At 38.6% G+C, this 123,878-nt stretch overlaps 2 protein-coding genes and 1 non-coding gene across 6 annotated transcripts; 2 read left to right on the top strand and 1 right to left on the bottom strand.

The window, feature by feature from the left end:
* Nucleotides 1-3,302: 3,302 nt before the first annotated feature.
* On the top strand, nt 3,303-21,597 carry NDUFA5 (NADH:ubiquinone oxidoreductase subunit A5). Of its 3 annotated transcripts, XM_061414570.1 has the most exons (5): nt 3,303-3,403; nt 3,707-3,751; nt 5,926-6,042; nt 13,313-13,378; nt 19,058-21,597. In XM_061414570.1, the coding sequence occupies exons 1-5, from the start codon at nt 3,383-3,385 to the stop codon at nt 19,157-19,159; spliced, it is 351 nt and encodes a 116-aa protein (XP_061270554.1). In that variant the 5' UTR covers nt 3,303-3,382; the 3' UTR covers nt 19,160-21,597. The 3 variants fall into 3 exon arrangements, with proteins under 3 accessions (XP_061270554.1, XP_061270556.1, XP_061270555.1); XM_061414572.1 differs by lacking the exon at nt 5,926-6,042 and having other exon boundaries at nt 3,305-3,403; XM_061414571.1 differs by lacking the exon at nt 3,707-3,751 and having other exon boundaries at nt 3,351-3,403.
* A 5,725-nt stretch (nt 21,598-27,322) lies between these two features.
* On the top strand, nt 27,323-106,242 carry IQUB (IQ motif and ubiquitin domain containing). 2 transcript variants are annotated; one of them, XM_061414565.1, is made up of 14 exons: nt 27,323-27,456; nt 29,391-29,494; nt 33,961-34,373; nt 37,854-37,988; nt 42,332-42,493; nt 42,580-42,752; nt 42,955-43,110; nt 54,466-54,676; nt 72,450-72,625; nt 83,698-83,868; nt 88,593-88,769; nt 98,434-98,682; nt 99,957-100,142; nt 105,864-106,242. In XM_061414565.1, the coding sequence occupies exons 3-14, from the start codon at nt 33,965-33,967 to the stop codon at nt 106,044-106,046; spliced, it is 2,388 nt and encodes a 795-aa protein (XP_061270549.1). In that variant the 5' UTR covers nt 27,323-27,456; nt 29,391-29,494; nt 33,961-33,964; the 3' UTR covers nt 106,047-106,242. The 2 variants fall into 2 exon arrangements, with proteins under 2 accessions (XP_061270549.1, XP_061270548.1); XM_061414564.1 differs by lacking the exon at nt 29,391-29,494.
* LOC133246957 (U7 small nuclear RNA) lies at nt 52,998-53,060 on the bottom strand. Its single transcript, XR_009736203.1, has one exon. It is a non-coding gene; the product is annotated as a U7 small nuclear RNA (small nuclear RNA).
* Nucleotides 106,243-123,878: the final 17,636 nt, after the last annotated feature.

Below are 123,878 nucleotides of genomic sequence, written 5' to 3'. Positions count from 1 at the left end.
CGGTGAATCTGAATTGTGTCCCCTCAAAATTCTGTTGGAAGTCCTAACCCCCACAACATCATAATGGGACCTTATATGGAAATAGGATCACTGAAGATGTAATTAGTTAAGCTGAGGTCATGGGAGTGGGCCTCCCCAAAGTTGGAAATTATGATGGAAGTTATGGTAAAGCCTAATTCTTGGGTGCTTCCCTGGTGGCTCAGTGGTAAAGAAACCACCCACAATGCAGGAGATGTGAGTTTGATCCCTGGGTCCGGAAGATCCCCTGGAGAAGGAAATAGCAACCCACTCCAGTATTCTTGCCTGGGAAATCTCAGGGACAGAGGAGCCTGGTGAGCTACAGTCCATGGGGATGCAAAAGAGTTGGATACAATTTAGCAATTAAACAACAAAATAACAAATTATTGGGTAATCTGAACTAGAAAGATTATATCCCCATAGCTCATATGTCTAGGAGCAGCTATCCTTTAAGAGAAGAGAGGAACATATGATTAAACTAATCTATTACTCAGTTTGTAGGGTTGCTGTAACAAAATACCACAAACTGAATGGCTTAAACAGAATAAAAATTATTTGCTCAGCCATCTGGAGGCTCCTTGGAAGGAAAGTTATGACCAACCTAGACAACATATTAAAAAGCAGAGACATTACTTTGCCAACAAAGGTCCACCTAGTCAAAGCTATGGTTTTTCCAGTAGTCATGTATGGATGTGAGAGTTGGACTATAAAGAAAGCTGAGCATTGAAGAATTGATGCTTTTGAACTATGGTGTTGGAGAAGATTCTTGAGAGTCCCTTGCACTGCAAGGAGATCCAACCAGTCTATCCTAAAGGAAATTAGTCCTGAGTGTTCATTGGAAGGACTGATGTTGAAGCTGAAACTCCAATACTTTGGCCACCTGATGCAAAGAACTGACTCCTTGGAAAAGACCCTGATGCTGGGAAAGATTGAAGGTGGGAGGAGAAGGGGAGACAGAGGATTAGATGGTTGGATGGCATCACTGACTCATTGGACATAAGTTTGAATAAACTGCGGGAGTTGGTAATGGACAGGGAGGCCTGGTGTGCTGCAGTCCGTGAGGTCGCAGAGTCGGACATGACTGAGTGACTGAACTGAACTAAACTGGAGGCTGAAGTCCAAGATCAAGGAGTCAGCAGGGTTAGTTTCCTCCAAGGGCTAAGAGAGAGAATTCATTCCTGGCCTCTCCCCTAACTTCTAGTGGTTTTCTGGAAATCTTTGGTGTTCCTTGGCTTGTAGAAACATCATCTCAGTCTTTGCTTTCATCTTTGCATGATGTTCTCCCTGTGTGTATCATTTGTGTCCAAATTTCCCCTTTAAATAAAGACACCAGTCATATGGGACCAGGGCCCACTCCCACGACCTCAGCTTAACTAATTTACATCTTCATTGACCCTATTTCCACCTAAGGTCACATTCTGATGTTGTGGGGGTTAGGACTTCCAACAGAATTTTGAGGGGACACAATTCAGATTCACCAATAGCTCTCAATCATAGGTTTTGCATATCTTCAACTAACTCCTGCAAAATTATTCCCCAAAGTGATTATACTAATTCACTCCCATCGGCAGTGTATGAGTATTCCTGTTGCTCCACATCCTAGTTAACAATTGGTATTGTCAATCCTTAACTTTTGCCCATAAGACAGCAGTAAAATTATTACTTTGCATTTCTTTTCTTAATAGGGAGGTTGATTCCTTTTCATGTTTATTGACTGTTCCTGTTTCCATTTCTGCCAATGGCTTATTTATTTCTCTTGCCTGTATTTCTATTGTATTCACTAAACCTGTATTAACTGGGTGTCCATTAGGTACTATTTCAGGCCCTTGAGATATGGTAGGAAAAAAAAATTTCCACCCATACATGGCTTATATTTTAGAAAATGATGATACATAAACACAATATAAGATAACTAGACAGCATATTAAAGGGTGACAAGGGCTACGAAGAAGACTGCAACAGAGAAGAGGGTAAAGAGTGTCTTTGTGATGATTTGCAATTTTAAATCTCAAAGCCACGGCAGGACACATTGGGAAGGTAACTGTGCAAATATTTGAAAGAGGTGAGAGAATGAACCAGGCACCCATCTAGTGGAAGAGTTTCCCAAGAAAAGGGTTAGAAGAGCAGCTATCTGGGAAGCGAGAGGGGAATAGGAGGTTAGGTCTGAGGGGAGAGAGGCAGAGGAGGCAACAGTACCGGACAATGCAGGCAGATGTAAGGACTTTGGTTTCTACACTTTGAGTGAAAAATCACAGAAGAGCAAAAGGATTAGTCTAGCTACTGGGTTGAGAATAATAACAGCAAAACAAAAAATAACACAGTCACCTGTGTATTGCTATGTTCCATGCATTGAGCCAGGCCCTTTACATATTTACAAACTCATTTGATATATCTCAGAGAGAGAGGCAAGAACTGAAGCAGGAAGACTTGTTCTGGTTATTTAGTTCTTTTCTTACTGATTGAAGAAAATTCCTTATATATTCTAGGCACCACTTATCTTTTGGTGATTATGCTGCTGCTGCTGCTAAGTCGCTCCAGTCGTGTCCAACTCTGTGCGACCCCATAGACGGCAGCCCACCAGGCTCCCCCGTCCCTGGGATTCTCCAGGCAAGAACATTGGAGTGGGTTGCCATTTCCTTCTCCAATGCATTAAAGTGAAAAGTGAAAGTGAAGTCAAAAGCTCAGTCGTGTCCGACTCCTAGCAACCCCATGGACTGCTCCATCCATGGGATTTTCCTGGCAAGAGTACTGGAGTGGGGTGCCATTGCCTTCTCCGTTTGGTGATTATATGTGGTTGCAAATATCTTCTCCCATTCTGTGGGCTGTTTTATTACTGATGCTTAAGCTACATGTAGTCTCAATTTTTTGTGCTCTTCTCTCATTGACTTTTTAAGCAAATGCCCCTTTTTAACAACAGTAGCCCCACGATTTTTAGTCTACCTGCTACCACTGCACTTGGCACAAACCTCTTTTGGAACTCTTACCCCATTACTTATTAACGCGAGTTTCGGTCATTGTTCTGTGAATTCCGGGATGTGAGATCCTGTCGTACAAATTCTGTCCCAGAAACTAACACACAATGGATGGTCAATAGATCTTTGTAAAGGTACAGGAACTGAGACGAGAGACATCTAAGAGAACTCTTTCCCTGATTGTGCTTGATTGAGAGACTTGTGCACTCCTTGCTCAGACATCAATTTTTCGCATAGGAGTGGGCGGTGCAACGCCTTTTGCTCCCCGGCAGAGCCTCAGCGGGCGGGGCCAAGCTGTTTCCAAGGTGACGGAGAGGCGGCCTCGGCGGTGGATTGAGCGGGTCTGAGAGAGGCTCCCAGAGGGCTGCGCGTCCCGGCTTCTCGGCGCTGTCATGGCGGGCTTGCTGAAGAAGGTGAGACGTGTGGAGGTCACTGCTGTAGTTTAGACTGCGGGAATGGAGTCAGTCCGCGGGTGGTGGCCTGAACTGGTGCGGGTAACGGTAATTCTTGGAGACTCATTTTGCTGTGCCCCTAGGGGTGACCAGTTTAGCGGCCTCGATTGGAGAGGCAGGAAAAACTCCGAACCAGAGGTTCTGAGACACCGGTAGCTGGTTTTAGGCCAGTTTTAGCCAAGACAGTGATGGTTTTGCTTTTCTTAACGTGGGAACCGTCGGAATTGTAGTTAACAGCCTGAATCTTGCTTGGTTTTTGAACAGACCACTGGCCTGGTGGGATTGGCTGTTTGTGAAACTCCACATGAGGTATGTACCTCTTTCCTTCCTGAGTTTCCAAGGAAGCCTAGAGCCCCGCGACCTTGTTTTTTGAGTGGTTAACGGAATACGGATGTTTCCGGCTCCGGATTTCAAGTCGGCGTGAGCTCTTAAGACAATAGCGCTATTTAGTACTAAGTTGATTTGGTGCCACTTTTTATGTTTTTGTTGCCATGATCTCTTTCTCAAATCACTTTTCTTGTTGATTTTTTCCCGAGGCATTCTCGTGTTGTCACTTGTACTTTTGTGAGTGTTCTCCCCATTTTTCCACCTTTCTCCCCTGCCTCACTTTTCTTAAGTGCCTTGGATTCTATACACTTTGGATTACTAAGATAGTTCTCCAAGAGTTGCCCCCTTTTGTCATCAGTTTTCCCTTCTAGTGGGACTTTACCGCTAATATTGTCATGCTTCCATAAAAAAACAAAAACCCTCCCTTGATCTTTTCCCTCCCTGCATAATCACGCCATCTCTCTTTTTTTCCTTTTCCTACTGTCATTACCACAGTTTAGTCCCTTGTTCTTGTTTAGAGAATTGCAACAACTTTGTTACTGGTCTTGCTCCTTTATCATTTTTTTAACTGGCTACTGCCAGATTAATTTTTCTGAGGCACACATCTAATCAGAATTTCCATAAATCTTTTAATTGCCCACAGAATAAAGCCCAAATGCTTTCTTTGACATGCAGAACGCACATACAACCTGATTCGCTTTTCCTCTAAACTTATCTCCTAAGCATTTCCTATGTGTACTAAACTCTAGCCTCATGCTGTCCAATGAAAATATAATGCAAGTCATAAATGTAAACTATGTTTGTATTAATAGTTCAAAATTTTCTAGGAATTACTTTTTTAATAAAGAAAGGATAATATATATATTTTAACCAACACATCAAAATATTACCGTTTCAATATGTGTGTGTGTGTGTGTGTGTGTGTGTTATTTGCTCAGTCATGTCCAACTCTTTGCGCCGCCCGGGACCTGTCAGGCTCCTCTGTCCATGGAATTCTCCAGGCCAGAAGGGAGCTCCTCTGTCCATGGAATTCTCCAGGCCAGAAGGGAGTGAGTAGCCACTTCCTTCTCCAGGGGATCTTCCCAACCCAGGGATCGAACCCAGGTCTCCCACATTGTAGACAGAGGCTTTACTGTCTGAGCCACGAGGGAAGTTGGTGTGTAAAATTGCCTTTTCTAACATCTTCAAGTGTCTCAGTCCTGCCATCCCTCCAGTCTGTCTCAGATGCTGCCTTTTCTAGGAAACCTTCTCTGATATCTGCTGATGGACTCTCTTTCCCCAATAGAATAATAATGCTATTATTTATTGAAACTTACGTGTGCCAGGTACTGTTCTAAGTTATACAGGATCCTTTGAAATTGATGTTATTAACACCCCCATTTTAGAACCTAAGTCTCTTACAAGACCTTGTATTTTCATACCCTTAAATTAAAAAATGAGGTTAAACCACCCCCCTCACACACAATTCAGATTATATGTTATCTGACAAGCTCTACATTAGTATAGTAAAATACTCTCTATTATGGAACATCATCGTCAAGTATAAAGTCTAAATATGCAGAGTACTTTTTAATAAAAATGGTTCTTAGAGGCCCTCAAGATTGGTTTTGTTTATTCATATATATGGTGAATATATATGAATGAAATTAGATATTGCACCTATGGTGTTATACACTTTAAAACAAATTTCAAATACAAAGAAATAATAAGGAAAAATTCTTCATTAGTTGGTATGTTTATGATTATACTTACTATTAATGTACTGTTGTGAATTCAGATCTGCTAAATTAACTTTCCTGTGGCTCAGTGATAAAGAATCCATCTGCCAATGCAGGAGACCAGGGTTTGATCCCTGGATGGGGAAGATCCCCTGGAGGAGTAAATGGCAACCCACCCTAGTATTCTTACCTGAGAAATCCCATGGATACAGCAGACTGTGGGCTACAGTCCAAAGGGTCGCAAGGAGTTGGACACACCTGAGTGACTAAGTGGCAGCAGCGAAAGGGGGTAGATAAGCATAAATAAGAAATTGCAGCAAGGAATAATGCTTTCTTTAAAAACAGGTGTGAATTTTTTTTTTTTTTTAAATATCATCTGTGAAACTTTTAAATCTTTGGTGATATTTTAAACTGGAAATATGTATGTTGTCTTTTCAGAGGCTAAAAATATTGTATACAAAAATTCTTGATGTTCTTGGACACATCCCTAAAAATGCAGCATATAGAAAGTATACAGAACAGATTACAAATGAGAAGCTGAGTATGGTTAAAGCGGTAAGTAGCTAACTTGGTTTGTTTTTCTAGGATTTTTGGTATGCAGTGCAGCATTTAACAAAGCAAATTCACTTGATTACTTTTTGCATTTTCTGCACACTTTCCTCTCTCATTTCTAATCTCCTTCCTTTCATGTGTTTCTTCCATTGTTTCTCCCTTTCATTCATCAGACTCCTGTCTACCTGAATACTTTTTATATCACAAGCACTACTAAACACAGGATTGAAAGAATAAGATCAAGTCCCTTCCTTACATTAACATTATAACTTTCTTTTATCTCTGTTACCTGTCAAGTCCTTTATTGATCTTTACCTCTTATATATCGATACATCAATCTTTATTTCATTTTTCTAGTTTTAAGAGTAGAGAAGAGTGAAAGCAAAATGGAAAAAAAATGTGTATGTTGTGTTTAACACCTGTCAGGACTAGCTATTTTAAAAAGTGCTTTGTTACCAAAAAAAAAGAGGACCAAGTTAGTTTCTTAACTGCCAGAAATTATATTGAGCATTGTTATGGACTGAATGTGTCCTCCCAGATTCATATTTTGAAGCCCCAACCTCCAGTGCGGAGTAATTAAGATTAATGAGAGCATAAGAGTGGTACCTGATCCAATAGGATTAGTGTCCTTATAAGAAGAGACACCAGAGAGTTCTTGTTTGAAGAAGAGACACCAGAGAGTTGGCATTCTTTGCCATGTAAGGACACAGCAAGAAGGTCAATGTGTATAAGCCATGAAGAGAGCTCCCACCAGAAACTGACTCTGTTGTACCTTGGCCTTGGACTCCAGTCTCCAGAATTGTGAGAAAATAAATTTTTCTCATTTGAGCCATCCAGTCTGTGTATGGTATGTATGGTATTTTGTTATGGCAGCCCAGGTAGACTAATAGAAGCATTTTACAGCTTCTGGATCGTAGACCCTAGACAGGCACACAATAGACTGCTGCCACTTCTTTTAGAACAAACTATATTGCACTCTTGGTAAATTTCCACACTAGCAGTTATTTCATGGACTTTTGTTATTATCCAAAGTAGTGTCCATAAATCCCCAAAGTAATTTACATGTATGTAGTAAGTGGCCCTAATAAAGTTTTCTTATTATTAGATCACCAACCTCTGTAGTCCAGAGGAAATTCTTATATTTTCTGCAGGTATATGGCAAAACAGTGCAATTTGATTTGGAACTTCTGTTCTTATCTTGACAGATCTGGAAGTAATTTGCAGATTTTATGTATCTAAGGGAGATATTAACATTTCTTTTCAGTTCCTCTTTAAGGAAAACGGGCTGATGCATTTTCTCCCGTCTCTAAATAAGAAATTTCACTTTTTTTTTTTTTCATGAGGTGAACCTCTTCATCTGTGTATTCTACTCTTTCTCTGCTTTTCCTTCTCCATAACCTTCAGTTCAGTTCAGTTGCTCAATTGTGTCTGACTCTTTGCGACCCCATGGCCTGCAGCACGTTAGGCCTCCCTGTCAATCACCAACTCCCGGAATTTACTCAGACTCATGTTCATTGAGTTGGTGATGCCATCCAACCATCTCATCCTCTGTCACCCCTTCTCTTCCCACTTTCAATCTTTCCCATCATCAGGGCCTTTTCCAATGAGTCAGTTCTTTGCATCAGGTGGCTAAAGTATTGGAGTTTCAGCTTCAACATCAGTCCTTCCAATGAGTATTCAGGACTGATTTCCTTTAGAATGGACTGATTGGATCTCCTCCTCGCAGTCCAAGGAATTCTCAAGAGTCTTCTTCAACACCACAGTTCACAAGCATAAATTCTTGGCCCTCAGCTTTCTTTATGGTCCAACTCTCACATCTGTACATGACTACTGGAAAAACCATAGTTTTGACTAGACAGAGCTTTGTTGGCAAAGTAATGTCTCTGCTTTTTAATATGCTGTCTAGATTGGTCATAACTTTTCTTCCAAGGAGCAAACATCTTTTAATTTCATGGCTGCAGTCATCATCTGCAGTGATTTGGAGCCAAAAAAAATAAAGTCAGTCACTTTTTCCATTTTTTCCCCATATGTTTGCCATGAAGTGATGGGGCCTGATGCCATGATCTTAGTTTTCTGAATGTTGAGTTTTAAGACAACTTTGTCATTCTCCACTTTCACTTTCATCAAGAGGCTCTTTAGTTCTTCTTCGCTTTCTGCTATAAGGGTGGTGTCATATCTGAGGTTATTGTTATTTCTCCCAGCAGTCTTGATTCTAGCTTGTGCTTCATCCAGCCCAGCGTTTCTCATGATATACTCTGCATGTAAGTTAAATAAGCAATGTGACAATATACAGCCTTGACGTACTCCTTTTCCTATTTGGAACCAGTCTATTGTTCCATGTCCAGTTCTAACTATTGCTTCTTGACCTGCATACAGATTTCTCAGGAGGCAGGTCAGGTGATCTGGTATTCCCTTCTCTTTAAGAATTTTCCACAGTTTGTTGTCATCTACACAGTCAAAGGCTTTGGCGTAGTCCATAAAGCAGAAGTAGATGTTTTTCTGAAACTCTCTTGCTTTTTCGATGATCCAATGGATGTTGGCAATTTGATCTCTGGTTCCTCTGTCTTTTCTAAATATAGCTTGAGCATCTGGAAGTTCACGGTTCACGTACTGTTGAAGCCTGGCTTGGAGAATTTTAAGCATTACTTTGGTAGCATGTGAGATGAGTGCAATTGTGCAGTAGTTTGAGCATTCTTTGGCATTGCCTTTGTTTGGGACTGGAATGAAAACTGACCTTTTCCAGTCCTGTGGCCACTGCTGAGTTGTCCAAATTTTCTGGCATATTGAGTGTAGCACTTTCACAGCATCATCTTTCAGGATCTGAAATAGCTCACCTGGAATTTCATCACGTCTACTAGCTTTGTTTGTAGTGATACTTCCTAAGGCCCACTTGACTTGGCATTCCAGGATGTCTGGCTCTAGGTGAGTATCACCCCATCGTGATTATCTGGGTCGTGAAGATTTTTTTGTATAGTTCTTCTGTGTATTCTTGCCACCTCTTTTTAATACCTTTTGCTTCTATTAGGTCCATACCATTTCTGTCCTTTATTGAGCCCATCTTTCCATGAAATATTCCCTTGTATCTTTAATTTTCTTGAAGAGATCTCTGGTCTTTCCCATTCTATTGTTTTCCTCTATTTCTTTTCATTGATTGCTGAGGAAGGCTTTCTTATCTCTCCTTGCTATTCTCTGAAACTCTGCATTCAAATGGGTATATCTTTCCTTTTCTCCTTTGCCTTTCACTTCTCTTCTTTTCTCAGCTATTTGTAAGGCCTTCTCAAACAACCATTTTGCCTTTTTGCATTTCTTTTTCTTGGGGATGGTTTTGATCACTGCCTCCTGTGCAGTGTCAAAACCTCCATCTATAGTTCTTCAGGCACTCTGTCTATCAGATCTGATCCCTTGAATCTACTTGTCATTTCCACTGTATAATCATAAGGGGTTTGATTTAGGTCATACCTGAATGGTCTAGTGGTTTTCCTGACTTTCTTCAATTTAAGTCTGAATTTGGCAATAAGGAGTTCATGATCTGATGAGCCACAGTCAGCTCACAGTCTTGTTTTTGTTGACTGTATAGAGCTTCTTCATCTTTGGCCGCAAAGAATATAATTGATCTGATTTTGGTATTGACCGTCTGGTGATGTCCATGTGTAGAGTCTTATCTTTTGTTTTTCCCTGTAACCTTTCCCCCTTTAATTTCTTTGTTTTTCTTTTAGTCTCCATTTTATCATCATCTTTCAATTAACCTCAAAATGTATTTAGCTTTTTCTTACCTTAAAAGAAAACTTATCCTTTTGTTCCCTTTACTTTTGCCAGTGTCAGGCAAAGAATAGTTCACTGTTACTGCTTTCATTTAGTTCTAAAATTCTTTTCTCTGACTGTTGTCTTATTTCAGTTGTCTTTAAATTGGCTGTGTGTAGTTCCATCATATTTTATTTTGGTTTCCTGTTTGGTGTTTTCTCAAAGGCTGAGTTTAAGAATTTATGCTTGGCCTGTTTAACCATCTAGCTACCTTTATCTGCATGATGTTGCTGTACAGCCAGGTTTGGGAACCAGTGGCATAGGGAATAAAGCTCTTATCATCGTTTGGAAGCCCCCTAAGATCTGGCTGTCAGTTATCTTCTCAATCTTACCTTATCGTTTCCTGTTTTGTACACTGTGCTTCACTAACGCAAGCCTGTTGACAGTTATATGAATTCCATGTGATTTTATTTTTGGTTTCTTTGTATTTTCTGTTCCTCCTTCCTGTAATAACCTTACTTTCTCTGCCAGGCAGTTCTTGCTCAGCTCTCAAGATCTGTTGCTTCCTCTGTGAAGCCTTTTATAACGTCTGTAGCAATGGCAACCCACTCCGGTCCTCTTGCCTGGAAAATCCCATGGACGGAGGAGCCTGGTAGGCTGCCGTCCATGGGGTCGCTAAGAGTTGGACACGACTGAGTGACTTCCCTTTCATTTTTCACTTTTCATGCATTGGAGAAGGAAATGACAACCCACTCCAGTGTTCTTGCCTGGAGAATCCCAGGGATGGGGGAGCCTGGTGGGCTGCTGTCTATGGGATCACACAGAGTCGGACACGACTGAAGTGACTTAGCAGCAGCAGCAGTAGTCTATAAGCTACTTGTAGATTGCATTTTTCTTTTTATCTCAAAAATCTAGCTTAATGCCTGACATTTAATAAGTTTCTTAGAAATGTTTGTTTATCCAAAGTGCCTATTACAAATATTTTTTAAGAACATCAGGCACTGTGTATTAATAATATCTGTATTGCTGAAACCTGTTTGATAAAATCAGCACAGATTTTACACCCCCCAATAGAGCCATAGAATCTTCACTGACTGTTATAATGATTATAAAGTTTATATTTACTAAATTTAAAATAAAAATAAATTTTTTCCCCCAGATTATACTAGGGAGATAGTAATAGCATAGTGGTGAAAAGCATTGGTTTGTGGCCTTTGCAAAATTTTCATCTCAGGTCTAATACTTACTTGGTGAGTTGGCATATGGCCCATTTTCTGTCTCAATTTCATCTATAACAGGTATAATAATACCTTCATTCATCACTTGTTAGCACTGAATGGGTGATATATGTACAGTTTCTTAACACAGTTGCAAGCATATAGGGAGCATTCAGTCCATGGTACCTTATTAAGCTTGGTGGCATTACACTGTTAGTAAATAAAAATCACATTATTGACTCAAGTAAGACAAATTTTCAATTGTTTTTACCAAAACAAGTTTTTCCTGAGTTGAAAATAATGTTGAATATTCCTTTTCTTCTTTATATTCTTCCTCTTAGGTCTTTACAGTAATGACCAGCTTCCCTTTTTAGGCTTCATAGCTCAGTCATTTTGAGTTAAAACAGTCTTAATCAAACCATTCATCTGCTTTCTTTTTCCTTTTCTATTTTGTATGTATTCAGGAGACACTTACTGCATGTCTGTCACATACCACATATGGTTCTGGGCATGGAAGCTAGTGCCTACATGGCAATGAACAAAACATAAAAATTCCTGCCTTGGAGATTATACACTAATGATGGGAGGCAAGTAAATAAATAAGTGAATAAAGAAGTACATTGCATACATAGTATGTTAGAATGTAGTATAAAGTGAAGGAAATTAAGGAAGGAAGAATGATGTATAGGAGGTACTAGGGTGATGAGGGGTGTTACAGTATGTATTAGTTTCCTATGACTGCTATAACAAATTACAACAACCTTGGTGAGTTAAAACAACAGAAATGTATTGTCTTGCATTTCTGGAAGCCAGAAGTCTAAAATGAGTAGTATTAGGGCCCAAGTCAAGGTGTCAGCAGGCCTGCACTCCCTTTGGAGGTTCTAGGACAGAATTCATTCCTTGCCTCTTTAAGGAGTGGTGGACTTTTGGTATTCCTTGGCTTATGACTAAGTCATTCCAGTCTTTGCCTTTGTGGCCACATTACTTTCTTCTCTGCCTCTATCTTACAAGGATACATATGATTGTATTCATATTTAGGGCCCATTCAGATAATCTAGGATAATCTCCCCATTCCAAGATCTGTACTCATATCTGCAAAGTATTTGCCATATAAGGTAACATTCACTGATTCCAGGGACTAGTTCACGTGCATTTTGTGTGGCATTGTTCCAGCCTACCACTGTATACATTATCAGAGTACTCCCCATTAAGATGTATGAGTGAAGACTTTGATGAAAGTGGAGGAACATGGCATACAGATGCCTTGGGTCAGCCAGCAGACGCCCTGAGACAGATGCCAGTTCCTATAGAAAATAACTTTTTTTTCCCCTCCCTCTTTTCATTCTATTTATTAAGCCAAGAAAATACCCTGTTTACATTTGCACATGTATATATAGGACATGGTTTCTGACTCTCAAAAAGTGTAGTCTACTAGAAAATAAATATATGTTATTGAATGTTCTAGTTACTATATTAACATCTCTCTTTACAAAACCTTTTATTGAATAATATACAGAAATCGATGTGCAGAAGTCATAAGTATAGAACTTGATGTATTTTCACAAAGCAATCCACGTGTCAACACCAAATCAAAAAAGAGAACAATTCCAGAATGCCCAAACCCTCTCTTTACCCTCAAGGTTATTACCCTCCTAAAGATAGCTACTCTTCTTACCTCTAATACCACAAATTCATTTTGCCTGGTTTTGAACTTTTTATGAGTGGAATCATCATTATGTATTTGGTTTCTTTTGCTTAATATTATGTTCGAGAGAATTGTCTGTGTTGTGAACAGTTTTAGTTTGTTCATCCTCTTGCTCTATGGTATTATATTCAAATATAATAATTTATTCTATTATTTATGGTCATTTGGATTGTTTTTAGTTTGGAGCTGTAATTTGTGCTACTTTGAACATTCTTGAACCTGTCATTTGATTAATGTACTATGCATTTCTGTTTGATATCTATCTAGGAGTAGAGTTCTGGGTCATAGGGTAGCATTTATTTTTAATGCTAATGTTTAAGGGATAGGAAATACTCAGAGAATAAAGCATTATTTAAAATCTCTATTTCAGAAAAACTGAATTAAACATCATATTCTTACCCTTGATAAGCATATCATTAAATGTTTAACCCTTTTAATATTAAGACAGAAAAGCAATAAAATAGTAGAGAGACAAAATGGCTTTTCACCAGATATTTGGTAAAAAGTAGCAACGGTACAGTGAAAGAAAAGTTAATTATGTCTGTCACATTAATTGCTTTTTGTGCTGCTTTGTTTAAATATGTTTTTCTCTTTTCTCCTTAAATTATAGGAACCTGATGTTAAAAAACTAGAAGAGCGACTGCAGGGTGGCCAAATAGAAGAGGTTATTCTTCAGGTAAAGAAAAAATTGAGCATTCAGATATTTGGCTTTAAGTGTTCAAAGGCACAACGTATAGAGGTATAAAACTGACTTTCCAGAAAGAAAGGAAAACTAAAATTTTTAATTTATATCAACTCATCAAATATAAGACTAGTCACATAAGCAAATACATACTTCTGACATGCTTGTCAGTTAAATATTTGTTATCATTTTGACTATTGAAGGTTAAATTTTTATACTGCATGTCTTTGTTTTGTATTTCATATTTTGTAAATTATATCTTTAATGTTTTTACTGTGTTTCTCTTTATATTTTCTTTTTGAGTTTTTTTTTTTTTTGACTGTGTTGCATGGCATGAAGGTATCTTAATTCCCCAACCAGGGATCAAACCTGCACCCCGTCCAGTAGAATCATGAAATCCCAATCACTGGAAGGCCAGGGAAGTCCCAAGCTTTTTTTTTTGTAATAAAATATTAGCCTTTAATTTTTGCTATATTATCTGGTTTTTTTTGTTTTTTTTTTTAAGTCTATCTTTGCCTTTTGACTTTAGTTGAATATTTTCTCCCATATTTAGAGATTTAAAAATTTTTTATTTGGTAAAATCACCTTCCCCTTTCTCACTTCCCCTACAATCTGCTCTCTTTGCCAATATTATAGGTTTAGAATGTCTTCCCCTTATAAGAATCTAATAAACATTCAACTGTGTTTCATTTAATATTTTTAAAAACTGTAACCATTTCTTATTTTTTCTTCCTTTTTATCAAAGTATATTACCAATGACATATATACAATTGTACAGTGATATACGTGATATACAGTGATATACCAATGATACACAAATTCAAAAGAATTGTTGGAGGTCTCTCCTAAAAGAGGAATGGAGCATTCAGATAGCTTTCTATGAATGGAGACTGTTTCAGTCACTCAAAGGTCTGTCTTCTTGGCCTTTCTATTCCTTTGCTGGGTGGAATATGGCACTAGATATAGTATTGTGGGAACTTGCTGCACACTTACTGTTTTCCTTCTGTTCCTCTTTTATATCTGATTTCACTTGGATCTTGACTTTAGTTTAGTTGATACATTAATTTATCATGCAATTAAAGTCTTAGGGTACACTAAGTATTTTTAAGTTAGCTGTATAAGTCTTACATCTTCATGGGCAATATTAGGGTCAAATTCATTTTAATAATGTTTTATTTAACCTAAGAGATCTAAAATATCATTGAAACATATCATCAATATAGAAAGTAAGACACTGAAAAAGTTTTTTGAATACTGAGTGTTTAAAATCTGGGATGTATTTTATACTCTCAGCACATCTGAATTTGAACTAGCTATATTTTTAGTACTCTCTCAATAGTCATAGGTAGGAAGTGGCTACGTTATTGGACAGCCCATTTCTAGAGGGCCAGTATGAGAAAAATAAGAAGGCCGGAGAAGAGGGAGGGAGTGGAGCTACATGTAGCTGAGTTGAGCTCCATGAGATAGGGCTGACCTCAGTTATATTTAAGGACATGGACCTTCCCCAGCCTGGGCTTCCCAAGTGGCTCGGTGGCAAAGAAACCACCTGCCAATGTAGGAAACACAGGTTCACTCCCTGGCTTGGGAAGATCCTCTGAAGAAGGAAATGGCAACCCACTCCATATTCTTGCCTGGAAAATCCCATGGACGGAGGAGCGTGGTGGGCCACAGCTCATGGGTTTGCAACAGAATTGGAGACAACTTCTCTACTAATCAACAACAACAACCCTCCCCAGCCTGCTGTCACTTGGGGAAATAGAGAAAGATGAGTGTTCAAGAGAAACAGGCTACAGGGCAGTCAGAAAAAGAGCACTTTTTTATTTTTAATAAAGGATGTTTTTAATAAGGGACATTTTTAATCAGTATTTTCCCAATTTCAGCAATAAATACCTCTGATCCCTGATAACTCTGGAGTTCTGTGAAGACCTATAAGACGTTCTAGAACTAACACCCAAGAAAGATGTTCTTTTCATCATAGGGGACTGGATTGCAGAAGGAGGAACTCAAAAGATGCCTGGAATAACAAGACAAATTTGGCCTTGGAGTACAAAATGAAGCAGGGCAAAGGCTAACAGATTTTGCCAAGAGAACGCACTGCTCATAGCAAACACCCTCTTCCAACAACACAAGAGAAAACTACACATGAACATCACCAGATGGTTAATACTGAAATCAGATTGATTATATTCTTTGTGGCCAAAGATGGAGAAGCTCTGTACAGTCAGCAAAAACAACACTGCGAGTTGACTGTGGCTCAGATCATGAACTTCTTATTGCCAAATTCAGACTTAAATTGAAGAAAGTCAGGAAAACCACTAGACCATTCAAGTATGACCTAAATCAAACCCCTTATGATTATACAGTGGAAATGACAAATAGATTCAAGAGATCAGATCTGATAGACAGAGTACCTGAAGAACTATGGATGGAGGTTTCTGACATTGTATTGGAAGCAGTGATCAAAGTCATCCCCAAGAAAAAGAAATGCAAAAGGGCAAAATGGTTGTTTGAGAAGGCCTTACAAATAGCTGAGAAAAGAAGAGAAGTGAAATGCAAAGGAGAAAAGGAAAGATATACCCATTTGAATGCAGAGTTCCAGAGAATAGCAAGGAGAGATAAGAAAGCCTTCCTCAGCAATCAGTGCAAAGAAATACAGGAAAACAATAGACTGGGAAAGACTAGAGATCTCTTCAAGAAAATTAGAGATACAAGGGAATATTTCATGCAAAGATGGGCTCAATAAAGGACAGAAATGGTATGGACCTAATAGAAGCAGAAGGTATTAAGAGGAGGTGGCAAGAATACACAGAAGAACTATACAGAAAAGATCTTCATGATGATGTGATCACTCACCTAGAGCCAGACATCCTGGAATGTCAAGTCAAATAGGCCTTAGGGAACATCACTACGAACAAAGTTAGTGGAGATGATAGAATTCCAGTTGAGCTATTTCAGATCCTGAAAGATGATGCTGTGAAAGTGCTGCACTCAGTATGCCAGCAAATTTGGAAAACTCAGCAGTGGCCATAGGACTGGAAAAGGTCAGTTTTCATTCCAGTCCCAAAGAAGGGCAATACCAGAGAATGTTCAACCACTGCACAGTTGCAATCATTTCACTCACTAGTTAAGTAATGTTTAAAATTCTCCAAGCCAGGCTTCAACCATCAACTTCCAGATGTTCAAGCTGGATTTAGAAAAAGCAGAGGAACCAGATATCAAATTGCCAACATCCGTTGGATGATCGAAAAAACAGAATTCCAGAAAAACATCTACTTCTGCTTTATGGACTACGCCAAAGCCTTTGTGTGAATCACAACAAACTGTGGAAAATTCTTAAAGAGAAGGGAATACCAGACCACCTGACCTGCCTCCTGAGAAATCTGTATGCAGGTCAGGAAGCAACAGTTAGAGCCGAACATGGAACAACAGACTGGTTCCAAATCGGGAAAGGAGTACGCCAAGGCTGTATGTTGTCACCCTGTTTGTTTAACTCTTATGCAGAGTACATCATGCATAATACCGGGCTGGATGAAGTGCAAACTGGAATCAAGATTGCCAGGAGAAATATCAATAACCTCAGATATGCAGATGATACCATTCTTATGGCAGAAAGTGAAGAGGAACTAAAGAGCCTCTTGAAAGTGAAAGAGGGGAGTGAAAAAGCTGGCTTAAAACTCAACATTCAAAAAAAGATAATTGCATCCAGTCTCATTACTTCATGGAAAATAGAGGGGAAACAATGGAAACAATGAGAAAATTTATTTTTTTGTGTGGTGGGGTGCTCCAAAATCAGAGAAGGCAATGGCAACCCACTCCAGTACTCTTGCCTGGAAAATCCCATGGACGGAGGAGCCTAATAGGCTGCAGTCCATGGGGTCACGAAGAGTCAGACACTTACTGAGCGACTTCACTTTCACTTTTCACTTTCATGCATTGGAAAAGGAAATGGCAACCCACTCCAGTGTTCTTTCCTGGAGAATCCCAGGGATGGCAGAGCCTGGTGAGCTGCCGTCTGTGGGGTCGCACAGTCGGAGACGACTGAAGTGACTTAGCAGCAGCAGTAGCAGCAGCAGCTCCAAAATCACACAGATGGTGACTGCAGTCATGAAATTAAAAGACACTTGCTTCTTGGAAGAAAAGCTATGACAAACCTAGACAGTATATTAGAAAGCAGAGACATGACCTTGCCGACTAAGGTCCGTCTAGTCAAAGCTATGATTTTTCCACCAGTCCTGTATGGATGTGAGAGTTGGAATATAAAGAAAGCTGAGCACTGAAGAATTGATGCTTTTGAACTTTGGTGTTGGGGAAGACTCCTTGGACTCCAAGGAGATTGAACCATCCATCCTAAAGGAAATCAATACCTGAATATTCATTGGAAGGACTGATACTGAAGCTGAAACTCCAACACTTTGGCCACCTGATGCGAAGAACTGACTCACTGGAAAAGATGAAGGGAAAGATTGAGGGCAGGAGGAGAAGGGGACGACAGAGGATGAGATGATTGGATGGCATCACCGACTTGATGGACATGAGTTTGAGTGAACTCCGGGAGTTGGTGAAGGACAGGGAGGCCCGGTGTGCTGCACTCCATGGGGTTGCAAAGATTTGGACACAACTGAGTGACTGAGCTGAACTGATTCTTTAACTCATTGTTTGTATACATTTTAGACTGTTACCACTAAATGTATTTGCCTGTTCTACATCACTGGCATAGAAACTAAGCACTCGTTCTGTGTTTGAATTCCTTCTCTCATATTCTGACAAGTGTTCAGCAGTGTTCTGCTGCTGCTGCTAAGTCACTTCAGATGTGTCCAACTCTGTGTGACCCCATAGACGGCCGCCCACCAGGCTCCCCGTCCCTGGGATTCTCCAGCCAAGAACACTGGAGTGGGTTGCCATTTCCTTCTCCAATGTGTGAAAAGTGAAAGTGAAGTCGCTCAGTCGTGTCCGACCCTCAGCAACCCCATGGACTGCAGCCTTCCAGGCTCCTCCATCCATGGGATTTTCCTGGCAAGAGTACTGGAGTGGGGTGCCATTGCCTTCTCTAGTGTTCTTCTAGTGGCCAGAGTTGTCATAGATCTTTTGCTATAGAAAATAATGTGAAGCAAAAAGATAACTAAAATATATTTGTTAAATATGTTATAATTGTGTTTAAAAGGAAAATAAATGTAGCATAATCTGATTAAGGAAACTGATTCAATTGATGAATAAAAATATAACTGTTCTATTATTATATTCTGTAGATCTCTGCTTTACATATTGTTGGTCTAACGTTATTATGGATCATGAAATCAGTTAGGTAGACTGTGACTAGTTTTTTTTTTTTTTTTTTTACATTCATCAGAAAATTGAGTATGACAGCTAGTAAAGGTAATGATATTTTTAGTTTTGTTTTAGTTATATGTGTATGTCATGGATCCTTTACTCACCAACTAAATTTTGAACACTCTAAAAGCAAATTTTAATTAAACAGAAAAATCAAATGCCATCCTTTCTCACTCATGATGAAGGTAATTTATTTAAGTATGTTCCACATTTGATGATGAAACAGCTTATTAGGTATTAACATGTACGAAGTAGTTCTAAATGGTTATATTTCAGTTATTAGCTATGGTAAATACCTACTAAACAATATAATCAAATGATCTTTTAAAAATCTTTTATTAACAGGCTGAAAACGAACTAAGTCTGGCAAGAAAAATGATCCAGTGGAAACCATGGGAGCCTTTAGTGGAAGAGCCTCCAGCCAGCCAATGGAAATGGCCAATATAAACAGCATTAACTAACTTATCTGTTGATAGGAGACTGATGTAATTAAATATTCTGTTATACGTTAAAAAATGTTTCCTTATTATCTTATCATCAAGATAACTGATACAAAACACATTTAAGCGACTTGTTAAAGTTGATGATGGTAATTTGTGAATTCAGTTTTTGATTTGTAGAGCATTCAAGTTATTTCAAAGGTAATTAAAAAAAAAACAGGTTGTGGGAAGATTGAAACTTAATTGGAAAAATTCCTATAGATCATAGTGTAGGGGCTGTATTCGAAAGGTGAAGTATTTTTAGTAGTATCTTCAACAGATGATTTAATTTTTATTCTGGAAAAACAGATAATTATTATTGTTGTTTAAACAAATTAATAGGTCACTGTTTAAAGTGAAGTAGTAAGGAAGAAACCATCAAATTAGAATTCATTGTACACTTGGGAAAATTGATTTTGTATTTGAAAGAAAGATTTTTATTTATAGTAGTAGTTGGAAAAACTTTTGTCTCATTTAAGGAAATTAGTTTTCTGGCCCTTAGTCTTTAGTTTTCTTGATAACCAAAATATATCAGGATAGAGGGAGAATTTCTGTAAAAGAAGAGACACTAAGAGTTCCTAAAGTTTATCTGACATACTGCTACTGCTACTGCTAAGTTGCTTCAGTCATGTCCGACTCTGTGTGACCCATAGACGGCAGCCCACCAGGCTCCCCGTCCCTGGGATTCTTCAGGCAAAAACACTGGAGTGGGTTGCCATTTCCTTCTCCAAGGAAATGACATACAGATAGGCTTATATTCAAAACATCTTAGTTGTATGCTTATAACTTCAAAGTGGAATCGTTAAGTAGTTTTCACTACTTTTCAGTGTAAGTGCAGTTGGATATCAAACAGAAGATAACTGCTGTTCAAAGAAAGAAGCAGTATGGTAAGTTTAAGGTTAAACAAAAATAAAATTACTTTTCATTTGTCCTCACCTTTTGTTTTTGTTAATAGCTGCCTCTCATGTCTAAATACTTAAATTTGGTAGTTCTTACCTTCAAAAGTAGTATTTTTATTTTTATTTTTTTTCACCATCGAAGGCAGCTAACATTATTCAGTGCTGCTGGTGGGGCCAGGAGTGAGCAGCCTGTTGGCCTCCATGTCTGAGCTGGCTTCCCTGAGGGCTGCCTGGTCCACATTTGCAAAGTGGGGCACAAGTGGGTCAACAAGAAGTTGACCGTCTTCTCTGTGGTCAACCCAGCTGTGGGCCTGCCTCTCACTTGCTACGGGCTGCTCCTTCAGGTCCACCTTGGTCTTGTCACCAGATTCTTCCCGTAGCAGATTTGGGGACCTATACTACAAGGGCAAGACTTGTTGGGTTGCCTTCAGATGTTAAGGTCCTTTACCTGGTGCTTCAGCAGGCTTTTCAAATGAGCCTTCCCACAGGACCAGCTCTTCTAATGCCTTCTGACAAGCAAGATGGTATTCCGGAGAGTCTGTGTCCTGTTTCACAAGGTACTCTTCCATAAATTGAAGATCATTTTCATTATTCTCAAGAGGCCAAAATCTTTAGGTCTTGCAGGACTTAATGTTCTTTAACTGCAGAAAGAGGACATTAGATCTTGAACCCTTGCCAATTCCCCAGTTATCTATTAATATATCAGACCTCAATCACTGGAAGGTAGTTGCTAATCTCACTTTTTTTTTTTTTTTATTCTTCTAAGGGAGAAAATCAACAGTGCTCCATAGAAGAAAATTCCCACATGTAGGCTAATATCAGCCTTTTCTTTTTCTTCCAGCTTCTATGGTTATATCAACAAATAGAAGTTAAAGAAACCACCGGTGCAAGCATGTTCTGGGGTCTAGGGTAGAACAGCAAATCATTGAACATACCATGAGTATTTTGCATTTGAGGGCAGAATTTCCTTTGAAGCTCAGTACTCAGTGGGATTACAGCCTAAAATACAATTACAGTAATTTTATGAGAAAAGTAAATGAGAAGGTAAGAGTTGGTTTAGAGGAGGATGAAGAGGTTTATTTAAAATAGAAGTCACAAACTGTAGAGGAGTAAAACATGCTACCCCACTAAGTCTCTTTGGTATGCTGATTATTTTGAGCTGAAAACAAGGCCTAAAGACTCGGGAAGAAATTCTGAAGGAAGCTATCACCATACATAACTATAATACAAACTAGGTGTGCAGACAGGGAGGAACCTAGCAAAGTCTGTTAAAATTCCAGTGTCCTACTCTCTATGGCCTAACAAACATTTACCAAACATTTGTTTTTCTATATACTTGTGAAATGCTGTCTTCCCCATGAATTCCCAACCCACACCTGCAGTATTCTCTTTTGTCTTTAGGTGAAGATGGTATGCAATGTCAGGTTTTTAGCCATTTTGGTTGAGTTAATTGGGTGTTTCTGGGTCATTTCCATGAATACATATTATTAAAATGTGTCTGATTTTTCTCTTGTGTCTTCAGTCAGTTTAGTAGCTCAGTTGTGTCTGACTCTTTGCAAGCCCATGGACTGCAGCAGGCCAGGCTTCTCTGTCCATCACCAGCTCCTGGAGCCTGCTCAGACTCATGTCCATCGAGTCAGTGATGCCATCCAACCATCTCATCCTCTGTTGTCCCTTTCTCCTCCTGCCTTCAATCTTTCCCAGCATCAAGGTCTTTTCCAGTGAGTCAGTTCTTTACATCAGGTGGCCAAAGTATTGGAGCTTCAGTTTCAGCATCAGTCCTTCCAATGAATATTCAGGACTGATTTCTTTTAGGATTGACTGGTTTAATCTTGCTGTCCAAGGGACTCTCAAGAGTATTCTCCAATGCCACAGTTCAAAAACATCAATTCTTTGGCACTCAGCTTTCTTCATAGTCCAACTCTCACATCCGTACATGACTACTGGAAAAACCATAGCTTTGACTAGACAGACCTTTGTTGGCAAAGTAATGTCTCTGCTTTTTAATATGCTGTCTAGGTTTGTCATAGCTTTTCTTCCAAGTAGCAAGCATCTTTTAATTTCATGGCTGCAGTCACCATCTGCAGTTATTTTGGAGCCCAAGAAAATAAAGTCTGACACTGCTTCCATTGCTTCCCCATCTATTTGCCGTGAAGTGATAGGACTGGATTCCATGATCTTTGTTTTTTGAATGTTTTAAGCCAGCCATGTTCCCGTTCCCCTGCCTCTGTTTATAAAAGCATATGTTCATATGTTGAAATGTCATTATTTTCAGCTTGAATCCCTTGTGTGTCTCTTGAGCACTGCCACCCCATAAGAAAACAAACTTACTGTATTAAGACAATTAGGATTTAAGGAAAACCTATTCCAATTCACTATTTTTCTCATGATTTCCTTCACTAAGAAGTGGCTGCTGCTGCTAAGTCGCTTCAGTCGTGTCCGACTCTGTGTGACCCCATAGACGGCCGCCCACCAGGCTCCCCTGTCCCTGGGATTCTCCAGGTAAGAACACTGGAGTGGGTTGCCATTTTCTTCTCCAATAAGAAGTGGCTAATAACTTCTAAATAAAAACATACAAATAAATTTCTCCAGTCCCCATCAATAATTGAATTCCTGTATTACATTCCCACTTGGACTTTGTCAAGGAGGAAGACATTTTCCTCTGGTCTTCTAGGTTCTTCTGACTGGTCTAAGACTTAAAATGACATGACATGGAATGGCAGTGCTCGAGAGTCACACAAGGGACCAGGCTGAAAATAAGGACATTTCAACACATGTTTTTTATAAACACAGAGACAGAGGAACGGGAACATGCAAAGCACATATAGAAACATGAGATAGAAAAAATTAAAAAAATTTGGAACATACTATAAAGCTCAAGTTTAGCTTGCTATGCATACTAATGAATTTTCCAAATGGTCTTTCAGCTTACATTAGCTGCTCAATTTTTGTTGTGTGCTTACATGAAATGTATAGTGGATTAGCTTCCTTCTATACACAACTAGCTGAAAAGTATCTTAGGGATTTCTCATAATCTTCAAATATGTTGGTTTCTTTTTCAAGTGAACATTTTAGCCATTTTTAAAGATAAACATTACTATTATGATAGAACATTTCATTTAACTTCTTCAATAAGAAAAGGAGGCTTAATTCATTTTCTTAGGGTAAATTCCCTGTCTAAATTATAAACTACAAAAATTTTTAAAAATGGAAAGTTTTTTCATAACTCATTTGCAAGTAAAACCTGATTGCATTGATAGGAGGCTGTTTATGGTCTTTATGCCACTTTAATGTGATTATGAATATATTTTGCCACAGAAGTATTAATATATTTGATTTGGGAGTATTTTCCCAGACCCGTTGAACGTTTTACAGAATATACAGTATATATCTGTGTGTGTTTTAGTCACTCAGTTGTGTCTGATTCTTTGCTACCCTGTGGACTGTAGCCCGCCACCAGGCTCCTCTGTCCATGGAATATTTCAGTCAGGAATACTGGAGTGTGTTGCCATTCCCTTCTCCAGAGGATCTTCCCGACCCAGGGATCGAATCTGGGTATCCTGCATGGCAGGCAGATTCTTTTCCATCTGAGCCACCAGGGAAGCCCAGTATATATTCATATTACCATTCAAAATAGAGTAGGAAATGGAACCCCACTCCAGTATTCTTGCCTGGAAAACTCCATTGGCAGAGGAGCCTGGCGGGCTGCAGTCCATAGGGCCCCAAGAATCAGACACAACTGAGCACACCAAAAATCTGAAAGAACCAGATTTCAAACACATCTGTCCCTTAAGGTTTCAGAAAAGGGACTATGTATTTCTAGCCTCTTAAGCTCATGAAGGTATTATGATCCAAATTCAGTTCATAATGGTAATTTCCAAAGAATAATTTTCAGGTCCTTGGCCTAAATTCTTGTAATGCTTTTTTTCTCTAATTCAATCATTTACATCAAACTGTATTTTAGCCTGACATAACAATGGGAATATTTGGAAATGCTTGATTTCATAAAGCCACTAGATGGCATCTTTGTAAAACTAAAAGAAATGTTTATTGAATAAATAAAGGCTGAGATAAAAGCGGATTCCTATTTCACAAGAAACAGTGGTAAGTTATTTTGGGCAATAAATCCTGAGAAAACTGCATAGATTTATTGTGAAAAGTAAAATGGAAAATGGTATTTTGAATTACCTTTCCATCTCCAGAACTGAGGGTCTTTTTTCTGATTGGTTATTTTCAGCTTGCATTTACATTTATTTTGTATAACCAAACAATCATATACTTGTGTATCTATGTGTGTGTATATATACATGAAAGTGAAAGTGAAGTCGCTTAGTCCTGTCCAACTCTGCGATCCCATGGACTGTAGCTTACCAGGCTCCTCAGTCCATGGAATTTTCTAGGCAAGAGTACTGGAGTGGGTTGCTATTTCCTTCTCCAGGGGATCATCCCAACCCAAGGATCGAACCTGGGTCTCCTGCACTGCAGGCAGACGCTTTACCATCTGAGCCACCAGGGAAGCTCATATATATATATATATATATATATATATATATATATATATATACACACATATACACACACACACACACACACAAATATATGTATGTGTATGTGTGTGATTTTGATGTGCTTTGCAACCTATGTAGACTACCTGGGAAGCCTACCAATTAAGTTAGGCTTATATTGTAAAACTGAGTTGTATAAGATTGCCTCCATCAGTTCAGTTGCTCAGTTGTGTCCGACTCTTTGCGACCCCATGAACCGAAGCTCGCCAGGCCCCCCTGTCCATCACTAACTCTCGGAGTCCATCCAAAGCCATGTCCATTGAGTCGGTGATGCCATCCAATCATCTCATCCTCTGTCATCCCCTTCTCCTCCTGCCCCCAATCTTTCCCAGCATTAGGGTCTTTTCAAATGAGTCAGGTCTTCACATCAGGTGGCCAAAGTATTGGAGTTTCAACTTCAACATCAGTCCTACCAATGAACACCCAGGACTGATCTCCTTTAGGATGGACTAGTTGGATCTGCTTGTAGTCCAAGGGACTCCCAAGAGTCTTCTCCAACACCACAGTTCAAAAGCATCAATTCTTCGGCGCTCAGCTTTAGAGTCCAGCTCTCACATCCATACATGATCACTGGAAAAACCATAGCCTTGATTAGACGGACCTTTGTTGACAAAGTAATGTCTCTGCTTTTTAATATGCTGTCTAGATTGGTCATAACTTTCCTTCCAAGGAGTAAGCATCTTTTAATTTCATGGCTGCGATCACCATCTGCAGTGATTTTGGAGCCCTCAAAAATAAAGTCAGCTAGTGTTTCCCCATCTATTTGCCATGAAGTGATGGGACCGGATGCCATGATCTTAGTTTTATGAATGTTGAATTTTAAGCCAACTTTTTCACTCTCCTCTTTCACTTTCATCAAGAGGCTCTTTAGTTCTTCACTTTCTGCCATAAGGGTGGTGTCATCTGTATATCTGAGCTTATTGATATTTCTCCCGGCAATCTTGATTCCAGCTTGTGTTTCATCCAGCCCAGCGTTTCTCATGATGTACTCTGCATAGAAGTTAAATAAGCAGGGTGACAATATTCAGCCTTGACGTACTCCTTTTCCTATTTGGAACCAGTCTGTTGTTCCATGTCCAGTTATACAGGTTTCTCAAGAGGCAGGTCAGGTGGTCTGGTATTCCCATCTCTTGAAGAATTTTCCACAATTTATTGTGATCCACACAGTCAAAAGCTTTAGCATAGTCAATAAAGCAGAAATAGATGTTTTTCTGGAACTCTGTTGCTTTTCCAGTGGATGTTGGCAATTTGATCTCTGGTTCCTCTGCCTTTTCTAAAACCAGCTTGAATGTCTGAAAGTTCACGGTTCACCTATTGCTGAAGCCTGGCTTGGAGAATTTTAAGCATTACTTTACTAGCGTGTGAGATGAGCGTAATTGTGCAGTAGTTTGAGCATTCTTTGGCATTGCCTTTCTTTGGGATTGGAATGAAAACTGACCTTTTCCAGTCCTGTGGCCACTGCTGAGTTTTCCAAATTTGCTGGCATATTGAGTGCAGCACTTTCACAGCATCATCATTTAGGATTTGAAATAGCTCAACTGGAATTCCATCACCTCCACTAGCTTTGTTCATAGTGATGCTTCCTAAGGCCCACTTGACTTCACATTCCAGGATGTCTGGCTCTAGGTGAGTGATCACACCATTATGATTATCTGGGTCATATGTAATCTTACATCCTTTTTAAATATAAACAGTGTTATGTCAAAGGCAGCATAGAATAGTGGTTTAAAATGGAGGTTGTGATGTCAGACTGCTTGGGTTTATTTCTGGCTCCTCCAGCAAACATCTCTGGGCCTTAGTTTCCTTCTTAGAAAAAGGAAGCTGATTGCAGTTCTTCCTTAATAAAATCTTTGTAAAAATTAAATTAGAAGTATAGGTAAAGTATTTAGCAACAAATAACACAATAAATGCTAGCTATTATGAAGCACATGAGGTATTTTTTGCTAAATTTACATTAGAAATAAAATTGATCCTTTCCCTCGATGATATGTGCTTCTTTAAAAACCTATAAGTTCAATTGAAGGAATTTATAGTGATAGAAAATAATTCTTTTATAATCCAGTGATTAACAATAGCTTTGCTTCTTCAGACTTAAAAGAGGAATTATTTAATAGCGCCTATCTCCCTTTTGTCTTTGGCTGCCAGGGAAGCAAGAGCCAAGTTCCAAGTTTAACAAAAGCAAGTCGGCACCTGCTATTGTACCTGCCTAGGTCTTCACTTCATTTCATAGTTATATTTCCTCTAACCTTGATTTTTCATAAAGGGCAGATTGATGTCAGTATTTGTTTTGGAGAATCGTGCCATATCACAAATATGAAAAGACATCTAAGAGAGTGGTTACTGTCAGAACCAGTTTAGTATCTAGGTAATGCTGCTGCTGTTGTCACTTCAGTCGTGTCCGACTCTGTGCGACCCCATAGATGGCAGCCCATCAGGCTCCTCCGTCCCTGGGATTCTCCAGGCAAGAACACTGGAGTGGGTTGCCATTTCCTTCTCCAACACATTAAAGAATGAGTAGGTAACAAACCCCTTCGCTCCCTCACCCCGCCCCTCCCTCGGCCTCAGTCCCTCTCTCCGCCCCTTCTCTCCCTGGCTCCGCCCCTCCTCCCTGTCTTCCCCCAAACCCCCACCCTTCCAGCGCGGGCACCGCCTCTTCTCGCGGGAACTGTGTTCTAGTGGGAGGGGGTGGTACCAGGACCGTTGCTAGGAAACGGCCGGTAACAGAATTCGGCAGATGTGGACTCTGCTTTCTAGGAGCCGGGGGAACCGCTTCCACTCGAGTAACTGCGTTTGTTGGTCAGGTAGGAGGATAGGTTCTGGCTGCCCTCTACTGGCCCGATCCCTAGACCAACTCTGAGCGGGTGGCTAAGGCGCCGGACTCTGAGGGCTCTGTGAGGGGTGAAGCAGACTGGGCCATGGGGACTGGCCAGTCCGGAATGTTCCATCTTTGCCTAAAAAACTGTGCAAAGCATCCCATCACTTGGTTCCTTTTCTGGCTCCGGATCTATAATTTGGGAATGGAAGTAGCAGCATCAGTCTAGGAGGTTACCTCACCTCCAACCCCAAGTGCTTATCATGGTTAATAATAGAGAAGCAAGACGTGTGTGCAACCCAGGTTTCGTATTAGAAACCGTTTAGCCATCTTTGTGGCCATTTACAGTTTTTAGTAAGTAGAGTGCTTCCAGACGGAGAAGGCAATGGCACCCCACTCCAGTACTCTTGCCTGGAAAATCCCATGGACGGAGGAGCCTGGTCGGCTGCAGTCCGTGGGGTAGCTAAGAGTCGGATACGACTGAGGGACTTCACTTTCACTTTTCACTTTCATGCATTGGAGAAGGAAATGGCAACCCACTCCAGTGCTCTTGCCTGGAGAATCCCAGGGACGGGGGAGCCTGGTGGGCTGCCGTCTATGGGGTCGCACAGAGTCGGACACGACTGAAGCGACTTAGCAGCAGCAGCAGCAGCAGCAGCAGCAGCGCTTCCAGACTCTCCTCTTTCACTTCTCTCCATCTAAGGTCTTTGCTGCACCTCTTAAAAAATTTAAAAACGCAACAAGGCTATGTGGTAGAAGGTTATGACCAACCTAGATAGCATATTCAAAAGCAGAGACATTACTTTGCCAACAAAGGTCCATCTAGTCAAGGCTATGGTTTTTCCAGTAGTCACGTATGGATGTGAGAGTTGGACTGTGAAGAAAGCTGAGCGCCGAAGAATTGATGCTTTTGAACTGTGGTGTTGGAGAAAAGTCTTGAGAGTCCCTTGGATTGCAAGGAGATCCAACCTGTCCATTCTAAAGGAGATCAGTCCTGGGTGTTCTTTGGAAGGAGTGATGTTATGGCTGAAACTCCAGTACTTTGGCCACCTCATGCGAAGAGTTGACTCTTTGGAAAAGTCTCTGATGCTGTGAGGGATTGGGGGCAGGAGGAAAAGGGGACGACAGAGGATGAGATGGCTGGATGGCATCACCAACTAGATGGACGTGGATTTGGGTGAACTCTGGGAGTTGGTGATGAACAGGGAGGCCTGGCATGCTGCAATTCATGGAGTCGCAAAGAGTCTGACATGACTGAGCGACTGAATTGAACTGAACTGAAAGCTGGATCCTTGTCTTACTACTTAAGCTTAGATATAGCAACGAAATATACATTGTAGGTTAAAGGGGAACGTTTTTGTATGCAGTCAGAGTATTTTTTCTTTTTAAACAGTTTTTAAAAGATGATAACATTTACGCTTGAATACATAATAATACAGTAAAGAAAAAGTTCAAACAGTAAAGAGAATGATTAAAAGTTTAAACAGTAAAGAGAATGAACAGTGAAAATCTGCCTTCCACCCATGTTCCCAACTCCCTGCCCTCCAGTTCACCTTCCAGAGTGTTCTGAGCATATACAAATATGTAGTTGTGTCTGTAACATTGTTTATAGTGGCATGTGCTTTTGTTGGAAGTCATTGAAAGGACATGACCGGGGGTTTACTCACTACCCAAGTGGGCAGTTGGAGACTCTTTCCCCCTCCAGTCCTTGGAATGTACCTTCCCCCATTGCTCCTCAATAAGGGATGTGTTATTGAGACCAACGAAAGTGTATACTATGGCTGAACCCAGTTAAGGTCTCATAAACTCTTAGAATTTTGGCGGTGGATGTTGAGATTTACTCTCTTTAGGCTGTCCAAGTCAATCCTCTTTGTAAGTTTCCTTGCTACTTAACAGTCTGAAGTGGTCTTCCTCTTTCTTCAGTTATCCTTACCTGCTGTGTACCGGGCTCACTTTCTACTTTACCCAGAGAATTCTAGAGCTTTCGAACCAAGAGCTTTGTTTTTTCCACCTAAGGGAACCATACAGTAAGTAGCCGTTAGAACTGGCTTCTTAATTTAGCATAATTCACTGGCGAGTCACCCATGTTGTTGTATCAGTGGTTTATTCCTTTTTATTGATGGGGTATATTCCATTTTATGAATGCATCATAGTACGTTTATTCATTCCTCAGCTAAGGAATGTTTGTATTGTTTCCTGTCTTTGGTGATTAAAAATAAAACCTTTAATAACTTTTGTGTTGGGGCTTCCTTGGTGCCTCAGGGGTAAAGAATCGGCCTCAATGCAGGAGCTGCTGGAGATCAGAGTTCAGCTGATCCTGGGGTGGAGAAGATCCTCTGGAGGAGGGCATGGCAACCCACTCCAGTATTTTTGCCTGGAGAATCCCATGGACAGAGGAGCCTGGCAGGCTACAGTCCATGGGGTTGCAAAGAATCGGACACGACTGAGCACGCACGCATATGGACATTTTGAGTGATTGTAGTTTTTCATTCCACGTGAGTAAAGGATACAGAATTGCTGGGTCATATGATTAATATGTGTTTAATTTTACAAGAAAGCTGACGGTTACCTCAAATGCTATATCCATTTTCATTTTCACTATCAAGATACAAGAGTTTTCCACTCATATTTATACTCACTGGTTATTGTTGGGCTGAAATTATTTTTGGAATAATTTGGAATCTCATTGTGTTTTGAAGTTTCATTTCTCCACTGACTAATGATATGGAGCATCTTTTCATGTGGTTGTCCTTGGGGTCAGGATTAGAGTGAGGAAACTGAGGCAATTAGATTGAAAATTTTAGGTGGCATTTATTCTCAGGCACAAAAATACATATAGGGCAGAGCAGATGCCTCATTTGTCTCAGTCTTGTCCTGGCCCTGCTTCTTTGTGTTTTTGTGTATATTCTTTGGTGACTGATCTGTTTAAATCTTTTATTCATTTTTTTCCACTGGTTTTTTTTTTTTTTTTCCTTACTATTGAGTTTTGAGAATTCTGTATTTATTCTGGATCATGCTCGTGGTTAGTCGCTTAGTCATGTCCAACTCTTTGTGACTCCATGGACTGTGTCTCCTCTGTCCATGGAATTTCCCAGGCAAGAATGCTAGAGTGGGTAGCCATTCCCTTCTCCAGGGGATCTTCCTGACCTAGTGCGTGTCTCCTGCACTGCAGGTGGATTCTTTACCATCTGAGCCACGAGGGATGCCCCCATATATTCTGGATATGAGTATTTTATGAAATATGAGTTTTGCAAAAAATTACATCTGAGTATATGGTTTGACATGATTCTTCTAGTTGTCTTTTTTGAATAGCAGAAGTTATTGATTTGTTACTATTGCCATTTAGAAGATGCCATATTGGCCATTTTTTGTAGGGAGAATGACCCACCAGATAGAAAGCATTACCTCAGATTCTCCAAAAAGGGCAAATAATTATGTTGCTAGGAGTTAAGCCTTCTTTATGCTGCTTTCTTTCTAATCAGGGAACTAAACTTTGTTATAGGAGGAAAAAAAAAAAAAATCCAAAGGAAGATTTTGTGTGTGTATGGGTGACAGCCTAAAGAGTTTTCTTAAACTTCTTAAAAACTTGTTCAACTTTGTTTCATTTCATTTTTTTCCTCCTTAATTTTCTGGAATTTTAAAACTTTATTTCAGTTCGTTTATTGGTTCTTGAAATTTAACTATGCATATTTAATTTAACAGTATCTAGGATTAAGACTATCATATCTCAATTTTGTAAACAGTATAAGGAATTGATAATAGTTTATTCTCATCTTTCCCTTCCCAGTTACCTGTTATTATTGTCTCATATTTTAATTTTCGGCTATTTTTATTTTGTGTTGACAGTATTTACTTGGGCTTTCCTGGTGGCTCAGACGGTAAAGCGTCTGCCTGCAATGCGGGAGACATGGGTTCGATGCCTGGGTCTAGAAGATCCCCTGGAGAAGGAAATGGCAATCCACTCCAGCACTCTTGCCTGGAAAATCCCATGGACGGAGGAGCCTGGTAGGCTACAGTCCACTGGTCGCAAAGAGTCGGACACGACTGAGCGACTTCTCTTTCACCCATAGTAGTGGTGAAGTCAACCAGTCGTGTCTGACTCTTTGTGACCCGTGCACTGTAGCCTACCAGGCTCCTCCGTCCATGGGAATTTTCAGGCAAGAATGCTGGAGTGGATTACCATTTCCTTCATCCAGAGAATCTTCCCGACCCAGGGATCGAACCGGGATCTCCCTTATTGGGGGCAGACGCTTTAACTTCCGAGCCACCGGGGAAGCCCGGGTTTACCCATGGGTTTATGATTTATTTGTTTGCATTTCCTTCTTGCACTTCAGACTTACACTTGGCCCGTTTTACTCCTCCTCAAGCATATCCTGTAAAAGTTCCTTTGCAGCAGATATCTTGGTGATAACTTGCTTGTAATGTTTCTGTTTTTCTCCTTTAAAGGTAGTTTTGCTGGGTGTACAGTTCTGGGTTGGTATTTTCCTTCTTTTAATTAGTCCATTATTGCCTTGACTTCTATTTTTCTGATGAGAAATTTGTAATGATTTCATTTTTCTATCCTTTTCATTAATGCTGCCAGATTAATATGACTCAAGAAGAAGATGATATGTCCTCTATCACTGTTTTTCAGATCTTGTCTTTGTTATTCTGTAATTTAGTTATAACACATAACTATATACATAATTATGGCAATGTTATATAACATTGCTATGAATTATTTCTATTTATCTTGTTAGGTATATTTTTATATTGTGCTTCCTGGACCTGTAGATTCATATTTTTAATTAGTTTAAAAATTTTTTCGGCCATTAGCTTTTAAAATATTTTCTTTCTTTGTTTTCTTCTAGGACTCCAATTTGCCATATGCCAGATCAGGGGCTGGCAGACTTTTTCTGAAAAGGGCTTCACAGGCCACAGGCAGTCTCTGTTTTACACTCTTTTTTGTTTTTTATTTTAATAGTACAAAGCTATTCTTAGCTCAAAGCAAGATATTAATAAATGCTTAGAAATATATGCTAGACTTTGTTTCTTTCTTTTTTTCATGGCCCTTAATCTCTCATATTTTTCATATCATATCTCTTTGCAATATTCTACATAAAATCTTTTCATTTATCTTTCAGTTTACTGATTCTCTCTTCAGCTTTAATGCCGTATTCATTAAATTCAACAAGTATACATTTTTATTCTAGGTATTCTTTTGTTTTTTTAATTTTTCTTTAAAAAAAAATTTTCTCTGCATAAGGATCTATGTTTAAAGTAGGAGTTCCAAACACAGCTTTCCCATCTCACTACTGTTTCAAGTTGTAATCTTCCCTGTGCTGCTGCCACAGCAATCAGCCTCAAGTCCACCTTCCCATCCCCTCTTCCTGGCAGCGTCTGTAGGCAGGCTCCTGGCCACCCTGGGGCCTCAGTGCTCAGCTCCTGCCTCTGAAGCCTGGCTCTGGGAGGCTCTGGCCCACCCTGGCCCAACCTTCTGTATACTGTCACACTGACTCTCAAGCCAAAGCCCTTGGTGGCTGTGGCTAAGGCCTTAGTGAGCTCCAAGATCAACCCACATTTGTTTGTTGATGTGTGTTTTGTGGGCAGAGGTCACTGGACACCTCTGCTAGAGTTTGTGAGAGCAAAGCTGTATAGAGTGTGTGTGTGTGTGTTAGTCGCTCAGTTGTGTCCAATTCTTTGCGACCCCATGGTCTGTCCATGGAATTCTCTAGGCAGGAATACTGGAGTGGGTTACCATTCCCTTCTCCAAGGGTCTTCCCAACCCAGGGATCGAACCCAGGTCTCCCGCATTGCAGGCAGATTCCTTACCATATGAGCTACCAGGGAAGCCCAGTGTATACTTTCCAGCATATAGTTGATATGGAGATAACAGGTTTCTTGATGCTTCTATTCAATTGTAAGGCAGAAGCATAAATCCTATGTTAGTTTTGTGTTAACAACAACAACAAAAAAATGTTATAGAGACCTCACTGGTGATCCAGTGGCAGAGACTCTATGCCCCCAGTGCACAGGGCCTGGGTCTGATGCCTGGTCGGGGACCTAGATCCTGCATGCTACAACTAAGAGTTCGAATGCCACAGCTAAAAGATCCCACATGCCACAACTAAGACCCAGTGCTGCCAAATAAATAAATGAATATTTTAGAAAAAGTTACTGAAAAAAATTTTCACAAGAATTGATTGGTCATTGAATAAGAGATGACAGTATATTTTAGAATGTTTTAAAATTATTTTCTTCACAGAAGATTTCTCTCACATTTATTGTGTTTTGAGGTTCTCTTTTTGGTATACATTTTTACTTTCTGTGGTGTTTTAATTAAAAATTCACCAATGTTTTTTACCTAATGCCATTACTAAGAGAATATTTAAATATATAATGAGCCACATTGTAGTATATTATAAGCATTACTGTATACCAGCAATTAATTTTATATTTGGTGTAGAAGTTTTGTGTGTAGTGAATATATTTATTTATTTTTTTTTCAATTCAGGACAATGTCTGACCAGGAGGAAGAAGCTGATTCTCAGAATGCTGTTGACTCATCAGAAGAAAGAGAGGATGCTCTGGGGTCTATCAATATTCCAGTTCCCTTGGAAGAGGTTCTGGAGTCAGATCGAACTGAAGACTATGGATCTGAACTAGATCCATCTAGTGGAGGCCGTGGAAAACGTGTTGACCTGAGTGACCAGAGCGTTTCAAGCCTGGAACTGAATGATGTCGGGCAACTCATGGACGACGTTATGACAGCTAAACAAGCTGAAGATGGTGGAGGCTCTCTAGCGAAATCTGGGAGTGCAGTGCAGTCAGCCAGACCATATTCAGAAGCGTCTCTGACATTTATGGAAAAAGTAAAGGCTGTGAAGGAATCTCTGAGAATATCAACGAAAGATTCTTTAGCAACAGGTATTACCTAGGGAAGACAGACTATTTTTTTTTTTTTGCCTTGATTTTTGTTTTTGTTTTTTGCTTGTTGACTTATTTTATACTTGATATTACTTTCCCACTCCCATATCCTATTCTGTGGCTGAGCCACACGAATCTTTTGTGTGAAGCTTCTCCTCTATGCTGCAGTATTTACTTTCCTTAAATAAAGGAAAATCAATAAATTCTAAAGTAATCGTTAATCTGTTTTTCCCAAATAAAATAGATTCTTTAAATGTTTAGGGAGAAATTTTTGAGTATAATTGTAATTCTTTCATGTGCCATTTTGGAATTCATTCTACATAGCTAGCAACAGGTGGGATGGGAACTTGACACCGTATTTTTCTAGTTTCTTCTATAGTGCTCATTCCATATATCTTGTTGCTCTTATGTATTTCCATATTTCTTAGTGTTAACTTTATATTCAGCTTCAGAAAAGTCATTGTTGTATTTCATTATGGATTAATATTAAAGACATAATGTTGATGGCATGGCATTTAGAAGTTATTACTACATTGCTGGTAGCAAAGCAGAAGGGGAGCAGCAAGAAGGTGGGTTACACAGAGAATTCTACTTGGGTGGTAAAACTGACATCTCCTTCTCCTCATTGTTCATAAGTTTTGAGAAAGTTTCCATCCATAGAGTGGAGAATATGGGTCATCACTTAACAATAACAGCAGCTTAGTCTGGCTGGTAAAATGTGGCTTCCAGGGAAGTATTAGCTCTTGGGTGGTGTATCCCTCAAGTAAAGAATATAAAGGAGGAGGAGGAGAAAATAATCAAGCTCATTTATACCTAATTGATGCTGTTATCCCCCAATTTCATTATTTGGTATAAATTTGGGCATCATTTTTTGATATTTCTTCAATTATGATTATAGTTTATAACAAACACATGGTGCTTTAAAGAAGTGGTCTTGGTCCTGTACTTTCTGAGGCTCATAGATTCCTGAACACAGTTTCCCTTCCCAAAGCTTAGGAAATCACTGCCATGAAAAGTTTCGGTTCGGTTCAGTTCAGTTCAGTCCCCCAGTCGTGTCTGACTCTTTGCGACCCCATGAGTCACAGGACGCCAGGCTTCCCTGTCCATCACCATCTCCCGGAGTTCACTCAAACACTTCCATCGAGTTGGTGATGCCATCCAGCCATCTCATCGTCTGTCGTCCCCTCTTCCTCCTGCCCCCAATCCCTCCCAGCATCAGAGTCTTTTCCAGTGGGTCAACTCTTTGCTTCAGGTGGCCAAAGTACTGGAGTTTCAGCTTTAGCATCATTCCTTCCAAAGAACACCCAGGGCTGATCTCCTTTAGAATGGACTGGTTGGATCTCCTCGCAGTCCAAGGAACTCTCAAGAGTCTTCTCCAACACCACAGTTCAAAAGCATCAATTCTTTGGCGCTCAGCTTTCTTCACAGTCCAACTCTCACATCCATACATGACCACTGGAAAAACCATAGCCTTGACTAGACGTACCTTAATTGGCAAAGTAATGTCTCTGCTTTTAAATATGCTATCTAGGTTGGTCATAACTTTTCTTCCAACGAGTAAACATCTTTTAATTTTATGGCTGCAGTCACCATCTGCAGTGATTTTGGAGCCCCCCAAAATAAAGTCTGACACTGTTTCCACTGTATCCCCATCTATTTCCCATGAAGTGATGGGACCAGATGCCATGATCTTTGTTTTCTGAATGTTGAGCTTTAAGCCAACTTTTTCACTCTCCTCTTTCACTTTTATCAAGAGGCTCTTTAGTTCCTCTTGACTTTCTGCCATAAGGGTGGTGTCATCTGCATATCTGAGGTTATTGTTATTTCTCCTGGCAATCTTGATTCCAGCTTGTGCTTCTTCCAGCCCAGCGTTTCTCATGATGTACTCTGCATATCAGTTAAATAAGCAGGGTGACAATGTACAGCCTTGACATACTCCTTTTCCTATTTGGAACCAGTCTGTTGTTCCATGTCCAGTTCTAACTGTTGCTTCCTGACCTGCCTATAGGTTTCTCAAGAGGCAGGTCAGGTGATGTGGTATTCCTATCTCTTTCAGAATTTTCCACAGTTTCTTGTGATCCACACAGTCAAAGGCTTTGGCATAGTCAATAAAGCGGAAATAGATGTTTTTCTGGAACTCTCTTGCTTTTTCGATGATCTGGCAGATGTTGGCAATTTGATCTCTGGTTCCTTTGCCTTTTCTAAAACCAGCTTGAACATCTGGAAATAAAAGTTTAACATATATTAATTGTAGAACTTTGAACCCAGGAAACAATTAAAATAGCCTTCTGATAATTTAACATCTGTAAGAGTGTTCTTGAGAAAGAGCTGTGAAAATAAGCTTAAAGAACCTTAGCATCAACAATACCTTGATACATTTCATGCTAGTATTACAGATAAATGTCTCACAGACCTTTATGAGAACTGTCATGTCAGGCATCTAGAAATATACAAAACTGTTTTGGTTTGAAATGTGTACTCTTCATTCCATCTTACTTATTACATCTTCCCTATTAACATATAAAGTTTGTAGATGTAAAAATAAACAATTTACATCATAATAATTTCTGTACTTTATTTCCTTCCTACATTTTGTGAACAGATAATCATTTTATAGTAACAATTTTTCTCAATTTTTGACACGTAAGTAGCTTGATTTTTATTTTAGAGTCAGAAGTAAACCACATAATGTCTATTTTTTTGTGACAAGTAGATTTGTGCATAGTTATTCCATATATTTATAATAAACAGTGATTTTCTGTTTTGCATTCTGCCAGCTACAGACATAGATCAATTATGGAAAGAAGAATGGACTTAGATGATCTTTTGTCATTGCAAGGTCAAAGAACATTTTCTCTGAAAATTTCCCTATTGGTTTTTCTTAACTTCATGAATACGCATTGATTTCCTGATGCCTGTTATCAATATGTAATCAAAGCATGTACATTTCTAAGTTCAGGTCTCAGGTTCTCCCTTTGTAATACCACACAAAAACGCTTGATTTTTCTGAGATATTCTCTATGTTGATATCTGAATAATATGTACCAGATATTGGGAATCTTTAAAAATCTTAAATGATTTTAAAAGAATCTTTAAAAGCATTTTAGTCTCATTTCCTATTTCTCATGGTATTCTGGGTGAGGAGGTAATCTCAAACATGCACAGATCCTCATAGTAGGCAGTGGAAGAGAGAGCTGAACTTTGAGCTGGAGCTGCGGGAGCAGGCATTGACCAGTGATGCTATTTCTTGAGATAATGGATTGATTTTCAAAGCAAAAACGTTGCAAATGAATGTTTGTCACTTCTCCTCCTAGAAAATGAAAACTAACTCTTATCGTGGAGGCATGATGGGAGACATGCGGAAGCAACTTGCATTCCTTTGATAACAAATTGTCCCATAATTCTCTATCTGCGTGTATACTATATGATGCTGACCCTTGCATTTAACTACTACTCTTTCTTTTCTCTTTTTATCTACAGTAAAAGTCATACTTCTTCCTGTGGGCCAGGAAATTGTAATTCCCTTTAAAGTTGACACTGTTCTAAGATGCCTGAAGGATCATTTTTCACCCCTGCTAGGTGTCCCAGCTTTTGTCCTGCAGATAAGATGTGCAGGTAAGCTTGGAGGCTAATAAAACTTACAAAGACTTCTTTAGTCTTAACATGTAAATAAGCAAGATCTTTGATTTGTAAAACTAAATATCTCGATGTTTACTGTTTGAACATTATACTGCTGTTATATATTCTTTCAGTCAATGAATTATTACTGAGGACAAAGTTCTAAATACTTTGCTAAGAACCAAAGATAGAAAGAAACATGAAATAAAATCCCTATTTTCAAGTTGGCTCGTAGACTAGGAAGGAAGAAGACGTATGCAGTGGTTACTACACAAATGTAGTTTTGCATTTGTTTTAATGTGCAAATGTTTTAATGGAGATGTGCTCAAAAAAATCTGTGAGAACAAGGAAGAAAAAAACTGGGAGATTCTAGAAAGCTTCATCTAATTACAGTGATAATACTTGTGTTAAGTCCAAAAGAGGTGAGAAAACCTGGGTCTTTGAGGAAATGGTAAGAAGTTTAGAGGTACTAGAAGTAAATTATTTTTGGAGAGTAGGAGGAAATGAGGTTAGAAAAATAAATGATGAATGAGCATGTATAGAAAGAGAAAAGGACTGAAAATGGTTTATCTATCAGTCTTCTGTACATTAAGGTCAATTTAGGTTCTGATGATGTTCAAATTTATTTATATTTTGTGGGCAATATGGAGTACCATGCCTTATATTAGCCTTGTATCATGACAGGCTGTAGTCTTAATAACTGTGATAGAATTAAACAGACTGGCAAAGCTCAGTAAATGTTTCTGTAGATTATGCCTATACAGATCATGACATTTTGTTTTTTTAAAAGTTTTCATATTAACTTAAAAGATGCCACAAAGTTTCTAGGGCAAAAATAAGAACATTTTTTGGGGGAAATTCTAAGTGCTAAATAGTAATAAGCCATACCTATTAAGTTCTTCCTCCTTGCCAAATCAGAGAAATTTCAAGATTATTTTTAGAAAACTATTATAATGAATGTGCTCCAATAGTAAGATGTCAGTGTATTCAAACAACTGGTTATCAAAGTTTGACAGAGGAAACAAAGCTAAAATTTAAATGGTTACTGTAACGATGAAACTGATGAAGATGATATTGATGATGATAGCTAATTTAATGAGCTTTGCATCACAATAAACTGTGGAAAATTCTGAAAGAGATGGGAATACCAGACCACCTGACCTGCCTCTTGAGAAACCTGTATGCAGGTCAGGAAGCAGCTGTTAAAACTGGACATGGAACACAGACTGGTTCCAAATAGGAAAAGGAGTATGTCAAGGCTGTATATTGTCACCCTGCTTATTTAACTTATATGCAGAGTACATCATGAGAAACTCTGGGCTGGAGGAAGCACAAGCTGGAATCAAGATTTCTGGGAGAAATATCAATAACCTCAGATATGCAGATGACACCACCCTTATGGCAGAAAGTGAAGAAGAACTAAAGAGCCTCTTGATGAAAGTGAAAGAGGAGAGTGAAAAAGTTGGCTTAAAACTCAACATTCTGAAAACTAAGATCATGGCATCCAGTCCCATCACTTCGTGGCAAATAGACGGGGAAACAGTGGACACAGTGGCTGACTTTATTTTTCTGGGCTCCAAAATCACTGCAGATGGTGATTGCAGTCATGAAATTAAAAGATGCTTACTCCTTGGAAAGAAAGTTATGACCAACCTACACAGCATATTAAAAAGCAGAGACATTACTTTGTCAACAAAGGTCCGTCTAGTCAAGGCTATGGTTTTTCCAGTGGTCATGTATGGATGTGAGAGTTGGACTATAAAGAAAGCTGAGCGCCGAAGAATTGATGCTTTTGAACTATGGTGTAGGAGAAGACTCTTGAGAGTCCCTTGGACTGCGAGGAGATCCAACCAGTCCATCCTAAAGAAAATCAGTCCTGAATATTCATTGGAAGGACTGATGCTGAAGCTGAAACTCCAATACTTTGGCCACCTGATGCAAAGAGCTGCCTCATTTGAAAAGACCGTGATGCTGGAAAAGATTGGGGGCAGGAGGAGAAGGGGATGACAGAGGATGAGATGGTTGGATGGCATCATCAACTCAATGGACATGGGTTTGGATGGACTCTGGAAGTTGGTGATGGACAGGAAAGCCTGGCCTGTTGTGGTTCATGGGGTTGGGAAGAGTCGGACACGACTTAGCGACTTCACTTTCACTTTTCACTTTCATGCATTGGAGAAGGAAATGGCAACCTACTCCAGTGTTCTTGCCTAGAGAATCCCAGGGACGGGGGAGCCTGGTGGGCTGCCATCTATGGGGTCACACAGAGTCGGACACGACTAAAGTGACTTAGCAGCAGCAGCAGCATGTGCTAGTCCTTTTACAAAATGTTCTATCTACATTATCACACTATCATTCAATCTACACAACAATCCCTTGAGGTAGATGTTACTGTTAACTTTTTGAAGGGAAATGGAAGCTAAAGCTTAAGGAACTTGTACAAATTCCCACAGCTTATGAATGTCAGAGTCTGAACTTAATTTGTAGGCATGATTCCAAAAAGGGAATTTGGAACTGCTTGGCATTAACTATAAGGTGAAATTCAAAACTGGAGAAGAGTGTTTTGAGACTGGAGTAGCTGGCCAGTGGTACCTAAGGATCTCTTTCTTTGCATTTCATGACCTTTCGTCTTTATGTGTAAGTACCATGCATCACTGGGCTTTCCTGGTGGCTTAGATGGTAAAGAATCTGCCTACAATGCGGGACACCAGGCTTCGATCCCCGGGTTAGGAAAATCCTTGGAGGAGGTCATGACAACCCACTCCAGTATTCTTGCCTGAAGAGTCCTCATAGACAGAGCAGTCTGGTGGGCGTCTATTGGGTCGCAAAGAGTAAGACATGACTGAGCAATTAAGCTCAGCATAGCACTGCACATCGCCACTGGATAACAGACTTATGCCAGCAGCAATAAAAAAAGAGCTTGATTCTGTGCCAACCATACTCTAAGATAGGTACTTTCTTCTAGTACTAGAACTGAAGTTCAGGTTTGGTGGGGCTAAGCCTATTCTAGAAACAATGAGAAGCATGAAGAGAGCTCTGTATTAGTTTGAAGAGGATTCTCTATTAATTTTCTATGGCTGTTGTAACAATTGACAAAATTATTGGCTTAAAGCAACACATTAATTTTGGTTACAGTTCTGGGGTCCAAATATCCTAAATCAATTTCGCTTGGATAAAGTCAAGGTGTCAGCAGTGATTTTCTCTCTCTGGAGGTTCTGGGGAGAATCTGTTTCCTTGCCTTTTCCATCTTCTAGAGTTGTACTTCTTGCATTCTTGAGTTTCCTCATTTTCAAACCCGGCAGCATAGCATATTTAAATCTCTCTCTACTGGTCATATCATCATCTCAGGATAATCTACCCTTCATAGATTCTGGGAATTAGTACATGGATATATTTTAGGGCCATTATTCAACCTATCACAAAATCCCTATAATGTTAATTTTATTAAATTAAGAATTTAAGGTGAAATTGAAACTCAAAAATTTTTGAATGTGCTTTCTTGAACATAGCTAAAATAGACTAGTGGTATCTGACATATTTCTAAGAATGAGTAAAACAGCCCTTTGCTATGTTAAATTCCTAATTGTAATTTAGGATGAACATACATTGGAAAGATATAGATTCTGTCATTATACAAAGCAGCAGCCAGTAACATTGTATGTATTTCTGTATACCTTAAAATATAGAAATAAATTTACAGTGAATTTATGAACTAAACCAGTGGATTGAAGGTATAAGTTCAAGCAATAAACATAAAAATAAAGTGATCACGTACCCCCTTTTTTCAGCAAGAAACAGGCTTAGCTCCACCTTGGCATGAATTAATTTATATGAATTTCTGATAATAGAAACAGAAAAGAAGGGATTCTTTAGACTCTGAGTGTATACTTTTCTGCATTCAAGAGAAGGGTGTATATTAAACTAATCAGGCTTTCCCTGATATGGATATGATCCATGCTTAATGTATAACACATTGTGATTCTTTTTAGAGAATCATTGCTTAGAATATGATTTTTCTCATATTATAGAATGCGTTTTTAATTTTTAAATGTTTATAGTTGCATGGTTATTGTATATTTGTATTTCTGATGATTTGAGAGTTGTAATTTTACTTTCCTTTTAATGCTGAATTCTTGGTCAGGAATACCACCTTAATTTTTTCCATTGCGGAGTTTTCCATGCTAACAATACAGCAAGAGATGGAGATCATCAATATTTTTATTTGGTAATTAAACAATATACATTCATATAGGCACCTTTGATGTTTAACATTCCTTAAAATGAGTACATATAATTGTTTCTTTATCATAATATTTCTTATAATTTTATCTCATTTTTAGGAACAGTTCTTAAAAATCATGAGACGCTACTACAACATGGAATTAAGCCCCAGGATGTTGTGCAAGTGGAAATGTTTTCTTTACATCCAGATCTATACCCAGTCAGAAGAATAGCTAGACCAGCTGAAGCCTCTCAGATCATAACAGTCAGAGTACAAACTGGTTTGTCATTTGATATCTTTTAGATAAATAATTTTAGAGTCTGTTTGTAGTTGAACTTCCATTTAAACTTGGTTTTATCTCCTCAGGCATTGATCAGTACCAGGAAGTAGCTGTTGAGATGATAAAATCTGATTTTCACAAACCATTTCTTGGTGGATTCAGACATAAAATAACAGGAATAGAATATCACAATGCTGGAACACAAACTGTACCTAAAAAGATTCCTGAAAAACCGAATGCATTTTGTAGGGATACGCAGGTAATTGTTTTATTTTTCCATATAGATTTTTGAAGCTGCAGAATCAGCACAGGTTATATTGTGTAGCTCTCTAAAATTAAAATCTTCTAAGGAATTATATGGTGATTAAAATAATGAAAAATAGTACATTAAATATGTACAAAATATGCTCTTTACTCAATTTATGTGTAGTGTATACTTAATTTTTTTGTTTTTATTTTAGACAGTTTTTCAGAAAGGAAGGCTCCAGCAAACTACAAATACAACGTCCACACAGATGACTAAAATTGGTGTGTATGTTTCAAATATTACTGATAAGCTGGTAAAACCAGGAAAATATGTCTCAGCAGCAGAATACCATGCTAAGAGATTACAGGCGGTAAGGTAACTTGTTAAAAGGGAAATACTAAAAAGTAAATTTATAAGCCAATTGTTCTTTGTGTGTCTCTGTGTGTATTTCCCTAAGCACACTTGCTTACGGAACTCACATGAGTGTTGTTGTTGTTCAAGAAAAAATTATTCTAAACACTTTGTGAACGATGGTAAGCAGACGATTCAAAAGGGAATACTACAATGGAGTTTTGAAATAGGGAAGAGAGATTAAGCTCAACTTTGAATGCAATAAGGAAAAGGGGGAAAATATAATCAAGGAACAGGGTAGGAGGGGGTCAGTGAATGGAAAATTACAAAGAGAAAACATCTGGGGTATGGGGGAATCCTGGCTAAACCAGTCTAACAGCGTTTGTGGTAAAGGCAGGCCAGAGTGATTAGTCAATTAAGGGTAATCAGATGTCAAAGGTGGGATTTCTGGTTAAACTGATTTAGTTGGTACCTGTGTGCATACTAAGTTGCTTCATTGTGTCTGACTCTTCTGAGACCCTGTGGACTGTAGCTTGCCAGGCTCTTCTGTCCAAGGGATTCTTCAGGCAAGAATACTGGAGTGGGTTGTCATGCCCTCCTCCAGGGGAATCTTCCTGACCTAGGGATCCAACTCACATATCTTATGTTTCCTGCATTGGCAGGCGGGTTCTTTACCACTAGCGCCACCTGGGAAGCCCAATTTAGCTGGGCTCTTTCTAAAACTGGACAATTCATTGATGAATAGAGAAGCCCAAAAGTCAAGGCCTAGCTGGAAAAAAAGCTCAAAGGAACTTAATTAGAATTAGATCAAGAAGAGAAAGTTTGTCAGTGTGTGTGTGTGTGTGTGTGTGTGTGTGTGTGTACGTGCACGCTAACTTGCTTCAGTCTTGTCCTACTCTTTATGACCCTATGGACTATAGCCTGCCAGGCTTCTCTGTCCATAGGATTCTCCAGGCAAGAATACTGGAGTGGGTTGATCCACAATACTGGCTCCTCCTGTCTTCCCAACCTAGGGATTGAACTCCCGTCTTAAAACCACCTGTGTTGGAGAGTGTTTTTTTTTTTTTCTTACCACTAGCGCCACCTGGAAAGTCCAGTGTAAGTTAAGTTTTATTGCTACTAAAAAGCAGTCACTGTCTCCAGTCACAACCCGAGATAAGGAACCAGAATCCTAAATGTTCCTAATCCTTCCCTTTCCTTTGGTAAATCCCTTTTCTTTTTATTAGCTTTGTCCTCTCTGTCCCTTGGCTTCAATCTTCTGTCCTTTGGCCTGAACCCTCTGACATTTGAATCACCTATATGGAACTTTCCAAACTAATAGATCAATTGGATATTAAAATCAATTTTATCTGATATTAATAAAGTCACTCCATCACTTTTATATTATTGTTTATATGATCTGTTTTTCTTTTTTTATCCTTTTGCATTCAATCTATTTGAGGCTTTGAATATAGAGTATATTTCTTTTAGAGAGCATATAATTGGATCATGTTTCTTTATCCAATCTGATAATCTCTGCCTTTTGATTGGACTGTTTAATAAATTTATATTTATAATGTGACTATTGATAAGACTAGAGTATATCAGCTATTTGTTTTCTATATGCTGTGTGGCTGTCTGGTTCCCCTGTTCATTTAGTGCCTTCTTTTATGTTAAATAAGTGTTTTATAGTACCATCTTAATCCTTTTTTTTTAAATTAAAATTTTCATTTTCCATACAATGTGTACTTTTTAAAAAAGTGTACAATTCAGTGATTAAAAATTTTTTTTTTACTATGGAAATAGAGTTATGCAACCATTACCACATCAATTTTAGAATATTCTCATCATCCTGGAGAACTTCCCTGGTGACTCAGTGGTTAAGAATCCACCTGCCAATGCAGGAGACGCGACTTTGATCCATGGGTTGGGAACATCCCCAGGAGAAGGAAATGGCAACCCACTCCAGTATTCTTGCCTGGAGAATCCCATGAACAGAGGAGACTGGTGGGCTATAGTCCATGGGGTTGCAAAAGAGTCAGACACAACTTAGTGACTAAACAACTCATCATCCCAGAAAGAAAGACCGCGTCTAACAGTAGCCAGACCCTGTTTCCCTAGTCCTTTCTGCTTTAGACAACCACTCATATACTCTCTGCCTCTGTTGATTTGCCCATTCTGGATATTTCATATGCATGTAATCATACAGTGTATAGTCTCCGTGTTGCAACACGTATAGCTCAGATGGTAAAGAATCTGCCTGCAATACAGGAGACTCGGGTTCGATCCTGGGTCAGGAAAATCCCCTGGAGAAGGAAATGGCAATCCACTCCCGTATTCTTGCCATGGATAGAGGAGCCTGGTGGGCTACAGTCCATGGGGTCGCAAAGATTCAGACATGACTAGCGACTAACACACGCACATGATATATACCCAATTGTATATACCTACTGTAGGTAGGTCAATATATATACACCACATTTTGTTTATCCATTTTTCAGTTGATGGACATTTGATTTTTTTCCACCTGTTGGCTATTAGGAATAAAACTGCTATAATCATTCACATAAAAATTTTTATACGGATATGTATTTTCATTTCTCTTGGGTATATGGCTAGGAATGTAACTGCTAGATCAAATGGTAATTCCCTGTAACTTTTTGAGGAACTTCCAGGCTGTTTTCCAAAGCAGTTTCACCGTATTTATGTCCCACCATCAGTGTGTAAGGATTCCAATTTCTCCATATCCTTATCAACACTTTTGGATTATTGCCATCCTAGTGAGTTTGAAGTGGTATCTCATTGTGGTTTTGATTTGCATATGCTGTGGCTAATGATACAGAATATATTTCATGTACTTATAAACAACTTGCATATATACTTTTAGGAGAAATGTATATTCAGATACTTTGCCCAATTTTAATGAAGTTTTTTTCATTACTGCTTTATTGTTTAAGAATTTAAAAAAATCATTTGCTAAGTGGTTGCTCCAAGTGTAATTTAGGCATTAGAATATATATCTCGTTTTATAGCAACATACTTCATATTAATACTAACTGAAATTCAATACAAATTGAAACTTTGCTTCAATAGAACTCTGTTTATCCCTTCTTTTGGCTATCTGTGCTATCATCATACAAACATGTATGTTCTTTGTATGTTCTAAGTCTTATAATTCCTTTTATAATTATTGTTTTTATGCAGTTGACTTTTATTTTTTAAGTTTTAAATGTATATATTTGTTTAAACATGCTTATTAAAAATAAGAAAAGCAAATAGCAATCACCTACATCTCACTTGAGTTAAAATTAATATTTCATATAATTTTCTTTCAGTTTGAAGACTTTCCTCTATATTTAAGTACCCTGGTTTAGTTGATGGTATCCTAAAGGTCTCTGAGTCTCTTTTACTTTATCTTTTCCCCCTTTTCTTCAGAGTGGATAATTTCTAATGATTTATTATTAAATTCATTCTTTCTCTTGCCAGTTAAACTCTGCTGTTGAGCATGTTTTTTTGTGTTTTCATTTCAGTTGTTTTACTGTCAAACCCCAAATTTCTACTTGTTTTTTTTTCCCTGTGTCTTTATTGATATTCCCTGACAATATATTTTAAACAAAAATTTATTCATATCTGACTCTAACCCTGAACGTAGTCAATACGGTATTTTCCTTCTGTTTTTCCAAATGGCATTGCATGATAAGTTGTGTCCGACTCTTTGCAGCCCTATGAACTGTAGCCTGCCAGGCTCCTTTATCCATGGAATTCTCCAGGCAAGAATATTCCTGACCCAGGGGTCAAACCTGCATCTCATGTCTCCTGCGATGGTAGGCATGTTCTTTACCACTTGTGCCACCTGGGAAGCCCTGCAAATGGCATTAATTATTTAAAAAAAAAGCAGAAAATTTCTCACTCAGATTTTTCTTTTTCTTACTTTCCATTGGGAGATAATTATGCATAGAATTTTAAAGAAGTTTCTTGTACACATAGCATTATATCATAAACATTTCTCTACCTTTTCTTTTTTATTATAAATGATTTAATGGCATTATATTATGCCACAATATAAACAGTGTAATTACTTTGTTTTGTAGGACATGTAGACATGTTTTAATGCTCTATAAATTGTAGTGTGCATTTAAAAATACTTAGAGATGTTAGAAGTTGAATTAGTAGGAGAAAAATGATGACTTTTTAAAAGTCTTAAGATATTTCCAGTGTTTTTCAGGAATATTGTACCAAATTATATGACCAGAAACCATTCCGTGCTGACTTCATAGTGAAGTGAAGTGAAGTTGCTCAGTTGTGTCCAACTCTTTGCGACCCCATGGAGGAGTCTATAACACTCCTCCATCCATGGGATTTTCCAGGCAAGGGTACTGGAGTACCCTTCATAGTAGCACATAACATTAAAAATTTTTTGTCTCCTTATAGATATTATAATATTACATATGTTTTTATATTTTATCTCAACCTATCAATCATACTTACTTTATGATGTCTTTATTGTAAAATTTATTATTAATAATATTCCCTTTTATGGTTTTGCATTTTATATATTGTTACAGAAGGCTGTATCACCCAATAGTCATAAATATAACTTTGTTTTAAAGTTTGTGTGTATTTGTGTACACACAAATTTGTGTATCTGTATTTTTAAAACCTGACATCTTTACCCTATTAAACATTTGGAATTTCAGTTAAACGTGACATATGAAGCAGATACATTTTATCTGTGTTACCTCCTAGCATCATTTTGCTTCAGTAGAAAGAACTGAAAGCAGTGATTTTGTTTTTTGTGTGACAAGAAACCTGGATCTAGACTGCTTTCTAGCCCAATTAGCCCAGGACCTTGAGAGATGAGCCTTTACTGGTGTCTGTTGACTCACTGCACTGAGGGAGACTGCTCACCAGGGGGACCACGGGGCTAACTTTGTAGCTGACTTTATCAGTGCCTAAAGTTATTTCAGCCTGAATAATTTTTATTTTTTCAGTCGAAACTAATTCTCACAAAAGGAGAAGATGGAGCTATTATAGAGTTTTGGGGAGGAGTGACGTTTTGGTGAAATTTAAGTGATACAGTATTTTGATACACTGTTTTGGTATAAAACTAAGTTGTGTGTAGATGGATCAATGTCAGGTCTGGACTGAGACATGGACCAGAGTCCTGTTGCTTTCGTAACAAAGTTAGGAGGGAGATATGGAATGTTGTTTCTTCTCTGAAGTTCAGCACGTTGGTTGTGAATCAAGGCTGCTTCTTTCTGTCAAAATAATGTAGATCCCCCAGGCAAGAGTGGGATGTTTCATCCTTAGTGATCTAATTTCAGACAAAGTTTGTGATAGATTATGATTTTAGGAAACAAAGTTTCTCAGAAAAAGAAAATCATAGTCACTCAAAGAAGGGGTTTGTTATGACATTTTGTAGCTGCAGAGTGTCCTTGGGAGAAATATTATTTCCTATTAACTTTGTAGCTGACTTTACTCATGCTTGGTATTTGAGTTCGATAGATTCTTATTTTCTCAGTCCGAACTAATTATTAATTTTTGGCTGTACGAGGCCTGGCTGGTGGCTCTGTGATGTCATTAGGAACCTGAACTCCTGTTACCTTTCCACTCCATTAATCCTATTATTGCTTCCCAGACAGCACAGTGGAAAAAATCCGCCTGCCAATGTAGGAGATGCAAGAGACGTGGGTTTGATCCCTGGGTTGGGAAGGTCCTCTGGAGTAGGAAATGGCAACCCATTCAAGTATTCTTGCCTGGAAGATTCCATGGATAGAGGAGCTTGGAGGCCCCAGTCCATGGGGTCACAAAGAGTCAGACACAATGGAATGCATGCACACGTGTGCACGCACACACACACACACACACACACACACCTTATTATCATGAGCTTGTTACTATTGTGATGATAAAATGATTTATCAACCTTCAGCATAATGTCTGCATCTGCAAGAAGAAGGGAAAAGTCATGGAGCATGTCTCATGGAGGCCATTCAGCAATTTCCCCTGAAAGCCAGTGATTCAAGTTATAGCTCATTGGCCTGAACTGGGTCATGTGACTGTCCATGTTGGGAGTATGTGATAATTACATTTTTAAAGATTTATGTTGTTGCTCCCGAGTAAGATTGAGGTTTATATGGAAATAGGAGAGAAAAGCTGTTAGGTTTTCTCTACGGGTTTTCACTCCAACACTTTTCAGACTCCGATAAAGTGATATTAAAGGAATAAGAAAATTATAAACATACAGGAACAAAGAATATATGAGAAGAGAGAACAGTAAATGTCAGTCGATTTTTTAAAGTTATATAAAGCAGATGGAGAAGTGTTAACTTGACTTACTTGAGCAGAGAAAGTGAAAATCTAAATGCCTGCCAAGGGGATGGCATCAAAAACCAAATTAATTTGTCCCATAGAATCTTGAAAGTGAATTGGAGGTTCTGTGCAAGAGAGAATTGAGATGTGAGCTGTAGACAGAGGGATTGGTTAAAAGCCAGTGTAAGGAGTAAATTTCCATTTAATAAATTCTACCATCTTGATTGATTCCTTTCTATTTTTTGTCATGTTTATTTTATTCTTGAACTTCTAATACTAAGCTAAATGCTTAGTATTTATTTTAAATCTTTCTTGTTGTGAATAAGATTATATTATGTGTGACTACTGATATTTCTCTAGTCATTCCTTCCATTTATATCATTTTGCTTTTTATTTATTTATTTTTGTTTGCTTATTACCTTTTTTGATTTGACTTACTGACTTAGTTTACTAACTTTTTTGATTTGACTAAACTTTTCATGTTTTTGTTCTTTAATAGTTTAGAAGTAGGTACTTTGTTTCTATTTTTTTAGTGGCTATTCATAAAATTTTTTAATGCGCTTAAAATTTTTATGAAAAGTGAAAGTGTTGGTCGCTCAGTCGTGTCTAACTCTTTGCAACCCCATGGACCGTAGCCTGCCTGGGTCCTCTGTCCATGGAATTCTCCAGGCAAGAATACTGGAGTGGATAGCCATTCCCTTCTCCAGTGGATCTTTCCAACACAGGATAAAACCCAGGTCTGCTGCATTACAGGCAGATTCTTTACTATCTGAGCCACCAGGGAAGCCCTGATTTTTTTATACCAAATGCATACTTAATCAGGCTGTATATTTTTTTCCATGAATAAGTCAAGGACCGTAGCTGGCTTTTTTTCATTTCTTTATCCTCCTCCTTCACTCTTCCCATTTAGTGAGGGTTGATATTGAAATTACAATTATATATATCATTATAATTTACTATATAATTATGACTTCAGGTTATTCTTATATATTTACATTGTTATTATATATTATTTTTTCAAATAATAAAGGTTATAGCTTAAAACTTTTTTGAAAGTTTTTGTTCACTTCTTTAATTTTTCATCTTCAACTTATTGTTCTTCTTAGTGCATAATCTCTAGTAATTATTTCAGAGATTATTATGCATTTGAGGTGAACCATGTAAGTCCTATTGAATTAACCTCATTTTGGGTTTTAGTTTGAGTGGGTATAGTAGGTTAGATTCAAACTTATTTTCAGAATTATTTTCTTTTATACCTTTGTAGCAGTTTTTGATTAAAACAGGTACAAAGATAGTGTATCTGATGGAAATGGGATTCTCAGTTCTTTGTTTCCTCTTTGCCGAAGCTTTTAGGATTTTAATCTGTAGGCCTCCCCAATGGCTCAGTGGGTAAAGTATTCGCCTGTGATGCAGGAGACACAGGTTTGATTCCTGGGTTAGGAAGAACCCCCGGAAAAGGAAATGGCAATCCATTCCAGTATTCTTGCCTGAAGAATCCCATGGACAGAGGAACTTCGCGGGCTACAGTCTATGGGGTCGCAAAGATTTGGATATAACTGAATGAGCACGAAGTAATCTTATTGCAATGTGCTTTTGATCTGGTGATGGTTCCTTTCTGTCTGGGTCTTTCTTTAGTTTGGTGAAATGTTCTTCTATTATATTTTGAACTATTTCTCTAATCCAACTTTCCTTGTTCTGTCTGAAACTTGTATCAGACATATTTTGGAACGTCTGCATTTATCTTCCATGTTTCTCAATTTTCCTCCATTCTTTCTAATTTTTGCAGTCTTTCACCCTGTGTTCTAAAAGATTTTCTTGCCTAAGTTTCTTGCTTACTGATTCCCTCTTAGACTCCACATATTCTGCAGATTAGTAGAATAAACTTCTATTAATAGTTATTGGCTGATACTCATTCTTCTCATTGTAGTAAATCTTTAGCTGGGCATGAGACTAGAACAGGCTTCCCATTTGAAGCTAATGATAAAGAATCCACCTGCCAGTGTAGGAGACACAAGATACGCAGATTCAGTTGCTGGGTTGGGAAGATCCCCTGGAGGAGGAAATGGCAACCCACTGCAGTATTCTTTCCTGGAGAATCCCATGGACAGAGGAGCCTGGCAGGCTGTAGTCCATGGGGTCACAAAGAATTGGACATGACTGAGCACAGCACAGCACAGCACAGCACAGCACAAAAGAGGCCATAACATTGGAAACTACATTTTACAACCTCTTTTCTATGTTGATGAGGCCTGGGGAAAGAAATGGGAGTGGAAATGATGTGTGCCCCTTCTGGATACTGCTGTTGAAGTGATTGGGTTGCAGTTCTTTTGTCTTTTCCCCCTTTCGACAGGCTAGAAGATGATGAAAAGTTGACCAACCCCTAAGATATTCAAGGAGGAAGCCACCTGTAATATTCACACAGAGCTTCCTACTGGCCCTAAACCGTTTGGCAATCCAGGCCCAATCCCTAGATTATCACATGAGAAGGGAAAAGCTGTTTAAACAACTGGGTCTTAGTATTTTTAATAAGTTCAATAAGTTTAACAGCCCCCAACCTGAACTCACTATACTGATTTTTTTTTTTTAATTTCAAAAAATAAACTTTGGTCACAGTTTTTTGTTGCTCCTTTTTGTTGATTCAATGGCCTTTCCTTTCCCTCTGAAAATGTTAACTCTGTCTAGGCTGGTCTTGTTTTTTGTTTCATTTTACTCTTTAAGAATGGTTCTTAACCTTTAGCAGGCATCAGAACATCTGGAAAATGTGTGAATATACAGAATCCATGCCTACCCCAGAGTTTCCAATTCAGTAACTCTGGGGTGGGGCCCGAGAATTTTTTTTTCTAACAATTTTCCAGTTTCTGCTGCTGCTGGTACTCTGGTCACCATACTTTGAGAACCTTCGTTTTAGTGATTCTCTTGCACACAAATGTAATTTCTTCTACATTAAATGAAGAACCTTTTATTTTGTTGTTTCCTTTCAAATCTTTGTCTATTCTTGGAGGTGTATTACAGAGTATTTGAAATTCCTGATGTCCAGTGTGTTATAACATATTTCTTTACTGTAGCCTAACTAACCCCAGTGGGTTTAGGGGATTGGCAAGGCTTAATTCTGGAAGGCATCTAGTTTTCTGGAGAGGAGGCTTGTATTCATCCTGGGTGTCACCAGCCTTCTGGGACCCTAACCACTCTTGTGTATGCTGGTCACTTGGTCGTGTTCAACTCTTCACAACCACATGGACTGTAGCCCACCAGGCTCCTCTGTCCATGGAATTCTCAAGAATACTGGAGTGGGTGGCCATTCCCTTCTCCAGGCAATCTTCCAGACTCAGGGATCGAACTCACATCTCCTTCATTGCAGGTAGAGTCTTTACCATCCGAGCCACCAGGGAAGCCCACTGTTTCCTAACTTAGAGGCAAATACCTCTGGTGATCTTTGTCTGAATTGCTTTAGAGGAGCCTATCTCTTTTGCATTTATCAAGCAGTCATCTTTTTAGTTGCCCTTCTCCTCACAGGATCCACCAATTCTGGGATTGAAACATTTTAGAGACACTTTTTCTAGCTAGCCTCTCTGGTACATAATTAGGCTGTAGGTTCCTTCAGTGTTTTCTCTCCATGGGGGATTTTCCAGTACAGATTGGAAATCCTGCTAGAAAAATTCTAAAAGAGCCATAACACTAATTCCTTCTTCAATTTATTCCACTTGTCTCCTTTCTTAAAGGGATTTTTTCACAGTTTCTGTTCTGTTGGAGGACTCCTTCAGTATGATCCAGTGTCTTTACTGATTTCTGCTTCTATAATTTTTATGTAATTATTAGGGATTGGGATGAGGGGAAAGGATGTGTCAGCCTATTCTCTACCCTCAATCTTGATCTAGCCTCTCTATATTTTACTTTTTTAAAAATGAGTTTAGTAAATAAAAAACAAAAACTCTCACTTATGTCACAAGCTTTTTTAGACTCTAGTACTATACTGTATCTCCAGACATATATATTTTTCTCACAATTTAATAAATACATGTTTGCTTTGGTGGTTTCCATGTGTAACTTATGTGCTGTGTGGTTGTGTGCTAAGTCACTTCGGTCGTGTCTGACTCTTTGCAACCGCATGGACTGAAGCTCTCCAGGCTCCTCTGTCCATGGGATTCTCCAGGCAAGAACACTGGAGTGAGTTGCCCTGCCCTCCCCAGGGGATCTTCCTGACCCAGGAATTGAACGCATGTCTCTCAGGTCTCCTGTACTGACAGGTGGTTTCTTTACCACTAGCGCCACCTAGGAAGCCCTGCTGTGTGGTTGTTGTTCAGTCGCTCAGTCATGTCTGACTCCTTGTGACCCCATGGACTGTAGCACACCAGGTCTTCCTGTCCCTCACCACCTTCCAGAGCTTGCTCAAACTCATGTCCATTGAGTTGGTGATGCCATCCAATGATCTTGTCCTCTGTCATCCCCTTCTCCTCCTGCCTTCAGTCTTTCCCAGCATCAGGGTCTTTTCCAATGAGTCAGTTCTTTGCATCAGGTGACCAAAGTATTGGAATGTCAGCTTCAGCATCAGTCCTTCCAGTGAAGATTCAGGATTGATTTCCTTTAGGATTGCACCATTTTTTAAAAATATGAGCCTAAGCTAATGACAAGAAAAACTAGAGATAAATTAATATTCATAACAAGAGTAGTATTTATTGAGGACCTGTGGTGTACCAGGCTTGAGCTAAGCACTTATATGCATAATACTGTCATTATCACTCTTTTGCCATGAGGGTACTAAATCACAGAGATGGCAGGTAACTTACTAAAAATTAACTAACTAGTGAGTAGTAGGAACAGGGAAGATTTAAACTAATTTTTGTTCCAGAGTCTGTGCTCTTAACATCATATAACTGTCTCCTATGAAGGTATACCTGCTACTAGATTTCAAAGTCAGATAGCTATTGTATTTCTGTTAGAATGTATGTGAGAATTTATGGCATACAGCTAAAGCTGGACACTCAGTATTTTTTAGTAGTTGTTGAATTGCAATAGAAATAATCATTGTTTCTTTTCCTTGTCTAGTAAGGTTGACCATATTTTATTTTCTTTAATTTAACTATAGATAATTGTGATACAGACTTACTACAGACGATGGCATGCTAAAGTTGTGGTAGAGGGTTTAAGAAGACGGAAAATGTTCAGGTTGCAGTGGGAAGCAGAGGAAGAACACAGGAAGATAAGAGAAAAAGAAGAGTGGATGAAACTGGATTATTACCGGAGGCATAATCCTCAAAGAAAAGAAGATTTTGAACTTCTTTATAATGCACTAGAACGTAAGTTTGAAATAGGCTTTGCATAAAATATTAATTTTTCATTAGTAGGAAAAATGAGTTTACTAAAGACAAAAGGAAGACCTTGTTATTTTAAGAAGTTGTCTGGGGAATCTGGACTAGAAAATTTTAAAATATGAATAGTGTCTTAGATTTGGGACAGGAATTAAGGCCAGAGTAAAACTGAAAATGCTTTTATATTAACAAAAGATAAACTATTCAGTTTTAGTGTATTATCTCATTTGATCCTTATCCCTGTGAGATAAAAAGAGAAAGTATTGTCCAGTTTGATTCTCTTAATGGTCTTAGAAATCTGTGAACTCAGAATTGGACTGTCTTGAAGCCCTCAGTCCAGCACCCTGCCTCTGATTCTCCTCTTCAGAGGAGAAACCTTTTTTATTCCCCTCTACAATGATTATAAATATTAATATATATGTGTGTATACACATACATAGGGCTTCCTAGGTGGCACTAACAGTAAAGAAACCACCTGCAATGAAGCAGATGTAAGAGACACGGGTTTGATTCCTGTGTGTGAAGAAGTCCTGGGGGAGGGCATGACAACCCACTGCAGTATCCTTGCCTGGAGAATCCCATGTACCGAGGAGCCTGGTGGGTAACAAACAGTCCATAGGGTCACAGAGAGTTGGACACAACTGAAGCGACTCAGCACACACATACACACACACATATGTATTGTCTGCACGTTGGATTTTTATGGCTTATTTCTTCCACAGGATGTGTGCTAGTCTTGACACAGTTAAAAAGCCTCAGTTATTTGTACAAGCCAATCACTCACTACTTTGAGCAGGATACACTATTTTTCTTGAAGCCTTTTCTCAGTGCCCAGCTTCTAATCTCATCTTAAATGTCACCTACATAAAGCCTTCTGTGACAGACAATACATCTTGGATATCCAAATTATCATATCATGGTTCTCATTGCACCCCCAATTTTACTTTATAATACCACAATTAGTAACAATACATTTTTTAATGTTAATTTTTACCACTGGATTGTCAGCTCCATAAGCAAATGACTCATTTATTTTTTTTGGATGATCTCTTTTTTTGTACTTACCTCAACAAATATTGGTAGAATGATTAAATGAATGAATGAGGGGGAACCCATGGATGTAGCAATTCAGCTGTCTCTAGCTTCTGCTTTCCCAGGAGTACCTCTAAAGTGGAAGTAACCAGAAGAGTTATTTATTACCTTAGATACTGGAAAGTAAAGTTGTGCTCTTGGGATAATAGATAAGAATTAAAAAAATTAAAAATAGCCACAAGTTTTTTTCTTTTTTTTATTTGAACACAACCTTTTTATCTAAAGAAATAATAGTCTGACATCTCTGTAATTGCTCATAATACCAACTTCAAGAAAATTTTCATACTGTCACTTTGTTTCTTTATATACTGTGTGTTTGTGGATGTCATTATGTGTTTTGTTACTCATGTCATCCTTTCCTTTCTAATCGAATACAATTTTAGGTGTCAGATGTTGAGTCTATTTAAGTAGCTCTCTGGTACTGTGCTATTTCCTGAAGATGAAACAATTAAACACCAAGTTTAACAAAGCAATAGTATTAATACATCTGTCTCTTTTATAACGTGCAGAATTGAATGGCTTTGGGAATGTGACAGTATTTGGAGGTAACAGTTAAACTTGCTCCTGAGGTTTCTGTGTCTGCTTTCCCTTTCTCCTAATCACTGACCTCTGCAAATACTGTTTCATTTTAAATGTCACTTCTATTTCCATCTTCTCTCAGATGAAAGCAAAGCTTGTTTCTTAGTGTTAATAGTTAAATAGTGAGCACTGCTTGCAGGTTGTCTGTAAAGGTCTTATTGACAAGTAGAGAAGTAAAGTTGGATTATAGCAGAGCTCTATTTAAATAATATTCTAAATTTATATGGATAGACCAAAGGTATCATTGTTATCTTGTTTGGCTAACAGGCAGCTGTGTAAACTAGTGGAAAATATGCTTAATGAGATTCTACCTTTTCTACTTATTAATGGTATTTACTTGGACAAGTTACTCCTTTCTCCTAAGCCTCAGTTTCTTTATCTATAAAAGGACTTAATAATTTCTGGCATATCTACTTCAGAGGGCTTTATAAGTAAAAAATACAAAATATTACATTTATGATGGTACTTAAAAATACAAAGATATATGCATGTGTAAGTTACTGTCATACAGTAAATAATTTTATATAAATTTTCTAAATTAAAGAAGAACAGAGATATTTTATATGGCTAAAATGGCAACCCACTCCAGTATTCTTGCCTGGAGAATTCCATGGATAGAGGAGCCTGGCGGGCTATAGTCAATGGGGTTACAAGGGTTGGACATGACTTAGATGATTTATATGGAAGAAAATGAAAATGGAATTTCTTACACAAAAAGAGACATCTTTTAGTTTTCTTCTAGGCCTAAAATTCTGAATAATAACCTCAAGAATAATATTGTTAAAGTTCTGCTTTTTGGGGGGAATTAAAATTCTGGTTCACAAGCTAAGTAATTTATAATAATAATTTTCATTCTATATTCTTTACTCTGGTCTTTGAAACTGTTGCCCTCTTGTGGTTCATAGTAACAATTGCATAGTTTTGTAAAACTGATAACAAAGTTTAACTTTTTCTCCAGATAACCTGCTCCTCAGTAATAAAAGCAAAATAAGTCAATTTAGGAGAATGATTTTAACTATGTAAGATAATATGCTATATCAAAGACAAGACTATCTTCAGGCAACATTTGATTTTTATGTCTTTTTTAAAAATATATATAGCAGTATGTTGAGGGTGACTTCTTTTGTTATCTGAACTGACACTGTCATCTCAGACTTGTAGACATCATCCTGAGGAAATTAACAGCATGGCTTGTGCTCAGAGATCTTTTCCTTGCCCCGTGATTCTCTGTACATACTGTTCTCTTAACTGTCCATGTCCATACTTTAGGGCACCAGATAGGACCTTGCTCATTAGGTCTGGGCAATGTTTGTTGAATTGACTCTTCTACCCTTTGGTGATAGAAGAAAGGTCCGAAGCTTTAAAGAGCAATATTGCATAGAAACCTGGAATGTTAGGTCCATGAATCAAGGCAAATTGGAAGTGGTCAAATAGAAGATGGCAAGAGTGAACGTTGACATTCTAAGAACCCGCGAGCTAAAATGGACTGGAATGGCTGAATTAACTCAGATGACCATTATATTTACTACTATGGGCAGGAATCCCTTAGAAGAAATGGGGTAGCCATCATAGTCAACAAAAGAGTCCAAAATGCAGTACTTGGATGCAATCTCAAAAACGACAGATGATCTCTGTTCATTTCCAAGGCAAACCATTCAGTATCAGGGTAATCGAAGTCTATGCCCCAACAATTAGCTGAAATTGAATGGTTCTATGAAGACCTACAAGACCTTTTAGAACTAACACCCAAAAAAAGATGTCCTTTTCATTATAGGGGACTGGAATGCAAAAATAGGAAGTCAAGAAACACCTGAAGTAACAGGCAGATTTGGCCTTGGAGTACGGAACAAAGCAGGGAAAAGGCTAATAGAGTTTTGCCAAGAGAATGCACTGGTCGTAGCAAACATGCTCTTCCAATGACACAAGAAAAAACTCTACACATGGACATCCCTAGATGGCCAACACCAAAATCAGATTGATGATATTCTTTGCAAGCAAAGATGGAGAAGCTCTATACAGTCAGCAAAAACAAGACCAGGAGCTGACTGTGGCTCAGATCATGAACTCCTTATTGCCAAATTCAGACTGAAATTGAAGAAAGTGGGGAAAACCACTAGACCATTCAGGTATGACCTAAACAAATCCCTTATGGTTATACAGTGGAAGGGAGAAATAGATTTAAGGGACTAGATCTGATAGATAGAGTGCCTGATGAACTACGGATGGAGGTTCGTGACATTGTACAGGAGACAGGGATCAACACCATCCCCATGAAAAGAAATGCAAAAAAGCAAAACAGCTGTCTGAGGAGGCCTTACAAATAGCTGTGAAAAGAAGAGAAATGAAAAGCAAAGGAGAAAAGGAAAGATATAAGCATCTGAATGCAGAGTTCCAAAGAACTGCAAGGAGAGATAAGAAAGCCTTCCTCAGCGATCAATGCAAAGAAATAGAGGAAAACAACAGAATGGGAAAGACTAGAGATCTCTTCAAGGAAATTAGAGATACCAAGGGAACATTTCATGCAAAGATGGGCTCGATAAAGGACAGAAATGGTATGGACCGACAGAAGCAGAAGATATTAAGAAGAGGTAGCAAGAATACACAGAAGAACTGTGCAAAAAAGATCTTCATGACCAAGATAGTCACGATGGTGTAATCACTCACCTAGAGCCAGACATCCTGGAATGTGAAGTCAAGTGGGCCTTAGAAAGCATCAATATGAACAAAGCTAGTGGAGGTGATGGAATTCCAGTTGAGCCATTTCAAAACCTGAAAGATGATGCTGTGAAAGTGCTGCAGTCAATATGCCAGCAAAGTTGGAAAACTCAGCAGTGGCCACAGCACTGGAAAAGGTCAGTTTTCATTCCAATCCCAGAGAAAGGCAATGCCAAAGAATGCTCAAACTACTGCACAACTGCACTCATCTCACACGCTAGTAAAGTAATGCTCAAAATTCTCCAAGCCAGGCTTCAGCGATATGTGAACCGTGAACTTCCAGATGTTCAAGCTGGTTTTAGAAAAGGCAGAGGAACCAGAGATCAAATTGCCACCATCCACCGGATCATGGAAATAGCAAGAGAGTTCCAGAAAAACATCTATTTCTGCTTTATTGACTATGCTAAAGCCTTTGACCATGTGGATAACAACAAACTGTGGAAAATTCTTCAAGAGATGGGACTACCAGACCACCTGACCTGCCTCTTGAGAAATCTGTATACAGGTCAGGAAACAACAGTTAGAACTGGACATGGAAAAACAGACTGGTTCCAAATAGGGAGAGCAGCTGTATGTTGTCACCTTGCTTATTTAACTTCTATACAGAGTATATCACGAGAAACTTCAGGCTGGATGTAGTACAAGTTGGAATCAAGATTGCTGGGAGAAATATCAGTTATCTCAGATATACAGATGACACCAACCTTATGGCAGAAAGTGAAGAAGAACTAAAGAGCCTCTTGATTAAAGTGAAAGAGGAGAGTGAAAAAGTTGGCATAAAGCTCAACATTCAGAAAACTAAGATCATGGCATCTGGCCCCATCACTTCATGGCAAATAGATGGGGACACAGTGGAAATAGTGGATGACTTTATCTTTTTGGACACCAAAATCACTGCAGATGGTGAGTGCAGCCATGAAATTAAAAGACACTTACTCCTTGGAAGGAAAGCTATGACTAACCTAGATGGCATATTAAGAAGCAGAGACATTACTTTGCCAACAAAGGTCCATCTAGTCAAGGCTATGGTTTTTCCAGTAGTCATGTATGGATGTGAGAGTTGGCCTATAAAGAAAGCTGAGTGCAAAAGAATTGATGCTTTTGAACTGTGGTGTTGGAGAAGACTCTTGAGAGTGCCTTGAACTGCAAGGGATCCAACCAGTCCATCCTAAAGGAGATCAGTCCTGATTGTTCATTGGAAGGACTGATGTTGAAACTGGAACTCCAGTACCTTGGTCACCTGCTGCAAAATGTTAACTCATTTTAAAAGGCTGTGATGCTGGGAAAGATTGAGGGCAGGAGGAAAAGGGGACAACAGGAATGATATGGTTGGATGGTATCACCGACTCAGTGGACATGAATTTGGGTAAACTCCGGGAGCTGGTGATGGACAGGGAGGCCTCTGGTGTGTTGCAGTCCATGGGGTTGCAAAGACTTGGACACAACTGAGCGCCTGAACTGAATTGAAGTGACCCTTTGTTTTGCTTGAACTTGTGCTAATGGTGTTCTCTTTTTTAATTATTACCTCTTGATCTAAAGGTCCCTTGACTTCTAGCCTCTGGCGACTCCATGGGCTCCATCTATTGACAGATCTGACCCTGGGATTCAGTATGACTCTCTCTTGGTTCTTTCCATTCAGGGTTCCAGTCTGTCATGAGAATTTTAAAAGCAAATGCATAGAAATTGCTGGTGATGGGGACAATATTGTATGTTCTGCTGTTTCTTGCTTGGAAATAGCAAGTTTATTCTATATTAGAAATTTTAGAATGTGTATTGACTTTATATTTTATTATTGCCCTTTCATTTTATAGTTGAACTTGAGGCCCAGGAAAATAATTGTATTCTTTCAAGTGAACCAGTTGCTTTAATATCTTTTTCTTTAAGAATACTGGAGGTTACTGACATCTGTTATGGGCTGCATTGTGTTCCCCTCAAATTCAAATGTTGAAGCTAACTTCAGTTCTCAGAATGTGACAATATTTGGAAATAGGTTCTTTAAAGAACTAATGAAGAAAATGTGGGGTCATATGGGACCTGGACCCAGTATGACTTTAAGAAGAGGCCATAAGGACACTCTTGCACAGAGGGATGACCGTGTGGAGCCACTGGAGGGAGGTGCCCCTTTACGAGCCTGGGAGCGAGGCCCTCAGGAGAGACTGATTCTGCTGTCACCTTGATCCTGAACTCCTATCCCTCAGAACTGTGAGAAAATAAATTTCTGTTGTTTAAGCCACCCAGACTGTGGTGCTTTGTTATGACAGCCCTAGCAAACTAATGCAGGATTCCAGGCTTTTTTGTTGTTGTTTGCTTTTCTTTTCATTCCCAGGGAGGATATATTTTATGAGAGTAGGAAGACTCTCTCATCTTTTCATTGTCTTCTGTGTATAGTTCTAGAAACTGTCAAATCAGTTATAAAATCAGCTTTTTATAGCTGTTCCTGGTTCCTGTGTTTTTCTGTTCCTTATTGGTAGTTGAGTGATAGTATTTTCCTTATGCCATGTTGTAACCTTTACATGGAGGTTCTTCATCTAATAGAGAATTTTATTGGAAATAAGGTCCATTATTTTCATGGTTCTAATTAGCCTCATTGGGTTGTTTCTTTTTTTAAAGTCATACTAATAATTTAAACAAAACGTAAAACCTGAATATATATGGATATAAAAGTATTTGAAAACACTATATATAGGTATAGATTCACCTAGTTAATCTAACCGACCAGTATATTGCTTTTTGAGGTTTGCAAAATAGTTTAATATTCTAGTGGCTTAAATTTATTACCAGTACCAAAAATTTCTAATGTAAAACTAGGAAGTAAAATATGCTTACTAATATCATTCAGTTTTTATTTGCTTTCCGGGAACATCCATATAATCCCATGAGGTAAATATTCTCAGTTATTATTTCCACAAGCAAGCAATTTTCATCTTTATTCATATACTGCCTTTTAGTATATAGATATTGTCAAATTTAAAAAATTTTTTGGTTAGTAAAACTACTCTTAAATGGTATACTCATCAATCATGGATTTTCTGGACTTTCATAACATAATTTAGTTCTTAAATTTACAACCCTTTTGCTGAATACAATTTAGCTTTTAAATTCACAAATAGACCAAGCTGTACAGTATCTGAATAATGTATTCCTGGTAAAGGACAGAATGGATTCTTATAAAGAGCATGACTGACAAATCTTTGACCTTAGCAGGATGATTTCAAATCGAAATTTGAGAGGAGGAAGAAATAATCTGACAAAACTGTAAATTGGATATCATGAAAGTTAGTGGTTATAACAGAAGAAGGCCACAAACAACACTTATGGCTTCAGATACTTAACCTTTCGATGCAGAGACTAGTGTTAAAAGTAAACCTAAAATTTTAATGAAAGGAAAGTGTAAATTCTAATTATGTAAGTTATATATAAATGTAATGTATTCTGAAATAACCCTGCAATGTAACAAGTGAGTAATAATCATGCTTGTAATGTAACAACTGAGAGTACATTTTACTTGATTGAATTATATGTAATAGAATGTAAGAGGAAGTAACCTTATGTCAAAGGATATTTACCCAAAGGAAGTCTTTAAACCTAAGGATGAAAAATGATAGGCTTTTGGGTAAAGGTAACTGAAATGAAAAACAAAAATTCTGTTCCAGTGGAAGGATTTTATGGTCTGTCCAACGAGGGACAGGCAAAGAGAAATGTTCACTTCTTTTGAGAAGGCATTATGCCTTTCTCACTTTTGTATGTACCATCAAACCTTATATGGTTCCTTTCAGATAATAATTGTTCAAAAATTACTGTTGAGTATTTTGAATTGGCAAGGAAATGATAGCATTTTGGCAAGTATAATACCAGATCAGGGAACTAGGTTTTTGAAGTTCAGAGGAAAAATAAGTTTGACTCTATGGCCAGAGTGCAGTTCATGAGATTCTGAAGCTTCATCATTCTGACAATAAAGTAATAAATCATCTCTATGTAAATGAAAAGAATTGCATGTTAGCAGGGAGATTATATACTTTTAAAATTAGTTATTACAATAAATCAAAAGAATGTCTGGAGGTCCTAAAGATCTTACTAGAACCACTCCCATAATTTACATTTTAAGATAACAGGATTAGCCAGAAGGTTTTCAGGAAGAAGAAACTGTCCTCAAGCAGGATACATTGTTGGTATATAATCCTTCAGTTCAGTACAGTCTCTTAGTCAGGTCTGACTCTTTGCGACCCCATGAATCACAGCGTGCCGGGCCTCCCTGTCCATCACCAACTCCTGGAGTTTACCAAAACTCATATCCATTGAGTCGGTAATACCATCCAGCCATCTCATCCGCTGTTGTCCCCTTCTCCTCCTGCCCCCAATCCCTCCCAGCATCAGAGTCTTTTCCAATGAGTCAACTCTTCGCTTCAGGTGGCCAAAGTATTGGAGTTTCAGCTTCAGCATCAGTCCTTCCAAAGAACACCCAGGACTGATCTCCTTTAGAATGGACTGGTTGGATATCCTTGCAGTCCAAGGGTCTCTCAAGAGTCTTCTCCAACACCACAGTTCAAAATCATCAATTCTTCAGCACTCAGCTTTCTTCACAGTCCAACTCTCACATCCATACATGACTACTGGAAAAACCATAGCCTTGACTAGATGGACCTTTGTTGGCAAAGTAATGTCTCTGCTTTTTAATATGCTATCTAGGTTGGTCATAACTTTCCTTCCAAGGAGTAAGTGTCTTTTAATTTCATGGCTGCAATCACCATATGCAGTGATTTTGGAGCCCCAAAAATAAAGTCTGACACTGTTTCCCCATCTATTTCCCATGAAGTGATGGAACCAGATGCCATGATCTTAGTTTTCCTAATGTTGAGCTTTATGCCAACTTTTTCACTCTCCTCTTTCACTTTCATCAAGAGGCTTTTTAGTTCTTCTTCACTTTCTGCCATAAGGGTGGTGTCATCTGCATATCTGAGCTTATTGATATGTCTCCCAGCAATCTTGATTCCAGCTTGTGCTTCTTCCAGCCCAGCGTTTCTCATGATGTACTCTGCATATCGGTTAAATTAGCAGGGTGACAATATACAGCCTTGACATACTCCTTTTCCTATTTGGAACAAGTCTGTTGTTCCATGTCCAGTTCTAAGTGTTGCTTCCTGACCTGCATATAGGTTTCTCAAAGGCAGGTCAGGTGGTCTGGTAGTCCCATCTCTTGAAGAATTTTCCACAGTTTGTTGTTATACACATGGTCAAAGGCTTTAGCATAGTCAATAAAGCAGAAATAGATATTTTTCTGGAACTCTCTTGCTTTTTTGATGATCCGGTGGATGGTGGCAATTTGATCTCTGGTTCCTCTGCCTTTTCTAAAACCGGCTTGAACATCTGGAAGTTCACAGTTCATGTATTCCTGAAGCCTGCTTAAGAATTTTGAGCATTACTTTACTAGCGTGTGAGATGAGTGCAATTGTGCGGTAGTTTGAGCATTCTATGACATTGCCTTTCTTTGGGATTGGAATGAAAACTGACCTTTTCCAGTGCTGTGGCCACTGCTGAGTTTTCCAAATTTGCTGGCATATTGACTGCAGCACTTTCACAGCATCATCTTTCAGGTTTTGAAATAGCTCAACTGGAATTCCATCACCTCCACCAGCTTTGTTCATATTGATGCTTTCTAAGGCCCACTTGACTTCACATTCCAGGATGTCTGGCTCTAGGTGAGTGATCACAGCATCATAATTATCTTGGTCATGAAGATTTTTTTGTACAATTTTGTGTATTCTTGCCACCTCTTCTTAATATATTCTGCTTCTGTTAGGTCCATATCATTTCTGTCCTTTATTGAGCCTATCTTTGCATGAAATGTTCCCTTGGAATCTCTAATTTTCTTGAAGAGATCGCTAGTCTTTCCCATTCTGTTGTTTTCCTCTATTTCTTTGCATTGATTGCTGAGGAAGGCTTTCTTATCTCTCCTTGCAGTTCTTTGGAACTCTGCATTCAGATGCTTATATCTTTCCTTTTCTCCTTTGCTTTTCGCTTCTCTTCTTTTCACAGCTATTTGTAAGCCCTCCTCAGACAGCCATTTTTCTTTTTTGCATTTCTTTTCCATGGGGATGGTCTTGATCCCTGTCTCCTGTACAATGTCACGAACCTCCGTCTGTAGTTCATCAGGCACTCTATCTATCAGATCTAGTCCCTTAAATCTATTTCTCACTTCCACTGTATAATCATAAGGGATTTGATTTAGTCATATCTGAACCTACTTTGTTCATTTTAAGTCTGAATTTGGCAATAAGAAGTTCATGATCTGAGTCACAGTCAGCTCCTGGTCTTGTTTTTGCAGACTGTATAGTGCTTCTCCATCTTTGGCTGCAAAGAATATAATCAATCTGATATCTGTGTTAACCATCTGGTGATGTCCATGTGTAGAGTCTTCTCTTGTGTTGTTGGAAGAGAGTGTTTGCTATGACCAGTGCATTCTCTTGGCAAAACTCTGTTAGCCTTTGCCCTGCTTCATTCTGTACTCCAAGGCCAAATCTGCCTGTTACTCCAGGTGTTTCTTGACTTCCTACTTTTGCATTCCAGTCCCCTATAATAAAAAGGACATCTTTTTGGGCATTAGTTCTAAAAGGTCTTATAGGTCTTCATAGAACCATTCAACTTCAGCTTCTTCAGTGTTACTTGTTGGGGCATAGACTTGGAAACTAAAAGTGAAGTAGCTTTGTCTGACTCTGCGACCCGTGGACTGTAGCCTACCAGGCTTGTCCGTCTATGGGATTCTCCAGGCAAGAATACTGGAGTGGGTTGCCATTTCCTTCTCCAGGGGATCTTCCCGACCCAGGGATCAAACCCACGTCTCCCGCATCACAGCCAGACGCTTTAACCTCTGAGCCACTGGGGTGGGTAGCCTTTCCCTTCTCCATGGGATCTTCCCAACCCAGGGATCGAACCCAGGTCTCCCACATTGCAGGCGGAATCTTTACCAGCTGAGCCACCAGGGAGGCCCATAGGCTTGGATTACCGTGATATTGAATAGTGTACCTTGGAAACGAACAGAGATCATTCTGTTGTTTTTGAGATCGCATCCAAGTACTGCATTTTGGACTCTTTTGTTGACCATGATGGCTACTCCATTTCTTCTAAGGGATTCCTGGTCACAGTAGTAGATATAATGGTCATCTGAGTTAAATTCAACCATTCCAGTCCATTTTAGTTTGCGGATTCATAGAATGTCAGCGTTCACTCTTGCCATCTCCTGTTTGACCACTTCCAATTTGCCTTGATTCATGGACCTAATATTCATGGGCCTAACATGGACCTAACATATAATCCTTAGTACAGAGTTTAAACTGAGTTGTTTGTTGTGTAATCATCAGTTCAGAGTTTAAAGAAAAAAGTTTTATGTGACTAAGACTAAGGAATGTAGAGATTAAAAAAAAAGTTTGTCCTTTCCTCCTGCTTGTGAATTCCAGACCCCTATCTTCTCCTTGAGAACCCCAGACCCCTCTCTCCTTGGGGACCCCCAGACTTCTTATCAGCCTGGCTAGGAATTGAGTCTCTCACCATCCTCCCTATCCTAATACACAATGTTCAGGTGCCTGATTTAAATTTGTTCTGTGTTGTGCTTAGTTGCTCAGTCATGTCCAACTCTTTGAAACCCCATGGACTGTAGCCCACCAGGTACTTCTATCCATGGGATTCTCCAGGCAAGTATGCTGGAGTGGGTTGCCATGCCCTCCTCCAGGGGATCTTCCACATTGCAGGTGGATTCTTTATCATCTGAACCACTGGGGAAGCCCGATTTAAATTTGAGGCTTAATTATATAAAATCCCCCCAAACTGGCCTTACTGCAATTTTTGTTTCATCCCATGCATTGTGATATGTAGTGTTTTTTTTTTTTTTTTTAATTATCGCCTTAGAATTCTCCAGGCAAGAATACTGAAAAGGGTAGCCATCCCTTCTCCAGGGAATATTCCTGACCCAAGGATCCAACCTGGGTCTCCTGTTTTGTAGGCAGATTCTTTACCATCTAAGCCACCAGAGAAGCCCCTTTATTTCCAAAATGGTTGATAATCATACCTTTTTTGATTAAGTATTATTTTTGATAGAATTTATTACATTTCTAAGCAGATAGGAATATATTTCTTTTTGAAACTTTGTTATTAATTGTAGTTGAATTGCACTGTGTCCAAAAAAATGCAGTCTTTTTCATTTCTGATTTGGGGGGGGTTTATGTTTTCTTCCATTCCTACTCCTAGAATTTATTTCTTCTTGTTCAGAGTCATGTCTGACTCTTTGTGACTCTTTGGACTGCAGCACACCAAGCTTACCTGTACTTCACTATCTCCTGGAGTTTGCTCAGACTCATATCCATTGTGTTGATGATGTCATCCAACCATCTCATCCTCTGTTGCCCCTTCTTCTCCTGACATCAGTCTTTTCCAGCATCAGGGTCTTTTCCAGTGAGCTGGCTCTTCACATCAGGTGGCCAAAGTATTGGAGCTTCAGCCATCAGTCCTTCCAATGAATATTCAAGGTTGATTTTCTTTAAATTTAGTTAAATTTATAGAATTTATTTAAACTTGTATAAATGCTTCATAGAGCTTTGAAAATAATATATACTTTCATCTTTGATATTTAGAGCTTGATGTATATTAATTTCAACTTGTTAATCATACTGTGGCAATTTGATTTTTAACTCTTTGTTTGACTCTCATAGAGTAACTCATTTGTATTCTGTTTATATAAAATAAAATATACTCACCACAGTAGTGTTTATAACTGTTAGAAGTTTTGCTTTATATGGCTTGATGGGCTGTGATTTTCAGTATAAATATTCATGACAGTCATCATAAAATTGATGAAAGTCATACCTTTCATCATACAATTATCTTCTACTTCAAGGTTTGAATATTTAGTCTTTTCCCTCCTATTTTCAAAATATTAATATAGCTGCATCTATTTTTTTTGTTGTTGTTCATATTTATCATCCTTTTGTGCTTAAGCTTAGTCTTTGGCATCACTTTAAGTGTACCTTTGGAAAATATTATGTCATTGGATTTTTAAAAAAATATAACATTTTATTGTCAGCAAAAATTGAGCCATTTCATATTTTTAAATGTAATCATTATGCCTAATTTTGCTTCTCTTATCTTGCTTTATGCATTTTGTTTCTAATTTTTTGGTCTTTTTCTGCACAAACATTTATGATTGTTAATATTTTCTGCAATGATTTGAAATGTAAGCATTCTTTTTTTATTCCTTCTTAAAGTTTGTCAAAGATGTTCTTAAAAGAGGTAAACTATCAGATGGATTTATAGCCCACCCTTTTCTCTAGTTCTGAGTCCTTGAATTAAGGTTTACTACCTTCTGCTAGAGCATTCACTTTCTGAGATGAGACAGCAGCTGTTTGAGGGACGACACTTGTGCCTCCTTGAGTGTCTTCCAGTGGTAGCTGCAACTATGTCTTAAAGACTTGCCTGAAAGTTTCTACCACATGGATCACACCTCTCTCTGATTTGTAGTATTGCTTCCAGTCTCTCCTTCTCCTCCCCCTATTTCATATTTCTTGTATCATTTCTAGAAGAACGTAGGAGAGGGCAGCTAGCAGCCTGTATACAAACCTTCATCTTGTCAGAAACTTGGCATGTCATATATTAAAAAGTAACTAGACCTGGATGGGACATGAAATTATGTCAAATTATATACAGTTTAATAAAGGGAAGTGTTTTTGTCTGGACAAGAGAAAATCTAAGTGGACTGTGACAGTTATCTTTGGTGCCATGTCGTGCAGAGTAGACTGACTATGTTTTGCGTCACAGGCTAGGACTAGGACCAGGGTGAGCTAGGTCTCCTCCGCACTGCTAGGAGGAGAATCCATCTTAAATGGGGACGAGTGTTGAACTGTGTAACTTCTAAGGTTCTTTCCAACACTGCTTTTCCTTTAATGTAAGTTTGACATTTTTTGCAATGTTGGATATAAAACAGTTTTCTTCCCCAAATTTAGCATATATAAGAAATGAATGTAGTGCTTGTTAAAATAAGTATATCTGAGCCAGAAATTTTGATTTGTTTAAGTTTGGGGTAGGCTCTAGTACTCTGCATTTTCTCAGGTTAATTTTAAGAATATAGCATAATCTTTAGGTAAATTAAGTTTATAAAAATGCTATTCTTTGGCATTTTATGATTTGCTTTTAGAGTGTATTTCATGTAACACATTCTTTTAAAAAATTTTTTTTTATATTGGAGTATAATTGATTCACAATGTTGTGTAAACGTCACTCAGTCGTGTCTGAGTGGGTAGCCTTTCCCTTCTCCAGGGGATCTTCCCAACTCAGGGATCAAACCCAGGTCTCTCACATTGCAGGCAGATTCTTTACCAGCTGAGCCACAAGGGAGGCCCAAGAATACTGGCGTGGGTAGCCTCTCCCTTCTCCAGGGGACCTTCCCAACCCAGGAATTGAACCAGGGTCTCCTGCATTGCAGGCGGATTCTTTACCCACTGAGCTATCAGGGAAGCAATGCTGTGTGAGTTTCAGATATACAGCAAAGTGATTTATACACACACACACACACACACACACACATATATATATATATATATATTCTTTTACAGATTCTTTTCCCCTATAGGTTATTATAGAGTACTGAGTTCAATTACCTCTGCTATGCAGTAGGTCCTTGTTGATTATCTATTTTATATATTGTAGTGTGCAATACATTCTTTGTTGATAATAATCAACACTTTGTAGTGTGCGACATATTTTTTATTGATAGTAACCATCATTATGCACAAAGCTGGTGGAGGTTATGGAATTCTAGTTGAGTCATTTTAAATTTGAAAAGATGATGCTGTTAAAGTGCTACACTCAATATGCCAGCAAATTTGGAAAACTGAGCAGTGGCCACAGGACTAGAAAAGGTCAGTTTTCATTCCAATCCCAAAGAAGGGCAATGCCAAGCAATGTTCAAACTACTTTACAATTGCACTCTTTTCACATGCTAGCAAGGTAATGCTCAAAATCCTTCAAGCTAGGCTTCAACAGCATGTGCACCAAGAACTTCCCGATGTATAAGCTGGATTTAGACAAGGCAGAGGAACCAGAGATCAAATTGCCAACGTCCACTGGATCATAAAGAAAGCAAGAGAATTCCAGAAAAACATCTACTTCTGCTTCACTGCCTAAGCTAAAGATTTTAAATGTGTGGATCATAACAAGCTGTGGAAAATACTTAAAGAGATGGGAATACCAGACCACCTTACCTGCCTCCTGAGAAACCTGTATGCAGGTCAAGAAACAACAGTTAGAACCAGACGTGGAACAACAGACTGGTTCCAAACTGGGAACGGAGTATGTCAAGGCTGTATATTGTCACCCTACTAATTTAACTTCTGTGAAGAGTACATCACGTGAAATGCTGGGCTGGATGAAGCACAAGCTGGAATTAAGATTGTGGGGAGAAATATTAATAACCTCAGATATGCAGATGACACCATCCTTTGGCAGAAAGCAAAAAGGAACTAAAGAGCCTCTTGATGAAGATGAAAGAGGAGAGTGAAGAAGTTCGCTTAAAACTCAACATTCAGAAAACTAAGATCATGGCATTTGGTCCCATCACTTCATGGCAAATAGATGGGGAAACGATGGAAACAGTGAGAGACTTTATTTTGGGGGGCTCCAAAATCACTGCAGATGGTGACTGCAGCCATGAAATTAAAAGACGCTTGCTCCTTGGAAGAAAAGCTATGACAAACCTAGACAGTGTATTAAAATGTAGAGACATCATTTTGCCAACCAAGTATAGTCAAAGCTATAGTTTTTCCATTAGTCATGTATGGATATGAGAGGTGGACCATAAAGAAGCAGAATGCTGAAGAATTGATGCCTTTGAACTGTGGTATTGGAGAATACTCTTGGAGTCCCTTGGACTGCAAGGAGATCAAACCAGTCAATCCTAAGGGAAATCAACTCTGAATATTCATTGGAAGGACATGCTGAAGCTGAAGCTCCAATACTTCAGTCACCTGATGTGAAGAGCTGACTCATTTGAAAAGATCCTGATGCTGGGAAAGATTGCAGGTGGAAGGAGAAGGGGACGACAGAGGATGAGATGACTGGATGGTATTACCACCAACTCCATGAACATGAGTTTGAGCAAACTCTGGAAGATGGTGAAGGACAGGGAATCCTGGCATGCTGCAATCCATGTGGTTGCAAAAAATTGTACACAAATGAGGGACTGGATAACAACAACAACACTTGGTGGTGTCCAACACTAAGTCGTGTCCAACTCTTGTGTCCCCATGAACTGTGGCCCACCAAGGCATCTGTCCATGGGATTTCCCAGGCAAGAACACTGCGGTGTGTTGCCATTTCCTTCTCCAGGGATCGTTCTAACCCAGGAATCAAACCCTGCTTTGCAGGTTTGCTTTTTACTGAGTGAGCCACCAGAGAAGTCCTCAAACCCGCACTTTAAAATGTCGTAAATATTATTTTAACTTAATTCATTGGTTTGAGTTAAGTGTAAATGTAATTATTTTATAACATTTGCTGATACAATTAGGATTTTGTAAAGAGATGGAAAATGGTACTAAAAGTGCTAGTAATGAAGAAAACAATTGAAGTCAACAATTCTACATGAAACTGTCAATTTGGGTACTGGCAGAAGCAGACACCAGGATGGAATTTGAAGTAAAGATAAAGGGAAGAGAGAGCAGGGAAAGACAGAGAGTCTTCAGATTGAGATAGGAGTTGACACCTGTGAAAGTTGAGAGAGGGGACGAAAAAGGATGCAGGATGGAGATCCTCAGACAGACAGAACTCTGAGGCAATCTGAGCCAGCCAGGTGGTCAGCTCTGATATAATAACTGGCCGCGGAAGATGCCACTCTTGGGCAGCCATGGCCAGGCCCTTCTCCCGTGCTTCTTCCTTTTTTGACTGACAGCTTGGTGAGAAGAGTGTGGTCTCTGCTCCAACATGGTTGCAGATCTGAAATGCTGTAGCTGGTACTGTCAGCCACCTGGCCTCTTAGCTACAGTCACTCTCTTAGAGGGAAGCTGAGCAGGACACGTTCATGGCTGCTTTAAATCCAGGCCGTATTTTTCCCAGTACTGGGGGTGTGTGTATGCTTACCTGGAGGCATAATTTGACATCATCTGTACTGATGTCTTATGACTTGTGTTTGCTTGACTCTGTTTTTATTTCTGTGTCTCAGCTTCCATTTCATCCTGTTTTTTTATGTATCAAGTGTACAGTATGAGTGATGCTATTCATGTATAATTTTATTTAAATTGATATAAAAATAAAATACTGCTTGTGAGGATGTGATAGTAAAAAATGCTCTGTAAAGATGTGGGTGTTTAAAAACTCAGAGTCTTTCATGTTATTCCTCTAGTCTGGCGGCAAGAAGAACTCACACGCATTAACCAGTTTTTCACTGGAGCTGAAAGGAAAGCTGCTTTGTGTGAACTTCTGGAAAAAGAGACGCAGATAATTGCTTCCATTGGGAGACATAGATATATCACTTACACAGAGAACCAGGAAGCAGAGATACAAAGTTTTTTGGATAAGGTTAGTGAAGTAACATTATTTAAATATGAATGTGTCCTGAGTTTAAAAATATAGACAAATGAACTAAAGAAGACAATTACATTGTAAGAATTCTCATGAGTTTTGTTTAGTATTTTTGGTGACATAATTTTTGAAATTTTGTATAGTTTTGAAATTATTGAAATTTTGTATAATTTTTCTTCTTTTCTTATACAGCTTTAGATTTTCACTGCAGCCTAGAATAATGATTGATAAGTAACATGAAATTAACATGTTCTTAACAAAAGAGCTTTGGCCGTGAAGGAGAACATGGAGACACCATCTGTGTGACTCTGTTCATTTAGACTTAGGCTGCCTACAGAAATTAGGTGAATTGCACACCCCACTGATATCTAGACCATAGCAGTCATCTGGGACTGTATGGATCCGCGGTGCCCATAGTAAGCAACCTGGGCAAAGAGCTATGGATTAGTGTCTCTGCTTTTGCTTATCAGGTCATTAACTGACTGAAAGTTTCTAACCAAAAGGATATGTGATTATTGAAAACCATGAAAACATACAATTAAAGGAAAAACTAAAGTAATTACCCTTTTGTGGTAAAACTGCCTGTTTGATATTGGATAGCCTGTTTCCATAGTGACCAACTTCCTTTTATAAACTTGATCTCTCCAAACAATTAAAAGCCTATCCAGCCACAAGAAGAAAAGGGATGGAGTTCTTTAAAATATTTGCTGGTAATGATTCTAATAGTTATGCGATTCTTGTTATTTGAGAACATTTATTTTTTAAAACCATAATTTTTGATATTATAAATGCCTCCTACTCATCTTGTATGCTCTCCTGTTTGATCTCAGTTTTTCTTGTGGCTTTAACTCCTACCTGCATCCCGGAGCTCCCTACAGTTTCAGGCCAGAACTCTCTTCAGTTAAGTTCAGTTCAGTTGCTCAGTCGTGTCCGACTCTTTGTGACCCTATGAATCACAGCACACCAGGCCTCCCTGTCCATCACCAACTCCCGGAGTTCACTCAGACTCAAGTCCATCGAGTCAGTGATGCATCCAGCCATCTCATCCTCTGTCGTCCCCTTCTCCTCCTGCCCTCAATCCCTCCCAGCATCAGGGTCTTTTCCAATGAGTCAACTCTTCACATGAGGTAGCCAAAGTATTGGAGTTTCAGCTTTAGCATCAGTTCTTCTAGTGAACACCCAGGACTGATCTCTTTTAGGATGGACTGGTTGGATCTCCTTGCAGTCCAAGGGACTCTCAAGAGTCTTCTCCAACACCACAGTTCAAAAGCATCAATTCTTCGGCGCTCAGCTTTCTTCATAGTCCAACTCTAACATCCACACATGACCACTGGAAAAACCATAGCCTTGACTAGATGGACCTTTGTTGGCAAAGTAATGTCTCTGCTTTTGAATATGTATCTAAGTTGGTCATAACTTTCCTTCCAAGGAGTAAGCATCCTTTTTAGGAGCTTGCAAATCATGTACTAAATTGCCTACTCTCTTGCTCCTTGGATGTCCCACAGTACAACTCAAGCTGACATGTCAACCCCTACTTCATCTCGTCTTACCATTCCTTGTCCCCTCACCTCCAAACTGAGGCTCCTATTCTGTAGCACTCACATAGTTTATCTCCATGAATGTTTCATCATGCACTTAAGTTGCTTCAGGCAGAAACCTGGGCATTATTCTTGATGTCCTACTTAGCCACCATCCTCTCTGTTCTATTAGTTTAATCACTGCCTCAATTCTTTACTTCTTCCTTACAAACTGCATACCACTGCCTACAGGGAGGTGGCTCTGCCATGACACATTGAGGACCTTGCATGTCTTCAAATAGGCCATATAGGCAGAGACTTGAACCGCAGCTAATGTGAGTCTTAGTGGAATGCCTTGTGCTCCTCTGGAACTCTAGAGGGTGGGAAGCTTCTGAGATGTTATGGAGCACCTCGGCTTTCCTGCTTCCCTCTCTCTCCCTAGGAGGCTGTCATGAGAAGGTCTCACCTTGGCTGTGAGAGCTGGACACTGATTTAATTGGATCTGGGTTTCCTTCCCATCTGGATTCCTTTATGTCCCCAAATGAGGCTTTCAACATCCAGGTTCACTTCTTAATTCCCTCCCCGATCCTCCATATTGCCGCCATAGGGACCTCATCCCACACAGCTCTCCCCTGCCCTCCGGGAACAAGGACTTTTATAATCCATTCTTGGCACACTTGACCCATCCCATCATCCCTGCTCACGCACCACAGCCAGACTGTTCCAGTTACACTCAGTTGCACATTCACGAAAAAACTGCGTGCTCTCAGTGCTTTTGCTTCTTCTATGGGCTCTGCATGTAGCATCCTTTCCTTCCTTCCTCAGTAACCAGCTACTCACCCTTCAAAACAAGCTCAGATACCCCTTCTTCCAAAAAGGACTACTGACCCTCCTCCTTTAGCCTGTACTGTATACCTTCATGGGCTTCCCCAGTGGCGCTAGTGGTGACAAATCCATCTGCCAATGCAGCAGACATAAGAGACACATGTTCTGTCCTGGGGGTTGGGAAGATGCCCTGGAGAAGGAAATGACAACCCACTCCAGTATTCTTGCCTGGAGAATCCCATGGACAGAGGAGCCTGGCAGGCTACAACCATAGAGTTGCAAAGAGTCAGGTATGACTGAAGCGACTTAGCACACTTGCATGCATATACCTTCATAAGACTTGGTTTCACTTCTGTCTTAGTGCATAGTGGTCAGTTTTATCGTCAGGATTATGTCTGAATCCTCCTGGATCTGAGCTTCTTAAGGCAAGAGCTATCTTTATCTCCATATCCTCATATCCTTGCTCAGTGCTCATCACAGAGTATCAATAAGTGCTTGTGGAGGAAGGTAGGGAGGAAAAATAAGGAACAGAAATAATCCTTTTGTACTTTTATATTTCAGGTACTATAAGAAAATACACAATGTAGATGCTATCGTTTCAAATGCTTAAATATCTTCATTCTAGAAACGATGAATCCTACTGTATGGAAGCCATAATATTCACACTTCTGCTGAGTCATATTTTGAACTAAACATAATTCCTTTTGGCACGTTGCTTTTGTTGAAACCAACTTCATCACTGGGCACTGTGTTCCTTATGTATCTGATTGTTAACTGTAAGAAGACAGCATGAAACCAGGGCTCAAGAAGGAGCTGGAGGCCTCTGAAGTGCCAGTGGACTGGGAAGAGGGTGACACTTACCTGCCTTGTTTAAGACTGACCCTTGTGCAGGATTTCCTGCTTGTGCTTTATCTGCTGCTTTGTTTCCTTTCAGTTCAGTTCAGTTCAGTCACTCAGTCGTGTCTGACTCTTTGCGACCCCATGAATCACAGCACACCAGGCCTCCCTGTCCATCACCAACTCCTGGAGTTTACTCAAACTCATGTCCATCGAGTCGGTGATGCCATCCAGCCATCTCATCCTCTGTCGTCCCCTTCTCCTCCTGCCCCTAATCCTTCCCAGCATCAGGGTCTTCCAATGAGTCAACTCTTCACATGAGGTGGCCAGAGTATTGGAGTTTCAGCTTTAGCATCATTCCTTCCAATGAACACCCAGGACTTATCTCCTTTAGGATGGACTGGTTGGATCTCCTTGCAGTCCAAGGGACTCCCAAGAGTCTTCTCCAACACCACAGTTCAAAAGCATCAATTCTTCGGCGCTCAGCCTTCTTCACAGTTCAACTCTCACATCCATACATGACCACTGGAAAAACCATAGCCTTGACTAGACGAAACTTTGTTGGCAAAGTAATGTCTCTGCTTTTGAATATGCTATCTAGGTTGGTCATAACTTTCCTTCCAAGCAGTAAGCGTCTTTTAATTTCATGGCTGCACTCACCATCTGCAGTGATTTTGGAGCCCCAAAAAATAAAGTCTGACACTGTTTCCACTGTTTCCCCTTCTATTTCCCATGAAGTGATGGGACCAGATGCCATGATCTTCGTTTTCTGAATGTTGAGCTTTAAGCCAACTTTTTCACTCTCCTCTTTCACTTTCATCAAGAGGCTTTTTAGTTTCTCTTCACTTTCTGCCATAAGGGTGGTGTCATCTGCATATCTGAGGTTATTGATGTTTCTCCCAGCAATCTTGATTCCAGCTTGTGCTTCCTCCAACCCAGCATTTCTCATGAAGTACTCTGCATAGAAGTTAAATAAGCAGAGTGACAATATACAGCCTTGACATACTCCTTTTCCTATTTGGAACCAGTCTGTTGTTCCATGTCCAGTTCTACCTGTTGCTTCCTGACCTGCATACAGGTTTCTCAAGAGGCAGGTCAGGTGGTGTGGTATTCCCATCTCTTTCAGAATTTTCCACAGTTGATTGTGATCCACACAGTCAAAGGCTTTGGCATAGTCAATAAAGCGGAAATAGATGTTTTTCTGGAACTCTCTTGCTTTTTCAATGATCCAGCAGATGTTGGCACTTTGATCTCTGGTTCCTCTGCCTTTTCTAAAGCCAGCTTCAACATCTGGAAGTTCACGGTTCACATATTGCTGAAGCCTGGCTTGGAGAATTTTGAGCATTACTTTACTGGCATATGAGATGAGTGCAATTGTACGGTAGTTTGAGCATTCTTTGGCATTGCCTTTCTTTGGGACTGGAATGAAAACTGACCTTTTCCAGTCCTGTGGCCACTGCTGAGTTTTCCAAATGTGCTGGTATATTGAGTGCAGCACTTTCACAGCATCATCTTTCAGGATTTGGAATAGCTCAAGTGGAATTCCATCACCTCCACTAGCTTTGTTCGTAGTGATGCTTTCTAAGGCCCACTTGACTTCACATTCCAGGATGTCTGGCTCTTGGTGAGTGATCACACCATCATGATTATCTGGGTCATGAAGATCTTATTTGTACAATTCTTCTGTGTATTCTTGCCACCTCTTCTTAGTATCGGCTGCTTCTGTTAGGTCCATAGCATTTCTGTCCTTTATCGAGCCCATCTTTGCATGAAATGTTCCCTTGGTATCTCTAATTTTCTTGAAGAGATCTCTAGTCTTTCCCATTTTGTTGTTTTCCTCTATTTCTTTGCATTGATTGCTGAGGAAGGCTTTCTTATCTCTCCTTGCTATTCTTTGGAACTCTGCATTCAAATGGGAATATCTTTCCTTTTCTCCTTTGCTTTTCACTTCTCTTCTTTTCACAGCTATTTGTAAGGCCTCCTCAGACAGCCATTTTGCTTTTTTGCATTTCTTTTCCATGGGGATGGTCTTGATCTCTGTCTCCTGTACAATGTCACAAACTTCCATCCATAGTTCATCAGGCACTCTGTCTATCAGATCTAGTCCCTTAAATCTATTTCTCACGCCCACTGTATTATCATAAGGGATTTGATTTAGGTCATACCTGAGTGGTCTAGTGGTTTTCCCTACTTTCTTCAATTTAAGTCTGAATTTGGCAACAAGGAGTTCATGATCTGAGCTTCTGGAGCCAGTTGATGATGGTTACTCCTGTTGTCAAGTATAGCTAAGAAATTCTTTAAATTTCTCCAAAAAAAATGAGATGGGGACATTTTGTTCATGAGAATTCCTGTGAAGAAGAAGTTATTTTGTTGTCATTTGTTTTGTTTTGTTTTGTTTTGTTTTGGTAAATATGTTGATTAGTTTAGGCATAACATCTGAGACCCTCAATGATCCTGAGTATAGGAAGAATTGCCAGATAATTGTGCCAGAAACATGCAGGTCTTTGAGTGTTGCTGGAGAGATAGGAAGGGGAGAACACAGTTAGAAGTCAGTGGGGCACAGTGTGCCTACTGTAATTTCATTAATTATATCACTAACAGAAGTATTTAGTGCAAGAGGATTCTTTTTTTTTTTTTTAATGTAAGAGGAAAAGGAACAAGAGAAATGACTAGGCCTTAACATCCAGACTGATTCAGGGCAACACACAAAGGTGCAAGATCAGAAGATTGCAAAAAGGATTAAAAAGTTGGCCACAAGAACTTGTAGAAATCACAAAAAAGGTTTTTTGTGGGTTGGAGGTTTTAGAATTGGGGTCCTGAACCTATGGTTACCCCAGCTGATAAACCACTTAATCTCACCAATCTCCAGGCTAAGACTCAGAAGAAATGGATGTTTTAGCTGATACAAGAGAATTTTGCCTCAGTTTTGACCAAAATGTTACACAGGGCAAGAGGAACACAACCATGGACTGGAGCAACTACGCTTGAAGTCAGTCCTCATTTGATGAGATAACATAATTCATCCATTCTCTAAAAATATTGACTAATGGTGGCTTTTGGCCTGCTTTTAACCTCCTATAGTAAATTGTGAAATCTTTGTTATTTCTGGAATGTTTTTGTGTTAAATTTGTTAAATTTAACACAAAATTAATTTAAATTACCTTTTTGTATATGGTGCCGTAATGAACATCGTAGAAAACAGTTAAGGTAGATTTTATAGTTAGTCCTTTGTTATAAATTCTAATACCAGTTCTCTTCCTTTTCATGCCTGTCTGTCTCTTCCCACCCAACCCTACCCATGCCTGGCAATGTCTCTAATAAGTATTCAGGAGGTGTCAGCACTGATTTCATAAAATTTGAAGTAACTTATTCTATAGGTTTTTTTGATTGCTAAGAAAAAAGTAGCTTGAATTAATCCTTAAGGCTAGACCATTTTGAAATGTGAATACTCACAACCAGGGCCATGATGTGGATTTTAAGATCCACACTTAGTGCCATGACATATGGATATATAAAGAGAATATTTACTTTCCTATAATTTGGAAATAACTTTGGAAAATAAAATTTCATGGTTTGGTTGTAGTTTAATTTCAATGTGTCTAAGTGTTATATAGTATATTGAATTAATAGTTATATTTTGTCAAGGACACAGAATTTCTCTTGAGTAATGAATGACTGTTGTTTTGAATTAGTCCAATAAAAGCACTGAACTAATCAGTTATTAGGGGTTCTATACTAAGCCTATATTCTCCATAAAAGGGTTAATCTATTTAGCCCTTTAAGATTTTTGAAACATTATTTAAACAGTCTAATTTTATCCTATCAAACATTGACAGCCACAGGTTGTCAAATGTTAAAAACTCACAAATTGACAGAGGTGAAGAAATTCAGGTCAGAAATTTTAAAGAAAAATCATCAACCAGTTTCCAATATATCTTGGGTGCTGCTTATCCAAACTGTGTAAAGAGACAATTTGAATTTGAATTTCTGCAAGAGGTTTTCCCTGGGGTCAAGGCCATTTATTTCTTTGAATCTCTTTGATTCACATACCGTGTCTCACAATCACAAGCTAAAAAGCTGCGGTCTGTGTTAGCTGTGTCATTTAGTTTTGTTTTTCTCCTTACTCAGGTGGCCAGCAGCTAATGGGATGGAAAAATGCAACCCACTCTTGCCTCTCTCTCAGCACCACAGTACACAGGGGTGTCCTCTGTGGATGAACAAAATCCCTTGGCTGTGTAAAAGCAAAGTTGATCACTACCCAGTAGCTCTGGGGGTTAGTGTTATTCTTAATGTGTGCCCTGAGGGACTAGAGTATTAATTTAGGGAAAAGTAAAGGCCTCCTCTCATAGTATAGCCATTTCTTCTCTTTGGTGGAAGCTTGCTGCTCTCAGGGTTTTTGTTATCTCACCGCCTGCCCATCCTCAAAGTGTGTCTTCCTGCTGTTCTTCCGTTTCTCTCCTCCAGAATCTATGCTGTCTCATCTGTTGGCACCTAAATGGAATTTATTATGTTCTTGTTTTCTGAAGCAATTTAAGAACATGACTATTGTACATCTGTTATTACAGCCACAGCATTCAAAGGAAGAAAAAAATAGAAAAGAGAAGTAAGCAAAGTTGACATTTTCCTGCATCAGAGTAATAAAAAAAATACCTTAAAGACTGAAATCAAAAAAGCTTAGACTTGAAGACCATATTATCCGTGTTGACAGTAATATATCCAAGTAGCAAAACAACTTTGCCAAACATATTTTTTTTTTTTTAAATATCTTTTCAGTGTTGACACTAGGGAACTCAAACTTTGAATCTAGGACTCTTTGATTGTATCACTCAGTTTACTTTTAATCTGGCTAATTCTTAGTTATTCTTCAGTTTTATCTTAGAGATTATTTTCGTTTCACCAGTTAAGTGCTTCATATCAACTTGAAGTTACCTGTTTACCTGCATCAGAAGTATAATCAACTTTTATTTCAATTATTTTTAAATTTTTCTATGCCCTTAGACTGGAGTTCATGAAATTGGGATTTATCTACTTGCTACCTAGTACATGGAACAATATACAGTAAACACAGTAAATATTTCTTGAATGAATGAATATTGTAGGCCCTGTGAAATACATACAACTACATAAGAAATTGATTTCTTATACTCTGTAAGGAGAAATAGAATTAGCAAGCAAAATAATTATAGAACTATTTGGACCCAAATTGCATTTCCCGGAGTTATTGAAATATAGATACTGCATATTCTGTGTGTGTGTTTGTGTGTTTGTTTTTAACAAATACAATAGAACTTTGGGTAGTAGTGATTTCAGTGGTTTAAAAATTGAAGGGTAGAAAGGATTTGATGTTGAATATATTTGGAAAAAATACAAGGTATTACTATATTGTAGTATCTTAAATGGGACCAAAAACTTGGAGGAAAGGTAGAATTAAATCAACACCACAGCTGAGAAGAACCACAATAGAGTAGATGAACTAAGCATTTCATTAAAAGGTTATTGTACTTGGATTATTACAAATGAAATAACTTATCAGCCTGCAGAGCTGAAGGTATTGTTCACATTTCTGGAAGAAAAGAAAAGAAATTACATTTAATAGCATTTCCCTGAGGAAAACTGCAGATTAAGGCTTTAGACTTTAGAAGATTGCTATATGAAATGTAGCCTAAGATTGCTTATTCCTCAGAAGTTTCAAAAAGAGCTTTGCAATAAATATTACATTTCAATAACACTCTGAGATCTACCCCAAACAAGAGTATATCCATGAAAACAATATATTTAAAAATTTCCAAGTGATAATAATTAAATCATAAAATATTTTTATTGAGCTATTTCCCTCTTATAATCTTAATAAATCTTATTAATTCTATCAGTCTGATAATTAACTTTACACTATTTAATATTATATTTATGCTCTAAAAATAGAAATTAATCAGAGAGCTGCAGCTTTTCATTTGCTAGATTAAAACTAGAACTGAGGATCTAAAGTTTCTAATGAAGATTCCTAGCTCTGTGCAACATCCACTTTATCTTTGATTAGAAAATGATGCCATTCATTGAAACATGTAAAATATCATGTATGAAACGAGATGCCAGTCCAGGTTCAATGCACGATACTGGATGCTTGGGGCTAGTGCACTGGGACGACCCAGAGGGATGGTATGGGGAGGGAGGAGGGAGGAGGGTTCAGGATGGGGAGCACATGTATACCTGTGATGGATTCATTTTGATATTTGGCAAAACTAATACAATTATGTAAAGTTTAAAAATAAAATAAAATTAAAAAATAAATAAAAAATTAAAAAAAAAAAAGAAAATGATGCCATTACTTTGAAAACATATGAAATACATTTGTTGTTAAATAGTAGTTTGGTAGTTTTCAGTATAACTGAGATAATATGAAATGTAAAAAAAAAGGTAAATTGAGGCTGTAACTAAGAATTCCTCATACTGTTGTCATACTAAATAAATATAGGCTTGTATAGTTTCTCTATCTGGCTATTCTACATTCCTGATGATTTGTTCCAATATGTGGGCTTCTCTTTAAGCTTTAAACTGTATCAAATTTGAGATTGAAATGCTTGCAAGTATGGCATAAATTGAACTACAGGTCTCCCAAGCCTCAAATTATCAGTCTACAAAAAATACAGCATTGAATGGTTAGAAGACCTGATCAACGTAGTCACCTTTTTTGATAAATTATAATCAGGGAAAGAAACTCAGCAGCTTTATACCTTAAAGTAGAAGAGTCACTGAGTTTTCACTGTGCTCTTTCTAGGTCAACAAATCTTCTCTTAAAGTTCTGGTAGTCTTGGCAGGAGGGAACAATAGCACCGGCAAACATAGTCTTTAAATATTCTGTTGGTGTCCTGAGTCAGCTAGGACTCACTATTTCCTGTCTCTGAATTCTTAGAGTGGGACTCCCTATACTGGCTTCAGGACAAATTAACTCCATCTTTGACCCTCAGTTCAGGAGGTGGGCTAGGTTGAGATGCACCAAGCCAGATCTGGAAATAGAAAGTGAGAATCTTACTGATCATCAGGAAGGCAGGGGCCAAAGCACTGCTAAGATAGCTAAATACAGATGTTTTACTGTGGACATCTGCTTTGTAAAGAGCTGTGAACTTGTTATGGATTTATTTTTATGGGAAACAGAACTATAACTGAGTTCCATTTCACTATAGTTGTAGGTCTGACACATTGAGGATTGTAACAATTGTTCCACAAAGGTTTTTCTCAATTGTCGAGGCACATTCATCCAATTCAATATAATTGAACCAAGTAGATTATCTTTTTAGCATTCTAAATAGCATGTTTTTCCCAAGGGGCTAATGAGTTATTTCACAAATCCATCAAACTAACCATCATACTTTGTTGTTGTTTAGTCACTCAGTTGCGTCCAACCCTTTTGCAACCCTATGGACTGTAGCCCACCAGGCTGCTCCATCTATGGCATTTCCTAGGCATGAGTACTAGTGTGGGTTGCCATTGCCTCCTCCAGGGCATCTTCCAGACCCAGGGATCAAACCTGAGCCTCCTGTGTCTCCTACGTTAGCAGGCGGATTCTTTAGCACTGAGCTACCAAGGAAACCCAGCGATCATACTAGTTAGTACAAATTAGTAGCAAATTCTGAATCTTGAGAAAATATTTGCACTTCTGTAGACTGAAGCTCTCTCATATTTTTTCCCCTAAATTGTTTTACTTTCCCGTGGTCTACAAATTCTTTAATTAATTTTCTAATTAGAGCCGACTTAGTGACTGAACAACAAAGTTTTAGTGATATTTTTAATCATAAATCACCCAATAATAAGGTTAACTTACAGTAGACATAATAAAATTATTTTTGAAACTTTAATTAACTGATAGTTATAAACATAATATTATTTTTTAAGTGTTCAGCTCCAAAGACATGGAGAAGATTTGATGGCAAAATAATTGACATGGATACACAATTTACCATCAGAGCCAGAGAGCTGCAAAACATCTATAACTGCATCATGCTGAAGAATGTCTCTCAAGATGAAAGGCTGGATGTACTCTTAACGCTTAAACATACAGTAAAGGTACATTAACTTTCTCTTAGTTTTTGGGTGTCACATCATCAGTAAAAATATTGAATACTAAAATAAATAAGATGTTTTTTATTAAGTAATTATAAAGATAATAAATTATTAATTTTATTTTGTCAACAATATATCATTTGGGTACAATTTGGGGAGGATATAGTTTATGCATTAGTATTTATCTAAAAGTTCTCAAACTATGTATTATGGTACATACTAATGTAAATATCACACAGTGAATAGTCTAAATATAAATGTCTCTCTAATGAATGCAGATATATATAACATGAGATTAATACTCAATAAAACAGAAATTATTGTCTATATATTTTGACACGTGATGAAAATTTTATTTTTATCCATTTTAGAGCAGCATTTGTATAAGTATTTTTATTTCTTTTTCCTTATCAGTTATTGACTTAAGGCACATTAAGTAGTGGAGTAAATGGTTCTGATTGGAAGGTCAGTCTCCATAGTTCTTTCACATTACTGCCCATCTTGAAAGCAAAGGCATGAACTCAAGTAGGTATTGGCAGCCTTTTCAGAGATGTGTGTCTCGTAACTATGTCTTTGAAGTTAGAGATGGTTAGGAGGAGAGGGAGAAGCAGTAGGTTCAGAGGTAGGAAATAAACATGATATCTCTAGAGGGCAATAAAATGACCAGACTGGAAAAAAGAGAGTTCTGATAGGGAGTACAGTAGAAATCCTCTTACCTGATGTAATTAGGACCATTAGCTGGTTAATTAAAAGAGTCAAAGGATAGACTCATAAAAGATAAGTTGTGCATATCTTAATACATTTAACCTAACATAACCACACACACATTTACTGAATGATATTTGATGAGGGATCAAGGCCTTTAAGCATAACTCGAATTCTGATTCTATTTATTGTGGCTGTACAACCTTAGATAAGTTATTGAATATTTCTGAAACTATTGTTATCTGTAAAATTAGTTGCTTTGAGGATATAAATATATACCTGTGTATATACTTCTACATACATCTGTATATACAATATAAAATATATAATTTGTATGTCTCAATATTTACAAATAGGGAAACCTCAATAAATAAGAGGTATTATTTTGATGACAATGGCTCATACAGACCAGTGAATCTTGAACTTGAATATACATTAGAATCATCTGGACAGCTTGAAAGAGATAAAGAGTTATATAGAGAAATGGGGAGAGAGAATATGAGAATAAATGAGTAGGAATGATATCTAGACCCCATTTCAGAACAGGTCAATCAGATCCTCAAGTGTGATAGCAATGTTAAGATTTTTAAAAATCATTCCAGGTCATTATAATGTGCTCTCAAAGACCACCAATGCAGATTCTTTTATTAGCCATACCAAGTATGCATTAAAAAAGAAGAACATTATTTTATAATTACTGACTTTACCTTCTGATTCTTGTCTTCAAACTATGTTTCTTGTAGTCCCTCTTGGGAAGTTGGAGCAACTTAATTCTATTTGATTACTTCTAAATACTTCTACTTTAATCACTTAACTCTTATTTGGCCTTTCTTATTCAATCATTTCAAGTATTTTATTTAAAATGATTGTGAATTATATAAATATACAGAAATAAACATATCAAGTATATATCTGCAAATGTAAAACTACCAACCCTGTTGCCATCCCCCTGGGCCCAAAACAGGACTTTGTCATCATCTTCCTTTCTCTTCATATTTTCAATTTACCTTCTCATCCTCTAAAAATAATTACCATGCTTTCTTTTTCATTTTTTAAAAAAAATGTTGTTTATTTATTTATTTATAGTTGTTCTGGATCTTTGTTGCTACATGTAGGCTTTCTTTAGTTGCGGCAAGCGGGGGATACTCTCTAGTTGAGGTATGCAGGCTTCTCATTACGGTGACTTCTTTTGTTGAGGAACATAGGCTCTAAGTGTGTGGGCGTACTTGCCCTGCAATTTGTGGAATCCGTCTGGACCAAGGATCAAGCCAGTGTCCCCTGCATTGGCAGGCAGATTCTCAACTACTGGACAACCAGAGAAATCCCATACTTACTTTTCATGGTAGTCATTTCCTTGATTTTTCTTCATAGTTACCAAACAGTAGAATGGGAAAGACTAGAGATCTTTTCAAGAAAATTAGAGATACCAAGGGAATATTTCATGCAAAGATGGATACAGTAAAAGACAGAAATAGTATGGACTTAACAGAAGCAGAAGATATTAAGAAGAGGCGGCAAGAATACACAGAAGAACTGTACAAAAAAGGTCTTTATGACCCAGATAATCACAATGGTGTGATCACTCACCTAGAGCCAGACATCCTGGAATGTGAAGTCAAGTGGGCCTTAGAAAGCATCACTACGAACAAAGCTAGTGGAGGTGATGGAATTCCAGTTGAGCTATTTCAAATCCTGAAAGATGATTCTGTGAAAGTGCTGCACACAATATGCCAGCACATTTGGAAAACTCAGCAGTGGCCACAGGACTGGAAAAGGTCCGTTGTCATTCCAATCCCAAAGAAAGGCAATGCAAAGAATGTTCAAACTACCACACAATTGCACTCATCTCACACACTAGTAAAGTAATGCTCAAAATTCTCCAAGCCAGGCTTCAGCAATACATGAACTGTGAACTTCCAGATGTTCAAGCTGGTTTTAGAAAAGGCAGAACCAGAGATCAAATTGCCAACATCTGCTGGATCATTGAAAAAGCAAGAGAGTTCTAGAAAAACATCTATTTCTGCTTTGTTGACTATGCCAAAGCCTTTGACTGTGTGGATCACAATCAACTGTGGAAAATTCTGAAAGAGATGGGAATACCACACCACCTGACCTGCCTCTTGAGAAACCTGTATGCAGGTCAGGAAGCAACAGGTAGAACAGGACATGGAACAACAGACTGGTTCCAAATAGGAAAAGGAGTACATCAAGGCTGTATATTGTCACCCTGCTTATTTAAGTGATATGCAGAGTACATCAAGAGAAACGCTGGGCTGGAAGAAGCACAAGCTGGAATCAAGATTGCCGGGAGAAACATCAATAACCTCAGATATGCAGATGACACCACCCTTATGGCAGAAAGTGAAGAAGAACTAAAGAGCCTCTTGATGAAAGTGAAAGAGGAGAGTGAAAAAGTTGGCTTAAAGCTCAACATTCAGAAAACTAAGACCATGGCATCCAGTCCCATCACTGCACGGCAAATAGAAGGGGAAACAGTGTCAGACTTTATTTTTGGGGCTCCAAAATCACTGCAGATGGTGATTGCAGCCATGAAATTAAAAGATGCTTACTCCTTGGAAGAAAAGCTATGACCAATTTAGACAGCATATTAAGAAGCAGAGACATTACTTTGTCAATAAAGGTCCATCTAGTCAAAGCTGTGGTTTTTCCAGTAGTCATGTATGGATGTGAGAGTTGGACTATAAAGAAAGCTGAGCGCCAAATAATTGATGCTTTTGAACTGTGGTGTTGGAGAAGACTCTTGAGAGTCCCTTGGACTGCAAGGAGATCCAACCAGTCCATCCTAAAGGAGATCAATCCTGGGTGTTCATTGGAAGAACTGATGTTGAAACTGAAACTCCAATACTTTGGCCACCTAATGCGAAGAGCTGACTCATTTGAAAAGACCCTGATGCTGGGAAAGATTGAGGGCAGGAGGAGAAGGGGACAACAGAGGATGAGATGGTTGGATGCCATCACCAACTCAATGGACATGAGTTTGGGTAAAGTCCGGGAGTTGGTGATGGACAGGGAGGCCTGGTGTGCTGTGATTCGTGGGATTGCAAAGAGTCAGACACGACTAGCAACTAAACTGAACTGATACATCTCTAAGTAATATACTGTAGTGTTGCTTATTTTTGAATTTTATTTAAATGCAATGAGACAGTAAGTATTATTTTGTGCCTTGCTTCATTTGATAAACATTAATTGGTAAGATTTAAATTTATTATTGTATATAACTCTAGTTAATTCATTTCTATATATTAGGTAATACTTTATTGTATGAACAAAAGTGTTAATCACTCACAGTCACTCAGTTGTGTCTGACTCTTTGTGAACCCATGGACTGTAGTCCATCAGGCTTCTCTGTTCATGGAATTCTCCATGCAGAAAAACTGGAATGGGTAGCCATTCCCTTCTCCGTGCGATCTTCCTGACCCAGGGGTTGAACCTCCATCTCCTGTGTTGTAGTGGATTCTTTACCATCTGAGCCACCTACTTTTTCACTTATTTATGTGATCAATTTATTTATGGATATTTGGTTATTTCTGATTTTGAACTGGTTTGAACAATGACTCCGTGCACATTTCTTTAAAGCACTTTAGTAGAATTGCTGGGTTGTAGATTATGGATATCTTAAATTTCAGTAGATAATGTCAATTTCTTTTCCAAATTAGTGGTATCCATCTATACTTATGGGATTTCCTGGTGGTTCAGCTGATAAAGAATCCACCTGCAATGTGAGAGACCTGGGTTCAATCCCTGGGTTGGAAAGACCCCCTGGAGAAGGGAACAGCTACCCATTCCAGTATTCTGGCCTGGAGAATTCCATGGAGTATCCATGGGGTTGCAAAGAGTTGGACATGATTGAGTGACTTTCACTTTCACTTTCATCTATACTCACATTAGCAATGGTTCATTACTTTTGGAATCTAGATTTAGCTTGTTTGGGTGATAACTTTAAAAGCTAACTTGATGATATTTAATGTTCTATACAAAATATGTGTGTGTATTTTACACAGGAACATGAATGTAAACTGACTCAGGAAATCCTGGAATTGATTGACAGGGAGGTTGACCTTATGATGAGAGGAGTCAAACATCAGAATCTTGAAGGACTCAGAAAAAGGATCGCAACACTCTTTTTTCATTACATCAAAACACCTCTGTTTAATCCAGAAGTTGCAAGACACCTTAAGGTACTCTACCTTTTTTCCCCCCTGTATTCCTTTATTAGAATTCTATGCTTGGAGGAGCCTGGTGCAGGCTACTGTCCATGGGGTAGCAAAGAGTCGGATATGACTGAGCGACTTCACTTTTCATGCTATAGTAAAATGAGGTATATTCAAATTTTCTTTAGTACTTTACTAGGGGTCCATGTGGAAGATCATCTTATTGATGAAATTTTCTTTGAATGATATTTTTTATGTTGATAAATGAACCATTTAACGTTTTCTGTTTGTATTTCCAACCTTGAATTCTCTCCTACTCTCTGGATCAAGTGTCCAGTTGAATACTGTACTGTACTGAATACCTCACAATCTCTCACACCTTCCAGCTTTTGCACATTCTGTTGCTTCCACCTGGAATGTTGTCCCTGACTTTACCCAGCCAGCTCCTCTTTATTTTTTAGGACTCAGTTCACATGCACTCTTCTTCATTAGGCCTCAGAGAGAGTTAAACTCTTCATTTCTGAGATTCTACATGCACCTTTGTGTTCCTTTATAATACTTACCACATAGTTATAATTATTACTGAAGTGATTCACATAGATATCCTGCAAGAACTTCAAATGTAATATTTGAATTAAATTACTTTTTCCAACTCCAATATGCTTAGCCATCTTTGGAGATTTTTCTTTCTAAAAGCTTTGCCGTCTTACTTTGCAAGACTATTTAAAACACCTTTAGTAAATTTTTTGAGGGGCTTGTTAAAGAGTTTGAAATATTAATAATGTTGTTCCAATGATTATTTTTAGAGTAATAATCTCTAATAATTTGAGAAGCTGACCAAACATCTATTTTTCTTAACATAAGCAAAAATCTCAGTAGAATCTTTTAGAAAAAGTAAAATTGTTTGATTTTTATATTGTTTCTTTTAATGAATTTTTGAAACTTAATTATATTGCAGGAGAACTTTAAAATATAACAAAAGCCCAAGAGAAAAGTTGACCATCAAATTATTTATCATTGTTCTATTTTTCCAAACTACTTTTTAGTCTTCTATGGACTTACACAATTTTCATATGCTCGTGGCAGTATAATAGAATTCAGTGTTCTATACATTCACATAACATTATACCATTTTATTCACTTTTTAAATTTATCTTTGGTAAAATCCAATGTTTTTGATAAGTTTTGACAAATACAGTGTTGTGTAATCAACAGCCAATAGCACAATCAAGATAAAATAGTCTTTTCACCTCCCTGAAATTCCCTCATTATGCTACTTTATAATCAGTCCCCCAGGATGCCTAACCCTTGGTAAACACTGTTCAGCATTTTATTTCTGTAGTTATACCTAACCCTGTCCTATAAATGGAATCATATGATATGTACAAGCATACCATGTTTTATTGCACTTCACTTTATTGAACTTTGCAGATGCTGTTTTTCTTTCTTCCTTTTTTAAAATAAGTTGAAGATTGTGGCAACCCTTCATTGAGCAAATCTATTGGCACAATTTTTCCAACAGCTTTTGCTCACTTTGTGTCTCTGTGTCACATTTTGGTAATTCTTAGAATGTTTCACACTTTCTCATGTTTATTAAGTTTCTTACAGTGATTTGTGGTTGTTGATCTTTGATGTTGCTATTATAATTGTTTTGGGACATCATAAACTTTGCCCATATAAGACAGCAAATTTAACTGATGTGTGTGTTCTGACTGCTCTACCAACTGGTGGTGCTTCCTTCTCTCTTCCTCTTCTCAGTTCAGTTCAGTTGCTCAGTCGTGTCCAATTCTTTGTGACCCCATGAATTGCAGCACACCAGGCCCCCTCCTCAGACAACCCCTATTCCTTGAGACACATTATTGAAATTAGGCAAGTTAATAACCTTAGAAAAGCCTCTAATGGTTTAAGTGAAAAGAAGAGTTGCACACCTCTACCTTTAAATCAAAAGCTGGAAATGATTAAACTTAATGAGAATAGGCCAAAAGCTAAGCCTCTTGCACCAGTTAGCCAACTTGTGAATGCAAAGGACAAGTTCTTGAAGGAAATTAAAAGTGCTACTCCAGTGAACACATGAGTGATAAGAAATTGAAACAGCCCTGTTGCTGGTGTGGAGAGAGTTTGAGTCGTCTGGATAGAAGATCAGACCTACCATAACATTTCCATAAGCCAAAGCCTGGTCCAGAGCAAGGCCCTAATGCTCTTCATTTTCTTGAAGGCTGAGAGAGGTAAGAAAGCTGCAGTAGAAAAGTTTGAAGCTCACAGCAGTTGGTTCATGAGATTTAGGGAAAAGAGCCCTCCATAACATAAACGTAGAAGCAACAAGTTATCCAGAAGATCTTGCCAAGATAATTAATGAAGATGGCTACACTACACAACAGATTTTTAGTATAGATGAAATGGCCTTATACTGGAAGAAGATGATATCTAGGACTTTCATAGCTAGAAAGAAGTCAAATTCCTAACTTCAAAGCCTTAAAGGACAGACTGACTCTCTCAGCTAATGCAGCTGGTGACTTTAAGTTTAAGCCAGTGCTCATTTACTATTCTGAAAATACTAGGGTCCCTTAAGATTTATTACCAAGCTGTTCTGCTTGTGCTCTGTAAATGGAAAAACAAAAGTTTATATAACAGCACATCTTTTTCCAACCATGGTTTAGTTAATGTTAATATTTTAAGCACACTGTTGAGACTTACTGCTCAAAAAAAAAAAAAAAAGATTCCATTCAAAACAAAAAGAGAAAAGCAACTAGTAGCATACAAGGAAACTCTTAAGACTATCAGCTGACTTTTCAACAGAAACTTTGCAGGCTGAAAAGGATTGGCATAATATATTCAAAGTGAGAAAAGGGGGAAAAAAAAAACTACCATCAAGAATATTCTACCTGGCAAGGCTATCATTCAGATTTGAAAGGGAGATAGAGTTTTACTAACAACCAAAGCTTAAATAATTCAGCATCACTAAACCACCTGTACCAGAAATTTTAAAGGACTACTCTAAGCAGAAAAGACTACAGCTAGAAATAAGAAAGTTATGAAAGCAAAGATCTTATTAGTAAAGGCAAACATACAGTAAAGATAGTAGATCAACCACTTAGACAACTAGTAGGAAGGTTAAAAGACAGAAGTAGTAAAATCATCTATCCACAATAAGTAATTAAAGGATACAAAAAACAAAAGATGTAAAATATAATGTCAGAAATATTAAAAATGGCATTGGTGGCTGGTGGAATAAAGATACAGGGATATTAGAACATGTTTGAACTTAAGGGAACATCAACTTAAAAATAATATATGTTGTTGTATATTAACCTCATGGTAACCACAAGCCAAAACCTGTAATAGATATACACACAAAAGAGAAAATCCAAACATAACACTAAAGAAAGTCATCAAATCATAAGAGGAAGAGAACAAAAGAAGAAAGGAGCAACAAAAACAATAATTAAAAAACCATAAACCAACCAGAAAACAATAAACAAAATGGTTATAAGTACATCCCTATCAATAATTTCTTTAAATGTAAATGGACTAAATGCTCCAAATAAAAGATATAGAATGGCTGAATGGATAAAAAAAATACAAGAGCCATGTATATGTTGCCTACAGGAGACTTTCTTCAGATCTAAAGAAACAGACAGACTGAGAGTGAAGGGATGGAAAAGGGTATTCCATGCAAATGAAAGCAAAAAGAAAACTGGAGTGCATGCTTAGTTGTGCTTATTTGCTCAGTCATGTCTGACTCTTTGTGACTCCATGGACTGTAGCCCGCCAGGCTCCTCTGTCCATGGGGATTCTCCAGGCAAGAATACTGGAGTGTGTTGCCATGCCCTCCTCCAGGGGACCTTCCCAACCCAGGGATCAAACCCAGGTCTCCTCCATTCCAGGTGGATTCTTTAATGTCTGAACCACCAGGGAAAAGATAGACTTTAAAACAAAGACTGTGCTAAGACAAAGAAGGACATTACATAATTATAAAGTGATCAATCCATCAAGAAGATAGCAACTGTGAATATATATGTATCAAACCAGGATTAGCTAAATATACAAAGGAAATGCAACAAACATAAAGGAAAAAATTGACAGTAACACAATAATAGTAGGGAACTTTAACACCCCACTTTCATCAATGGACAGATCATTGAAACAGAAAATCAATAAGGAAACAGTGGCCTTAAATGACATTGTAGACCAAATGACTTAATAGATATTGTATATGAAACATCCCCTCCAAAAGCAGTGAAATACACAATCCTTTCAAGTGCTCATGGAACATTCTCCAGTATAGATCTCATGCTAGGCCACAAAACAAGTCTCAATAAATTTAAGAAGACTGAAATCTATCAATCATCTTTTCAAACCGTATAAGAATAGAAATCAGCTACAAGAAAAAAAAAAACTGCAAAAAACACAAACATTGGGAGGTTAAGCAATGTGCACTAAATGACCAATGGTTCACTGAATAAATCAAACAGAAAATTTAAAAAATACCTGGTGACAAATAAAAATGAAAAGACAATGATCCAAAACTAATGAGATGCAGTAAAAGCAGTTCTAAGAGGACAGTTGATAGTGATACAAACCTACTTCAAGAAATAAGAAAAGAATAAGCCACCTAACATTACACCTATGCAAATTAGAAAAAGAAGAACAAACAAAACACAAAATTAGTAGAAGGAAAGAAATAATACAAATCAGAGCAGAAATAAATAAAATAGAGATTAATAATAAATCTAAGAGCTGGTTCTTTGAAAAGATAAACAAAATTAGACTCATCAAGAAAAATAGAGGTACCAAGTCAATAAAATCAGAAATAAAAAAGGAAATAAAGTTACAACCAACACTACAGAAATACAGAGGATTATAAGAGATTTTACTATGAACAGTTTATACACCAATAAAGTAGACAAACTACAAGAGATAGATAAAATCTTACAAATATACAGTCTCCCAAGAATGAATCTGGAAGAAATAGAAATAGTGAACAGACCAATTACCAGTAATGAAATTGAATCAGTAATCAAAAATTCCCAACAAACAAAAGCTCATGACCAGACTGCTTCACAGGAAATGGTATTAAACATTTAAAGAAGAATTAGCATTTATCCTTCCCAAACTACTCCAAAAAGCTGAAGGGGAAAGAATATTTTCAAACTCACTCTTTGAGGACAGCATCACGTTGATACTGAAAGAAAAGAAAACACAGAAAATTACATACAAGTATCACTGATGAACATACATGCTTAAGTCCTCAACAAAAGGTTAGCAAACTGAATTCAACAACACACTAAAAGGATCATGCACCATGATCAAGAGAGACATCTCTGGGATGCAAGAATGTTTCAACACTGCAATTCAGTATCATATACTACATTAACAAATTGAAGAATGAAAATTATATGATCATTTCAATAGATGCAGGTAAAGTTTTGACAGTCTTCAATGTTTATTTGTGATTAAAATTTCTCAACAAAGTGGATATAGAGGGAACACACTTCAACATAATAAAGGCCATATATGACAAACCTACAGCCAACATAATACTCAGTAGTATACAGCTGAAAGCATTTCCTCTATGATCAGGAACAAAAAAAGGATGCCCACTCTTGCCACTTTTATTCAACATGGTATTGGCAGTTCTCACCAAATCATTTTGTCAAATCATTGTGTAGAACATCTGAAACTAACATAATATTGTACATCAAGTAATATATTTCAATACTTAAAAAATATAATAAATACAAGTCCTTCCACCAGAAAAAAGAAGACTCAGATGATAGCATCTTTGAGTAAGAGTACTTTTAATTAATGTATCAGATGAGGTAATATCCAAAACAACTTGTACAACTCAATGGCAAAATAATTTTAATCCAATTTAAAAATGGGCAAAGGACCTGAACAAACACTTTCCTGAAGAAGGCATACAAATAGTTAACATGTATATGAAAAATTGTCACTCATTATCACTAATCATCAGAGAAATGCAAATCAAAACCACAATGAAATATCACCCCCTCAATGTTAAAATGTCTGTTATTAAAATAACAGAAGATAACAAGTATTTGCAAGGATGTGAAAAAAAGGGAATCCTTGTGTACTGTTAGTGGAAATGGAAATTCATACTGCCATTATGGAGGTTCCTCAAAAAGTTAGAAATAGAACTACTATATAAAAATGCAGAATTTCAGAGTTTGAACACTGATGAATGAGCCAACCCAAATTTAGTGTGAAGTTGGAATGAAATGAGAACACTTGTTTTAGTGGGCTTTTATTTATATATGAATTTATCTATTGCCTGTAAGAAAAATTAATACAGAATAGCACCAAAAATCTAAATTCTTCTTAAAAATAAGTGTCAAAGGACTTTTTTTCCCCCTTCTTTTTGGAAAGTTTTCTTGCTATTGCAACTCAAAGCCTCTACCTACTCATTTTTTTCAGCCAGTTAATTTTCTAGGTGATTTTACCACATGTATCTAAAAGTTGATGAACAATAGAGTTTTAACATTTTGACAGAGCGAATGAATATGACTTGAAATTTAAATTTTTCATAGAATAGAAAGTTAGGGAAAAATATAACTTTAAGATTAACCAACTATTTATCTCATTCTAAGATAAGTTAGACAAGGCTGTGGTCCTAGTGTGATTAGATTGACTAGTTTTCTGTGAGTATTTTCAGTGTGTCTGCCCTCTGATGCCCTCTTGCAACACCTACCGTCTTACTTGGGTTTCTCTTACCTTGGGCGTGGGGTATCTCTTCACGGCTGCTCCAGCAAAGCACAGCCGCTGCACCTTACCTTGGACAAGGGGTATCTCCTCACCGCCGCCCTTCCTGATCTTCAACGTGGGATAGCTCCTCTAGGCCCTCCTGCGCCTGTGCAGCCACGGCTCCTTGGAAGTGGGGCTGGTCCTCCCGGCCGCCACCCCTGGCCTCCGGCGTGGGGAAGCTCCTCTCGGCCGCTGCCCCTGACCTCGGACGCGGGGTAGCTCCTCTCAGCCAGCCCCCAACCTCGGACATGGGGTAGCTCCTCTCCGCCATTTCTGCACTGTCGCAGCCTGGCACTCTCGGCCGCTGCCCCTGACCTTGGACATGGGGGTAACTCCTCTTGGCCACCGCCTTTCAGGCATGGGGTCCTCCCGGCTTCTGCCCCTGACCTTGGATGTGGGGTACCTCCGCTCGGGCGCACTTTGCCTGCGCTTAGTGCGCTGGTCAGGTCAAGTGGGCCTTAGAAAGCATCACTATGAACAAAGCTAGTGGAGGTGATGGAATTCCAGTTGAGCTATTTCAAATCCTGAAAGATGATGCTGTGAGAGTGCTGCACTCAATATGCCAGCAAATTTGGAAAACTCAGCAGTGGCCACAGGGCTGGAAAAGGTCAGTTTTCAATCCAATCCCAAAGAAAGGCAATGCCAAAGAATGCTCAAACTACCGCACAATTGCACTCATCTCAGATCAGATCAGTCGCTCAGTCATGTCCGTCATCCTCTGTCGTCCCCTTCTCCTCCTGCCCCCAATCCCTGCCAGAGTCTTTTCCAATGAGTCAACTCTTCGCTTCAGGTGGCCAAAGTACTGGAGTTTCAGCTTTAGCATCATTCCTTCCAAAGAAATCCCAGGGCTGATCTCCTTCAGAATGGACTGGTTGGATCTCCTTGCAGTCCAAGGGACTCTCAAGAGTCTTCTCCAACACCACAGTTCAAAAGCATCAATTCTTCGGCGCTCAGCCTTCTTCACAGTACAACTCTCACATCCATACGTGACCACAGGAAAAACCATAGCCTCGACTAGACGAACCTTTGTTGGCAATGTAATGTCTCTGCTTTTGAATATGCTATCTAGGTTGGTCATAACTTTCCTTCCAAGGAGTAAGCGTCTTTTAATTTCATCGCTGCAGTCACCATCTGCAGTGATTTTGGAGCCCCAAAAATAAAGTCTGACACTGTTTCCACTGTTTCCCCATCTGTTTCCCATGAAGTGATGCCACCAGATGCCATGATCTTCATTTTCTGAATGTTGAGCTTTAAGCCAACTTTTCACTCTCCACTTTCACTTTCGTCAAGAGGCTTTTTAGTTCCTCTTCACTTTCTGCCATAAGGGTGGTGTCATCTGCATATCTGAGCTTATTGATATGTCTCCCAGCAATCTTGATTCCAGCTTGTGTTTCTTCCAGTCCAGCGTTTCTCATGATGTACTCTGCATATAAGTTAAATAAACAGGGTAACAATATACAGCCTTGATGTACTCCTTTTCCTATTTGGAACCAGTCTGTTGTTCCATGTCCAGTTCTAACTGTTGCTTCCCGACCTGCATACAGATTTCTCAAGAGGCAGGTTGGGTGGTCTCACACATGAGGCACTCATCTCACATGCTAGTAAAGTAATGCTCAAAATTCTCCAAGCCAGGCTTCAGTAATATGTGAACTGTGAACTTCCTGATGTTCAAGCTGGTTTTAGAAAAGGCAGAGGAACCAGAGATCAAATTGCCAACATCTGCTGGATCATGGAAAAAGCAAGAGAGTTCCAGAAAAACATCTATTTCTGCTTTATTGACTATGCCAAAGCCTTTGACTGTGTGGATCACAATAAACTGTGGAAAATTCTGAAAGAGATGGGAATACCACACCACCTGACCAGCCTCTTGAGAAATCTGTATGCAGATTAGGAAGCAACAGGTAGAACTGGACATGGAACAACAGACTGGTTCCAAATAGGAAAAGGAGTACGTCAAGGCTGTATATTGTCACCCTGTTTAATTTAATTTATATGCAGAGTACATCATGAGAAACTCTGGGCTGGAAGAAGCACAAGCTGGAATCAAGATTGCCGGGAGAAATATCAATAACCTCAGATATGCAGATGACACCACCCTTGTGGCAGAAAGTGAAGAGGAACTAAAAAGCCTCTTGATGAAAGTGAAAGAGGAGAGTGAAAAAGTTGGCTTAAAGCTCAACATTCAGAAAATGAAGATCATGGCATCCGGTGCCATCACTTCATGGGAAACAGATGGGGAAACAGTGGAAACAGTGTCAGACTTTATTTTTGGGGGCTCCAAAATCACTGCAGATGGTGACTGCAGCCATGAAATTAAAAGACGCTTACTCCTTGGAAGGAAAGTTATGACCAACCTAGATAGCATATTCAAAAGCAGAGACATTACATTGCCAACAAAGGTTCATCTAGTCAAGGCTATGGTTTTTCCTGTGGTCACATATGGATGTGAGAGTTGTACTGTGAAGAAGGCTGAGCGCCGAAGAATTGATGCTTTTGAACTGTGGTGTTGGAGAAGACTCTTGAGAGTCCCTTGGACTGCAAGGAGATCCAACCAGTCCATTCTGAAGGAGATCAGCCCTGGGATTTCTTTGGAAGGAATGATGCTAAAGCTGAAACTCCAGTACTTTGGCCACCTGAAGCGAAGAGTTGACTCATTGGAAAAGACTCTGATGCTGGGAGGGATTGGGGGCAGGAGGAGAAGGGGACGACAGAGGATGAGATGGCTGGATGGCATCACTGACTTGATGGTCGTGAGTCTGAGTGAACTCCGGGAGTTGGTGATGGACAGGGAGCCCTGGCGTGCTGCGATTCTTGGGGTCACAAAGAGTCGGACACGACTTAGCGACTGAACTGAACTGAAGATAAGTTAGCTCTTAACATTTTGCCTGGCTATTAAACTTCTCTTTCTTTCTCTTTTTTTATTGTTTAGGTCCCTCAGGACCCATTGAAGTTCTATAAGAAAATTTACTTTTGCCACAGTTGCCAGCTCTATTTGCCTTCTACAGAGTTTCCTGTATCATCCACCTCACACCGCATTTACCACTGTCGTCAGTGCATTAACCTTGACAATGAGAGTCGAAAACGAGAATCATATTTGAAGTACAAATGTTTACTTCAACGGCTCTACTGTTCAGAAGCTGATTATGAAGATGGTTCTGAAATTGCTTTCCTGATACAGGTATGATGAGTAAATGTTGCCAATCATGGATGAAACCTGTTCATTGATTTTACAGAAAAGATTTCTTCTTTCCCATCCAAGCCTTTAAAATAATGGTTCTTCTTCCTGTGTTTATGCTTTCTGAAGCTTGCCCCTCTGGCAGTCCTAAGTTTATATATGCAGTCCTCTTGATAAAAAGTCATTTCAAGAGCTGTAGCTAATATGCTTTAAATTTTTAAAAAGTTTATAAGCAGTTATTTCATTTCCCCCCTTTCCCTCTTTTTTTTTTTCACTAAAACAATGATGTTTTTAATAACACTAACTGAATTGCTTATTCTTTTTCACATCTTAATTTCCTAATTTCTAAAATAGGAATAAAATGATCTGCAAATAACCCTGAGGATAAGCTGAAAGTTACTAATGAATTTTAGAAAGTACTTAATACCATATAAATGTAAGGTACAACTAGCATGTTGGAAGAAATACACACTGCTTTCTCTGGATGCAGTCATGACTGTGAGATTGGTAACATAGTTTGGGCAGAGTGAGCAGAGATTGGGCTTCCCAGGTAGCTCAGTTGGTAAAGAATCCATCTGCATTGTTGGATACCCTGGTTCAATTCTCTGGTTGGGAAGATCCCCTGGAGAAAGGATAGGCTACCCACTCTAGTATTCTTGGGCTTCCTTGGTGGCTCAGCTGGTAAGGAATCCGCCTGCAATGCGGGAGGCCAGGGTTCGATCCCTGGGTTGGGAAGATCCCCTGGAGGAGGGCATGGCAACCTACTCCAGTATTCTTGCCTAGAGAATCCCCATGGACAGAGGATCCTGGTGGGCTACAGTCCATGAGGTCACAAAGAGCCAGACACAACCGAGCGACTAATCACAGCACACACACATGGGGACTGAAAGGCTTCCCTGGTGGCTCAGTTGGTACAGAATCTGCCTACAATGCAGAAGATCTCCTGCAATGTAGCAGACCCAGGTTTGATCCCTGGATCAGGAAGATCCCCTGGAGAAGAAAATGGTGACCCACTCCAGTACTGTTGCCTGAAAATTTCCATGGACAGAGGAGCCTGGTGGGCTAAGTCCATGGAGTCCCAAGAGTTAGATACAACTTAGTGACTAAACCACAACCACCACCATGTGTGCTGAAAACCTCATGAATAATGTTTCCCTTTAAAAAATACACTCAATTTGTTTTTTCAAGGAATATAATAATCTTAAAGAAATTTTATGGTTAGAATAAAATTTTATGTTTAGAATATTTTTATCTTAAAAATATGTTTTGACATGCAGCTACAAGATATACAGTACCTGACAGAGAATATCTGGGCATCCCAGTCTGTGCTCAGTGCTTGGAAGGATCTCAATGATCTGGTCATGGTTAGATGGGATAAGTCTGTGGAATGGTCTCCCTGGAACTGCATTCTTCTTACCAAAGATGAAGGCGCTACTCATCTCAAGCTAAAGAGTATTGAAGAGGTAAGAAAATCAATCTGTGACCTTAGTTTGATCACTGGAATTATTAGAAGTAACTTGACTGCCTTTTAGGGTTTCCCTGATAGCTTAGCTGGTAAAGAATCTACCCACAATGCAGGAGATCTGGGTTTGATCCCTCGGTTGGGAAGATCCCCTGGAGAAGGGAAAGGTTACCCACTCCACTATTCTGGCCTAGAGAATTTCATAGACTGTATAGTCCACGGGGTCGCAAAGGGTTGGACATGACTGAGCAACTTTCACTTTCACTTGACTGCCTTTTACTACATTCCATGCATAATTTGAATAGTTTCATTGGATTAAGCAACAGAGAACCCATGGATAACAGTAACAAATACCTGGATGGTATGTATGGCAGAGATTGAAATTTAAAGGAGGTTAAGGCACAAAAGGGAGAAGGCAATGGCACCCCACTCCAGTGCTCTTGCCTGGAGAATCCCATGGATGGGGGAGCCTGGTGGGCTGCAGACCATGGGGTTGCTGGGAGTCAGACATGACTGAGCGACTTCATTTTCACTTTCATTCATTGGAGAAGGAAATGGCAACCCACTCCAGTATTCTTGCCTGGAGAATCCCAGGGACGGGGGAGCCTGGTGGGCTGCCGTCTATGGGGTCACACAGAGTCGGACATGACTGAAGTGACTTGGCAGCAGCTTGGCAGCAAGGCACATAAGAGATAAAGATAAGACATCTGGAAGTCTTACAAGTACCTAACATGAAACCACTCCCTCCTAATAATAGCAAGTTCAAGCACACTAGTACCACAGTAAATTTCACAAGAGCCAGGGATATTATTTAGTTTTTTTGTGTCTATATCTCTAATACTTACAACAGTATCACAGAGTAGATAATTAATATGTATTTGTTGAGTGAATAGATGAATACTATCACCAGATAGGTATTATGGAACCTAGAATCTGTCCTTTGATTATTCTTTACAGGTCTGCCTAAAAGCACACTAACTTCTCAGATAAATTCTGTTCATAATTTTGTGTCCTAAATGGCAATCCTACCAATGCGGTGTAGTTCTGAGGCTTAATTTTTCATTTGCTTCCAACTAGCTAGGAGTGGGGAAAGTGCTATAAAAATTAAACACCATTTAATTTCAGTAACTTACAAGATGCAATCTGTAAAACATTTTGATGAACAGAATTGAGGGGTCCCTGATGAGTTCTCAGAAAGCTCCGTTTGCACTAAGTAAACCTGTGATCCCAACAGCTGATACTGAATCTCTGCTTCCCACTGATTAAATTGCTGTACTTATTTGATGCAAGATGTCAGCTAAGGGAAAATAAAGAAATGACTTCAAACATAATAGTCATTTTGAATCGTGCTCTTCCCTGTAGGTGTTTTTACTGGGGAGGGGGAAGGTATAAAGAGGAGGAAGTAATTAAATAGTTCACTTTTTTGAATAATTTTCCAGTAGATGCCAGGATAAGAAAAATTTCACTCTAGGGACTGGAGGAAAGGGTAACAAACTGAAGCCGTGTTAAATATTATATTTAGTGAACTAAGCTGCCCCATAAATATTCAATTACTGGAAGCCTAGCCAATGCTAGCAGAATCATTTCATATAGGAACCATAGTGGAATTGAAGTTCATTCCCAAAGGGGATATTCCACTGCTTCTACAATTAATGCGCAAGCTCCCTTTGTGTATTTAATCAAGTTACTGCGGTATCAAATTAAATGTTTTATTCACATGCGTTTCTAATTTCAGGATCTTATTGAATTTCTGTAAATAGAGCTCCATTTACACTAAGTAAACCTATTGTAAATAAAGAAGTGACTTCAAACATAATTGTTATTTCAGACAAACTAAAATAAATTGATGTTTTATGGTTTGGGACTGGTGTAATTTTTAAGTATTAATATTCATCCTAGTTAAAGAACAGTTTATGTCTTGTGGCAAAGTAAAGCATTTCCAGAATTTCCTAGATACACAGAGCTATTTGCTATCAAAGGGCTTCCCAGGTGGCACTAGTGGTAAAGAACCCGCCTGCCAGTCCAGGAGACATAGGAAAGGCAGGTTTGATCCCTGGGTTGGGAAAGTCCTCTGCAGGAGAAAATGGCAACCCACTCCAGTATTCCTGCCTGGAGGATCCCACGGACAGAGCCTGGTGAGCTACAGTCCATAGGGTCGCAAAGAGTCGGACACTACTGAAGTGGCTTAACACACATTTGCTATCTCATTGAGAAAAAAAATACTTAACCATTAAAATAATCTTGACTCCTACAGTCAGTCATGACACAAATTGTAGGGAAAGCATGGAGAAAGGCTTCTGTTCTCTGAACTGTATATGAGGCAGATCAGTTTCTCACAGTGTGTACACTGGCCAAAGTAGGAAAATGGTGGATTTAAAGTCAGGAGACCTGACCCAGTATTTCCCCATCTGTCACTGAGGATCCACAGGACATTAGGACCTGCCTTCTTTGCTTTGTAAAATTTTATAAACATTAGCTAAAAACATGAATCTGGTATAGAGGATTAGAGTGCTATGCTTAATCGCTCAGTTGGGTCTGACTCTTTGTGACCCCATGGACTGTAGCCTGTCAGGTTCCTCTATCCATGGGATTCTCCAGGCAAGAATGCTGGAGTGGATTGCCATTTCCTCCTCCAGGGGATTTTCCTAACCCAGGGATCGAACCCAGGTCTCCCTCATTGCAGGTGGACTCTTTACTGTCTAAGCCACCAGGCAAGTCACAGAGGGTAAGTAAGAGTAGCCTTAGCTTGAATTCTGACTCTATCACTTATGAGTTGCAAGAAGTTGGGCAAGTTTGTTACTGTCTCAATACCCCAGTTTTCTCATATATAGCATGGGGATAATGAATATTGGATATTTTTCCATATTATATTATTCTTTAAGAGTTACTTATTGTTCCTTTTATTGTATGTAACATAATGTGATATTCTCATCTTTAATGACTGATTTGGCTTTGTTTATGCACTTTGAAAATCTATAAGGTTATCTATGTGTATTGTTTAATGTTGTATTAATATTAATATAACATAAATGTGTCAGTATTCCTTGAATGAAATATGGACTAAGAAGTGTTGGGAGGAGGTTAGATGAGGGTTTTTTTGTTTTCTTTTTTTTGTCGCACTGTGCATCATGTGAGATCTTAGTTTCCTGACCAGGGATTGAACCCGTGCCTCCTTGGAATGCCAGTGAACTCCCTAGGTGAATTTGTCTGTAGAGAAGAATTTTTTTTTTTATTAAAGTATAGTTGATTTATAACATTATAGTTAGTTTCAAGTGTAAAACATGTTTCAATAGTTTTATAGATTATATTCTATTTAAAGTCATTATAAAACAATGGCTATATTTACCTATGCTGTACGATATATTCTTGTTGCTTATCTATTTATACAAAGTAGTTTGTGTTGCTTAATCCTATCTTGCCCCCACACCTTCCTTTTTCCCACTAGTAGTTACTAGTTTGTTCTCTGTATCTATGACTTGTTTCTGTTTTGTTTTGTTATATATATTTGCTTTATTTTTTGGATTGCACATGTAAGTGATAATATAAAGCATTTGTCTTTCTCTTTTTGACTTATTTCCCTAAGCATAATACTTTCTACGTCCATCTGTGTTGCTAATGGCAGCTTTTCTTTCTTTTTTAATTGAGTATTATTCCATTGTGTATATGTATATATATCCCAGAGAGGAAACCTTAAAATAAGCCCAGGATACTTCTATGTAATGTTTTCTGTAAGAATGCCATGTCCTCTGGCTCCTTTTCTCCAGGGCTTTCTTTACCCTAACACTGTGGAAGCATCTTTAGGAAGGAGATAATCTGACCTTTCAGAAAACAAATTTTAGGAGGAGGTACAGGTAGTCTTTGTGATTTGGTTGAAAAGAAGAGTCAGGTAAAATTAATAAAGAAAATAAATGGTGTTTGTTAATTCAACCATAATTTGCTTTTGAATCTGAGGGTTACTATGATGAGTGCTTGAGGAAAAACAGAGAAATCTAATGGATACAATTCTTGATCATCTCAGTTGCATTTGAGCTTAGCTGTAAATAACAAATTAAGCAATTTGCAAGCAAGTTAACTTAACAAATTAACCAAATATGGGGCTGCTTTTCTTATATAACAGGAATCCAGAGTTTGGCAACGACAGGGTGGTTGTATGGTAGCTCTACAATGTTCTCAAAAATCCAGGCCCTCTGACGTCTTTCACAGCCATATTTAAACTTTGGCTTTAATCCTAATGATTGTGCACTCTTAGAGATAGATAGCTACTTTACCTCCTGCATTATACCCACCTCCTAGATACAGCAAAAGCCTAAAGGTACTTAACAGGTGAGGCTTCCCACTCCCGAAGAGCTTCCCTGTAAGCTTTATCCAGTGACTTCTTTTTAAAAAATATACACATATACATATGTGTGTGTATATATATTCACATATATATATTTCTGCCATGTATATATATGTGTGTGCATATATGTGTGTGTGTATATATGCATATATATGTGTATATATATATATATATACACATACACACATACATGAAAGTGAAAGTCGCTCAGCCATGTCCGACTCTTTGCACCATTCTCTAGGCTAGAATACTGGAATGGGTAGCCTTTCCCTTGTCCAGGGGATCTTCCCAACCCAAGAATCCAACCTGGGTCTCCTGCATTGCAGGCAGATTCTTTACCAACTGAGCTCTCAAGGAATGCCAGAAACTTGTCATATGATCAACCCTAGCTATAATAAAGGCTAAGAAAGCTGAGCATGTCACAGAATACACAATCGGGCCCCTCTGTAAAATCAGGCCTCTAAATATGAATGGAAGGGAGAATGAATATTGGATTGGCAACTTGCAGTGTGCCCCTTTTATTAGAAAACAGATGTTTTCTTTGTCTGTAATGTGGCAAAGCTACCTAACAGAGAACATTCAAAGTGCTGTTACAGCTGTGGAGAGACAGGGACTGTTAAATGTTAGTAACAAAGAAAAATGGAAACGCACAAAAATTTGTTAAAAGGCAGGAAGATTATTTTCTGTTTAGAAGACAGAAGAGAAATAGTGCAGACACTCACATCTGTGGTAGTAAAAAGGGTGACAGAAAAGAAGTTTACATGGTCACAGCACCATTGTTTATTTATTTAATTTTTGTTTTATTATTGGAGAATAATTGCTTTACAATGTTGTATTAGTTTCTGCTGTACATTGTGATCTTTATTTTGAACTCTGGAGATATAAGGGGAAGGACTAATTTTAGAAAAAAATTCAAGTTGGTAATTGTATCAGTATTGAAATAGATTTAAAGAGAACCAAGGTGACAAGAACATTCACACAAAAATATTGATTGTTTACCTAAGGTGACCAGAGACACATGTATGAATAAGACCCAGTTTGAATCTTTAAGGAGTCTTTTTTATTATCATGGAAGAGACTTTCAAGTAGATAGTGAAGTCCAAGGCAGAATGAATTAAATATACATTTAAAAATATATGAAAGTGCTTGCAGGTATGGAAGAAGGAGGGGTTAGTTTGGACTCAGGTCAGAGAGAAAATCTAGAAAGACTTCCAGGTTTAAGTATCAAAAGCTGAGCCCTGTAAAATGATGGACAAAGTGAGGGAAAAAAAAGTTTCCTGAGCTGAAAGAACTGACAAGCAAAGGCACTGAGGCATAAACGTGTTTTCGTTTGGCAAGATTTATCAATGACATTTAATACAATCTGACTTTTTTTCTTTTCAGGGATATGAACCCTTGTTTATTCACAAGATCAAACACAAACACTTCCTAGCTAAGAACTATTTTTCTCAAATTCCGCTACTGGCTTCATTTTTACTTGATGATGGTGAAGTAGAGGAAATCAGAAAGAAGCATCAGTCAGAACCAACAACTAAGATTTTAGAAGTCCACAGGCCTGGTCCTTAGAAGATCCAGGACTCTTTGTTTGATGATCAGAATTTTTGTCCACTGCTAATAGAGTAATACAGAGGTCACACAATACAGAAGTAGAATTTTATCCTTTTATTGATTTTAATTGTTATACTGTCATAAGTTTTATGGAGAAAACATCCCCATTGCTTTATTGTTAGTGTGAAATTTAAATATAATTTTGTTACTGAAATTAATATTTCAAAGAGAACATTTTATTTTTACTTTTTCTACATTAATTTATTTAAAATTTCATGTACATCATATTAAAGGTAAAATCAATGTACAAACAATCAGAGAAGGGCAAGTAGAAGACTGTGAGCATTCCTCTGTTGCCCTGGAGTAAGGCATCTGACTATATAGCTCTTGCTCACAGTGATGGGAGAATGGTGGAGTACAACTGAGGTGGGGGAGCAACCAGAGCTGTTGGATCATACATGAAAAAGGGCAGCACCTCAATTTAGGGCTAGGAAAATAACCACAAAGAGTGAAAAAGATAGGCTCAACAGCAGAGAGACTTTCCTTGATAAAGTCAGGTCTTCTGGTAAATTCTTTTTCATCTCGCTAAAACTACAGCTGTCTTTTTATACAAATCTCCAAATATCCACAGCAGAAGGGGTGGGAGATGGTGTCAGGCTGGAGGGCAATCAGCAGGGAAGAAGTTCACTTGTGGCCTGCTATTACAGAACCCTGGTCTCAGGATACCTGAAAGCAACTAGCTAAGAAGTTAATTCCCCTGCCTTTGAAGTAAAGTATCTGCATTCTTCTAGTTTATTACCTGATGAGCATGCCTCCCCTAGCCCACTAACAAATGAAAAACCACAGAAGGGGTTTCCTTCCTTCTCCTTTATGAGGACTGTATTATATGGATAAAGGCCTAAACAACAGAACAGAGCAAAGATATATCCCAGTATCACAAAAACAAGCTGATAAAGAAAGGAGAGTCACCATATACGCAAAGATTCAAAAATCAAAGAGATCCTTTTGAGGAGTGAAAATACATATTTATTTAACAAATCTCTTAACTATGTTAAGGACATTTAATAGCATTTTTCATCCTTTGGGAAAAATACTAGGAAAAATTACTATTACTTAAATAATTACAATAAATAAATAGATAAATATTTATTATTTATTTAAATAATAAATAAATAGTTGCTGAATCACAAAAACACACGGATGGCAATGAAGAACAGATCTGGTACTTGAAAGCTAAAACTAACATGGAGATTGGGTGATTTAGCATAAGATAGTCCCCTGGAATTCAGAGGAAAATTTCGAGAAATGAGGTAAATAAGCAAAACAATAAGTTTAACAGATTTTTTTTTGTCCACCCCAGAAACAGCATAAGCCTAAAATGGAGTATAGAAGGAGAAACAATTAATGAAGATTTAAAACTGATTTCCCTAACTAAAAAGACATATATCCTTAACTGTATAAAGTGTCTACCAAGAACTGGGAAAATTAATATAGAGACATACATAGACACAACTTCATGACATTTCTGGATTTCAAAAATTTTGGACAAATTCTATAAACATTCAAGTTGGAGAGGAAAAACCACAGACACACACACAAAGTCAGTAACAATAGCATTAGATTTATCTTCCCCAGTGCTAAATACCAGAAGGTAAAGGAGGAACATTTCTATTGAAGAATTTTGAATTTTGAGTGTGAAAAAATGAATTGAGAGTTTTACTTTCAGGCAATTTTTTTGGGGGGGCGGGGGGATGAAAACAACAGGAAGACATTGTTAGGCAAGAGGCATGTCATCCGTCTGTATGGACTCATTCTGTACTCCAGCTGACCTCGACACTGTGGAGGAATGACCTGGGCATGATAGTCTGTTTGAGAAATGGCGGTGAGCATTAAAATTTCAAGATTCTTTCTAAAGGATCATCACTTAAATGGTTATGGAACAATGTAATGAACACAAATAATTTTTCAAAAAATGTCTCTACTGCAAAAAACAAAAATCGGAATCAAAAACAACAGAAATACCCTGAGTGTTTTAACTAAATTCTGTTGTAGGAAGATCCAGGGGGATAAAGTGTTCCAGATCTTTTCAAGGGGAGATGAGCAAATAGATAAGTAGGTAGGAAAGAAGATACTCAAATATGTAGTTAAAATATTTAAAGGCAACTCCTAGCAGAATGAAAATGGAATTATAAACCCCACATTTCTAGAGAGACAAGGGAATAGCAGCAAAGAGGAGAACTATTGTGAAATAAAGAGGTTTTGTGTGTATGTTTGTCTTTTAGGTTAAGAGGAAGGAGGTATACATGAGAGAAAAACAAGATTAAAAATATCACAGTGCATAAATTTGAATGGGTTAAAATTCTAGTAAAGGACAGTTATTCTCATGTGGTATCAAAGGAGTGAATTACAAGCTGTATGCCAGATATGTATCCCCAATAAAATGACATTTAAGGATATTTAGCAACACTATATCAGTCATATGCAAATAGACACCTCCTATAACTCCAGTCCTAGGTGTTCACTGGAAGGACTGATGCTAAAGCTGCAACTCCAATACTCTGGCCACCTCATGCGAAGAGTTGACTCATTGGAAAAGACTCTGATGCTGGGAGGGATTGGCGGCAGGAGAAGGGGACAACAGAGGATGAGATGGCTGGATGGCATCACCGACTCGATGGATATGAGTTTGAGTGAACTCCAGGAGTTGGTGATGGACAGGGAGGCTTGGCGTGCTACGATTCATGTGGTCGCAAAGAGTCGGACACGACTGAGTGACTGAACTGAACTGATAACTCCAAAATAATTGGCAATATTCATATCAAGGATGAAATTGAGAAGAAAAATAACAGAGCAAAAGAAGTTATTTTGGTAAATTGCTTTTCACAATATAAATTAATAATCTCTACATTAGGTATGAAAGTAGGTTTAAAACAAAAAGTCAATTAGGAAACAGTTCTCCACAGGTTTTTAACGTTTCTGCATGTCTTTTGAGTAGAAGTACTTAGTTCTTTTTTTCCAAGGATACTTGTAAAACAAACAGTCTTAGAAGACAGAGATACTGTTTACCGTTCCCTATAAAAGACTCAGCATCTCTCAGCCCGCATTCTCAACCTGTAAAGCAGCTCACTGTGTGCCTGTGTGTCACCCTGAGGGAATTAGGGCAAAATGCTGATATTCTGGCTGCTGTTGTTTCTGTGAACAATAAACTGTGCTTTATCTCTGACCCAGGAGTTTCATGTCTTCTCCTATCGTTTATGAACATGCGGCACCAACCTTGTTAGCTTGTGGTTAGGGTAACATTTCAGATACTTCACAGTTCTTGACTCAGAAAACCTTCAAAATGAAAAAAGAGAGAAATGAGTCAAGAAGTAGAAAATACTGTTTCTCTTGTCTTTCCAGGAACACTGGGTGGGTGATGGCAATTCTCCAGCCATTTGAAGTGAGGCAGGATTATGTAACAATGCTTTTGCCCTATGTAATTTAGGTAGATCATCTCGTGTCACTTTTGAGCAACGAAGGAATGAAAGATTCTGATTCTAAGAGATATTCTTCTAATATATATAAAAAGAATGAATACTCCCCACCTCATGAGACCAGCATATCCCTGATATCAAAATTGGACAAGGATAACACAAGAAAGAAAACGATAGGCCAATTTCTCTCTGAATATAGATGCAAAAATCCTAAATAAAACATTAACAAACCAAATCAAAAAAAATTTAATAGTATTTGGTTTCCCTGGATAGTCTTCATGTGCCTTTTCAGCTCTTCCCTCCTTCCTTCCCTTCTCAGCTTTGTGCCCTCGGATGCTGATCTTTACGCACTGCCTCAATGAGTACATAATATCACTTAGTAGGATTTGATCAATAGGAAGCATCAGAAAGAAGTTTGAGGTCTGAGAGAAAGAGGTTGGGATATTTATTCCCCTGGCTTTTGGTCAGTTGTTGGCAAGTGACTTCTTTTAATCGCCCCCAGATGCCAGCTCTAGTTGGATGGCCAACCCTCCTATTCTACAACTCTCTGAGTTCTGGGGATCATTCCTTCTTTTTACTTCTTCAGCTTACGGGTCATAATGACATTCTTATGTAGCTAGGTTAAGGTGCTTCACGTTTTTATTTCCTTAAACCATGTCATCTTTGTAAATAGTCCTTTTACTAAGTACTTCTCAAATAAGCCAGTTTGAGTCTGCTAACAGGTTCCTTCTGAACCCTGAACAAAACAGTAATTGGTACCAGTTGTAGTCCCAGCAAATGGATTTTAAAATGTAATCCTAGGCTTGAGCTGGTCACAGGTTTAAGGAGCATGAAGGTACCCTTCATCCAGGAAATGGTACACTAGTAATATGTGGAATATATAGAATATATGCAGAGTATATAGAACATATAGAATATGCAGACTATAAAGCTGAGCACCAAAGAATTGATGCTTTTGAACTGTGGTGTTGGAGAAGACTCTTGAGAGTCCCTTGGACTGCAAGGAGATCCAACCAGTCCATTCTGAAGATCAGCCCTGGGATTTCTTTGGAAGGAATGATGCTAAAGCTGAAACTCCAGTACTTTGGCCACCTCATGCGAAGAGTTGACTCATTGGAAAAGACTCTGATGCTGGGAGGGATTGGGGGCAAGAGGAGAAGGGGATGGCAGAGGATGAGATGGTTGGATGGCATCACCGACTCAATGGACATGGAGTTTGAGTAAACTCCAAGAGTTGGTGATGGACAGGGAGGCCTGGCATGCTGCAGTCCATGGGGTCACAAATAGTTGAACACAGCTGAGCGACTGAACTGAACTGAATATGGAGAGTGCAATAACATCATGATTTCTCAGTGCATCACCAGTGGAGGCATGGAATGGGGTGAAGATGGAAGATAAGCTTAGGGAGGTCAAAGGGCTGAGGCAATTAGTTTGATAACAAAGATTGTGTCATAAGATGGTCTTTCTTACACTAGAGAGAATCCATAAAGAAAAGGATATATTGAAAATCTTGAATGTCCAACACAGATCCAGAGAGAAATTTGGAAAGCCCTTAAGAAAACTTTAAAGAAATTATCTCCTGTTTATAGAGAGAAGAGATGGTAAGGATTAAGCCTGGAACCTAACTGTAAGGTGTGTAGAGTTGTCACTTAGATGTACACCTAGGTTAGATTTCCTGCTAAGGTAAGTATACTGGTGAGGAAGAAAAAGGTATGGTCTGGTATGAGTTAGCCTGTACTGTATACTGAAAGAGTTGCAGGATTGTGTTTATTCTTACTTAGAGCCAGGGGTGTCCATGCAAGAATTTTTGTAAAGGTATGAGACTAAAAGGGGTAAAACACAAGATTGTATCAAGCCAAATTGAAGTTCTTGCCTAGAATTCAGGATTTAATGTGTCGGCTTGAAGCTGTGAGAATTGCTGGATATGTTACCTGGAGCCTAAACTCAATGGCAACCCACTCCAGGATTCTTGCCTGCAGAATCCCAGGGATGGCAGAGCCTGGTGGGCTGTCGTCTATGGGGTCACACAGAGTCGGACACGACTGAAGCGACTTAGCAGCAGTAGCAGCAAACTCAAAACTCAGCCTGTATCAGTGAGTTTGAAATGCCTGAACTTCACTGGAAAACATTACTCAGGAAGATGAGTTGTTGCAGTGTTATGTGCAGCTTTCTCAGACATGTCTTAATGGTGTCTACACTGCACAAAAAAAGGATCTTCACCAAGGCTTTAACAAATACGAGCATAAGTGGATTACTAGCATCCTTGAAAAATTTGTGGTGGCTGTTCCATGAAAACTGGAGATGACAGTGGTGGCTGCAGTGATATCTGACAGCCTGATTTAAAGGGAATAATGCAATCCCCAGTGCTAGAAGCCAGGTTGAAACTTAACCATCAGGAAAACAGTGGGCAGAGTTATAATAAGAACCCTAGGGGCAGAGTCCCTGCAAGGATTTATAACAATGGTTAATTGGTAATCAGTCAGATCTACAGGCATGAAATGGACAGCTGTATTACTGAATAGTTTCTTAGGGAGTCTGTAACAAATTATCATGAATTAGGTGGTTTAAAGCAACAGGGATTTCTTCTTTCACAGTTCTGGAGGCCAGAGGCCTGAAATCAAGGTGTAAGCTGAGCCTCTTTCTCTCTCTATGTCCTGTGGGAGAATTCCTCTGGCTTCTGCTGGCTCCAGGCATTCTTCGGCTGTTTTGACCACATTACTCCAATTTATACCTCTGTTGTCACCTTGTCTTCTCTTTGTGTGTCTGTGTCTTCTCTTATCAGGACACCTGTCATTGGATTAAGATCCTACCTGGCTAATCTGGGATGATCTCATCTCAAGATCCTTCACATCAGCACATGATCACATCTGGAAATATTCTTTGCTCAAACAAAGTCACATTTACTTGGTTTTAGGAACCACCATTCAATCCACTATAGCAGCCTACTATGGTTCCATTTGACATATACAAGCAGAAAAATTCTAGTTCTGAAGGGCAGAAAAAAATTTATTTAAGGTACAGTACTGAGGCATCATGGACTCTTACAGAGTTCTCAGACTTAAACTATTTCACAGTTAAAGTAGCATATTAAAAATTTTAAGAGTTTAGCAAAAAAAACAAAAAAGAAAAGAAAATAATGTAGTGGATGCTCTTGGCTTGAGAAAAATGTATATCCTGTTGGAGAATATAGTCTGTAGATATCCATTATATTCAGGTGATTGAGGGTGTTGTTGAATTCAATTACGTCCTTTACTGAATTGCTGCCTACTGGATCTATTTATAATAGAGGGGTATTGAAGTCTCCAACTGTGAAAGTGGATTCATCTATTTCTTGCAGTTCTATCAGTTTTTGACTCATGCAATTTGAGGCTCTGTTGTTAGGTGCATACACGTTAAGGACTGTTATGTCCTCCTGGATAATTGACCCCTTTATCATTATGTAACGCCACTCGTTATGGGGCTTCCCAGGTGGTGCAGTGCTAAAGAATCTGCCTGCAACGCAGGAGACGCAGGCAGACAAGGGTCCTATCCTTGGGCCAGGAAGATCCCTTGAAGTAGGAAACGGCAACCCACTCCAGTATTCTTGCCTGAAACCCATGGACAGAAGAGCCTGGAAGGCTGCAGTCCATACGGTCGCAAAGAGTCAGACACAACTGAGCATATATTATGCATGCACACACACACAATTCCGCTCTTTATCCCTGAGCTTTCCTTGTTTTGATGTCTGCTTGATCTGAAATTAATGTAGCTACTCATGCTCTCTTTTGATTAGTATTAGCATAGAGTATCTCTTTCCACTCATTTACTTTTCATCTGTATTAAAATTGTCTTTGTATTTAAAGTGAGTTTTATGGAGGTGAGTTTTATGAATCTACCTGCAATGCAGGAGACCTGCAATCCCTGTGTTGGGAAGATCCTCTGGAGAAGGGAATGGCTACCAACTCCAGTATTCTGGACTAGAGAATTCCAGGGACAGAGGAGCCAGACCATGGGGTCGCAAAGAGTTGGACATAACTGAGCGGCTTTCACTTTCACTTTATGGAGGCAACATATAGGTAGGAATTGTTTGACGATACACATTGACAATCTCTGTTTTTTAATTGGTGCATTTAAAACAGTGACTTTCAAAGTGATGGTTAATATAGCTGGAATAATTTTAATATCTTTCATGTTTGTTACTACCTTCTTTCTGTTACATAAGTTCTTTGTTCTTACTCTGTTTTCTGTTCTTTTTCTGCTATTTTTGGTTTTAATTTAGTATTTTATATGAATCTATTGTCTCTCCTTTCTTAGTTATATTTACTCTAATATTCTTATGGTCTCATCAGATATACTTGTTTTTTAAATTTTCTCATAGTTCCCATATTATTTAGTTGTTGACTTCCCTATTTAGCAGCAAAGATTCTGCCTTCAATGCAGGGAACCCAGGTTTGATCCCTGGGTTGGGAAGATCCCCTGGAGAAGGGAAAGGCTACCCACTCCAGTATTCCTGCCTGGAAAATTTCATGTACAAGAGGAGCTGGATGGGCTACATTCCATGGGACTGCAAAGAGTCAGACATGACTGAGTAACTAACCTTTTCACACTTTAGTGATTACCCTAGAGTTGGCAATATACCTTTACAACTAATTTGAGGCCACTTTCAAATACCACTGTACCACTTCACAGGTAGTCGTAGTGACTTATAACAACAAAATAATCCTATTTCCTCCCTTCCATCCCGTGTATTGCAGCTGTCATTTGTTTCCCTTATATAAGTATCAGTTCAGTTCAGTTCAGTCGCTCAGTTGTGTCTGACTCTTTGCAACCCCATGAATCGCAGCATGCCAGGCCTCCCTGTCCATCACCAACTCCCGGAGTCTACCCAAACCCATGTCCATCAAGCTGGTGATGCCATCCGGCCATCTCATCCTCTGTCGTCCCCTTCTCCTCCTGCCCTGAATCCCTCCCAGAGTCAGGGTCTTTTCCAATGAGTCAACTCTTCGCATGAGGTGGCTAAAGTATTGGAGTTTCAGTCTTAGCATCAGTCCTTCCAATGAACACCCAGGACTGATCTCCTTTAGAATGGACCGGTTGGATCTCCTTGCAGTCCAAGGGACTCTCAAGAGTCTTCTCCAACACCACAGTTCAAAAGCATCAATTCTTCGGCACTCAGCTTTCTTCACAGTCCAACTCTCACAACCATACATGACCACTGCAAATACCATAGCCTTGATTAGATGGACCTTTGTGGGCAAAGTAATGTCTCTGCTTTTGAATATGCTATCTAGGTTGGTCATAACTTTCCTACCAAGAAGTACGCGTCTTTCAATTTCATGGCTGAAACCACCATCTGCAGTGATTTTGGAGCCCAGAAAAATAAAGTCTGACACTGTGTCCATTGTTTCCCCATTTATTTCCCATGAAGTGATGGGACCGGATGCCATGATCTTCGTTTTCTGAATGTTGAGCTTTAAGCCAACTTTTTCACTCTCCTCTTTCACTTTCATCAAGAGGCTCTTTAGTTCCTCTTCACTTTCTGCCATAAGGGTGGTGTCATCTGCATATCTGAGATTATTGATATTTCTCCCGGCAATCTTGATTCCAGCTTGTGCTTCTTCCAGCCCAGCGTTTCTCATGAAGTACTCTGCATATAAGTTAAATAAGCAGAGTGACAATATACAGCCTTGATGCACTCTTTTCCTATTTGGAATCAGTCTGTTGTTCCATGTCCAGTTCTAACTGTTGCTTTCTGACCTGCATATAGGTTTCTCAAGAGGCAGGTCGGGTGGTCTGGTATTCCCATCTCTTTCAGAATTTTCCAGACAGTCAAAGGCTTTGGCATAGTCAATAAAGCAGAAATAGATGTTTTTCTGGAACTCTCTTGCTTTTTTGATGATCCAGTGGATGTTGGCAATTTGATCTCTAGTTCCTCTGCCTTTTCTAAAACCAGCTTCAACATCTGGAAGTCCACGGTTCATGCATTGCTGAAGCCTGGCTTAGAGAATTTTGAGCATGACTTGACTATCATGTGTGATGAGTCCAATTGTGCAGTAGTTTGAGCATTCTTTGGCATTGCCTTCCTTTGGGATTGGAATGAAAACTGACCTTTTCCAGTCCTGTGGCCACTGCTGAGTTTTCCAAATGTGCTGGCATATTGAGTGCAGCACTTTCACAGCATCATCTTTCAGGTTTTGAAATAGCTCAACTGGAATTCCATCACCTCCACTAGCTTTGTTCGTAGTGATGCTTTCTAAGGCCCACTTGACTTCACATTCCAAGATGTCTGGCTCTAGGTGAGTGATCACACCATCATGATTATCTGGGTCGTGAAGCTCTTTTTTGTACAGTTCTTCTGTGTATTCTTGCCACATCTTCTTAATATCTTCTGCTTCTGTTAGGTCCATATCATTTCTGTCCTTTATTGAGCCCATCTTTGCATGAAATGTTCCCTTGGTATCTCTAATTTTCTTGAAGAGATCTCTAGTCTTTCCCATTCTGTTGTTTTCCTCTATTTCTTTGCATTGATTGCTGAGGAAGGCTTTCTTATCTCTCCTTGCAGTTCTTTGGAACTCTGCATTCAGATGCTTGTATCTTTCCTTATCTCTTTCGCTTTTAACTTCTCTTCTTTTCACAGCTATTTGTAAGGCCTTCCCAGACAGCCATTTTGCTTTTTTGCATTTCTTTTCCATGGGGATGCTCTTGATCCCTGTCTCCTGTACAATGTCACAAACTTCCGTCCATAGTTCATCAGGCACTCTGTCTATCATATCTAGTCCCTTAAATCTATTTCTCACTTCCACTGTATAATCATAAGGGATTTGATTTAGGTCATACCTGAATGGTCTAGTGGTTTCCCCTACTTTCTTCAATTTAAGTCTAAATTTTGTAATAAGGAGTTCATGATCTGAGCCACAGCCAGCTCCCGGTCTTGTTTTGCTGACTGTATAGAGATTCTCCATGTTTGGCTGCAAAGAATATAATCAATCTGATTTCATTGTTGACTGTCTGGTGATATCCATGTGTAGAGTCTTCTCTTGTGTTGTTGGAATAGGGTATTTGCTATGACCAGTGCATTTCCTTGGCAAAACTCTGTTAGTCTTTGCCCTGCTTCATTCCGTACTCCAAGGCCAAATTTGCCTGTTACTCCAGGTGTTTCTTGACTTCCTGCTTTTGCATTCCAGTCCCCTATAATGAAAAGGACATCCTTTTTTGGGTGTTAGTTCTAAAAGGTCTTATAGGTCTTCATAGAACCGTTCACCTTCTGCTTCTTCAGCATTACTGGTTGGGGCATAGGCTTGGATTACTGTGATATTGAATGGTTTGCCTTGGAAATGAGCAAAGATTATTCTGTTGTTTTTGAGACTGCATCCAAGTACTGCATTTCAGACTCTTTTGTTGACCATGATGGCTACTCCATTTCTTCAAGGGATTCCTGCCCACAGTAGTAGATATAATGTATCTAGGTATTATGTATATAAGTAGTAGGTATTATGTATATAAGTATACATAAGCATATATATGTGTGTATAGTTAATACATTTTGCTAATTAATTAATCTTAACTAATCTAACAAATTTATCTGTTAGATTAAGAACAAGAAAAACAAAAGTTTTGATTTTATCTGCACTTATTATAGTGTTTTTACCTCTAGCATTTTGTTTTGGTTCTCTTAGGATTTCCATCTCTCTCCTTACATTGCCCATCTATTGTGGGTATTGTCTACTTTATCCACTAGAGCCCTTAGCATATTATTTAGAGCTGTGTTAGGTTCCTGGTCTCATAATTTCAATATCCCTGCCATATCTGGGTCTGGTCTTGATGCTTGCTATATCTCTTCAAACTGTGTTTTTTGTCTTTTAGTGTGTGTTGTAATTTTTTTTTTTTTTTTAAGTAACGGGGCACTAATTGGGTAAAAAGAACTGCTGTAATGTAAGACTTCAGTAATGTGGTGATAAGGTGTGGGGGGAGGGGAAGTGTTCTCTAGTTCCACGATTGAGTGTCAATCTTTTAGTGAGTCTGGTTTGTGACTTCACAGGTACTCACTGGTTTCTGTTTTTCTTTTTCACTTAGTGGGACAGGATGGACTAGAGTGAGACGAAATTGGGCATTTCCCTTCTCCCTGGTCAGTTAGGCTCTGATAAAGTCCTAGTAGGTCTATCTCAGTTAGTTTCTCCACAGGGCAGACTATGTTCAGAAGAACAGAATAATTTGGCATTTTGTGAAATGATTCATTTCCCCATGCAGCTTTCTAGAAGCATGAGGGGATTTTTCTCTGGTGTTCATTGTGAGAATCTTGTAAAGCTCCAGGAAATAAAACTTAACAAAAATGTGGATATCTCTGATGATTTGGTCCCATGAATTTTATATATATTTTTTCTTTACTTTAAAATATTGTATTGATTTTACCATACATTGACATGAATCCGCCACAGGTGTACATGTGTTCCCCATCCTGAACCCTCCTCCCACCCCCATCCCCATACCATCCTTCTGGGTCATTCCAGTGCACCAGCCCCGAGCATCCTGTATCATGCATCAAACCTGGGCTGGCAATTCATTTCACATATGATAATATACATGTTTCAATACCATTCTCCCAAATCATCCCACCCTTGCCCTCTCCCAGAGTCCAAAAGACTGTTCTATTCATCTGTGTCTCTTTTGCTATCTTGCATACAGGGTTATCGTTACCATCTTTCTAAATTCCATATATATGTGTTAGTATACTGTATTGGTGTTTTTCTTTCTGGCTTACTTCACTCTGTTTAATAGGCTCCAGTTTCATCCACCTCATTAGAACTGATTCAAATGTATTCTTTTTAATGGCTGAGTAATACTCCATTGTGTATATGTACCACAGCCTTCTTATCCATTCATCTGCTGATGGACATCTAGGTTGCTTCCATATCCTGGCTATTATAAACAGTGCTGCGATGAACATTGGGGTACATGTATCTCTTTCAATTCTGGTTTCCTTGGTGTGTATGCCCAGAAGTGGGATTGCTGGGTCATATGGCAGTTCTATTTCCAGTTTTTTTAAGGAATCTCCACACTGTTCTCCATAGTGGCTGTACTAGTTTGCATTCCCACCAACAGTGTCAGAGGGTTCCCTTTTCTCTACACCCTCTCCAGCATTTATTGCTTGTAGACTTTTGGATAGCAGCCATTCTGACTGGCATGAAATGATACCTTATTGTGGTTTTGATTTGCATTTCTCTGATAATGAGTGATGCTGAGCATCTTTTCATGTGTTTGTTAGCTATCTGTATGTCTTCTTTGGAGAAATGTCTGTTTAGTTCTTTGGCCCACTTTTTGATTGGGTCATTTATTTTTCTGGAATTGATCTGCAGGAGTTGCTTGTATAGTTTTGAGATTAATTCTTTGTCAGTTGCTTCATTTGCTATTATTTTCTCCCATTCTGAAGGCTGTCTTTTTACCTTGCTTATAGTTCCCTTTGTTGTGCAGAAGCTTTTAATTTTAATTAGGTCCCATTTGTTTATTTTTGATTTTATTTCCAATATTCTGGGAGGTGGATCATAGAGGATCCTGCTGTGATTTATGTCAGAGAGTGTTTTGCCTATGTTCTCCTCTAGGAGTTTTATAGTTTCTGGTCTTATGTTTAGATCTTTAATACATTTTGAGTTTACTTTTGTGAATGGTGTTAGAAAGTGTTCTAGTTTCATTCTTTTACAAGTGGTTGACCAGTTTTCCCAGCACCACTTGTTAAAAAGATTGTCTTTTCTCCATTGTATATTCTTGCCTCCTTTGTCAAAGATAAGGTGTCCATAGGTGTGTGGATTTATCTCTGGGCTTTCTATTTTGTTCCATTGATCTATATTTCTGTCTTTGTGCCAGTACCATACTGTCTTGATGACTGTGGCTTTGTAGTAGAGCCTGAAGTCTGGCAGGTTGATTCCTCCAGTTCCATTCTTCTTTCTCAAGATTGCTTTGGCTATTCGAGGTTTTTTGTATTTCCATACAAATTGTGAAATTATGTGTTCTAGCTCTGTAAAAAATACCATTGGTAGCTTGATAGGGATTGCATTGAATCTATAGATTACTTTGGGTAGTATACTCATTTTCACTATATTGATTCTTCCAATCCATGAACATGGTATATTTCTCCATCTATTAGTGTCTTCTTTTATTTCTTTCACCAGTGTTTTATAGTGTTCTATATATAGGTCTTTAGTTTCTTTAGGTAGATATATTCCTCAGTAGTTTATTCTTTTTCATTGCAATGGTGAATGGAATTGTTTCCTTAATTTCTCTTTCTATTTTCTCATTATCAGTGTATAGGAATGCAAGGGATTTCTGTGTGTTGATTTTATATCCTGCAACTTTACTATATTCATTGATTAGCTCTAGTAATTTTCTGGTGGAGTCTTTAGGGTTTTCTATGTAGAGGATCATGTCATCTGCTAACAGTGAGAGTTTTACTTCTTTTAAAGTTTGGATTCCTTTTATTTCTTTTTCTGCTCTGATTGCTGTGGCCAAAACTTCCAAACTATGTTGAATAGTAGTGGTGAGAGTGGGCACCCTTGCCTTGTTCCTGACTTTAGGGGAAATGCTTTCAGTTTTTCACCATTGAGGATAATGTTTGCTGTGGGTTTGTCATATATAGCTTTTATTATGTTGAGGTATGTTCCTTCTATTCCTGTTTTCTGGAGGGTTGTGTGTGTTTTTTTTTTAATCATAAATGGATGTTGAATATTGTCAAAGGCTTTCTCTGCATCTATTAAGATAATCATATGGTTTTTATTTTCAGTTTGTTAATGTGGTGTATTACATTGATTGATTTGCGGATATTGGAAAATCCTTGCATCCCTGGGATAAAGCCCATTTGGTCATGATATACGATCTTTTTAATGTCTCGTTGGATTCTGTTTGCTAGAATTTTGTTAAGGATTTTTGCATCTATGTTCATCAGTGATATTGGCCTGTAGTTTTTTTTTTTGTGGCATCTTTGTCAAGTTTGGGTATCAGGGTGATGGTGGCCTCATAGAATGAATTTGGAAGTTTACCTTCTTCTGCAATTTTCTGGAAGAGTTTGAGTAGGATAGGTGTTAGCTCTTCTCTAAATTTTTGGTAGAATTCAGCTGTGAAGCGTCTGGACCTGGGTTTTTGTTTGCTGGAAGATTTCTGATTACAGTTTCAATTTATGTGCTTGTGATGGATCTGTTAAGATTTTCTATTGCTTCCTGGTTCAGTTTTGGACAGTTGTACTTTTCTAAGAATTTGTCCATTTCTTCCAAATTGTCCATTTTATTGGCATATAATTGCTGAGTAGTCTCTTATGATCCTTTGTACTTCTGTGTTGTCTGTTGTGATCTTTCCATTTTCATTTCTAATTTTATTGATTTGATTTTTCTCCCTTTGTTTCTTGATGAGTCTGGCTAATGGTTTGTCAATTTTATTTATCCTCTCAAAGAACCAGCTTTTGGCTTTGTTGATTTTTGCTATGGTCTTTTTTGTTTCTTTTGCATTTGTTTCTGCCCTAATTTTAAGATTTCTTTCCTTCTACTAACCCTGGGGTTCTTCATTTCTTCCTTTTCTAGTTGCTTTAGGTGTAAAGTTAGGTTATTTATTTGACTTTTTTCTTGTTTCTTGAGGTATGCCTATATTGCTATGAACCTTTACCTTAGCACTGCTTTTACAGTATCCCACAGGTTTTGGGTTGTTGTGTTTTCATTTTCATTCATTTCTATGCATATTTTGATTTCTTTTTTGATTTCTTCTGTGCTTTGTTGGTTATTCAGCAGCATGTTGTTCAGCCTCCTATGTTGGAATTTTTAATAGTTTTTCTCCTATTTTTCTCCTGAGCACTAATCTTACTGCATTGTGGTCAGAAAAGATGCTTGGAATGATTTCAATTTTTTTGAATTTACCAAGGCTAGATTTATGGCCCCAGATGTGATCTATACTGGAGAAGGTTCCGTGCGTGCTTGAGAAAAAGGTGAAATTCATTGTTTTGGGATGAAATGTCCTATAGATATCAATCAGGTCTAACTGGTCTATTGTATCATTTAAAGTTTGTGTTTCCTTGTTAATTTTCTGTTTAGTTGATCTATCCATAGGTGTGAGTTGGGCATTAAAGTCTCCCATTATTATTGTGTTACTGTTAATTTCCCCTTTCATACTTGTTAGCATTTGTCGTATATATTGTGGTGCTCCTATGTTGGGTGCATATATATTTATAATTGTTATATCTTCTTCTTGGATTGATCCTTTGATCATTATGTAGTGACCTTCTTTGTCTCTTTTCACAGCCTTTGTTTTAAAGTCTATTTTATCTGATATGAGTATTGCTACTCCTGCTTTCTTTTGCTCTCTATTTGCATGGAATATCTTTTTCCAGCCCTTCACTTTCAGACTGTATGTGTCCCCTGTTTTGAGGTGGGTCTCTTGTAGACAACATATATAGGGGTCTTGTTTTTGTATCCATTCAGCCAGTCTTTGTCTTTTGGTTGGGGCATTCAACCCATTTACATTTAAGGTAATTATTGATAAGTATGATCCTGTTGTCATTTACTTTACTTTATTATTTTGGGCTTAAGTTTATACATCCTTTCTGTGTTTCCTGTCTAGAGAAGATCCTTTAGTATTTGTTGGAGAGCTGGTTTGGTGGTGCTGAATTCTCTCAGCTTTTGCTTGTCTGTAAAGCTTTTGATTTCGCCTTCATATTTGAATGAGATCCTTGCTGGGTACAGTAATCTGGGCTGTAGGTTATTTTCTTTCATAACTTTAAGTATGTCCTGCCATTCCCTCCTGGAGATGGCAATGGCAGCCCACTCCAGCACTCTTGCCTGGAAAATCCCATGGACGGAGGAGCCTGGTGGGCCGCAGTCCATGGGGTTGCTAAGAGTCGGACACGACTGAGTGACTTCCCTTTCACTCTTCACTTTCATGCATTGGAGAAGGAAATGGCAACCCACTCCAGTGTTCTTGCCTGGAGAATCCCAGGGACGGGGGAACCTGGTGGGCTGCCGTTTATGGGGTCGCACAGAGTCAGACACGACTGAAGCGACTTAGCAGCAGCAGCAGCAGCCATTCCCTGCTGGCCTGAAGAGTTTCTATTGAAAGAACAGCTGTTCTCCTTATGGGAATCCCCTTATGTGTTATTTGTTGTTTTTCCCTTGCTGCTTTTAATATTTGTTCTTTGTGTTTGATCTTTGTTAATTTGATTAATATATGTCTTGGGGTGTTTCGCCTTGGGTTGATCCTGTTGGGACTCTCTGGTTTCCTGGACTTGGGTGATTATTTCCTTCCCCATTTTAGGGAAGTTTTCAACTATTATCTCCTCAAGTATTTTCTCATGGTCTTTCTTTTTGTCTTCTTCTTCTGGGACTCCTATGATTCGAATGTTGGGGGGTTTAACATTGTCTCAGAGGTCTCTGAGATTGTCCTCATTTCTTTTAATTCATTTTTCTTTTTTTCCTCTGTTTCATTTATTTCTACCATTCTATCTTCTACCTCACTCATCCTGTCTTTTGCCTCCGTTAATCTACTGTTGGTTCCCTGCAGAGTAGATCTCATTTATTGCACTATTCATTATATATTGACTCTTTTTTATTCCTTCTAGGTCCTTGTTAAACCTTTCTTGCATCTTTTCAATCCTTGTCTCCAGGCTATTTATCTGTAACTCCATTTTGTTTTCAATATTTTGGATCATTTTCACTATCATTATTCAGAATTCTTTATCAGGTAGACTTCCTATCTCTTCCTCTTTTGTTTGGTTTGATGGGCATTTATCCTGTTCCTTTACCTGCTTGGTATTTCTCTGCCTCTTCATCTTGTTTATATTGCTGTGTTTGGGGTGGCCTTTCCGTATTCTGGCAGTTTGTGGAGTTCTCTTTATCGTGGAGTTTCCTTGCTGTGGGTGGGGTTGGACGAGTGGCTTGTCAAGGTTTCCTGGTTAGGGAAGCTTGTGTTGGTGTTCTGGTGGGTGGAGCTGGATTTCTTCTCTCTGGAGTGCAATGAAGTGTCCAATACTGAGTTATGAGATGTCAGTGGGTTTGGAGTGACTTTGGGCAGCCTGTATATTGAAGCTCAGGGCTATGTTCCTGTGTTGCCTGAACATTTGCATGGTGTGTCTTGCTCTGGAACTTGTTGGCCCTTGGGTGGTGCTTGGTTTCAGTGTATGTGTGGAGGCATTGGATGAGCTTCTATCAATAATGTTCCCTGGAGTCAGGAGTTCTCTGGTGTTCTCAGGATTTGGACTTAAGCCTCCTGCCTCTAGTTTTCAGTCTTATTCTTACAGTAGCCTCAAGACTTCTCCATCTGTCACTTCCAAGGCGGTTCCCTCTGTTTTAGCTTCTTCTGTTTGCTGGTCTCTTCAGTGTCTAATTTCCACCCTAACACAAGGGGGCGGTGGTGGACAGTTTTTTAGGCTCAC

This window comes from Bos javanicus, chromosome 4, assembly GCF_032452875.1.
Source record: "Bos javanicus breed banteng chromosome 4, ARS-OSU_banteng_1.0, whole genome shotgun sequence".
NCBI classification, from domain to species: Eukaryota; Metazoa; Chordata; class Mammalia; order Artiodactyla; family Bovidae; genus Bos; species Bos javanicus.
This window is presented reverse-complemented; position numbering and strand designations above follow the sequence as displayed.

Bases quoted from the DNA above. Each gene is read 5' to 3' on its own strand.
- NDUFA5 (XM_061414570.1), top strand. From the start codon at position 3,383: ATGGCGGGCTTGCTGAAGAAG. The intron at 6,043-13,312 runs GTAAGTAGCTAA...CTTAAATTATAG, and splicing joins AGCTGAGTATGGTTAAAGCG to GAACCTGATGTTAAAAAACT. The intron at 13,379-19,057 runs GTAAAGAAAAAA...TTTTATTAACAG, and splicing joins TAGAAGAGGTTATTCTTCAG to GCTGAAAACGAACTAAGTCT.
- IQUB (XM_061414564.1), top strand. From the start codon at position 33,965: ATGTCTGACCAGGAGGAAGAAGCTGATTCTCAGAATGCTGTTGACTCA. The intron at 42,494-42,579 runs GTTTGTCATTTG...TTATCTCCTCAG, and splicing joins AACAGTCAGAGTACAAACTG to GCATTGATCAGTACCAGGAA. The intron at 100,143-105,863 runs GTAAGAAAATCA...TTTTCTTTTCAG, and splicing joins AGCTAAAGAGTATTGAAGAG to GGATATGAACCCTTGTTTAT.